Source organism: Giraffa tippelskirchi, chromosome 6 (genome assembly GCF_054371585.1).
Source record: "Giraffa tippelskirchi isolate mGirTip1 chromosome 6, T2T-mGirTip1v1.2.pri, whole genome shotgun sequence".
Classification (NCBI taxonomy): Eukaryota; Metazoa; Chordata; class Mammalia; order Artiodactyla; family Giraffidae; genus Giraffa; species Giraffa tippelskirchi.
Genome location: NC_137280.1, coordinates 85022390 through 85152410, shown reverse-complemented (window position 1 = coordinate 85152410; position 130021 = coordinate 85022390). Strand labels below are relative to the sequence as shown.

General features: G+C 46.5%; 3 protein-coding genes and 1 long non-coding RNA gene across 14 annotated transcripts; 2 read left to right on the top strand and 2 right to left on the bottom strand.

Annotated features, from left to right (window-relative positions):
• Positions 1 to 215: 215 nt before the first annotated feature.
• MED26 (mediator complex subunit 26) lies at positions 216 to 41641 on the bottom strand. Of its 7 annotated transcripts, none has more exons than XR_014055671.1 (4): positions 41309 to 41641; positions 3624 to 3698; positions 798 to 2937; positions 216 to 726 (listed from the first exon to the last, which is right to left on the bottom strand). XR_014055671.1 is itself a non-coding variant. In XM_081496625.1 (4 exons), the coding sequence occupies exons 2-4, from the start codon at positions 3859 to 3861 to the stop codon at positions 1285 to 1287; spliced, it is 1764 nt and encodes a 587-aa protein (XP_081352751.1). In that variant the 5' UTR covers positions 3862 to 3951; positions 40278 to 40470; the 3' UTR covers positions 216 to 1284. The 7 variants fall into 7 exon arrangements, 6 of the variants coding, with proteins under 6 accessions (XP_081352751.1, XP_081352750.1, XP_081352755.1 ...); XM_081496625.1 differs by lacking the exon at positions 41309 to 41641 and adding exons at positions 3826 to 3951; positions 40278 to 40470 and having other exon boundaries at positions 216 to 2937; XM_081496624.1 differs by lacking the exon at positions 41309 to 41641 and adding exons at positions 3826 to 3951; positions 40172 to 40443 and having other exon boundaries at positions 216 to 2937.
• A 78-nt stretch (positions 41642 to 41719) lies between these two features.
• Positions 41720 to 43127, top strand: LOC145508893 (uncharacterized). The gene is made up of 2 exons (XR_014055674.1): positions 41720 to 41953; positions 42909 to 43127. It is a non-coding gene; the product is annotated as an uncharacterized LOC145508893 (long non-coding RNA).
• A 14734-nt stretch (positions 43128 to 57861) lies between these two features.
• Positions 57862 to 69679, bottom strand: SMIM7 (small integral membrane protein 7). Its single transcript, XM_081496641.1, has 5 exons — positions 69620 to 69679; positions 69495 to 69536; positions 68950 to 69002; positions 64649 to 64739; positions 57862 to 58948 (listed from the first exon to the last, which is right to left on the bottom strand). Exons 1-5 carry the CDS (start codon positions 69643 to 69645, stop codon positions 58933 to 58935), a joined length of 228 nt encoding a protein of 75 aa, XP_081352767.1. The 5' UTR covers positions 69646 to 69679; the 3' UTR covers positions 57862 to 58932.
• Positions 68540 to 128893, top strand: TMEM38A (transmembrane protein 38A). 5 transcript variants are annotated; one of them, XM_081496639.1, is made up of 7 exons: positions 70941 to 71141; positions 91475 to 91631; positions 91857 to 92041; positions 94519 to 94606; positions 96358 to 96475; positions 101632 to 101772; positions 128726 to 128893. In XM_081496639.1, exons 1-7 carry the CDS (start codon positions 71018 to 71020, stop codon positions 128741 to 128743), a joined length of 831 nt encoding a protein of 276 aa, XP_081352765.1. In that variant the 5' UTR covers positions 70941 to 71017; the 3' UTR covers positions 128744 to 128893. The 5 variants fall into 5 exon arrangements, with proteins under 5 accessions (XP_081352766.1, XP_081352765.1, XP_081352764.1 ...); XM_081496638.1 differs by lacking the exon at positions 128726 to 128893 and adding an exon at positions 104612 to 105070; XM_081496635.1 differs by lacking the exon at positions 128726 to 128893 and adding an exon at positions 101990 to 102913.
• The last annotated feature ends 1128 nt before the right edge of the window (positions 128894 to 130021 follow it).

Here is a 130021-nt window from a genome sequence, read left to right as displayed (position 1 = left end):
CCCTGAATGAATGGAAGGCAAGGTGGAGGTCAGTCTCCATGCAGAAGGCTAATAGGCTGGACTTCGTGACCTTGCCCTGCCCACCTCCTCACAGCCTGGCTAGCTATGGGGCCTGAACCTTGGACACGGGGTCCAGGTGGTCTTGGCTAATCCAGAATCCAGAAAGGATGAATGTGGCTATAAAGGACCAAATTAAAAAACAATTCTCAGACTGGTTTGTGCAAATGTTTTTTTTTTTTTTATTATTTCCACATTTATATCACAAGGTGTCCACTTACTGGACCAAATAGCAAAGTTGCTCTCTTCTGCGTCCTGAGAACACAGAAGTCTAGGTACTGTACATTCACTAAGGCTCCTTGTTTTTGCAAATCGCGTTTATGACAAATAACCATAAGGCAAACGAATCTAAAGGAATGGTTATGAGTGTTTCCAGCATACAGACAGGTCTCGTCTCACCCAACAGTACAGCTTACACACCAGTAGCACCCGCGGTTACTTTTGTGTTTTGAGGGGAAGGGAACTCTAGAAAGGTGAACTTTTCTAGATATGTGTGGGAAAGGGAAACTGAAGAGGGAAGAACAAAAGGCAAGTTATTCGTCTGGTGGTCAGATGGAAGAGGAGGCAAAATAAACTTTAGAAAACAAATTTCTGCAGCATTTCTTTAAAAACTGGGCTGTAACTTAAACCAGATACAAACGTGTAGACGCCCAGGGAGCACGGGTCGAACTGGTTGGCCAGCTGGCCCGCCTGATGCCAGCAGCTCACTACAGCTGAGGCACCGTGATGGGAAAGCTGGCCAGGTGGGGTGCAAACCGAGGCTGCAGTGTTGCCTCAAATACTTAGGGCCATGTTAAAAAACAGAAAATGCAAAGAGATGAGTTGCGTGCTTCTGTCGCTGTGTTAAAGGTAACCTCTCCCACAGGTTTTCTGTGCCTGCCTGCAACTGAGGTCCCAGCTTACCAGGGCTGGGAAGCGTCCACACCTCTTCTGGGGTGGGAGACTAACGCTTTTTATAGCTGGTTTGCTATTGAGTTCTGAACTCACTTTGCTGGCCTTCCTTCCACGCGGTCCTTCCTTTGCAATTTTGTTAGTAAACTGGTAGCAGCATTTCACAAAAGGAGAATTTAGAGAGACGAGTGCAGAGAGACCTAGAGACTCTCGCCCCCTCCCTCCCGCCCCGGGCCAGACCCCCCAGATTCCCAACCACTGGAGGCGGTGGGCCCTGGTGCCCATCCTCCATGGCTGACTGCAAGGTGGGAATGCACTTAGAGCCCGAAGGGCCGGTCAGTCCAAGCAGACATAAGGCAGAATGTTCAACCGCCCGTCGTCGCCGTGCGGGTCGAGCGATATGCACTGTGTCCAGTCATACCAGTTACCCTGTGTGTCCTGACACCCGTTCACCCCTGGCCACTGGTGGGCCTGGATTCTGTCCAGATCGTCCCGGGTGACCTCGCGGCTCAGCCCGGGGAAGTCCGTGGGCGGGCCATGAGGCACCAGCACGTGCGGCTTCCGGGCCCCACGCCGAGTGCTCTCCTCCTGCTTCAGGTACTCAGACATGAAGTGGTGTGCGCCCGGGGTCTGTGCGCCCGACGACGAGAGCAGGCTGCTCTGCCGGCTCAGGTAGGACTGGATGATCTCGTTGCGCGACAGTTCCTTCCAGTTCGTCTGTTCAAAAGGGCTCTGGAGGCTGGCCTTGGCCTCAGGCTTGTCCAGCTCTGTCCTGGGCTGCTCCGTGTGCACGGGGCTGTCGGCCCGCACTGGCTCTTTCTGGGTCAGAGGTTTGATCTGTCTTGTCATGGGGTCAAAGGTGAGCTTCCGCTCTTTTAACCGGACAGGCTTGACACCGGCCTCAGCCACCTGCCCGTCCAAGTTAACCGTGTAGTCACGAGGCCGGTACCTCTTCTTCTTTTTGCTGTCCGACCCACCAGAGGAGGCAGCATCGCTGTCCGCCTTGGAGGAGTCTGGGGAGAAGCCTGCCCGGGGCAGGAGGGGCTCGGCCGGCGGCAGCCCCGCCTTGCAGCCCGACCCTGCAAGCCGCTGGTGGCCCTCAGGCTGCTCCAGCCAGCGCACGGGGCTCTCTGCACTGGACAGCAGCTCGAGGCGCCGCACGGGGGGCGTGGACGGCTGGGCCAACGGAAGCGGTGACGGCACCTGCGTGGCATCCAGCGACTGGGGCCGAGGTGATGGGCTGGGCAGGGAGCCCTTGTACGTGTACGGGCTCCGCTGCCGGGCAAAGGAGCCCTCGTGCCGTGAGTTCCGGGAACTGAGAGAGCAGCGAGGTGGCCCCTTGGGGTGGGGGGGCCCTGGAATCTCCTCCACCCTGTCCAACTGCTGCAGAACCACAGCCTTCGTCTGCAAGCAGGGCCCGGGGGGCTTGCCCAGGCTGGGGGAGCTGGTGTGCGGCCTCACGGCATTGACGGGGATCTTGCCACTGTGCTTGTCATTCTCGCTGTGCTCCAGGCGGTTGCCCTCAGGACCCACGTGCCCACTGCTGTCCAGGGAGCTAGGGAAGCTCTCAGGGCTCCCGCTGATCCCATTGGTGGGGAGGGGGGACGAGTTGGGTACCAAGGAGTCGTGGCTTGCCTTGGAGACCTTGGGAGGTGGCCCAGGGTGACCGAGGTCACGCTGGTCTCCCCGGCGCTTGCGGCTGCCCAATCTGTCCAGCCGCTGCCCACACAGCCTTGGCATGTCATTGCGGTACTTCAGGTCATGGACGCTCTTGGGCGGGCCGGCCGCTCCTGCCTCTGGCCGGCAGTTATGGGCACCGCCGTTGGCCGAGCCAGTGGCACCCGCCAGCCCCCGCAGCGCAGCCTCATTCTGGTGCACAGGCTCGATGAGCTTCTGCCAGCTCCGCAGCAGCTTCTTGGCCCGCTTGGCGAGCTCCTCGTTCTTTGTCTTCTTGCGGACGTCGTTGATGAGCTTCCCAAGGCGGGTTTCCTAGAGCCAGAGAAAGAGACACAATGACACGCTTTAAGGACAGGGACACCCCATGAAAAGGGAGCGGGGACAGAAATGGAGCTTCCCATGGAGCTGGGGGAAGGGCTCCGTATCTTTGAAATGACCCCACTGGCCCCCTAAACCACTGGTCTCCCAGACATAAAACCTATGAAGATTTTGGGTCATTTGTGACATTTAAATTCTCAAACCCAAGCCCTCAGATCTTACAGTCCACAGGACAGAGAGGGCATTCTCAGAAGCATCATCTCCCAGGTTCCCAACTCCTGAAGGCCATGGACCATTTAAGGCCACCGCAAGGACACTTTGCCAAGGGAGATTTCTAGATGAGAGTACATTGTGGCAAAGGCAAAAGCACACGGGACCTTGAGCCAGCATCACTCACTGGAACCTCTGCTGCGCACTGCAGTGTGCAGGGCCTCCTGCAAAGAAAGGGGCCTCAGCTCTGAACTAAAGCCTCTCATATTTCCTGCAGTGCCCATGGGAAGCGTGTGCTGTGGGCCGGCACAGTGCAGGCCAGGAGGGCATGCCCCCCTCACTCCTCCCTGGCCTTGCTGAGCCAGTGAGCAAAGTCTCTGAGGCTCCAAGAAGTCGAGAAAGCCCAGGGTTGGGGCAGCCCAGGCCCCGCCCTTACTGCCCGCCCAAGTGCTCAGACCTGGAACGCTCACCTCCAGTGCCTCTTTGGTAATGGGGTATTTCTCCAGGCTGGAGATGACTTCCTGCACCGCCACCATGTTCCGGATCTGTAAAACAAGAGCCACTGTCAGACCCCAGGCACTTCTCCCTGTGCCGGCCTATTCCAGAACTCTCCCTTTCCCAAGAGCCAGTGGAGCCAGCATCACCAGAGCCCCACCTCCTGCAGCCTCCTACCTGCTCCCAGGGGCCAACATGGCACCGAGTGTGCATCCTCCCATCTGCCTCCTCTAGTGCATGGGGAACAGTTGACTATGAGTCTGTCTATGGACACACCCATCTGCCCAAGTGGCTGCCACACAACTGAAATTCACATTTATGAAACAAGATTCACTCTTGATGTGGGAAATGTACTCAAATCTGCCATCTGATGGGAGGTTGAAGGATTTATTGAATAAAATGCACCACATTTAAAACAGCCGTACATAATAATCTAATCAATTTAGTTGCATTAACAAGATCTTTATAGAGTTCATCTAAAGACATCACAGGGAGAGCAGAAGTCACAAAGTGGGAGCAGACCAATGCCACAGGGCCCCACGGATCTGTATTCGAGCCTACAGAGAACATGGGCCAGGAGACACGAATAGGGACTGGGCATGACAAGAGATCATGCAGCAGTGCTCAACTCTCTTGGTCATCAGGCGAGGCAGACCGAACCCACAAGTGGCGGCAATGACTACACACCAGACTGCTGGAAATGGCATCTGACAACATCAAGTAGTTCTGGGGTGCGGCCAACTTTGGGGAGCGCTAGGCTGTGTCTGGTCAACTCAAGCACTTGTGTGTCTCGTGACCAAGCAATTCTATACCTCGGATGACATGTGCTATGAGCCAGGCCCTATTCCACCAACATCTATTTCCATACAGCACTACTCCACTGAATTATCACAACCTCAAGGGGAAGGTGCTAACTATTATTACCATCACATTTTACGAATGTGATGTAAAGGAGTGGGTCATGTGGTCGTATGTTGTAACGACACCATTGTCGTCCAAAAGTTGAAGGAACAGACTAAGAAATTCAAGAGCTCTAGAAATGAGCACACTGCAGCTTCAGTACATCAACAAGATGAACTTCAAACCACGGTGGATGAAAAGTCACAGGAGATACACACTGTTGATTCCAATTACCCTAAGCATCACAGCATACTCAAAAATTAAAATGAACCCCATATCTAAATGTGAAAACAAAAACTCTAAGGCTTCTAGAATAAACAGGAGACTATCTTTGCAACCTTGGGGTAGACAAAGATTTTTTTGGAGCCCCAAAGCAGTGATGTCTAAGAAAATATCCTGACAAACTGGGCAGTTGAGGAGGCTGGTCCCACAGGAACAAGGCCACCCACTCCCTGGCCCCAGCCCTGGGGTTCTGGCCCTGACAGGGTCCTGGGCTTGCCACACGGCCTCTCTCCACCCCAGTGACCTCACCCTGTTATATTTAGAGCCCTGGGTCCCTACACACTCCTGAACCAGCAGTGCCCACAGAGCCAGCCCAGTGGCACAGAGTGTCCTTGTCCTTGGGCAGACACTGTCCTGCTGCCAGATAGGAGGGGGGAGGCAGAACACCTGAGCAACCCTGGGGGTTGGAGCGAGCTGGCACTGTAGACCCTTGCACAGCCAGAGACCCTCCTGGAAGCTGCACAGGGTGGGGCTGGGGTAAGGCCTGTGGACCCCACTGTCACAGCCGAGCAGCTCCTACACTCAGGCGGGTATCCAAAGAGGCTTTCGGCTTTGAGGCGGCGCTCAGGCTCTCGGCCCTGTGGAAAGCACTATGTCTGCTGCCTTCCTCAAGTTCAGGACCTCCCTGAGGGCTCATCCCTCTCGCTCTGCCGCACCCTGCTCCAGCCATGCTAGCAAGGGCACTGAGCACTGTGTAGGGAGCATTATCTGGGCATTCTGGAGGCAGTCAGGCCCTTGGGACCAGGAAGCAGACCAAGTTCTGCCCTCACTACACCTAAGAGGCAGGAGTCCTGGGCTCTATGCAGTGCGAGGTTGGGCCTCCAGCCTCAGATTCAGCAAATAGTGATAGCCCAGCAGCCTGTGGCCCTTGCCTCCACCCTCAACGAGAGGGCCCTATGCATAGCAGAGACGCCAAGGCTCAGATATAGCCAAGGGGAGGCTTCTAGCCAGGCTCCAGGCCTGTAAAAAAACCCAGTACAGGACCTCTGGGGCAGGGAGGTAGCTAGGTGTCAGGTAAAAGGCAGGCCAGGGGTGCCTGTGGTGAGAGAAGTATCTAAGCTGGGCCTCCGAGGGTGGACAGCAGAAGCCCCAACACCTCCGGAGATGGTGAGATGGCATCAAAGCCCTAGAGAGGGGAGAGAGGTCCAGAGCAAAGACCTTGGCATGAGCCAGGATGCCAGCAGGAAGAACAGACCTGGGGAAAGCAGGCTGACTACACAACTGCCTTCCACTAACTTCAGCCACAGTGGGAGCTGAACTGCTCCCACTACCCTAACAGACCACCGTGTTTTTAGGTCCTTTCTGGCACCTATCTGTCCAAAAATACATTCACTCACAATCATAGCAGAGATAGTATGCCATTGTTGCACAGGGAAGAAGCCTCTAAGCCACTCCCAGATGCTTCCCCCAAAGGGGGCTTTGGGGCAGCTCTACAGGTCAGAGAGCCCAAGGGTCATTCACAGCCTCTTGCTCAGGAAGAGCCTGGCACATGCATGGCCTTTGGATATCTCCCCTGGGATTCATTCCCAGGGAATGAAACCAAAACAAAACAAACAAAAAACCACCTCTCAAAACCACTTGCCAAACAGCTTTCCCAAAAGGAGCAGAATTCACATGTGAGGGATGTCTGAACACTTGCAGTCTCATCTTCTCATTAGGACTCCTTCAATAGCTACAGATTAATCTTTATTTCCTTAATAATGAGTGAAGACAAGTGTCACCTCCCCTTTCTACTAATGTTGACTTCTCCTGTAAATTGTTCATTGTCCCAGCCCACATATTTTCATTATTTGATTGGCCTCTTTATTGCAAGTAAATATCCTTGCAGGTGATGATGTCTGCCCCTGTGCATGTGGATGCCTAAATGTCCTCTGGGTAGGCACCAAGGAGGAAGTGTCAGGAGCAGGGAGGGCTCCTCTGGAAAGGCAGGGAGCAGGCGAGGTGGGCCAGGCAGCAGCGGAGCACTCCGAGGAGCAGAGGCAGGGCCGGAAATCCGTGGGAAGTCGGCGGGCAGCCCTGGGTGAGGCCCAGGTGAATACAGTCACTTGGTGACCATGGGTGGAACTGACTCCTTCTCTATCGCGCCAAGGGCTTGCAGATTCTAGACCCGTGACTCACGAGGGACAATTGGGTATCCACGGTCAGACAGGAAAGTGAAACAATATCCATCCCAGGCAGAAAGGAGGGGAACCAGCCCCCTAAACTGGGAGGACCCAGCTGGGCTCAGGGAGGGGAGAGAAAGAACCCTTCCCAAACATGTCTCCCGTTACAGCCCAGGGATGCCCCAGGGCACATTCTGGGAAGCGAGGAGGGGACCCTCCTCACCACCAACCCAGACCCCAGGGTCCTTATGCGGACCTCCCACCAGGAGAGGACCAAGAGCATGAGGGAAGCAGCAAGGCCTTTCTCTGGAGAGCCCCTCATCGAGTGCTAGGTCACAACTGCAGCCAGTCTAACCCACAAAATTTGCTGCTCAACTCATAGTGAATGAGAAGGAGGAAGGGACACTGGATGCCCACAAGTGACAGGACCAAGGGAGGGCGGCAGCCCTCAGAAGCAGCTGGGGTAAGAGTTCAGACCATCTAGTGCAAGATGTCCCTACCCCCTCAGCACCCGTCTGAGAGCTGTTCTGAGGCTGGGTCACTGCTCTGCATCTGGATCCATGTGCAGAGGTGGGGCCAGCCCAAGGGGGCAGATCCACCACTCATCAGCCTCCTTCTAGCAGTAATTCAGGGCAGAGGTAGGTAAACCTCAGGCCCTGAGTAATTACCGCCCTGTGGGGGTTTCCAGCCCTGATGTGAAACAAGGAACTGAGACTTCTTTGGCGTCTATCCCCGCTCACTGCTCCCTTTTCTCCACGCATCAACAGTCCCCACTCCACTCGAAATCCCCAATCTCTTGGCAGTGAAGCTAGACATGTGCAGCCCTGGTGGCAAAGGGGAAACCCTGTACTCCCCAAGTTCAAGAACTGGTGAGACCCAAAGGCAGTAGTAAGCTAGGGCAGTAACTCATTTCAGCCTCTCACAGGACCACTCCTTGTCAGGTTTCTGCAGGCACCAAAGTGTCTAGCTTCTCCTTCTTGAAACTCCACTTTATGGATAAGAAATCTGAGGGTCCAGGAAGGTAACAGAGGTCCAGTGCTCACCACGCAGCTGGAAGATGGAGGAGAGTGGCTTTACACTAGCCTGGCACAGGGCCTGCCTACCACACACAGCCCAGCTGGTGCTTTATTGGGGGGGTTCCCAGACACCACCAGGCTGGTGACAGCAACCCACCCACATACTCTCATTGACCTGCCACAGTGGGAAAATGGACAGGTTACCGAGTTCCTTGTAGCCACACAGGGTTGGCTTCATGCCCAGAGCACCAATGGATGGTCTCTGGGCTGCCTGTCTCCCTCCTAGGGTGCTCTAGAGCTGGAGAGATCCCCACACCCACTCACAACAGCAGGGCCTTCAGCCCATCCCCAATGCTTTCCCTGAGCTGCAGACCACTTGGTAAATGACAATGGCACTGGAGTCTCCCTGCTAGGCCCTGGAAATGGCACACACCGAGGTGGGACTCACCCCGCCTGTCTAGCCAGCCCGTGACCACACTGTGTCCTGCATCTATGCAGTACAGCCCACACCAACTCCTTCAGTGGGCTTAAAGCCCACCAGGTCAGTGGTAAAAGCTAGTTCACTTTAAAACCAACCATGTGGAAGTCACATTTTTTTTTTGTTTGTTTTTTTTTAAAGCAGAATAGTCTAGACTAGAATTTACAAAAACCAATTAGCTCAAAAGGCTTTGGAACTGTTCATCAGCAAGCAAGCTGTCCTTCCAAACCAAAACACGACACAGATGGCACCCAGAAGCCAGCAAACCTCGAGCTTTTCGACATGCTGAGCATTCTAAGGTCATCCTGGGCTGAGTCACCATACCCTGCCAGTCCCACAGCAGGTGTCCGTTGTGTCTGCTGAGGGTGTGCATGCAGGTGAAAGGGGCTTTGCCAGGCGAGTGTGTGTCTGTGATTTGGTCCCAGCCTCACTCCTCAGCCACAGCAAGTCTTCCTGCTTCTGATGAACTACTCGTTCCCAAAACGGGCGCTGTTCTGTGACTCAAACTGCCTCTACCACAAGTCAGTGCAAGAGATGAGCCCTGGCAGTGACCAGCGTGTGTCCCACCCCACCTCCCCGAGTAAGGCAAAGAAGTCGATGTGCCTTGAGTCTACCTCTCAGCTCCGTATGGTGCAGCCTCCTGGCTCCACTCTGCCTTGCTCTGTCCCACAGCCAGGCAGGCGCCAGGGGAACCTTCCTCAGGCAGATGCCCTCTCAGCGCTCTGCCTGGCTTTCAAAGGCACCTTCCTCTGCCAGGACCCCATGGGAACCTCACACCCACAGGAGCTAAGTCACTCTCATTCACGGCTTCTGAGAGGAAGAACGACACTGGGGCGGGGGCTGTGTCTCAGCCACAGTCACCAAGCTTACCGCTTGCAAAAGCACAAAAGCACTTCCTCATCAGTGGGGCCCATCTGCTCCCCAGGAGCGTCCACAGCTGGAGGGGGGCCACTGCCTGCGTGGCCCTGACTGCTGTACACTCACAGCCCGCAGAGCACCCGTGGCCAGAGCAGCCGACTGCAGCTGGGACTTGGCCCAGGCAGCCGGCAGAGAACACTGCCTGCACCTAGTGAGCAGCCCAGGGAGAGGAAGCCCAGGGCCGCTACCATGAGCGGCGGCCAACCAGGGGACCTCTGTGAGAGGCTTGTGGAGGTGAGAGAGGCTTGCAGACAAAGTGGGGGGCAGAGGGGGAGGCCAGCACTTCTCTTCACAGTGCTGGCCCTCAAGCTGTCCCCTTCTCTCGTCTGTTCCAGCAGCTCTTCCCAACAAAACCACAAGCTTCAACTCTCCTGACCTCTGGATCACGTCAACACACAATTCCTGTTGTAATTTGGCCCTTTCAGAGAGTGTAAGAGCTCTCAATGTGTCGTATCTGGGAGTTGGTTCATTCCTACACTTTGCAGTTTCAAAGTCAGAAAGCCAAGCAGAGTGTTTTCCGTCTGCATGCTTGCTCGCAGAAGGGTCCGGCTGTCAGTGCCTGTGACAACATACAGCACACCGGGTGGGGTTCCTCCCTCTCAGCCGTGCTCTCGTGGAAACAGCCAGTAAGAATACCAGCTGTGTAAGATGACATGTCCGATGCCCATGGGAGGGGCACACACAGCGCTCGGCTCACATACACCCAGAACACCGGCAACCCAAAACAAGAACGAGCCAGCTTTTTAGGAAGTGATGGGGCCAACCTCCAAGAGAATGCTGAGTGAAATAGTGAGGTGACAGCAGGGCACTGCCGTGCTGCCAGTGAAAACCTCCTGGTGCTTGGGCTGGGCAGAGAAGCAGCCGGGCCAGACCTGGCTTTCAATGCCAGCCCAACTAAGACTTGAAGCAAGACCAGCCACCAACCTGAGCCTGGTTCTCCCTCCAGGAGTTGGGAAGCCTCCGCTGAATGTTGGGAAATTCACAGATCATCTGTAGATACTGAATGGCATGCGGCCCACCCTCTGGGGAGACCGTGCCCACAGGGGTCAGGCCAAGGCAGCCCCGCCCACTGCCCAGCAGGCCACTCTGTGGTTTCTGAGACCCCTTCCAGGCAGCGCAGCGCCCAATGTGGTACCAAGAGTCTGCCAGTCTGCTCACCTGGGCGGCTATGGGGGTCCTGAGAACAGGGGAGAGCCTAGAATTTCCCTCAACAAGGCAGCAAACACAGGCCAGGGAGGTAACAGGAAGGGCTGGTTACGGCCCAGTGCTGAGGCGTGGGTAGAAACGGCCAAAGCCAGGACAGAAGCAACAGGTGAGGCACCGCAACTGAGGCTGAACTGAGCAGCCAGGAGCACCGAGGTGGCAACACCCAGCAGGCTCCTTTAGGACATCAGAAGGACTATGGAGGAGAAAGCCAAGGCCATACCCCTTCTCAGAGGGGCTCAAGCCCAAACCAGCCCCAGACCCTGAGGCTGCCAAGGCTTGATGGGTAGAAGTGACCATATCCACAGCTGACGACCAGGCTGCCTGTGGTAAGCAGCAAGGGTGAGTCACAGACAGGTGACAGACACCCAGGGTCTGCTGGCCCTCCCTTTCCTGGCTACTCCACACAGGTCACCAATGTCTGTTCTGAGCTGGGTGGATGGGAAGAGTAACAGGAACTGCCAGTGCCACAGTGGATAAGTCACTTGGCAAGTCACAGGGTTAGGTATGGAGGAGCCCTCATCTCTTTCCACAGAACAGGAATCTGAGATCTGCAACCTCACGAGGCCCTAAAGGTAACTGAGGGTTGGGTGCGCCTGTCCTACGTGACACAACAGCCATCAGGCAGGACGTGGCCTAATGGGCTGCACCACACACCCCAGGGCAGAAAGCACGAGCAAACACTGCACATGGGAGGTGAGCAGAGAGCTCCGAGCCCACCCACCCAGCCCACTCAGTCGTTCCCTCAGCCACGAAGTGGGAGGATGACAGAAGTGTCCTGCAGGCTCCTGGGAGGGGAACAGGAGACACACACGAACGCCCAGGACCTAGCCTGACTGGCTCACAGTAAGCACTCAAGAAAGGGGATCACCACGGAGCCGGCATGGGACTACACTTGAGAAGGAACAGGTTCAAGGCCACCACTTTCCCCTACTTGCTGCCCTGGGCTTTGTGTGGAGCCAGAAAACCAGCAGTGGGTGTGGGGACTTTCTCAGCAGGCATTCCTGCAGGAGCCACCTTGGAGAAAACCAAGGACATCACATGGAACAGGAAGGGAAGTCTGTGCATGGTATCAAACATCATGTCAGGATGAACATTCATACCCCAGGACCCAGCAAATCCTACTCTGGGGTTGGGACCAACAGAAACTCGAGCGCACGCGTGCCGAGAATGGTCAGGGCAGCTGTGTTCAGAACAGTCCTGTCTGAAAGCCATCCACGTGGCCACCAACACCGTAACAGATGACCAAGTCATGAGCTAGCTGTTCAATGTCAAATGAAGACAGTACTACTATACATAACATCAAAGATAAAACCTCAAAACAAGTCGAGATACAAAAGAATATGTCTGTATTGGACTAGAAGCTCAAAAGCTGGCAAAATTTGACCATGGTGACAGAAGTCAGGGGAGTCGGGGGTGGGGGGAGGTTAGGAGAGGGAAGAAGAATGGCTTCTGGGGAGAAGCTCTATTCCATGACCTGGGTGGGGGTGACTGGGGTATGTTCACTTCACAAACATACACTGAGATATAAACTTAGAACTTACGCACTTTTCTGGGTATATGCTATACCTTTAGGAAAAATTGGTCTGAGAAGCCTTCCCATCCTAGAAACAGATGCCAGAGCTACTGGGGTTGAAGAGGCTGGAGAGGTATTGGCAAGCCAGCCCCTTGCCCCCCATATGGGGGCAAAGACCGTCTGAGGGTCCCATAGAACAAGGTCTGAGAACTTGGACCAGGAGCCCAGGCTACCTCTGAGATATCCAGCACGTGCTATGCTTCACAGTTCAGAGAAAGTTGTCCACACTGCTCCTACCCTGGGCAGAGGCCAGTCTGGGGAAAACAAGGGCATTCTGAAGGATCTACAGAAGGAGCACTGAGCAGGTCAGTGTTCCCAGGAAGGAGCAAGCTCTTAAGTTACTGAAGAGAAGCGGGCAGGCAGCAACCACTGGACAGCACCAGCTAGCACCCTGGGTGGGTGGGTGGGCCTCTGCCTCCTACCACTTAGGTTCTCTCCTAAGACCATAGACCTCCAGAGTAGGTGTTATGCCACTTTCCCAATGAGGAAGCCAGGGTGCCCGTTACACACCTGGCCACAGTTTCAATACTAACCTAACCTTCTAATTCTGTGCGGTTAGCCCATGTCTGCCTCCATGCAATGGGCCACCAGCAAGTCGTATTGATGCCAAGGGCAGGAACAGACAGCTGGTTCAAGGGAGGACAATAGAACAAATCAGATAAGGAAAATTCTGCATGCCTACACCAGGAATGAAGATAGCAAACAAAGACTAGAAATTAAAGTGGGGAAGGCAGATTAACATTCAAAAATCAATGTAATCTGCCATTTTAAGAGGCCAAAAAGGAAAAACCTTATGATCATTTCAACAGAAGTAGAAAAAAAAATTGACAAAATTGAAAATCCATTCCTGATGAAACCTCTCAGCAAGCTAGAAGAGAACTTCCTCAGCCTAGTAATACCCACAGCTAACATCATACTTGGTGGTGAAAAGCTGAATGATTTCCCCCTAGGAACAGGTACAAAAACAAAGATGTGTGCTTACCACTTCTACTAATTTTTGTCAGGAGATTCCACCTAATACAATAAGGCAAGAGAAAGAAAAGGAAGAAAGAAAAAGAGGGAGGGAGGAAGGAAGAACAATCCATCTAGATTGAAAAACGAGAAGTAAAGCTGTCTTTATTCATAAATAACAGAACAGTCTATATGGCAAATCTTACAAAATCTACAAAATAAGTGAGTTTAACAACGCTGCAAGACATAAGTTCAATGTAAAATTCTATATTTCTATATGCAAGCAACAAACATTCAGAAATTGAAAATTTTAAAACCAATTCCATTTACAACAGCAATTAAAAGTATGAAGAACTTACAGATAAATTTGACAAAAGACCTCAACACTGAAAAGTACAAAACTGGGCTGAGAGACATTAAGAGGGGCATCAGTTAATGGAAAGACTGCTGTTGTTTAGTCGCTAAGTCATGACTAACTCTTGTGACCCCATGGAATGCAGCCTGCCAGGCTCTTCTGTCCATGGGATTTCCAAAGCAAGAATACTGGGGTGGGCTGCCATTTCCTACTCCAGGGGATCTTCCCGACCCAGGGATCCAACATGCGTCTCCAGCATCAGCAGGCAGATTATTTACCACTGAGCCACCAGCGAAGCCCAATGGAAAGATATACCAAGTTAATAGCTTGAAAGAGTTGATACTGTTAAGATGTCAGCTCTTCCCTAAACTGATCTATAGATTCAATGCAATTCCAAATGGAATTCCAGCAGGGTCTTTGGGAGAGATTGACAACCTGATTCTAAAATTTATATGGAAACACAAAGTTTCTAGAAAGGTAACAAACTTGGAAAAAAAAAAGAAAATTGGAGGGCAGCCTATGGCTACCCAGTTATTCCAGCATTGTGGGTAGCCTTCCCCTTCTCCAAGGGTTCTTCCCAACCCAGGGATTAAACCCAGGTCTCTCACATTGCAGGTGGATTCTTTACCAGCTGAGCCACAAGAGAAGCCCAAGAATACTGGAGTGAATGAATACTGGAGTGGGTATTCCTCCTCCTATCCCATCTCCAGCGGATCTTCCTGACATATTCAAATTAAAACCATCATGAGATATCACTATGCTGCTGCTGCTGCTGCTAAGTCGCTTCAGTCGTGTCCGACTCTGTGCGACCCCATAGACGGCAGCCCACCAGGCTCCGCCATCCCTAGGATTCTCCAGGCAAGAATACTGGAGTGGGTTGCCATTTCCTTCTCCAGTGCATGAAAGGGAAAAGTGAAAGTAAAGTCGCTCAGTCATGTCCGACTCTTAGCGAACCCATGGACTGTAGCCTACCAGGCTCCTCTGTCCATGGGATTTTCCAGGCAAGAGTACTGGAGTGGGGTGCCATTGCCTTCTCCCAGATATCACTATATACCTATTAAAATAGGTAAAGTTAAAAAGACTGACCATACTAAGTGATCACCAAAGTGTGGGACAACTGATACTCTCATACACTGCTGGTGGGGTGGCAGTATAAAATGGTATAATCACCTCGGAAGACATTCTGACAGATTATTAAGCAACCCAAAAGTCCATCAACACATGTATGATAAATTGTAGGATACTCATAAAATGAAACATTACTCAGCAACAAAAAAGAACAAACTATTGATATACATAACATCCATGAATCTCAAAATAAGAAGGAAAGAACAAACAGCCCAGACCAAAAAAAAAACGAGTACACGATTTCACAAAATTGTAGAAAAGGCAGATTAATCTACACTGACAACAGATTAGCAGTTACCTAGGGACGGGGGTGGGCTGAAGGGAAGATTACAATGGGACAAGAAAAAACTTTTGGGAATATGTTTAGTACCATGATTGTGGTGATGATTTCTCAAGTGTATTCACAGATCAAAATATATCCAATTGGGCACTTTCAGTGTGCAGTTTATTATATGTCAATTATACCTCAATAAATTTGTAAAACAACTATGGAGGCAGATGACAGATGCAACAGGTCCTAGAAAAAGAAGGAGGGGGTGGGAGGTGAGAAGGAAGGCTTCTTTGTTGGAGGTTAGGCATTAGATACCCAACTAGGGCTCAGCCCTCCCTGGGGTGGAGGGAGCAGCATAAAGTCCCTTCTCCCTTCAGGAAAATGAAGAAGGCTGTCATGCCCAGGCCTCCCAGGGGCAATCATAACGACTGCATGACAAAGGCACGTGTGTATAACGCACTTCTCATAACAGACTGGGCTCCAGCAGGCATCATCTCAATCCACACAAGCTGTGCCCCCTCCCTCATGCCACACATTCTGCTTGCCCTGCAACACCTGTGCATCAACAGACTGCACAGCCTAACTGTGGGCCTGTAAAAGGTGATTCCTGGCTTTCCTGTAGGAAATGCACTGTGGCTGGAGCTGGGTGACAGTGTCTTACAGGTTGTGAAATGACCGGCTCACTAGCTACCGAGGACTGACCTTCAGGACATGTGCTCTCCTCAGCCTGCCTGTGGGGTTTTGTCATCCTTCAACTGGAGACCCTGGAGAGGGAGCCAACCTCCTATCCTCACATGGGAAAGGCCAGTGGCCACAAACATCTACAGAACGTCTTAGGTAAACAGCAGTCTGTTCTCCTCTCAAACAGCTGGTGTGAGCGATAACCTATTTCCATCCTCCTGACAAGAAAACAGCCTCCAAGCATCTGACAGCTTCTTTCTCCCCCTCACTCTTCAGTTCTCTCCAATGTGTTAAGCTCCTGGGCCTGAAAATGTCTGAAATCCTGCCCTCCCCCTCCCCCAAGACAGCTGAGCTAGACCCTTACTACTCTCAAGTGTGAGTGAATGAAGGACAGATAGATAAATGAAGTCCCATCTTACTGTCCTCAATTGCTGGGCACTGTGTTAAGCCAATACTATAAACATCTCAGGGGTCTCCTTCTGAAGCAAGCTGGGATCTGCAGTCACCAAGTTGGCACTGGAAAGCAAACAGGCCTTTCCTGTTGCCAGCTGTCACCTGCACCAGCCGCCCCACAAGGGTCATAGGAATAGGGAGGTGACTCTCAGTGTTGCTCACACACAGCCCCACGGAAGACAAGGGAAAAAGCACCATGTCTGGGTGGCCAGCAGAGGGAAGGCTGAGACAAGAGCAGCAGAAGGCTATGACCAGGGTGGCCATGTTTGGTCAGTAGAACCAATGGCTTTGGGGAGAGTCTTCTATTTTCAACACAGTGGTCCTAGAAGTTACCACAATGACAAAGATTTTTTCTAAATTACCTTGGCCACCATGAAATGATTCCAAAGGATTACATAAGCAGGGGGAAGGAAAGCCAGGTGAGATTTTTGTGAAGGCAACATTAAAGCAATGGGGAAATCAAACACCACAATGCAGTGTGCTAATTCAGTGACGGCATGATCTGCGAGGTGGTGGCACTGCTTGGCATGCAGATGGACGGAAGGGTGCTGGTAGAAGATTAGGGCACAGGGCAGGACCTCGATGGCTCCCGAGGTCCCAAAAGCCAAATCAACGGCTTCCTCCCAACCTTCCCTGAGGGGGACCCTTGGGAAAGCCTGACCACTCAACAGTCGTCCCCACTGGGCTGGTGTGGACCCCATCAGCACCGTCTGCTTCACCCCAAACCACCTGCATCCCACAGGGGAAAGGTGGCAAAATTGATCCCGAGGATGAGAGCCTGCCCCACGGCTGAATGTCAGAGGACAGCCCTGCAGCAAGACATGACATCCTGGTCATCAAACGTCAGAGGCAAGGTGGGACCCAGTTCCAGGAGAAGCACCACAACAGCTTTTCCTTGCTTTAAATGTACCAGGCAAAGAACACTGAGGAGAACTGGGAACACAGAAGACTTTGCTTTTTACTGTATTTCCCTCAGTATATCAGTTTTTTATTACTTTCTCACTATTTTAAACCAGTTTTTAAAAACTTTTAAAAAAAGTTTACCTCTTCCCTTTTCTGTAGCCACCATTACAGGTGGATACCAAACATAACTTACCATGGCAACTAGGTGAGGAAACAGCACAAGTTTTCACTAAAACTTACATTAACACTGAAAAGGAAATTAAGAGAGAGCTCTACCTGGGCCTGCCTGCCAATGCAGGAGACTGAAGAGATGCAGGTTCAATCCCCAGGTTGGGAAGATGCCCTGGAGGAGGGCATGGCAACCCACTCCAGTATTCTTGCCTGGAGAATGCCATGGACAGAAGAGCTTGGCAGGCTATAGTCCATTGGGTCGCAAAGAGTCAGACATGACTGAGCATGCAGGCTGTCAATGCACCGAAACTGCTCTGCCCAGGCAAGTTTTCACCAAAGCCGAGGACCTTTCAGCCCTGCCTTGCCTCATCTCTCGGACCCTGGGCAGATCCTGACATCCCTCTATATTCAAGCCCTCTACATCCTCCTCTCGGAGCTCTTCAAGGAACAGTCTCAGACCCTTTCCCTCTCTCACTGGACTTCTCCACTGCCTGAGTAGTCCCACCCCCAGGCAGCTCCACAGCTGCATCTGGGGCCCAGGCACCACCTCTGGATGCACTTAGCGGCACTTCTGCATCTGATAGGTACTGAGGCTTTCTAAGTACCACTGGCTGACTCCATTGCTCCCCACCCTCAGAAGTGGGCTAGGACCCTTGGTGCAGGCAAGCCTCCCTTTCTCTCACTTCCAAATAAACCCTCACATTAGCCCCATTAGGCATGTCTTCTTTTTTAAAAATGTATTTATTTTTAATTGGAGGATAACTGCTATACAATACTGGGTTGGTTTCTGCCATACATCAACATGAATCAACCACAGGTATACATATGTCCCCTCCCTCTCGAACCTCCCTCCCACCTTCCACTCCATCCCACTCCTCTAGGTTGTCACAGAGCACCGGGTTTGAGCTCCCTGCATCATAGAGCAAATTCCCATTGCCTATCTATTTTACACATGGTAGTGTATGTTTCAATGCTACTCTCCCAATTCGTCCCACCCTCTCCTTCCTGCCATGTGTCCACAAGTCTGTTTTTTATGTCTGCATCTCTACTGCTGCCCTGCAAATAGGTTCATCAGTACCATCTTTCTAGAGTCCATATGTATGATTAATAGACAATATTACTTGTTTTTCTCTTTCTTACTTCATTCTGTATAATGGGCTCCAGGTTCATCCACCTCATTAGAATTGACCCAAATGTGTTCCTTCTTATGGTCGAGTAATGTATATGCCACAACTTCTTTATCCAGTCATCTGTCGATAAGACATCTTGGGTGGCTTCCATGTCCTAGCTATTGTAAATAGTGTTGGGATAAATTCTGGGGTACATGTGTTGTTTTCAAATATGGTCTCCTCAGGGTATATGCCCAGTAGTGGGATTGTTGGGTCATATGGTAGTTTTATTCCTAGTTTTTTAAGGAATCTCAATACTGGCTGTATCAATTTACATTCCCACCAACAATGCAAGAAGGTATCCTTTTCTCTACACCCTCTCCAGCATTTGTTTGATGATGGTCATTCTGACGAGTATGAGGCAATACCTCACTGTAGTTTTGATTTGCATTTCTCTAACAATGAGTGATACTGAGTATCTTTTCATGTGTTTATTAGCCATCTATACATCTTCTTTGGAGAAACGTTTGTTTAGGTTTTCTGCCCACTTTTTGACTGGGTTGTTTTTTTTTCTTTTGTTATTGAGTTGTATGAGCTACTTGTGCGTTTTGGAAATTAATCCTTTGTCACTTATTTCATTGCTATTATTTCCCCCCATTCTCAGGATTGTCTTTTCACCTTGTTTATAGTTTCCTTTGCTGTGCAAAAGCTTTTAAGTTTAATTAGGCCCCACTTGTTTATTTTTGTGTTTATTTCCATTATTCTAGGAGGTGAGTATTAGAGGATTTTGCTGTGATTTATGTCAAGTAGTATATTGCCTATGTTTTCCTCTAAGAGCTTTATAGTTTCTGGCCTATCATTTAACTCGTTAATCCATTTTGAGTTTATTTTTGTGTATGGTGTGAGGAGGTGTTCTTGTTTCAGTCTTTTACATGGAGCTGTCCAGTTTTCCTAGCACCACTTACTGAAGAGGCTGTCTTTTCTCCATTGTATAATCTAAGGCATGTCTTTTTTGGATCCTGATTTCAACCCTGATACAGTGGACCTGAGCTCACCTCCTAGCCAACTTGTGACGGTTGCTTTGTCTGAGCATGCCTATATCCAGCTCCGTAACTTTTTACGCAGACTGACCAGATTCGATGATGAGGACCTGAGGCTTGATGGTGCCCAAGCTCCTCGCCCTCAGTTCTGGAGTTTTTCTCCACCCACTCTGGTCTTCCTTTCCTCTGAGAGCATCTTCTAGGCCACCACCTTCATCACTCTTGAACCCCAACAGCCCCAGGAGGCAGATAACAACATCATGGCTCAGGTCTGACCTCAGAGGCCAAGTTCTGCCTTAGCCCCTCAAGCCCCAACCAGCCTGAGCCATGGCAATGTTTCTCTGGGTGACTTTCGTGCTCTTATCCAGAGTCTGCAACAATTATGTAGTTGAAACTGCATCACAGATACTGGTTTTTCTTTTTTTTCATTGAACACTTCTTCCTGTTGCTACATAATCTTCATAATGATCTTAACAGCTAAACGTCCCATTAATGCATCATAATTTCCTTGACTTTCTCCACTGCTGGGCATCCCATCTCCTTCTGGGTTCTCCTACTGCAATCAATGTTGTAATGATCATCTTCACAACTTCCTTATCTCATTTTTCCCTCAGAAATATATTCAGGTGTTCAACTCTGCCCTAGGGGTCCAAATATTTTATGGCAACTGGTGCTGCCTCAACTGGTTTTCACTCTCACCTTGGGCAATGCAATGACTCCACTACAAAGAAGAGGAAGTCCTCTTTGCACAGGGAAGACCCTTCTTTGCACGGGGTCCTGAAGAGGCAGGCCCAGCTGTCTGGCAGACTGGACTTAGATGTCAGGGCTGTTATCTTATCCTGCCTTTGTCGTCTATTCCATGACTCCACCAGCAGGAAGGGAGAGAGAACCCAGTGCACACAACCCTCCAGGACCGGCACTAAGGCTGCTCTGCCCCCCTGACTCTAACTCCGAGGCTGCTGAGAAGACAGGTGAGGATCAATGGGACTGTCACTCTACCTGGGGAGGTCGGCTGGGATAGAAGCAAATATGGCATTAATCTTGCTGAAACCTAGAGCAATTTTTACAGCCCAGTGGTGAGATTATCAGGAGTGACTGAGATCTGCCAGGAGAACACAGCCAGAAGACGGAGCTGCCAATTCCGAGGAGAAAGATGCCTTGTACACAGAGAGGGAATGGCTGTCTCCAACATCAGGAAAACCTTGGACGTGGAAGCCAAAACCATTCAGACTGCACACTGAAACAGCTGCAGCTCACAGAGAAAAGACACCAGAATTCATTCAGTGGCTAAGTATTTACCAGGAAAATCAAAATGTGTTTGTGCTGAGGAGGAACTCAGGGAGCAGGGGGAGCTGGAGGGACTTACATTCATGGCAAGGAAGAAAGGAGACTGACAAGGAAACATGACAAAGTGTATGCAAAACTATGAAGAAAATCACCAACACAACACACTAGAGGAAGGCTTCCTCCCAAGCCCTGGGCCAGAAGAGGTGGTCACTTCAGCTTGGAGTCCCAGAGAGAACCCGAGGCAGCAAAGGGTCTGCAGCAGAATGCTGGCCCCACACCATCTCCAGAACAGCTGGCCTCCAAGACACTCCAAGAGAATCATCCCAGGAGTCAGCTGCAAAGGCACTGACGCCATCTTGGACAAGGAGCCTGCGGCCTGCAGCCCAGATCCAAGCAGGATAGGGGTAGGGTCTCGACCCCAGAGTGTGCTGCATTCAGCTCATGCCAGCCAGTACTCAGGAGCCTTGGGAGCCAGCTGTTACACACAGCCACTGTTAAAACATGCAATGATCAATCACTTGTAGTACAGTGGGTGAGAATCCATCTGCCAACACAGGGGACACAGGTTCAATCCCTGGTCCAGGAAGATTCCACACGCCTTAAAACAACTAAGCCCATGCGCCACAACTACTGAAGCCTGCGTGTCTAGAGCCTGTGCTCCGCAACAAGAGAAGCCACTGCAGTGAGAAGCCTGTGCGCTACAATGAAGACACAGCACAACCAAAAATAAAATAAGTCATTTTTTTAAAGAAATGCGATGCTAAGGGAGTGGTTGGGACTGCCAGCTGAAGGCTGCTGTGAGCAGGCAGTTATCTCCTACCTGGCAGCATTCTAAATTTTCTAGAAAAGTCACATATCTGGATTTTTGTAAGAAACCTCTATTTGTATTTTTGTGGCTAATTAAAGTTTTAAAAATACTGTACTAGGAGATGTCACAAATCCTTGAGCTCTACCCAGCTCACAAATCACCTCTATTTGCTCAATGTCAGGTAGACGGCAGAGACTAACAGCAATAAAATTGCACAAGCAGGCCTGTGTGTCAGGTGGACACGACATGTATTAATTCAGTGAATCCTCAAAACAACGCCGGGAGATAGATATTACTACTACCTCTCATCTTCTGCATAAGCACAGTGAAACTCCAAGATGTTAGGTAACTCGCCCAAGGCCACACAGTCACGGAGCCAGGATCAAGTCCAGGCAATGTGGCTCAAGTTGGTGCTTGTAAGCTTTATGTTTCTAGTTCCTGAAAAACAAAGGCACCAACATGCATAACAGAGACAGTGTCTAAGGGAGTAGGTAGGAATGAGTTCAGAGCTCCTCTGACAAACATTCTGGTGAAACCAGATATCACTTGAGATGTTCCTCTGAGCAGCAAGGATGGATGCCACCTCTGCATTACTTCTGCTGCCGTATTCCTGGGGTCTGGGGTGACTGCTATCCTAGATCACTTGAGTTCCTATCTGTTTTATAGCACATGTCCTGGATTTAACATTTTTTAAACAAAGTTTTAAAATTTTATTAAGACTAGCTTTTAAGTAGAATCTTTTTTGCTTCTTAATAAACCATTTATGGTTAAAAAAAATTTGTAATGTAATTTACTTTAGCATTCCCTTTTACTTCTCAAGGGATATCTTCATTTGGATAGCTTTTTTTTTTAAATTGATGTATAGTTGATTTATAATGTTGTGTTAGTTTCAGGTATTCAGCAAAGTGATTCAGTGTTAACATGGCTAAAAGAGACAAATATCATGATATCACTTATATGTGAAATCTAAAAAGTGATGCAAATGAATTTATTTACAGAATAAAAACAATTCACAGACATAGAAAACAAACTTACGGTTACCAAAGGGGAAAAAGGGAGGGATAAATTAGGAGTTTGGGATTCATATACACTATGACATAAAATAGATAAGCAGCAAGAACCTACTGTATAGCATAGGGAACTATACTCAGTATCCTGTAATAATCTGTAATGGGAAAGAACCTGAAAAGGGATATATGTGTGTGTGTGTAAAATTGAATATATATATATAACTAAATCACTTTGCCGTACACTTGAAACTAACAACACTATAACTATACTCAATTTTTTTAAGTGTACAATGTTTTTAATTTGCAAACAAAGGTGATGAAATATTCATTTTTTCCCCACAGTTACTATTATTTGGGGCTTCCTACGTGGCGTTAGTGGTAAGGAATCCACCTGCCAACACAAGAGATGCGGGTTAGATCCTTGAGCTGGGACGATCCCCTGGAGAAGGAAATGGCAACCCCACTCTAGTATTCTTGCCTGGGAAATTCTACGGACAGAGGAGCCTGGCGGGGTACAATCCATGGGGTAGCAAAGAATCGGACATGACTAAGCACAGCATTATTATTTAGGTTTTCGAGTTTGTTCACGACTACCATATCTTGGCCATGTCTACTACTGCAGCATGTCTTCCCAACTTCACATTTGGTGACATCATGCTAGTAGCTTGAAATCAGACACAGTGAAAGTATTTATACCAAGGAAACTGGCAAACACTACAAATCAGGGCTTGATTTATTCTCAGGTTGGTGGCCTCAGTAGAGTCCTGGGCTGTATCCAGACCAATGCCTGTTTTTTGTAAAGAGTTTCAAAAGTTTCATTTTATATTTTTTTTTATTGAGGTGAAACACACACAACATAAAATCAACCATGTAAACAAAGTTTTACTGGAATACAGCCATATTCGTTTGTTTACAAATTATCTATGGCTGTTTCTGTGGTATGCATAAAGGTGGAGTTGTGACAGAGACGGTATGAGCTACAAAGCTGAACTGAAAATATTTACTATCTGGTCCAGAAACAGCTTGTCAGCCCCTGGGATTTAGACTTAAGAAAATACTGATTATGCAGATTAAACGTCAAAGTGTGCCATGCCAGTAGGAATAGTACAACAAACAACTGAGGAAATATTCTTCCAGTATTTGAAAACTATTATCTGATTTTGCAAAGATATTACTTCACTCACTAACATAACAATTATCAGTCAATGTTCATGTCAGAATTAAACTCGTAAGTTGACTGTACATACAAAACTTCAACAAAAAACAAGGAAAGCAGTCTAAGAGAAACAACTGGCTACATCGAACTGAAAATAAAGTGTTGTGTTTCATGATTATTTGTAAACTGTCTGCTACCTATCCTTTCTATCAGTATAATCATGTATGTATATGTAAGGCATTTTTCCTGGAAAGCCAGCTGTCAAACATTTATAAGCACACAACATAGAGTAAATAAGAGTTCTCTATTACTTCAAAGTGCTTAAAATAAAGCCTGAATGAAACTAAAAACCATCTGCATTACTATAATTCAGCATTACATATAAATGAAAAGAGGAAAGAACCTGCATTCTTTAAATGCTAACTCTTATAAATTATGGTGTACTTAAATAATGGTTCTAAGTTTTATCATCTCTGGAAGCAAACTGAATTTCTCCATGGTGATTATCAATGTCAAGGAAAAACAAAAAAACCCAGCTAACATATAAAAGTTATGTTCAAGGACACAGTGCTCCCTTTTAGGAACATCAATAATGTTACTGGGAGAGTCAATAAAGTTCAATATTTAGCACATCCCCTAACACTTTACACTTTATTTTTCTCAAAACTGAAGAAATGAACTGCTCATCCCCCCATTCCCAGCTCCAGTTTCCCAGTGCCCTGCCTGGACACCCTATTTCCTATGTGTGCCATGAACTGAGAAGCGTCTGGAGGCAGGCAGTGTGACAGCAGGGAGGGGAGGGAGCTCTTTACAAAGGTTGGCCAAGAGAAGCCTGAAGGAATCTGAGGTCAGATCTAGGGAGGGAACCTACACAGCCATGAATGAGGGAGAGGAAAGTATAAATGAGATGAGAAAGGAAAGAAGGGGCCAAGTCATACAGCACCTGTCATTGTTATTGTTCAGTCGCTAAGTCGTGTCCAACCCTTTGCAACTCCCTGGACTGCAGCACACCAGGCTACCCTGTCCTTCACTGTCTCCCGGAGTTTGCTTAGATTCATGTCCATTGAGTCGGTGATGCTATCTAACCATCTCACCCTGTCGCCCCCTTCTCCTCCAGTCCGCAATCTTTCCCAGCATCAGGGTCTTTTTCAATGAGTTGGCTCTTCGCATCAAGTAGCCCGAGTGTTCGTGCTTCAGCATCAGTCCTTCCACTGAAATTCAGTGTTGACTGGTTTGAATTCCCTGCTGTCCAAGGGACTCTCAAGAGTCTTCTCCAGCACCACAGTTTGAAAGCATCAATTCTTCATGACAGCAAGGAGAGGGGATGCCTGTTCTAATCACAGAGGATCTTAAGCCACTGGTGTAATCTGATATCAGTTTGGATGGGGCAAGACACAGAAAAGATGATGAAAGGAATATAGACATTTTGGTAGTAGAGTCACCAAAGTCATCTGCAGGACTTACAGATGGATTGGGCACATTAAGGTAGAGAAAAGCAGGGAGCACAGATGACCCCAGGGCTTGCACAGAGCCACAGCGACAGCGGCACTGACTGCGATGAGGAAAGCTTCATACACATCCTCTCTGTCCTGGTGGGCTGGACTCCTGTGCTCTGAGAGCATGAAAAGCATGATGGCTGGACTTGACTGGGGTAAGGAGTTGCACACTCTTGTTCTGAACCTCCCAAAAACAGCACGAGAGAGAAAATAACCCTCTCCTCTCTGCTGGTTGCAGTAAACAGAGGCCCCATGATCCACTCCACATCTTGATTGCTCTCAATAGTTCGAGTGCTCTTTAGGCTAAATCAATCTACTTTTTCTCCCCCCCCCCTTTATGTTTTTACTGTTTAATTGAAAAAACAACAGAGCATAGGAAAAGCAAAAACAAAAACCATTCCTATTGCCCCAATACAAATGCCTCCCATTTTACCCTAAGTTCTAGTTTTTGCGCCTTTCCTAGTTGTGATGCTGACCAAAAAAAAAAAAAAAGCTCCTTTTCTTCATCATGGCAAAGCTTGTCCATTTTTCTGCACAGCCTTCAGGATCAATCTTCACAGATCTACGCTATCTGACTCAGTGGATGCACGATGTTTCCTAAGCCTCTCCCATGCCATTTAATTAATGATACTAACATCTCACATGCTAGTAAAGCAATGCTCAAAATTCTCCAAGCCAGGCTTCAGCAATACGTGAACCGTGACTTCCAGATGTTCAAGCTGGTTTTAGAAAAGGCAGAGGAACCAGAGATCAAATTGCCAAAATCCGCTGGATCATCGAAAAAGCAAGAGAGTTCCAGAAAAACATCTATTTCTGCTTTATTGACTATGCCAAAGCCTTTGACTGTGTGGATCACAAAAAACTGTGGAAAATTCTGAAAGAGATGGGAATACCAGACCACCTGACCTGCCTCTTGAGAAACCTGTATGCAGGTCAGGAAGCAACAGTTAGAACTGGACATGGAACAACAGACTGGTTCCAAATAGGAAAAGGAGTACGTCAAGGCTGTATATTGTCACCCTGCTTACTTAACTTATGCAGAGTTACTTACTTATGCAGAGTACATCATGAGAAACGCTGGGCTGGAAGAAACACAAGCTGGAATCAAGATTCTGGGAGAAATATCAATAACCTCAGATATGCAGATGACACCACCCTTATGGCAGAAAGTGAAGAACTAAAAAGCCTCTTGATGAAAGTGAGAGAGGAGAGTGAAAAAGTTGGCTTAAAGCTCAACATTCAGAAAACTAAGATCATGGCATCTGGTCCCATCACTTCATGGGAAATAGGTGGGGAAACAGTGCAAACAGTGGCTGACTGTATTTTTTGGGGCTCCAAAATCACTGCAGATGGTGATTGCAGCCATGAAATTAAAAGACACTTACTCCTTGGAAGGAAAGTTATGACCAAACTTGATAGCATATTAAAAAGCAGAGACATTACTTTGCCAACAAAGGTCCACCTAGTCAAGGCTATGGTTTTTCCAGTAGTCATGTATGGACGTGAGAGTTGGACTGTGAAGAAAGCTGAGCTCTGAAGAATTGATGCTTTTGAACTGTGGTGTTGGAGAAGACTCTTCAGAGTCCCTTGGACTGCAAGGAGATCCAACCAGTCCCTCCTAAAGGAGATCAGCCCTGGGTGTTCATTGGAAGGACTGATGTTGAAGCTGAAACTCCAATACTTTGGCCACCTCATGCGAAGAGCTGACTCATTGGAAAAGACCCTAATGCTGGGAAGGATTGGGGGCAGGAGGAGAAGGGGATGACAGAGGATGAGATAGCTGGATAGCATCACTGACTCGATGCACATGAGTTTAGGTAAACTCTGGGAGTTGGTGATGGACAGGGAGGCCTGGCGTGCTGCGATTCATGGGGTTGCAAAGAGTCAGACATGACTGAGCGACTGAACTGAACTGAACAATTACTATTGGATAAATATATTCACTAGCATTATTATTAAAAATGATCATGTATCTGTAAATAAATTTCCAAGAGTTAAAAAATGTCTAGATCAAAGGACATGACCAAAGCTACACCTCCTGCCACAGAAGTATTTCTCAAAAGGAAGAAGTATGAAGCTCTCCTGGGTCCTGCCAGCGGGGTTGGGTGGGATGAGGGGGTAAGAGTAGGAGATATAAAATAGCAACCGGACGGTTTAACACCCAGTCTCGATTACCTGCCAATGCCATTTCACCTAGATATTTGAGTATAAGGTATATTTTTCAATTATTCATCACATTAATATTTCCCTATCTGGTGATGTCTCTGGGAGGTTGTGACTGTTAGCTCTGAGTAAGTTCTCCACAATGAAAGAACACTGCTTCCTAAAGGCGATTTCACACACACAGAAATCTGTATTTTGATCTCTTCCCTCCCACAGTCTGCATTGCAATTTAGAGGGATTCGGAGAAGTTCAGGCAGGTGGTAAGTCCAGTTGGGAGTTCCAACCCAAGCCCTTCTTCTAAAGAAGTGTGTCTTTCTGTCTACAAGCCTGAGATTTTGTTCTACAACCAATTTCTTCCCACTCTCCCTCTAGGGAGCTTTCAGAAATGTGCAAAATTATGCAATGTTGTCTGGTAACTGCTCACACTAAAACGAAGACTATCTTTGGGAAAAAAATACCATCTGTGAAAACCAAAGTTAAATATCTACAAACTCATCCAGGAGGAAAACTGGTCCCACCCCCACCCCTCAAGAAAACGGCGGGGGGGCAAGGGGCCGCATGTACTTGCATGTGTTCAGTGTCTCCGATGTACCCAACGACTTCCCTTTGGGCATTTTTCACCCTTTGGCAGGGTAGGACCTGTCTTCACTTGATAAGGACAGCAAGTCTGACAGACTGTCCGCAATATCTGCTGCGATTTGCCCAAAGACAAGCATCTCAGAAACAGAGCTATATAGATTTGAACCCAGGTCTAACTCCAAAACCCCTGCATATGAAATACTTTTCTTTCCTTCTATGTGCCCATCCGTTCATCTTTTTCATTTGGGGGGAGGCTCAAACAATTTTGCACCCATCAATCTGTACTTAAGAAAACGGAAGAAGCCTTCCTTCTCCAAAAGACAAGACCTCGTGAATGGAGCTGACATGGCTCAGAGGGCCCAGAGATATCAGAAAAACTAGGGTGTGTGACAGGGGAGGGGTCAGAACTTGAGGGTTGCTAGGAGGGGACAGGGGCTGTACTCTGCACCCCCATGCTACCCCACGCCCCATGTGGAAAAACATAGCAAAGGCCTCAGTTCTTACTCAAAGCACAAGGGATGAGGCCCAGAAGTGCACTGGCCAACTGAGGTAGGCATTAAAATTAAATAGAAATTTTAAAGCGAGTTTCTTGGTGTGACCACCCACATCAGGTAGGTGCTTCCTAGCCACACGTGGCTGGGGTTGCCATATGGGACAGGGTGGGCAGAGATCATCTCCATCAGCAACAGTGCTCTGCCTGGAAAGAAAGCGCTCAGCAGGGATTCTTGCTCTCGTCTCCTCTCCTTGCAGTGGACACAGTGGCCTCCAGAGAAAAACAAAGGCTCTGAGGTCAGTTGTGCGGTGGCCAGCTACTTAGGCTGGCTACGCCTGGGTCTCATCTGTTAAGTGAGACACTACAGATCACAGAGTGAGCATACAATGAGCTGCTACTGTCCTGCTTCTGTTACGGCCCAAAGATCAAGTCTTTGCAAAGACATAACCCTTATAAAAATGACATCAAGACACTGAACACTTGGATTTGTTAAGTAGGGTTGCTTACTAGACTGAATAAGATTCAGTTCCCTCCAGGCTGAACTCCACCTGCAGGTCTATTACCCACTAACAGAATTAAAAATCCGCTCTCTGCTCTTTCCAGCTGCAAGGCCTCAGGTAAGGACAGGCTCCCTCACTCGTTTCCTCATCTTTAACAGACAAACAGCAGCAGCTCCCTCCCTCATCTAGGTGACTAAGCCCAAGTCAGACACTGCACCAGCACCGAGCATGCTCAAGCCCTCAGGACAACACCGCCAGGTGATGGCACCAACAGCCACATATCGCAGGTATAGAGACTGAGGCCCAGAGGCTCTAGGCACTTCACCCTGAGCGGAATGCCCACTCAGGCAGAAGCAATCGAGGAGGACCTGGAGCCACTGCTCTCGCAGCACAGTGGGGGCTCAGGCTTCAGAACCCGCTTCCAGGGGGAGTCCAGGTGTGGCCCAAAGGAGGGGGGAGGTATGTGCACTCCTGGTAGGACAGGGGATGGGAGGTGCGGGGGGGTGCGGGCTGGGACTGAGAGATCTTCACACCACAGAGGCGGCTAGGCAAGTGCTGCAAAACCGAAGCTGCCCACCTCCTCGCGTGTCCTGTTTCCAGCCTCTAGAATCTCCAGACTCCCTAAAACTGAGCGACACACACAAGACATGCTCAACGCCTCAGTGCTGACCATGCCACTATGGCTCGAAGGGAATCGACGCACCACAGGAGGACCCCGAAGGATGTCTGCTGCTGCTACGTTACGTCAGTCGTGTCCGACTCTGTGCGACCCCATAGACCTGGAGAGGGCCAAACACACAGCAGTCATCACAGGAGAGGGTTGTCCTTTGGGGAACCAGCCACCCCAACCCCAATGCTTGTGAGCCAAGCAGCTGCCCTGCCCAGTCCCCACCAAACCTGAACTCTTTCCACCCTGAACCCAGCTTGGTGCTGCCAGATTAGGCAATGCTTGTGCTCATCCACAGCTTGAAATCAGACATGGACCCTCAGTAAACTGGTCTTTGGCCCTAATAGAATTAACTATATGCAACAGCAAGAAAGGGACCAAAGCAGAAGGGGACACAGACACGCCAGACAGGTTAAAGGTGGGCAAGATCAGGCCAGGATGCCAGGAACAGAGGACAGTGCTCCTTGGACAGCTGGCAAGGGCCTTGTGGGAGGAAAGCTGCACCTTGAGCCCAGAGAAGCAGGTAGGAAGGAAAGAGAATGGAGGGCAGACTATCCAGGTGGGGGTGCAACAGCAGGTCAGGAGCTGATGAGCAGTTGAGAGTGGTTGGAGCAGGGCAGGAGAGAGGATGCCAGAGACTAGGACACACCGTGCTCAGCTGACTCTCTTGGTTGCAAGTGACAGAAAGGTCAGATCAAATAACGGACTTCACCAAGAAAAGACGCCACCAACTCACCTAGGGCCAACTGAGCCCGGCAACTTATTCTTTCCCATCCCTCTGGGCCAATCTTACTCCTGGGCAGGCTGTCCTCACGCTGCAGACCCTAGCCGCAACCTGTACATACATATATATGTGTGTATATATATATATGTATGGATGGATATATTTAATTGGAGGAAAATTGCTTTACAGTATTGTGTTGGTTTCTGCCATACAACGTGAATCAGCCATAATTATACATATATCACCTCCCTCTTGAGCTTGCCTCCCCTCCCCTCCCCACCCCTCCAGGTCTTCACAGAACACCAGGTTGATGTCTCCCCCAAGTACTCCAGCAAAGCATTAAAACTTTCGAATGGTCACAGGTCCGTCCCTGAACCAATCACTGGCCAGGAAAGATGTAGCCCCATGACTGGCTAGACCTCAATCACTAAGCATCCTAAGGACATCCACCAAGGGATGGAACCTGGGTGAGTTGCCCACCAACAAGTCTGTGAACTGTCAGCTACCACCCACACATCAAGACCCAGGATGCTTCAGACCAGGGACCACATCCCACTCTCAGTAGAGGATGTCCCACTTGGACATCCTCCAAGGAAAACTGAGGCTGCAAACCTAACTTCATCCAAAACTACATGGTGAACAGCAGAGTCACGATCCTAACTCAGTTCTGCCCAACTCTTAAAGCCCAAGTTTTCCACCTGGAGAAAGACTGCCTTCTTCACTACGTCACCTACAGAGCTCCCATGCTACCCAGTCAGCCACATGGCCCTAACAGAGAGAGTGAAACATCCCAGTCTGTTTTTGAACACTCACTCTGGGGCTGGCACAGAGATAAGATCTGGATGCAGGAGACTGGCTGGGAAGAGGCTACATCTCCCTAGAGATGCCATTTACAGGAACGGGGCGACCAAGGGAGGCAGCCAGCAGAGCTGTGGATTGTGGCACCACCAACCACCAGCACAGCATGCAGAGGCCAGTAGCTGGCTGGCCTGCAAGCACCCAGGGCTCACTGGAAACCATGGTGAGACATCTGGTGAGAGTCTTAAAGGCTAGACAGGGGTCCTCAAAGCAAAGTCAAATATTCAAAGGCAAGGAGGTACAATGAGCAGGAGGTCTGGAGAGAGCAGAAAGGCCAGTGCAGTACGGTTCAGGGGGCCAACCACAGCAACCACTCAGCGCTAGGCCTCAGGCTTCCTTCATTCCCAAGCAGCCACATTCAGCACTGAGCCTGTGGTGGGTCACCAAGGACAGCATAATGACCCAGGGAGATGGCCTCAAGTGACAAGCATCAGTAATGCACCCTCATGCCCAAGGCCAGCTCATCTCACAAAGCAGATGATGCCACTTCCTATTTCCTGACTTGGAGGAGCCCACCACCAACAGGACAGAAAACCATGTCGTCTCTGCTCCTGACAAAGGAGCGTCATCCCCAGGGCGAAAGGCAGACGCTTACTCCCCGAACTCTGAGTGGGGCCAACAAGCAGGTTCACCTGTAACCCAAAGACAGTCCCTACCTCCCGGCCCAGACAAGTGTCTCACTGTTTCTGCCCTGCCGCATGGGAGGGCTACAGCAGTCAAGGGACACTTGCTGCTTCTTCTGCAAGCTCCTCTCCAACTTCCTGTGGACACTACCATTTTCACCCCACCACCAAGCCAAGTCAGAGTGATTCTCCAGGAGTTTTCACACTCAAAGTGAAGCCATCCTTGTTCGAGCCTTCAAGAGTTCAAATCCCAGAGCTGCTATGTTTCCCACCATGTGGAACAAGTCTATCCACATAACACACAGATGCACGTGGTGTCGAGGACAAAAAAACAGAACAGTTTCCCTCTCAGTTCTCCCACTCCAATTTCAATCCCAAACAGTATTTTGACTCGGTGGTGCAAGGAGAAAGGTTACAAACAAATGCAGGATGAGCTCACCTCACTCAGGAGGGTGATGGTGAGAAGTGAGGCTCCTGTATGCAGGAGCAGCTTTGGCTTGCTGACCAGCCTTCAAAGGGGGAACTTTAAATGCTTAACAGTAAGAAGCTCCTTTAAAATAGAAGCGAAAGTGAAATGTCCATTCACAAACCTCTCTGCCCCCAGACACGCCTCAGTCCTAACACGTGGCCCATGCTTGCCACTGCCCAGCTTCCAGCATCCAGCCAAGGGGGAGCAGACATCACCAACTTTGGGTGCTTGTCAGAGCCCCCTAGACACATAGGAAGGAGAAAATGAAGGGCCATGAAAGATCACCTGACCCCATCTATCTCAGCTAACCTAAGGGAAAGAAACCAAACTCTGAAATGCAAGTAGGTACCAGCGTCTGTTAAGCAGGGGAAGGGGACAGATAAGAGGAAATGAGCACAACAATCATCTCTGACCAGACCTCCCAGGAACCATCCACGCTCTGAGCCTGAGAGAACACAAGGCTTGAGAGTGCGGCCCCTGCTTGGTCACAGGCACTGCCTCCTCCCACCCAGCCTCACCCAGGCAGTTACTGCAGCACCAGGAGAGGTGACGGCACACGCAGGAACAGAGCATAAGCAGGGCCATGTTGAGGCTCTCCTGGACTCCCAAAGGGCTCCTTAGCCCAGGATGGGTTCAGAAGCTGCAACCAAGCACCTGCACTAATACAAGGTACCCAAGTGTGACTACAGGCAAATCAGTCTGCAGTTCAGCCAGAAGGAGGGGTACTTAGAACCCCATGTTGCGATCTGACGCCATGCAAACTACCCATTGCTTACTCTAGAACTCATATTTCAGTTATGTCCATTCTGTCACCTGGACCCAATCCCAGGCCCAGCACAACACCCAACTACTTGAAGGTGCGATCATATCAAAGTTTTAATTTTTAAAGAGGTGACTAAACCAGCACCTCAAAGGCATCACCCAGGGGTCACTACCAGGCAACTCCCACCCTATTATCCCATGAACAGTACCCTAATGTTTCTTGGGGGCACCTCCTCTACTCTGGGTCAGTCTGGGTGGAATAACACCATGCCCTGATTTAGGGGTGAACCAATCAACACAGTCTGCTAATTCAATCAAAGTCCAGACAAATTCAATCAAAGCACCAGGAAACCTCTGTTCGGCCTTCTGGGGAAGAGGTACCTTCCTCTTCTGCCCTGGATGATGGTCGGTAAGAGTGAGTCCCAAAGCTACAGGGGCTGGAGGAGACGATACCCACTGTGCAAAGTCAACACGACAAAAAGCAAAATAGAGAGATGGAGTAAAGCCAGGGTGTCACCTGAGATCCACTTCTGGGCCTCTGTGCAACACCAGCCAATGCAGAAGTAGTAAAGATGCTTTGCCTGCCTGCAACTATCTAACTGAATGCTTGAAGGAAACAATGTGAAATAGTTAGCAGAAAGGGTATAAAACCATTGTTCCTATTTTACATACCTCCACATCAGTGTCACTCACCCCCTCAGCACTAAAAAGCTGGCTTGCCAACTATCTGCCTGGCACAAATGCCAAGGCACACTAAGGGGGTAAAAAAAAAAAGTTGGGACATGTTCACTGGAAATGGCTTTCAAGAAGGACTGGCCTTAAGGACACAGGTAGCTATGTTGGGGATCACCCTGTGGCCACCAGCCCACCATTCACCCTAAGCTGGACCATAGACCTGATGGCAGAGGGGTCCAGAGAGTTAAGCTGGAATAGGGGAGGGGGAATATCCAAGTAAGGCATCATAGGGATAGGGGGAACCCAGCCTGCAGTGCCAGGAGAGTCAAGGCCAGCTTAGCAGGCCAGGTGCTCTGCAGAGCCAAGTGTGACTGGGGTGTAGGGAGGAGACACAGCTGAAGGTACAAGCAGGAGAGCAGGGCCACCGACACCTGGAAGAGGACAGCCAGGCCACCAATGGCCTCTCGGTGTGAGCCATGGTCATGTGCAGCCGAATTCTCCATCAGTAATGCTCCCGACTCCACCACAGAAGCTCCCGGAACAGAACTAGGGCCAGCCACCTACAAAATCACTTTGCACACAGTGGACAAGTGACTAGAGTCTCCATAGCAGCCACCAGGCTGACATACAATGAGATGTGGCCTGGAAAAAGCATCACCCACTTTCTGTCCCTGAAGAATGAAATTGGGGGGGGGGGGCGGTGTCCAGAAAGGGTTTGGTTTGTCAATGATCAAAAAAGGCCAAAGAGTCTCTAGGTGGCATCTGATCAGTGTCTCCAGAGATCACAGATAGACAGGGATCTAAGATCAAGAGCCACCTTCTCTGACAGGAGTGAAAAATGCCAGCCAAGAAACGAAAAGTGAACAACACCCTTTTCTCATCCGATTCAAGAGAAAGCAGAGTATTCAGGTACAACTTTCCTCCAAAACAAGCATAAAAATGCTGTACAGAAGAATCCAGCTTAAGGATCCAAATCTAGGCAGGAGAGTGGAGTGCCTGTCCTGTATCCACTGCCCTCTCCCGAGTGACATGGGAGGCAGCAGCAGGTGGGTGAGGACTGGGTGGGGAGGTTCCAACCCCAGAGCCATCCCTTCTAGCAGTGTGTTCACTGAGCCCCAGTTTCCACACTGGTACCTGCCTCACCAGGTTGCTGTATTGCTGTATAGGTTAAATGTGCAAAGTGCTGGCATCCTGTACCATCTCTGTAAGTGTTGACAGCCGGTTCTGAAGAGCAGCCCTTTCACAGGAACATCATCAAGCATCTGAGCACCCACTCGCCGAAGAAGTTCTTTTTGGATACTTGGGGAATAACTCGTGCTCTGTTAACCAAGGAACTTGCTATCCCGTTGGAACGGATCTAGTCTCAGCAGGAATGCAAGATTTTTAAGTTCTGTTAGGTGTCTGAAGGAGACTGTCTTGGATTAAAGCAAGAAAGGTTTCTGGAAAAGGGAGAGCAGTAGGGATGACAGGAGTCCCCAGCCAGAGGCAGCGCAAAGGGTCCACACACAAGGTGCCACACACAAACAGGTAAAGTCGGCTTGCAGGTTTCTGTAGATGCTGTTTTGATGACAAGCTATAACTTTACTTCAAAACATTACTGGATTAGGAGCAGCTTCAGTCCTTGAATTTTTTCAAAACAAAACAAAACAGTACATCTGCCATCATGTGGAAGTTCCTGAATGTTTCTGATCATAAAAATGGAACTCGATACCCCAAAAGGTTAAGAGCTAGTAGGCCAGAAGATTTTTAGGGGGGAAAGGTTGTAGGAACTGGGAAGAGAATGGAAAGGCAAAGCTTAACATTTAAAAACACTTCACAATTAAGGTAAACCTCAGAAGATGCACTGGACTTCAACTTTCATTCTGGGCACTGCTTATGTAACAGGTTGTCAGGCTGACTGGCTTCTGAGCCAACCAGCACTGGGTTTGGGCACAGAGCTTTCCCATATCCACCTCTGTAACAATGGAAAGATCACTTAACCTCTGCTCTTCCCTAAAATGAAGATGGAGCATCCATGTGTAAGAGTGGTTCAGAGAACTACCCAGGATGCAAAGCACACTACGCATCCCTGGCACACAGTAAGTGCTAGTAAATGGCAGCTCTTCATTTTATAGTCGCCAATGGACGAATCCAGGAAACTCTGTTGCAGTCCCAGGAGCATATGAAGGCTTTTAACCCTACTCACCTGGCTGGGGCACATCATCTGACATGACCCTTCGTTTAACAGGCTCCATACATAATCACAGAACATCCAGGAACTCATAGGTCAAGAGTTTGAGTACTGACCAAGGGCCCAGTCCTGTTCGACACCCTTCTGGCACGCTGGCCCTGGACTCTTGAGCCAGCTCTGGTGATCATCAAGAAGAGCTCCCCCGAGTGCAACAGCACCCACCTCCCAGGAACTCCTGCCTTCTGAGTCCGAAGTTTGCCTCCAGAAGCCACACAAAGCCAACCTAAACCCATACTGTAAACCAGCCTCCAGGCCCTTCACCAGCCCTCTTCCTATCCCACTGCTGAGAGGGTAAACTGTTCAATGACTTGCCAGCGATTCCTCCAAACTCTCCATTCCCCTCCAGTCAGAGACAAACCAAGAAATGACTTCCTTTTCCTTCTGAAAACACATGATGGAGGAATAAATGATTCCACATTTTATGTTCTTAAGAATTCTGAACCATCTCTGAATAAGACACATGAAGAATTGTTCCATTTGGATCTAAGAGCTGTAGCCCTGGGAGGCTGCCCCATCCCCAGACCATCAAGCGCACACTACGCCTGCTCCAGGTCCCTGCAGAGTAGTGGATAGGTATCCCCAGGTCTGCACCCTCCACAGCCAGCACCATAAACACTCACTAGAAATGTTTACTCTACAGCTGAGCCACCATTTCCAGTTTTATCATATATCTCCATAAACAGCGTGTGTCAAGTTGGTGATTGAAATGTAGGTGTACTGCCTCCCAAGAACTGGAATTCATTCGGAGTGTACTTTTAAATCCAGCATGCGGAATACTGGTAGGCCCTCCTTATGCAGGAAATGCTCTGCAGTTCATGAAATCCCTGTGTCAATACCTGCTCAGTCTGGAGAGTGAAAAGGAGCAGTGGGAGAAAGGGGTTCTAAGTGTGGGCACTCACAAGGCCAGACTGAAAATGCACTGCCTATGCAGCCAGCCACCGAGCCACAAACTCAGGTACCCAACCTGACAACCAGCTGAGTGGGCCCCGTGGGCAGCAGGCAGACTCAGGACAGCCACCACCAGGAATAAACAAAAAAAGCACGACTGCTGCTGAGAGACAGAGCCCCCAGCTTCCAGAAAGCAGTTTCCAGTGGTGGGGTGGCAGGAGACCACTGGAGGCAGTCACCGAGAGGTCATGATGGGTTAAAATCAGTTCTGGATAAACCAGAACTCCATCTGAGAAGACAGACACATGGACAAATTGAGGCAAAGTGAGCAAAGCGCTCCTCCTTCACATAATGCCAAGCTTGGCCCCTTGGAGGGCATGGCCTCCAAGGCCATGTTGTGAGCCCAAGTGACCACAGTGCCTGTTTATATCTGTATCAGACAAATGCCTCTCCCCTAAGCTGATCTGAACTGTCTCCCAGGCCTCTGTGACCTGCAGCCAGGACAACATCTCCCGATGAGAGCCACCTCTGAGGACCTCCGTGAAGAAAGAAAGTCAAGTCCACCTTCTTCTGAGGAAGCGGGTGAGTTACAACAAGGACTCACACCTGCCTGACAACCAACACTGTCACCTGTCCACTTCCCAAAGTCATAAAATGCCACACTGCTGTCCTCACACATCCTGGCCACAATAGAAAGAGCAAAGACAGGAAGGCTACTGAATTTGGGCCACCGGCATGATCAGGAAGAGTCCACATGTTTAGATTTCATATGTTCTAATATATTAATGAGAATTGGAATGAACAGCCTTCCATTTTAGAACTTACAAGATTCCTCTTTTCTGCAGGATCAATGGTGTCTTATAAAAACACCAGAAGTGCTGTAATCTTGAAGCAGAAAAGAAAGCTGGAACACCAGACTCATGACAAGTTCCACATCAGTTGGCAGTTACCACATCACAGTGTGGTCTGGCCCAGGATTCTGTTCCCCTGACAGAAACCTTCAGATATTCCCGGGACAGGTCGTCTAATGTCATCAACCTGTTGGATCTATCACAGGTAAATCGAACCCAAGCTGTAATCTCTTATAAACTTGCGTGGGAGAGAAGAGGCACCCACATCTTTTCTTACCAGCTCAAGAACACTGCCCTCATAGCCTTGTCTTAAGCCGTCTCTCCACATTTGAGATCACTACAGTGCATTTAAAGTTGGAAGCATTATCGCTTAATAACTCTGGGTAAGTCCCTAACTTTAGAGCAGTCACCTCACATTAAGTCAGTAGGAAACAAAGGCAATTTGTCCTCTCCAGGCCATGGAAGACACTCACTAAACAGCACCCACTGTCATGATGTCGGCTTCTGCATCCACAGAAAGGGGAGACTGGCCACGCACCCCACCTCCCTTTACAGGCTGTTAGAAGAAAGCAGGAGACTTTAAGTGCTGCACAAAGTCAGGTAAAGCATACATCTCTGTGCAGAAGTGTGTTAGTATTTGTTATTCAGAAAATTCACACAATAGATCCTGCATTAAAAAGAAAAAACTTCTAGAACAATTCATGTTAGCCTCTGATGCCCAGGTCCAGAATCTGAACCTGGATCTAGAAGGAGCTTTATGGGGCAAATACACCAGTCCCCAGTCCCAAGTTGTGGATGAGGAACCCACAGCTCAAGGAAGCTCACTGGTATCCTCACCTTCCAATTCCTAGGTGGGAAAATTATCTTTTCCATGTGTCTCTCTGCAGAGGCCCCTTGGTCACCTCCCCTTGGCACCTGAAGTCTGCAGAATACTGCAGAAGAAATGCAGTCCTGAGATTTCCTGCTGGAGAACACTTCTGCTCCAGACAGAGCAGACAGAGAAAGAAACTCCTCCTGAAGGCTGTCCGCTAGTCTGGAAGACAAAGCCTGAACTCTGGCAAAATAAGGAGTGTCCAATACAAACGGGAATCTAATCACTTACTGATGAGGAACCTAATCACTTGCTGATGAGACTATGCTTGAGTGGACTGACTCTGATTTCTGGGCAGGAAGAAGACAGTCTTCCTCAACTTTATCCATAACAAAACAAGACTGACAAAGGCACACAGTGCACTTCAGAAAGATTTTCAACACCCTGGGCTGCCATACAACGGTAAGAGTAAGGCTTCTCCTGTTCTAAAAAACTTTTACTTGCTTTTTGAAAAGGAGTGTACAGAATTTATTACTGAGTTGGCAAAAATTATTAAATCAAAGCCTGATGCTATAGATATTCAAGTACTCCAGAGGCTAGAATTTAGAGCAAAGAACTTTCCTCTTAAGAACCCCCTTTGTCAGGGAGATGATCAGAAAATGTTACTTTGTTACTTCCCTAACTTTTTAGATACTTGTGGATACTAGCTCAGCTGCCTGACATTCACTTTTCAAGCAAAAGTTAAGTTTGTTATCATAATTGCATGCCCATAAAGGTAAGCTTTAATGACACAATTCTCTGTCGCTTCTCTCAGAAGAGGTTTAATTTTAGTGTTGGCTCTTCAACACTGTCCCCATTTTTATTTTCCAGGAGCATCTTAAATATGTGTCAACTAACTAGGCAGAAGTGGAGTTCCTACTTGGGTAAGGCAGAGAAGAGCAGCTGTGTGCTGGCAATGCCTTGATGAAGCCACCTACCTCTCACCTGAGTCCAGTTCAATCAAGAGAAACTGCAGAAATATGGTCACACCATCTCTACCAGCAACCTATTCCTCCATGGCTCTGAGTTTCTCTGTGGAGTTTGCTCCAAGCCACACTCCTGCCAAATGGCTTGAAAAAATGGCTTGTAACAATACTCAGGAACATCACTGACAACAGCAGCATTTAAAGGAAGCACTTTCTCATCACTCATATTCAGAGACAATACCCCGATTTTGTCCACTGCACTTACATCAGTAAGACTCTAAGTCATCCCAAATAAGCCACGTGAAATGTGCACTCCATGATACCTAACAACCATGGGCTTGGCCCCTCTTTCTCCTGTTCTCCTAGGAACCCTTTAGTCTTACAAAACACTGGAACCCCTGAGGTCACCGCCTCACCTAATCTACAACATGGTGACTGCCTGTTAAAGCGCCTCCTGATCCCAAAGCTCTCCTAGGTGGTATTAGGATCAGTGCTAATATCTCAGCAACCATTCAGAATCTCTGGAAGGCAAACAAGCACATGGAATTCAAGAAATTACACTCTGATGTGAAAGTCACCAAGGCTACATTTTTCATTTCACTTGTTTTATCCTCTAATTTTTCAGTCTTGGGAATTGCTGCAGCACCAGTTACTGCAAAAATTCTGCAAGGCTTTATATAGCTTGTGCCTACTCCACCCCCAAAGTCATAACAAAAATGTATACAACATTTCTTAAAGACAAGTATCACCAAGTCTGTCTTCATGGGGCCTGAAGACCAGGAATGACAGAATTACTTATGATACAGAAATCAGTCTTACAAAGATCACAACTCCACTCTTTCTACCAAATTTGTACAATCCAACCATGAATTATTCCCAGAGTGCTGGCTAAATTCTACTGCTAAAAGTAATCAGCAAAACTCACGTAAAGGAAAAGCAAAAGTCCCCACAGTGACAGAAACCTAAGTTACCTGGCCAAGCCGAAGACGGTTTATTTCTTCCATCCCCAGCACATTAAAAGGTGGTTTCAATGGTCACTTCCTGGTCTCCCAGGAAATGCAGGGGCTCACTTCATACCTGGATGCTACAGCATCTTGGCATTGCTGAACCTGCTCTGGCCACAAGGGAAAATGACCCCTATCACGGACAACCACTCAGAGAAAACATGAGAATACGATGAGTCTTTCCCAACACACACGGTGGGGGCAGGGGAGATCCCTCCACAAACAGCAGCCTCGGTGGAGCAGCACCTGAGAAAGCGACACCCTGGGGTTAACCCTGACTGTCTAGGTCACAAACCAACAGGCTAGGGCCCCACGTAGGGGGCAGACGAAGGAGGGCTCTGGGTGGAATGGGAGAGCATATAATCACCTCTAATTCACTACCAAAAAGCGGGGCTCTGCCTTGGTCTGAGACGCAGGGAGTACTTAGGCCCAGAAAGGTAATAGGAAGAATCCCACTCTCCACAAGATCATCTTCCGTCGGCAGCGACCCCAAGAGAGACCCAACGAAGTCAAGTCCACTCTCAGAACCGAAAGGGACTCTCCACGCGCCCTGGGCACCCGGCTAGGTGTAAAGGAGGCCGGGGGGGACTCCCTCCGAAGCTAGGAAGGTGCTTCCAGCCGGGAAGAAAGGGAAAGAAGACTTTCCTCATCACCCAGAAGGCCGAGACACCGGCGGCACGGGCTCCCCGAGTCCTACCCCGGACACCAGTTGCTCACAGCCTTTCCCCTTCCCCTCCCCCCCAGCGGGAGGGCTTCCCGGGGGTCGCGGGTCCTACGGTAAGGGCGAGGCGGGCGAGCTCCGTCAGGAACAGCAAGGGTCGTAGAATTAGAGTGGATGAGGGGGAAAAACTCTAGTCTCAGCTCCCATCTGCCCCCTTCGCCCAGGCCGCACGAAAGCCTCGGCCTCACGTACCGAGCGCTGCCGGGCTGCCCGACCAGCCCCCGGCCCGGGCCCGGGGGAAGAGAGGCCGGGATGGCAACGGCCCTCAGGGGCAGCTGGGTGTCCGGGGGGTCCTTCGGAGCCCGGCGGACGAGGAGCACTAGGGAGGGGGAGGGTCCTGGGCCCACGCGGCCTCCACCTCTACCCGTATGAGGAGCACTTACGTTGCTCTGGGGGTCGATGGCCTGCAGCAGCCGGTCCCTGATCTGCTGCGGAGACGGCGGAGCCGCTGTCATTGCCTGGGCGAGGCGGGGGGGGAGCGGCCGGGCCAGCGGGCGGGCAGGCTGAGGCGGGGGACCGGGGTCACTCACTCGCCGGCCTCCGGGAGCGGAGCCTCATGTTCCCCGCGGCGCCGGGGAAAGAGGGGGCGCGCGGGGTGACGGAGAGGTGAGCCGGGGCCGGGGCTCAGGCCCGGGGCGCCGCCACCACCAGAGGAGGAGGAGGAGCCGCCGGAGCCGTCGCCGCTGCTGCCGCCGCCTCGAGAACCAAACTCCAGTGAGCTACCCCCGCGCGAAGCACTCTGGGTAACCCGCGCCGCACGCAGCGTCGGCGCCACGCTGAGGAGGTTGGGAGATAGGGCGGGCAGAGACGCCGAGTCTGGGCGGGGCCACTTGCAGGCCTCGCCCCTAGGCTCCACGCATGCGCGCGCAGGCGCAGTCGCCCCCACCTCGGTTCCGCCCCGCCGCTTGGCCAAGGGAGCCGTTGGGAGGCGGTTGGGCGGAGCAACGGCCGACGCCTGGAGGCCCCGCCCCCACCCAAGCCGTGAGGTTGAGGGGGTGGCAGCCGGAGGTTTCCGACGGAAACGCTAGGTGAGCGCCGAGTCCTTGAACCCGGGCGCTCTGGCCGGACGCCTTCAGGGCAGCGGGGCGGAGAGGACAGATGGAGGACCCCACTCCTAGGGCAGAAAAGCTTTCCCCATTCTGACGAAGATGACGGGAGTCGCGGGCGGGAGAAGCTGCCAAGTTTCCCGAGCCCCGGGGTCCTTCCAAGCCCCTCTGCGTTCGGGGAAGGCAGGAGGCAGACGTCCACGTTGTAATTCTGTGCGCGGAAGGGTCAACTGCGGAGCGCTATGGAACGGTGCCGCCCTTGCTCCTCCAGAGGGGGTGGGTGCGAGTCGGGGGTCTGCAGCGCCTCGGGCTACGATCCCCAAAACATGAGACAGCAAAGTGTCTCACGGAGGAGCCGCTACCGCAGCTAGGAAAGCCCCGAGGCCAGCCGCATGAGTTGACACCAACGTTGCAAACCTGCGTCCACCCCGGCGTTTCTCAACCTGGGCACCAGTAACATTTGGGGCTGGATCACTCTGTTGTAGGGCCTGTCCTGTGCGTTGCAAGATGTTCGGCAGCATCCCTGGTCTCTACCCACTAGATGCCAGTAACACCCTTTTCCTGCAGGGGACCAAAAATGTCCCCAGTCAACTGCCAGAGGCCCCCTGGCTGGTAGAATCGACCCCTGTTGAGAATCACTGGTTTAAAAGACCCTTCCACCCTGCTTTGCACGGTGGTGCTGGAAAACTGAAACACCCTTACAAAGGAGGAAACTGAGGCCCAAGGTCACCCAGAGTTATGAGTCAAACCCAGGACTGTTAAATGTCAAGTCTAAGGGCTTCTCCCTGCCCCTCGCCCCCTCACTGCCTTCTTTCATCGCCGGCTCTCTCCGTGGAAGCTCTTGTTAAATATACGGTTACGCGAAGGGGTAAAAAAGGCAGGCTGAGTGGATCATTAGCCGCAGCCTCGAGAGAAATAACTTTTCTCCTTGTTACAGGAAGACCTACATTTAAAACAGGAGAGCGGCAGCTGATGAGAACCACATGCGCGCCTCGGCTCTGTGCTACACCTGTTAGTCTTGCATTTGTCATGCTTCTGGGAAGCATTTTTATTTGCAAAAAACGGCTGCTTCCCCACGTGGTTGTGGTTGCCTGCTCCTGCACGTGTGAAAAGTTTTACATCACACTTGTAGGAGAAAATAAAGACGGGCAAATTACCTCTCTTTATTCACTCTCCCTCCTAGAATGAGGTGCTTTGTGTACACGGTGTTCAGGTTGGAAACCAGCCCATTTGGAGATACTTTTTATCTCACGACAGATAAGCAAAAGAAACAAGCCCTCCCCCGAGTATATTCCGGTTCTGCCTCTAATTTTAACTTCGGACTTGTATATATATATATTGTTTGTTAAATAAAGGGTCCCTTAGAAATAAGCTGCTTCCCCCCCGCCCAGCATGATTCAGATTGTTTAAGAAAAAATCTGGAAAGCACTCCATTGACCTGCTCTTATTAAACTAAGAAAAAATATTAAGATGACTGTGAGCTCTGTTAAGGGTACTGATTCTGTGTCCGCAGTAGATAAAAGTGCATATGGATGTGCTAAGTCGCTTCAGTTGTGTCCACCTCTTTGCCATCCTATGGACTGTAGCCCACCAGGCTCCTCTGTCCAAGGGATTCTCCAGGCAAGAATACTGGAGTGGGATGCCATGCCAGTCCTCCTCCAGAGGATCTTCCCAACCCAGGGGTTGAACTTGTGTCTCTTATATAAGTCTCCTGCATTGGCAGGCAGGTTCTTTTACCACTAGCGCCATCTGGGAAGCCCAGTAAGTAGAAGTGAAGTGAAAGTCGCTCAGTTGTGTCCAACTCTTTACGACCCCATGGACTATACAGTCTATGGAATTCTCCAGGTCAGAATACTGGAGTGGGTAGCCTTTCCCTTCCCAACCAAGGGATCGAACCTAGGTCTCCCGCATTGCAGGCAGATTCTTTACCAGCTGAGCCACAAGGGAAGCCCAAGAATACTGGAGTGGGTGGCCTATCCTTTTCTCCAGCAGATCTTCCCAACCCAGGAATCGAATCGGGGTCTCCTGCATTGCAGGCAGATTCTTTACCGACTGAGCTATCAGAAAAGCCCAGTAGATAGAAGAGTACTTATTAAATACATGTGAAGTAAGTGAATGAATGTCTCATCCAGATACATGGTAGTTGTATACATACACCCAGACATATTTATACAGATCTGTCACACAGTGGGGGATCAAATATTTAATAAATGAAGTATTGCATTAAATATAAATACACATGAGGATGAACATGGGCACACACAGATGTATGGAGAATATGTAGTTACCCATTTAAAACATTTATTTGGCTGTGACCGATTTTAGTTGTGGCACTCAGGATCTTTTGTTGTCGTGAGCAGGCTTCTCTTGTGGCGTGGGGGTGAGGGCTTAGGTGCTCTGCAGCATATGGGATCTTAGTTCCCCGACCAGGAATCAAACCTGCATGCCCTGCATTGGAAGGCAGATTCTTAACCACTGGACCACCAGGGAAGTCCCCTGTGGAGCTGGTTTTGAAGCCAAGTCCTAAAAACGGGTTAGGGGCTCATTAATACAATACCATAATTGCACTGTCCAGGCAAAGTGTAGCAGAAGCACAGGGAGGGGAATTCTGAAGTACCATGATTGACATAGACGCAGCATGTCAACTGAGAGCGTTTCCATACATTCACACCCTCTGACTCAGGATTTCGCAACTTTTAGAAATGTATCTAGAGGAAGCAGATACAGACAAATGTGTCCGTACAAGGAAGATCACTGCAGCATCATTTATAAGGGCAAAAGATTGGAAGCCACCTGTGTGTCCAGTAATAAGGTGGTATATAGATAAACTGGGAGTCATTTCATGAAAACACAATGGTTATGGACTAGAAGAGATCAGAGGATCCTGTAATTCCATTTGGGTGGTGGTCTTGTCTTATGGATGTGTGCAACATGTAGAAATTCACCAAGTTGTGTGTCATTATAAACTTTCCAAATTACTAAGTAAAAGGACATAGAGCAAGCTAGATCATATCGCCATTATAAACCAATACTGAATAATATGGAAAAATGCTAATTTAATGTTAAATGATAAAATGCAACATATAAACTATATATCTTAGTATCTAGTTTTATTAAGATATGCAATATATGCTTACACACATAATTCATAGAAAAAAATACTGGAAGGAAAGAAACCAAAGCACTTATCTCTCACAGGTGCTTTTTATTCTGACAATTTTGCCTGAAGTTCCACATTTTCTGGAACAAATATGGGATGCCTCCTGATGATCTTGTCCAGTGCTGGTGGTCACTGTGACCTCTAGTAGCCTTCAGTTCTCACTTTCTGACTCAAATACTGCTAATCTGTAATCATAATCTCCAAAATCCTGAAGACGGATCTGCTGTCAGGCTGACTGATGGTTGTCAATGTAAGTCCTAACCATTTATGTTTTCCCTATGGCCCCAGTTTTGTATTATTCTTAGTAATCAAGAGAATGACAACAGGGAGTAAGTAATATTTATTGGGTACCTCCTGTGTGTCAGGTTCCACTCTGAGGGCTTGACACGAGGACCCTGATGAAGCCCTTTCGACAGTCAGATCCTTGTAAGGCTCTTCTCCTTGACTCTGTGTGGAGGTCTGCAAGTCACTTTGGTCTAGGGGACGCAGTGGAAGCCACACACTGCCTGATCCAGAGTAAAGCTTTAAGAAGGCTTGAGTTACTACATAACTCAGTGATTCTACTCCTTCGACGACCACAGGAAAAATGAAAACATACATTGGCACAGACTTGTACAGGTAAATGTCTATAATAGTTCTATCCTTAATAGTGCAACGTGCAAACACCAAATGCCCATCCACTGATGACTGGATAAACAAAGTGGATGGCTAAACACTGGAATATTACTCAATCATAAAAAGGAGTGGAAGGAAGGCAGTATAAGGGTAGGGGAGTGAGCAGTACAAACTACTGGGTATAAGATAGGCTACAAGGATGTATTGTATAACACAGGGAATATAGCTAATAATTTTTTAAAAGGAAAAGAACCTTTAAAAATTGTATAAAAATTTTTTAATCTTGTTAAAATAGTGTGTAATCTATTGAAATGCTCAAATAACCTAGTCTTTTGATTGTGATGATCTAATCATCGGTTAGATTGAATTAGAGGCTATTCTTTTGTTTACTATAGTTTCCTGTTCTCTCAATTACTGTCAGGAGCAAAGAAACAAAATCAGTCACTCCACTAATTCTCCAGTGAATTGTTTTATTTTAGTGTCTACAAAAGTAAAATAAGTTCAGTAAAGGAACTGCAGGATAAAGGATAAAGGTGTTGTAGCTTTTATCCGTGATTGACCTTTTCTACTCCAGGCAGCTGTAACACAGGGTTTGAATCTTAGTGTTCCGCCCGCTCTAAAAATGCAGTGGTCTCCTAGTTCATCTTGCCTATGTCCTTGGCCTACTGAGGTCCTCCTGTCACACACCACACGTCACATACTGATACACACCATACACACACATTTCCCATGTTCCTGGCTAGCCTTATTTCTCGCCATCACTAAGCGGGTTTTCTCCACTCCTGTCTGTCATGCTGGTCACCTAATTCACCAACTGGGTGACTTGGCTCCTCAGAAGACCTGGTCAGAGTCATGTAGCTGGACTGGGAGTGAGAAATGGAGTAGTCCTGCCATATCAATAAACAAGGGGGTCACAGTCATCAGTGAATTTCTGAACCCTAAGGGCAACCAGGAAAGAAAACAATACCTGTGACCCTGCAGCCATGAGGCAGCACTGGGGAACTTGGAATGTAAAAAACCACAGGACACTGGCCCCAGATAGCTGAGATACATATTTAGTTCAGTTCAGTCGCTCAGTCATGTCTGACTCTTTGCGACCCCACGGACTGCAGCATGCCAGGCTTCCCTGAGATACTTAAGGAAGGCATGATTTCAGTGAGCCCAGACTCTTACACCTTCCCCTACATAGAAAAGCACTAAATTCCTTCACTTGAGATAGCTGGTTTCCTTTAATTAACAATAATCTCTCTATGTTCAGGCTACCTGCCCTTTGTTGTACAACTTCATAACCTGGCTCCTCCCCTTGCTTCCTTGGAGCTGCAATCTCAAGGTTACTTGAGATGCTGTCTCCTGGGCTTGAAGTCCTAAAACTTCTCATTGAATAAAATATAACTGTCAACTTTCAGGTTGTGACTATTTTTTAAGTTGAGAGGGGCAAGATGATGTCTGTGGTCCAGAGATCAGGGTTCCCAGACTCATGGGGAAGGAAACACAGGAACCTAATCAGGTACAAGCCATTTCCCTAAAGAGCAGATGAAGGTCAAGGGGTTGATGTGGAAAATCAAATGAGGAGACTGACCTCTGGGGGTGGGGCGGGAGGTGGGTGGTGGCAAAAGGAAGCAGATGGAAGCCAGGAGGAAAGATCCCCAATGGAACTTCTCAGAAATATACACACAAAAACACATGCACAGGACCAGGTCATTTATCAAAATTTCTTCTGGCCTTTCCTGAACCTTCCATGCGCTTTTCAGGGTCGCTGAGGCACACAGACTCCAAACTGAAAGTACAATTTTGATGCAAAGTGGTCAAACCTGGGATCACCCATCCCTCTCCCCCACCCACCATCCAGGCAACTATAGTCTACTTGCCTTAAAGCAGAGCTAGATTATTGCATCAGATGGCCCAGACAAGAATCTCTTATCTCAATGCAACTTTCATGGGGAAAGGTCAGGAGACAAGCACAAGCAGGTTCTATTATTGGAAGGGTCTGACCTACCCAAGCCTATATGATTTGAGATCTCACTTGCCCTGAGAATATCCCGATCTCTGCCTACCACTCAGGCTCACAGGTGATGACTGCAGAAAAGGATGGAGGTTCTAATAAGCTCTATTTGCATCTTTTTCCTTTTTAACCTCAAAACGCAGTGTTGGTTTTCCCCATGTTTCCTGGATGCTCAGATGTTTACTCCTTTGTGGTTTTTCTTTTCTTTTCTATTACACAAGTAATAGATATTTGCAGTATAGACAATTAGTCAAGTACAGCAAAATATGAGAAAGACTTAAAAATCATCCGCTGATGGGTACACGGAATCTCTGCACTGGCCTACTTCTGTGTGCATTTGAAATTTTCCATGAGTTTAAGACAAAAGAAGGGAAAAAAGAAACCACTCACCCAGGCCCATGTGTTTGTGTGGTTTTGTGTGTGGCAAATGCAAGTTGCATAGTTAAGAGATGGTGTTGTCTGCAAAACCAAAAATTTTTACTGTCGGACAGAGTAACACCCCATGCTTCAGGCCCCCATAAATTTGATGTGATGTGTCCTGTCTGAATCTTTTACAAAACCCACGGACAGTACCTCCTCTGTCCATGTAATTTCCCAGGCAAGAATATCAGAGTGGAGTGGGTTGCCGTTTCCTCCTCCAGAGGATCTTCCCGACCCAGGGACTGAACCTGCGTCTCTTGCATTGGCAGGCAGAATCTTTACCACTGAGCCACCTGGGAAGCCAGCCCTCAAGATAGCCCTGTCCTAATCCCTGGAACCTGTAAATAGTGTTTGATGTCCAGGGAGAATTAAGATTGCAGATGGAAGGAAGGGGGCTTCCCAGGTGGCATTAGTGTAAAGAACCCGCCTGCCGATGCAGGTTCAATCCCTGGGGCTGGGTAGATGAGGAGGGAATGGAGGAAGAGGAAGGAATGGCAACCTACTCCAGTATTCTTGCCTGCAGAATCTCACGGACAGAGGAACTTGGTGGGCTACAGTCCATGGGGTTGCAAATAATTGGACACGACTGAAGCGACTTTGCACACATGCCTGAAAGGAAGGTTGCGACTCTGCTGACCTTAAGATGGAAAGATGTTCCTGGTGTAGCCACAGCCGTCTTAAATGGGGAGGAGGGGAGAAGAGTCAGAATGAGAGAGAAGGCATCATGAGAAAGATCAGACCAGCGCTTGGTGGCTGGGATGACAGAGGAAGGAGCCATAAACAAGGATGCAGAGAGCCTCTAGAAGCTGGAAAAAGGAAGGGAAACAGATTCTCCTCTACAGCCTCCAGAAAGAACCAGCTCTGCCAACACCTTGATTTTAGCCCAGCGAGACTAATTTTGGACTTCTAACAACATTCAGAAAACTAAGATCATGGCATCCGGTCCCATCACTTCATGGCAAATAGATGGGGAAACAGTGGCAGACTTTATTTTGGGGGGCTCCAAAATTACTGCAGATGGTGACTGCAGCCATGAAATTAAAAGACACTTACTCCCTGGAAAAAAAGTTATGACCAACCTAGAGAGCATATTAAAAAGCAGAGACATTACTTTGCCAACAAAGGTCCATCTAGTCAAGGCTATGGTTTTTCCAGTGGTCATGTATGGATGTGAGAGTTGGACTATAAAGAAAGCTGAGCGCCGAAGAATTGATGCTTTTGAACTGTGGTGCTGGAGAAGACTCTTGAGAGTCCCTTGGACTGTAAGGAGATCCAACCAGTCCATCCTAAAGGAAATCAGTCCTGAATATTCATTGGAAGGACTGATGTTGAAGCTGAAACTCCAATACTTTGGCCACCTGATGTGAAGAGCTGACTCATCTGAAAAGACCCTGATGCTGGGAAAGATTGAGGGCAGGAAGAGAAGGGGACGACAGATGATGAGATGGTTGGTTGGCATCACCAACTCGATGGACAAGAGTTTGAGTAAACTCCAGGAGTTGGTGATGGACAGGGAGGCCTTGTGTGCTGCAGTCCACGGGGTCGCAAAGAGTTGGACATGACTGAGTGACTGAACTGAGCTGAACCTCCAGAACTGTGATATAATAAATGTGCTGTTTTAGGGCTTACCTGGTGGTTCAGGGGTAGAGTCTGTCTGCCAAGGCAGGAGACACGGGTTTGATCCCTGATCCAAGAGGATCCCACACACCGTAGAGCAGCTGAGCCTGTGCACCACAACTACTGAGGCCTGTGCTCAGGAAGTGTGAGGTGATAACCTCACTGTAGTTTTGATTTGCATTTCTCTAATAATAAGCAATATTGAACATTTTTTTTCCATGTATTTATTAGCCATCTGGATGTCTCCTTTGGAGAAAAGTCTGTTAAGTAAGTCTTCTACCCATTTTCTGATTGGGTTGTTGGTCAACACACCAGAAAAACAAACCAAATCAAAAAATTCTTTTTTAAAAAAATTTTTTTTAATGCCTCAAAGCATACTATTAGCCAAGTAGATGAACTAATAGCTGTTGAGTATCTACTACACCCCAGACCCTTGACCATCTATTATGGACTGAATTGGGCCCCTGTCCAAATTCATGTTAAAGCTGTAAACCTGAATTGAACTGTATGTGGAGACAAACCCTTTAAAGAGGGAACTAACATTAAAAGAGGTCATAAGGGTGGGCCCCTGATCTAATATGGCTGGTGCCCTTATGAGAAGTACACATAGCGGAAAGACCATGTGAGGACACAGCAAGGACGTGGCAATCTGCAAGCTGAGGAAACAGGCCTCACTGGGAATAACGCTACTGACAGCTTGGTCTGGGACCTGCAGTCTCCAATAGCTATGACAAAAGAAATGTCTGTTGTTGATGCCACTCAGCCTGTGACATTTTGTTATGGCAGTGAGAGAAGACAAAGACCTCATCTCAATTAAGCCTCACAAAACCCTGTTGAGAATGTCTTTTAATAAATGTACTGGACTTCCCTGGTGGTTAAGAATCTGCCCGCTAGTTTTGGGGATAATGGTTTGGTCCCTGGTCTGGGGAGATTCTACCTGCCTTGGGGCAAGCCTTTGTGCCACAGCTACTGAAGGTCAAGTGTCTAGAGCCAGTAAGAGAAGTTACCATGGTGAGAAGCCCACTCCCCTCAACTAGAGAAAAGACTGCTTGCAGTAACGAAAACCAAATTAATACATAAATAGATATTAAAATGATTACTTAAAATGTACTGGCCCTAATGAAATGACCACATCATTTCACTGAGTGCCTGCCCCACACCAGGCAGGTTACAGACACATGTCAAAGCTCTCTCCTTTGCTGTCTCCATATCACAGACAAGGACATGGGGGCACAGAGAAGGCAAGATGCAGCCCCGAGTCACGCTCTCTCGGTGCCAGAGCCTGGGTCTCAGCCAGGTCTCCACCGTGCTTTCTGTTGCAACCTTTGTTACCACCTTTTTTCTGACTCACATAATAAAGTCTAACTAAATGCACCATGCTTTACTCCCCCTAAAATAACTTCTACAACCTTGCCAGCACAGTCACTCTTGTGGCCCATGTGTGCAAAGTCACTTCGGTCATGTCCGACTCTTTGTGGCCCCCATGGACTGTAGACCAGTCCTCCTCTGTCCCTGGGGATTCTCCAGGCAAGAATACTGGAGTAAGTTGCCATTTCCTCCTCCAGGGAATCTTCCAGACCCAGGGATTGAACCCAAGTCTCTTACACCTCCTGTATTGGCAGGTGGGTTCTTTACCTATAGCACCACCTGGAAGCCCATCTATACCACTAACAGCCACTGACACTAATGCAAACTAGACACAAACGAGTAAGATCCACCCATAATACATCCTTTTTGTTTTTAATCATCCAGTCCAGGGACTGGCAACCTTTCTGTAAATGGTCAGCCAGTCAACATGTTCAGTTTTGTGGATCAAATGGTCTCTGTCTCAAGGACTCAATTCTGTCCTTGCAGTTTGAAAGCATCCACTGATGATACACAAATGGGTGTGACAAAGCTCCCATAAAACTTAATGGATGAAAAACATGAATTTCCTTTCCATTTTTGTCTTGATTTGCTTTTCAACCACCGAAAAACATACCATTCCACCTCCTGGACCATGAAGAGACAAGTGGTGGGCAGCAAAAGGACAGGAGGGAAGCCAGATGTGGGAAGCAGCTTGGCAATCCCTGGTCCAACCCCAAACCAACCAACTGATCAGAAAGAAAGCCATGGGGCTAGACACTGATGAGCTCCTGCTGTTTTCTTACTGAAAAATGTAGATTTGGAAATTCCAGTTTGCTACAGATCCTTTGGCCCAATTTCTCATCCAGGAACACTTGCTATTAACCAGACTCCTTTCCAGGAACTCTCAAGTGCCCAAAACAGGCTTGAAGGGGATAAAGTGCCTTCCTCTGCATAATGAAAATCAAGGGAATGGTGAAAACAAACCCCCAAGTAGAATTCATATCTTTTCTTTAAAATATTTATGTTTTATTTTTATTATTTATTTGGCTATGCTGGGCTTTAGCTGAAGCATGTGGGATCTAGTTCCCTGACCAGGGATCAAACCCAGGCCCCCTGCACTGGGAGCATGGAGTCTTAGCCACTGGACCACCAGGGAAGTTCCCTCCCCTCCCTTTTTTTAATAGCATGCCTTTTGCTTTATACACAAACAGCACATGTCTTGCATCAACACAGGAAAACATCAGGTAGTTTGTCAAATCTTTCATGAACTCAGATTTGGTTAAGAAGGAGCTAATGAAAATGCTTGACATGAACAGGACATGCGTCCCTGGCTTTTCAAATCTAACCACTTCAGAAGAGAGCCAATCTCATTATCACATCTCCTGCAGCTGCTTAAGAGGAATCCCAGGGAGCCTGGTAACGATTTCTCCCCTAACTATTCAGGGAAGTAAAATTGGGTCTGCTCTGTGAACCACATCACTTGAAAATGGCGAAGTCCATTTTCCAGCAGGTTTGCAAATGTCTTTATTAACATCTAGACCACAAGGCATGCAGATGACTTCACCAGAGTGGCTTTGGGAGGAAGGGGCACCTTGAGACTCGCCATCACTCCTCAGCTCAGATGTCAGTGAATCTGTCCTGTAAATGGGCCAGATTGGCAGTATTTTCAGCTCTGTGGGTCAGTCTCTGTTGCAATTCTGCCATTGAAGCAGGAAGCAGCCATTGACAGCGCATACCCAAAAGGGCGTGGCTGGATACCAATAAAACTTTATTAATAAAAACAAGCAGTGAGTCAGACTTGGTTGGTGGGCCAGTTTTCAAGTTCTGCTCTAGAGCATCTGGAACTGAAGTGCAATGAGAAATCCACAGAAAGGAGAGATGGGATTCACTCCTCAAGATGGCAAGGGTGGACAAGCAAAAGGGGATATCCAATATGAACCCCAAAGTTTGCAGCCAGAGCTGCTGTTGCAAATTTCTACCTTCTTTTCAATCTTCACATGTGTGGCTTCTCACTTTAGGCAGCAGCTCAATGTGACATGCTCCAGGGCAAGCAATGGCATTTATTTATTACTTAGATGGTGGTTAAGATCCCAAAGAAAGGCAATGCCAAAGAATGCTCAAACTACCGCACAATTGCACTCATCTCACATGCTAGCACCCACTCCAGTGTTCTTGCCTGGAGAATCCCAGGGACGGGGGAGCCTGGTGGGCTGCTGTCTATGGGGTCACACAGGGTCGGACACGACTGAAGCGACTTAGCAGCAGCAGCAGCAGCACATGCTAGCAAAGTAATGCTCAAAATTCTCCACGCCAGGCTTTAACAGTACGTGAACCGTGACTTCTAGATGTTCAAGGTGGATTTAGAAAAGGCAGAGGAACCAGAGATCAAATTGCCAACATCCACTGGATCATCGAAAAAGCAAGAGAGTTCCAGAAAAATATCTACTTCTGCTTTATTGACTACGCTAAAGCCTTTGACTGTGTGGATCAAAACAAACTGTGGAAAATTCTTAGAGATGGGAATACCAGACCACTTGACCTGCCTCCTGAGAAATCTGTATGCAGGTCAAGAAGCAACAGTTAGAACTGAACATGGAACAACAGACTGGTTCCAAATCGGGAAAGGAGTACGTCAAGGCTGTATATTGTCACTCTGCTTATATAAGTTAAATAACTTATATGCAGACCACCTCATGAGAAATGCTGGGCCAGATGAAACACAAGCTGGAATGAAGATTGCCGGGAGAGATATCAATAACCTCAGATACGCAGATGACACCATCCTTATGGCAGAAAGGGAAGAAGAACTAAAGAGCCTCTTGATGAAAGTAAAAGAGGAGAGTGAAAAAGTTGGCTTAAAACTCAACATTCAGAAAATTAAGATCATGGCATCTGGTAGCATCATGGCAAATAGATGCAGAGACAGTGGAAACAGTGGCAGACTTTATTTTTCGGGGCTCCAAAATTACTGCAGATGGTGACTGCAGCCATGAAATTAAAAGACGCTTGCTCCTTGGAAGAAAAGTTATGACCAACCTAGACAGCTTATTAAAAAGCAGAGACATTACTTTGCCAACAAAGGTCCGTCTAGTCAAAGCTATGGTTTTTCCAGTAGTCAGGTATGCATGTGAGAGTTGGACTATAAAGAAAGCTGAGCACCAAAGAATTGATGCTTTTGAACTGTGGTGTTGGAGAAGACTCTTGAGAGTCCCTTGGACTGCAAGGAGATCCAACCAGTCCATCCTTAAGCAAATCAGTCCTGAATATTCATTGGAAGGACTGATGTTGAAGCCGAAACTCCAATACTTTGGCCACCTGATGTGAGGAACTGACTCATTGGAAAAGACCCCGATGCTGGGAAGGATTGGGGGCAGGAGGAGAAGAGGACGACAGAGGATGAGATGGCTGGATGGCATTACCAACTTGATGGACATGGGTTTGGGTAGATTCCGGGAGTTGGTGATGGACAGGGAGGCCTGGCATGCTGTGATTCATGGGGTCGCAAAGAGTCAGACACGACTGAGCGACTGAACTGAACTGAAGATCGTTAACTATCAAGGCTAAGGTGGAAAGCCAGCTGGTATGAGGTCAGCTGCTGTTGCCTGAGACAGTTATCTGGGTGGAGCTGAAAACCTCATCCTTACTCACAGATTAAGCAAATTTAATCCATTTAAGTGCCAGACACTGCTCCCAGTCACAGATGACAGGGACTTAGAACCAAGTTCTTTGGTATGTAAGTATTATGTATGTTTGGTATGTTAAGTATTATATACGTATGCATAAACAATACATACCATAGGAGCAAATGAACATTAACAAAAGACAAGAAGTAAGGTGTCTAAGATGCACTTCTGGGGGTGGGGGTGGTTCTTAGCCTAAAGCTGTCAAAATGTTTGTGTTTTTTTATATGCAAGTTTCTACAATAAGTTTAGTCATTTTACCATCCTATCTTTTTTTGATACCAGGGTTTTTTTAAATTGAAGTATAGCGAATTTACAATGTTGTGTTAGTTTCAAGTGTACAGCAAAGTGATTCCATTATATATATATGTGTGTGTGTGTTTGTATGTGTATTCTTTTTCAGATTCTTTTCCACTGTAAGTAATTACAAGATATGGAGTGGAAACTCTTTTTTAAAGTGACTCCAAAAAACCACTAAGGATGATACACTGAGATGTCCACTGCTGTGTTATTTACTCAAAAACTAAAGACAACTCAAGTCTCCATCAGCTGGGGACCAGTTAAATTAATTATGGTATGTCTACACAATGGTTTACTTGCAATTAATAAGAATGGTATTATAGGGGAAAAAAAATGCAGAAATGTGGTCATATTCTTAGGTGAGGAAAGCAGGCCAGAAGATACACAGATAGCATTTGTGTAGAGAAAAGGTATCTATTATACCCAATGCACATGTGTGGAAAAGGAGCCAGAAGAATGTGTACCCAGAATGATACTCTTTGGGGGAAAGTGATTATGGGTGATTTTTTCCCTTATAGCAAAGCTGTACTTCATAATTTTCTACAATGAACGGGCATTGGTAGTAAGAAACTTTAAAAGAAAATAAAACAAACAAAAGCTACAGTGGTGGCACCTGACAATGGAGCCTTCCTGGGTGCTCTGGGAATTACCAGTGAGGGAAGCCAGCAGAGGTCACAACCATGGTGACCACAGTGGCATTTGTAACAGCAGACACGTACAAGTTCAAAGTACATATGAGAGGGCCAAGGTTAAAGAGAGATTTATCGATGCTCCACAGGAATTAAAAACGAGAACGATGAGACCTCTCTGGCAGCCCAGAAGATATGAAGGAAATGATGCCGAAATGAAAACAGCAGAGGCTCAGAGGTACAGAAAACAAAATTATGGTTACCAAGGGGGAAAGAAATTAATTAGGAGTTTGGGATTAACAGATACATGCTACTATATACAAAAGAGATAAACAACAAGGCCCTATTGTATAGCACAGAGAACTACATAATGGAAAAGAATCAGAAAAAGAATGTATAGATATGTATGTAACTGAATCACCTTGCTATCTACCTGTAAGATTACAAATCAACTATACTTCAATTTAAAAAAAAGAAAACAGCAGAACCCAAACTGCCTTATCCACTGTAGAAACTACCAATATGTATAAGGAAAATGCTAGAAAAGGAATGGGAAGACATAAAAAGGTTTTCCATGCTGGATGTTGTTTCCAATTTTTTTAAATCATGTGAGTGCTCTTTTCACAGTCTGAGTGGGGGCTGTATGAATGAATGAAGGCAAGAAGAGAGAAAATTCAGGCAGTGAGGACATATGAGTACTACATGCTTACTGGGTGCCACCCAGTCAAGCACTTGGCCCACCTTCAGGTTGACCAAACCTTACAACAAACGTGGGAAGTTTGACTTTCAGCCCACTTTTTTTTGGTCACACCGCGTGGCTTGGGGGATCCTCGTTCCCCAACTAGGGATTGAACCTGGGGCCACAGTAGTGAAAGTACAGAATCTTAACCACTAGATCACCAAGAAACTTCTTCCCTTTTTTTCTTCCCCAAACCCATTTTAAAGATGTGAAAACTCTTTAAAATGGCTTAAGGGAAGGCTTACAGGGAAGAAGCAATCAGTCAAGGAAGAAGGAGCTTACACGGAGGCTTTCATGGAAGAAGCAATCAGTCAAGGCCCCATTAGCAAGACACAGAGATTCGATTTGAACCCGCATCTATCAGACTCAGAACATGAGCACTTGCATGCTGTAGGACCCTATGCACCCTAAACTCAAACTCAGGTAACCTTTGGTGCTAACGTGGGTTCTTGAAAAGCTTCCTAAAGATACACATCCACGAGTTGCCACTTTAAAAATGTGTAACAGCCTTTGATGTGCGTCCCCCAAAGCTCCATTGCTTATAAGAACTGAACAATGCGATAATAGTTCTCCAGAGAAAAATACAACTACTGAAGCAAAATCTCAATGACAGCATTCTCTTCTTTGAGTTTGATTCATCTCCACAATGCACAAATGCCTTGCTTCATTGAAACTTCAGCATCGGGTCTGAATAAGGCAGAGAAGTTTCCTCACACCATTCACATGGCTTGAGGACTGACTAGCCAAGATCTTGGGACATCTGTTCCTGCTGACAAGGACACCAGCCTGGGTGCAGCTCAATTCAGCAGCCCCATTCCCCACAACTTACAAGCCATGGGGTGATGCTCGGCTTGGATTTGATCAGGGAATAAATTAGAGAAGCAATGAAGTATTGGGATGGCCAAAAAGGTTGTTTGGGTTTTTCTGTAAGATGTTATGGAGAAACCCGAAAGAAACTTTTGGCCAACCCAACAGAATGAATTAGCTGAGCAACAGGATAAGTGATTGCGAACCAGGCATAGCAAAACCCCTCCATTATCTCTCACTTGTTCTATTCTTCCAGGGGCTGCCCATCAAAATCTTAATTGCCCAATTCTTGCCCAACATATACGGAACAAAATCTGAAAAGGAATATTTAACGATGCTTCTTCTCTAACTTTTTGAAAGCCACCATAATAAAACAAATCCTAGGTGTTTCCCACAGTGTAATCTGCAACAACTCAAACTGAAAGTCAACTTCTATAGTAGAAATTAACACATTTTAAATCAACTCTACTTCAATAAAATAATTTTTAAACAACCCAATGACAGTAACAAAAAAATAATGAGTAAAACAAGAAAGTCAACTTCTTGGTTTAAAAAATGTATAAACAAAAGGCCCTTTTTAGAAATGAGCTTTATTTTCAATTCTACTTAGTTCTAAAAGCCTGTATATTTATTTTTTCCTCCCACCAGGTTACCTACAAGCTTGGATTTCACACATCACAACAAATACATCAAACACCCGCGGGATCCGGGTGCTGACCACCAGACGGCCATGTTGGTGATTAAATTCAGACTCGGATTCAAAGAAGCTTCTGTGCAAAATGCTGTATTTCCTCAAATGAGGCTTACTGTTTGTCAATCTTGAAATCATCCACTTAAAAAGCAGACCCCAAAACCAAAGCTTTCAGAACTGGATCCCAGTACCACCACATATATCACTCTCATTCTAAAAACTCTACAATTAATGGTCCCCAAAAGTTACTTTAATAGAGGGCTTCCAGGCAAGGCAAAGTTTCTCATAAAACCCCCATCCGCCCTGCCAACTGCTCTGCACCTCTCTTCCACGGGAACCTATAATACTTCACCCTTGAAGTCCTGGGCAACCTTAGTGGCACAGGATGGCCAAGCACAGCCCATTGTGATGGGGAGGGAATCTGGACACTGACCCAGCAACCTTGAACTTGCTCAGTCATCACAAACACAGTCCAATAAGAGGCTGCATCAAACTGAAAAGCCAACCTTTCTGCTTCAGATCCCTGGATAAGAAAGATTTTTACAAATCCGTATAATTCGAACCCAAAAAGGATGGTTATTAAAAACAAACCAAGAAATACACAGAAACGAGTTTCCAGGAAAAGCCTGGTAGAAGAGAGATTCTGCTCTGATTAAATAGATTCTTTTATCTTTGGGGAATGCAACATTATCCCAGCCCTTTACATACACTCTCCTCAGACTCCTTAAGTAGACAGCATTTCAAGGCAGTGATCAAAGCTAAAACATTTTTGAAAAGAAAACAGTGATGTGGCTGGGAAACCATGTGCATCTTGGCGAACATTTTTTCCACCCACCACAAGCTTGGACTTTCTGGGACGGTCACTCAGTTTCTGGTCAGAAACATTCTTGAAGTCGTCAGGAACGGAGGAAGAGAGACTCTGAGAAGGTGTGTTCTCGGTTCTGCATCTGGAGCTCAGGAACCAAACAGCCTGGAAAAATTAGAGGGCAAACCTCCATGAGGATGGGAAGCTGTAGCCTTGAAAACACTGTCAGGAAATATTTTCTGGTTACCATTACTAAGGGCTTCCCAGGTGGCACTAGTAGTAAAGAACCCACCTGCCAATGCAGGAGACTCAAGAGAGGCAGGTTCAATCCCTGGGTTGGGAAGATCCCCTGGAGTAGGAAATAGCAACCCACTTCAGTACTCTTGTGTGGCAAATTCCATGGACAGAGGAGCCTGACGGGCTACAGTCCATGGGACCGCAAAGAGTCAGACACATACTATTACTAAGATTATTTTACACCATTTTCTGATTTTACAAGTAACTCTATTACACAACAATGTAAACACACTTAACACTCCTCAACTGTACAATTTTAAAAAAGTAACTCTTCTAAAAAGTATCTACATTTTATTTTAGCCCATGCTCTATCACTGCAAGTCTGTGGTGACTTTCATAAATGAAAAAGACCTTAGAGTAAACAATTATTAGAGAACTGTTAACTGAAAAAATCTGGAACAGGAGAGGCCTAGAAACTGTATAAATGTTCATGAAATTTGGGAATGGGTATATAGGTTACGATACAGGCCCACAGAAGAAAACTACAGAGTTATTAAAAATATACACAGTTGACTCTTGAACAACACAGGTTTGAACATGTACCAGACCACTTATACGTGGATTTTGTTTTTTTTTTCAACAGTAAATGCCACAGTACTACAGGATCTAAGGTTTGGTTGACTGGATTTCAACAGTAAATACTGCACTACTACATGATTCAAAGCTGGTTGACTGGATTTTTTTCAACCGTAAACACTGCAGTACTACACGACCCGAGGTTAGTTGACTCTGTGGACTTTTTTCAACTGTAAATATTGCAGTACTACACAATCCAAAGTTGGCTGAATCTGTGGATGCAGGACTATGGATATGGAGGGCCAACGGTAAAGTTACACTTGGATTTTCAACTGCGAGGAGAGTCGACTCCCTTAACCCTTGTGCTGTCAATTAACAGTATAAGGGAATTCTCTGTATTATCTTTGCAACATTTCTACAAACCTAACTCTTTCCAAGATAAAAAGGTTATTTGAAAAACTAACAACAGGTGGGGCAGAAACAATTGAGTCACCACATACAAAGGAAAGAAGCTGGATCCCTACCTCACACCATATACAAAAGTTAACTCAAAATGGATTACAGACCTAATTATTAAAACTATAAAACTTTTACAAGAAACTTTTAGGTGAAAGTCCTTGTGACCTTGGGTTGAAAAGTGAAGTGAAAGTCGTATCTGACTCTTTGCAACCCATGGACCGTAGGCTCCTCTGACCCTCTGTCCGTGGAATTCTCCAGGCAAGAATACTGGAGTAGGTTGCCATTCCCTTCTCCAGGGGAGTCTTCCCGACCCAGGGATCGAACCAGGTATCCCGCATTGCAGGTGGACTCTTTACCATCTGAACCACCAGGGAAGCTTTAGATGAGGCAATGACTTTAAAGCTATAACACAAAAAGTACAAGCGACAAAAGAAAGAGACACACTGGACTTCATCAAATTTGTAGACTTTTGCGCTTCAGATGACACCATCAAAAAACTGAAAAGACAATCCACCAGATGGGAGGAAATACTTTCAAATCATTAACTTGATAAGGGACTGGTATCCAGAATGTAAAAAGAACCCCTACAATTACAACTTTAGTAATAATCCAACTAAAAACTGGCAAAAGATCTAAACAGACATTTCACCAAAGAAGATATACAAATGGCCAATAGTTCAATGTCATTAACTGTCAGGGAAATGTAAATCAATCTTCACATCCATTAGGAAGGCTATAATCAAAAAGATTGATAATAACAAGCATTAGCAAGGTCATGCAGAAATTGGAACCGTCAAGACACTGCTAGTAGGAATGTAAATTGCTGAGCCACTTTGAAAAAGAGTCTGGCAGTTCCTCAAAAGGATAAATATAGTTACCATATGACCCAGCAATTCCATTCCTGGGTATATACCAGAGATCTGAAAACTTGTCTGCATAAACACTTGCACACAAATGTTGGTATCAGCATTATTCAAAATAGCCAAAAAGTGGGAACATTTCAAATATCCATCAACCGATGCACAAACTGTGGCATATCAATACAATGGACTATTATTCAGTCATAGAAAGAAATGAAATACTGACACACACTACAACATGGAAGAACGTAGAAGACATTATGCTGAAGGAAGGAAGCCAGACACAAAAAGCCATATATGACTCCATCAATGTGAAATATGCAGAGTAGGCAAATCCATTAGACACAGAAAGGAGATCAGTGGCTGCCTAAGGGTGGGAAAGGGAGGAATGGGAAGGAACTGCTTAATGGGTAGTGGGTTTCCCTTGGGGTGGATGAAAACATTCTAGAATTAGACAGAGGTGACGGTTGCACAACCATATGAAAATACTACAAAAGACTGAATTGTGAAGACTGACTTCCACTTTTTACTTAAAATCTTTTTGCATGGTTTGACACTTTCCTTTTCTTCCTATCTTCCCCTGCCCATAATTTTTTATGAATATTTCAACATAAAGTAGAGTTAAAAGGACAGTTCAGCAAACATCCACAAACACACGACCTACATTCTGCAATTAACACTTCACTTTATCATGCATCTATCCGTTTATCTATCCAATTTTCCATCTACATAATTCTGGATATGTTTCAAAGTTGCAGATATCAGTGCCCTTGGTCTCTAAACATTCAGACACCTTTCTCCCCATGAAGTGAAGTGAAGTGAAGTGAGTCATGTCCGACTCTTTGAGACCCCATGGACTGTAGCCCACCAGGCTCCTCTGTCCATGGGATTTTCCAGGCAAGACTACTGGAGTGGGGTGCCATTGTCTTCTACATTTCTCCCTGTATTTCAAGCTTGTTGTTGTTGTTTAATGATACCATTCAACCATCTCATCCTCTGTCGCCCCCTTCTCCTCCTGCTCTTAATCTTTCCCAACAACAGGGTCTTTTCCAATTAGTCAGCTTTTTGCATCAGGTGGCCAACGTATTGGAGCTTCAGCTTCAGCATCAGTCCTTCCAATGAAAATTCAGGGTTGATTCAAGCTTTTTAGGACTTTTAAAAAATTTCCAACTGAGCTCAGCTCCAACAATTACAAAAGTGAGTATACAGAATAGTGAACCATCCCCTTGGACCCACTGACTTCCTCAGCAGTCACAGCACGGTTACCTCAGTGGACAGGCTGGACTAGATCCTTCCAATTCCTCACTGGCAGTTACTTCCCTCACTCACTCATTCAGCATTTATTCAGTGTTACTGTGTGCAAGTCACAATGCCAGAGTGTGACGCTAGAGTGTACTTACAGGTGATATCCCACCTTCTTCACTTTCTAAACAGTTTCCTGGGTGTGTGTGTGGGTGGGAGTGGGGAGGCAGAATTCCCTGACAGTCCAGTGGTTAGGACTCTACCAGGTTCTACCCTTGGTTGGGGAACTAAGATCCCACAAACCATGCAGCATGGCCAAAAAGAAAAAAAGAAGAAAAGAAAATTCTGTGTAGACGTGTTATCAGTGATGGTGTCATCACCACTGGTCATGTGAGTATCTTTTGAGCTACCTGATTCTTCTTCTATTCCTGGAGATTTAGGTGATTTCCAGTTTTTGACATCCTGAAAAAGCCAGTCACTGCCTCCCTGACAGAGCCCTTTCTGAAGAGAAGCTTCCCTCACTTAGAGCACAGGCTGAAAAGAGTTGGCCTAGGTCAGGGATCTACAAAAAGTCACAATCAAAATGAGGATCCTGGGCTACTGGCTAAGCTAGCCTTGCGCTAAGCTGAGAGGTTACGAAGCCTGAGGCTACCATCCTGATGGTCACAAGCCAGCAGACAAGTAGTGAAGAAAGCTGGTCAGGTAAGAAAGGATGATGAAGCCGATGGACAGAGAAGTGATGAGAACATACTGAGTTCTCCTCTGCCCCAGAACCTTTGCACATGCTACTTCTGGCACTACTATGCCTCTCTCCAGCTCTGCAAACGGCAGATTTCCTCTCGTTCTTTAGGTCTTGATTTCAATGGCATCTTCTTAGCCTCTCCCTGACCATCCTAAACTGGGAGCCTCCCTCTTCAATTCTCCACCTCGCAATTGATTTTTTTCCTATTTTCTTGCTATGCCCATTATTCTGTGCATTCACTGAAAGAAAAATGTTAGTTGCTCAGTTTTGTCTGACTCTTTGCGACCCCACGGGCTGTAGCCTGCCAGGCTCCTCCATCTGTGGGATTTTCCAGGCAAGAACACTGGAGTGGGTAGCCATTTCCTTCTCCAGTGGATCTTCCTGATCCATGGTTTGAACCTGGGTCTCCTGCATTGCAGGCAGATTCTGAACCATTTGAGCGACCAGTGCGTTCACTGAAGGCAGGGACTATGGTTGTTTTGGTCTAAACTGTAACCCTGGAGCACAGCCCTCAACAGACAGTTGTGAATAAATACTAATAAATGAATGAAGGAAGAGCTGCCCAACACTTCTACTTTCTGTGAGGACTTAGTTATACTTCCTACACTCCTGCAAATTCCTTGATCTCTTCATGAGCCCTCTTTGTACCTAGGTAGGCCTCATCCAAACTCCCCAAAGGGGCCTTTCTAGGTGTATTTTTGGGCTTCTCTGGTGGCTCAGACACTAGAGAATATGCCTGCAATGCAGGAGACCTGGATTTGATCCCTGGGTCAGGAAGATCCCCTGGAAAAGGGCATTGCAACTAACTCCAGTGTTCTTATCTGGAGAATTCCATGGACAGAGGAACCTAGCAGGCTACAGTCCATGGGGTCACAAAGGGTCAAGACAAACTGAGCAATTAATACTTGTCAGGCATACTTTACAGTCCTCTTTCTGGGCTCTAAAATAGTTTCTAGTGGCACAGAAACCCCTGCTCACCTGACCTCCTAAATCCTAGAATCATCCCTTTAAATAGCTACTTGGTTGACACAAGGGCCAGCCAGCAACCCCAAATTCAGCATCTCAATGACTCAAGACAGCCAACTTTTCATTCTCTTACTCTTTAGAGAAAGGACACAGGGATGGGCCCAGCATGCCCCAGAACCCCTGATTCTCTTGTTTTTTTTTTCCTCTGAGTCTGTTTACTTAGACTCAGAATTATGAGTCTCATAATTCATTAACAGCAATATTGGAATTATGGCCCTGACACTGAAAAGAAAACCAATTCACTGGATATTTTTCACCTAATGAGAAAATATAAATAGGCATAAAAAACTGAAATAAATTCTAAATACACTTCTGCTGGTTTCCAGCAGGGTGGGAGCAAAACCCAGCAGCACACTGGTCTCTCAAGCCATATTTTCCACTTTGGCCAACGCCAAGTATAGGCTAAGCACAACAGAGCTGGCAAGAGGTGATGGAGCCAAAGGCTCCAGGGAAGGCATCTCTTGGCAGCTCCCGCCAAGGTACCAGGCACAGCCAGGACTTGGAGAACGCCATGTTCTAATCAAAGCTTCGGCCTGGACTGCAGGGACATAGTTTAACTCCTGTAGACCCCAGTTTCCTCTCGAGATAGAGAGTTACTTTCAAAGCAGAAAGCATGACACAAAAGGGCAGACTGGGAGGACAGAGAATGACCATCAGGAGGATCATTCTAGAGAACGACACTGAGAACAGTAATGACGGAGGAGACAGGTGGGCTGGACTTACACGATCATGCAGAACATCATGAAGACATTCCACAGGGCGATGAAGATTCGAAAGTATCTGAGGCTCAGCAGGAACTCCCGGATGTTGTCACCTGGAAAGTCAGAAAGCATTTTCACAAGCAGTGCTAACACTTCTGTTTTCACCACTGCACTGTACTTCTGTGGTCCCGCCCGCCCCACACCCACTGACCACGTATTCCAGCAGTAGCATGGCTTTTCCTTTGGGACACCTCTGTTCCCCAACCCTGAGCACTCAGGCTATAGCTGCCACTGACCAACCCCCTGAGAGGACCAAGTCTGCAGTCTCTGAGTGGCTCAGGGAAGAGCACGTGACCCAAATCTGTCCAATGAGAGCTGGCCCTGGGACTTTGGCCCCAACTACTGGGAAAGAGGCACTTGCTTTCTGCCAGGGTTGCTGGGCTGTCAAGATGGAAGCCCAATTCTTTAAGGCAGGGGTTAAAAAACCATGGCTTGTCCACAGGCCAAAACTGGCCTCTGCTACCTACTTCTGTATAGCCCATGAGTAAAGAAATTTTTGTTTTTAATGATTTAAAAAAAAATCAACAAAGCATTTAGTGAGACACAAGACATTACATGAAATTCAAATTTTAATGTCTGTAAATAAAACTTTATTAAAATACAGCCATGCCTATTCATTTACATATTGTCCATGGCAGCTTCCAAATCACAGAGGTGAACTGTTGCACCAGAGACTGATGGCCCACAAAGCCTAAACTATTTATGATCTGGCCCTCCACAGAAAAAATGTGGGTTGAGGGTCATCTTTATCAACACAAGCCAGCCTGAGAGTAAAACCAACCCAGGAGGAAGAAGAACTGGGGAGGGTCATATGCTACAGGTCTGGTTTAAGCCCTGAATCCACATGTGTCTGAACGCCATTCTACCCTTGGATGTTTCAATTCACTTTACAAATTTTGAGCTGGTTTCCAGTATTTACAACTGAAGTGATAGTGTTAGTTGCTCAGTCATGTCCAACTGTTTGTGACTCCATGGACTGTAGCCTGCCAGGCTCCTCTATGGAAGTCTCTAGGCAAGAATACTGGAGTGGGTAGCCAGTCCCTTCTCCGGGGGATCTTCCCGACCCAGGGATTGAAGCCTGGTCTCCAGGACTGTAGATGGATTCTTTACTATCTGAGCCACCAGGGAAGCCCCTTTCAACTGAACAAGTATAGTAATTCAGGCAAATAAAATGAGAGTTCTGCTTTGGTGACAACTTACTCTAGTACACACTGATGCCACGGAATAGAAACCACTCCAAGGAGAGGGAATTTGGTACATGAAGACTCCAGAGGGACTTTCCTGGTGGTCCAAGGATTAAGAATCTGCCTTCCAATATAGGAGATACAGCTTAGATCCCTGGTTGGGGCAAGAAGATCCCACATGCCTCAGGGCAACTAAGGCTGTGTGCTGCAACTACTGAGCCCACACACCACAACTAGAGAGAAGCCTGTGCACCACAATGAAAGATCCACACGCCACAATGAAGATCTTGCGTGCCACAACTAAGATCCAACACAACTAAAAAACAGATAAATATTAGGAAAAAAAAAAGATTCCAGAGATCTGGGTTCCAGAACCTTCCTCTGGGGTTTTGAGTTGATTGCCCAGCCTCTTAAGGCCTCCAGAATGAGATGAACGGATCCAGATGAGGTGCTTTACAAGGGTGGCACCCCAAGTGCCACCCACAGACCAGGGCTGTCCGAGAAGTATGGAATATCAGGTGGGAGCTCAGAAACTTCCAGAGCAACCCAACATGACAGCCACTTGGTGCTACTGCACCATCTAAGCACAGAAGAAGGACAAGGTCTTGCTCAACATAGTTTAGACAAGTCCAGCACTGTCCAAAGGGGCTTCCCTGGTGGCTCAGCGGTAAAGAACCTACCTGCAACGCAGAAGCCGCAGGAGACGTAGGTTTGATTCCTGGGTGGGGAAGATCCCCTGGAGGAGGCCATGGCAACTCACTCCAGTATCCTTGCCTGGAAAATCCCATGAACACAGGAGCCTGGTGGGTTGCAGTCCATGGGGTTGCAAAGAGTCAGACCCAACTGAGCGACTAAACAACAGTGTTGTCCAAGTCACAGGGTTAGTGACATGTAACACAGCCTCTATAGTGTTGGCCTAGCACAGACTGCGAATGTCAGAGACAGGTCCATCCCCAGGATGTCTGTAAGGCACTGCTCGGTGAGGCCCTTCTCTGAGTCCAGGATTACAAAAATGGCCTCTCTTCCTCTCAACAAAGGCTGATTAAGGGCCACTAGTCCAGGGGGTACAGGGAGGAATGAGATGGGTATCCACGCCCTAAGGAGCTCACAGGGAGGACAAATACTAAACAAGTAACCACATAACTGATTATTCACTATGAGTGCCGTGGGAGCTATAATGGGGCACCCAACCTGGCATGTGTCAGGAGGGGGGTGGGGTCAGAAGAAGTCTCACTGAGAAAGTGCATAAGCTCGGATGTTAAATATGGGCTGAAGTTTACTGCCCTTCCACACAGGTGACTTGGGCCTATGTGTGCCTCAGTTTCTTCCGGTGAAAATGGGGATGATGGGGGACTGGAAAGGCCGCTGCACAGTGCTCATTATATAGGATGCTCTCGATAAATGCAGTCACTATGATATTAGGGGTCAACCAAGCTGACAATGGAGAGAGGAGCATTCTCTGCAGGGGCAACAGCCCACACAGAGTCTTAGCTTGAAGGAGCCTTACAAGAAGCCCCCTAACAGAGGAAGTTTCTGTTCTGACCATCCTTGTCATCGATGCTCCTACTACCTCCAAGCTAGAATAGTGCCTTCCACACAGTGGGTAAGCAACGTACACAACTGTTGAATGAATGCATGCATGTATGAATGAATGAACAGATGGATGGTCTAATGATTGAGAGGACAATCTCTGGAGACAGAAAAACCCAGGCTCAAATCCTCATGCTGTCGCTGATTTGCTGGGTGGCCACAAAAAAGTTGAGCTACATTTCTGAGCCTCAGTTTCCTCATTTGTAACACAGGAAAATGCTCCTTACCTTTTAGAAACAGAAGTGGAATGAAATACCTGTAGGAAGAACCTAACAAGGCAGCCACCACCAGGCAAGCCCCTGATAAAGGAGAGCTGTCAGACTGTCTGTTCAGATTCACACCTCCTCAGGGCTCCTGTTGTCCCCATGCAATGCTCCATCATAGCACCCATGACTTTGGCTGCAATGCCACCTCCTCAGAGGGCCTTCCCTCCACACAAGGAAGCCGGAGCAGCAACCCCATTGCTCTCCTCCCCTGACATCTTCTCCTTTACTGTCTGTTCTTTGTTGAGGAACTGTTTGCCCCACTCCTTGTGACTACAACCCAAAGGCAGGAATTACATCTGTCTTGTTCCCTGCTGTGTTCCCAGCATCCAGCACGGTAGCTAGTATATAACAGGAGCTCAATAAATGCTAGGTGAATGAACGGATGAACGGATACAATAGTCAGGTACAGGTCCATTAGACTCCAAATAGTTATATGAGTCAATTTAGCTGCAAGTATACATTCAAGGGCCACAGGGAGGGGCCAGGCGGGTAAAATGCTATAAAGATAAGGGGGCGGAGGCTGGGATAAGCTAGAGTCCACAGGCCCCACTTTGATGGGGTCCTGCTTCTCAACTCCCATTCAACAGATGCCAAAGGGTCTCTTGAGCTCAAAGTTGTAGAATGTTCTGATTTATATCTGAATTTTTATATGACATCTCCTGGCTTATTTGAAAGCTAATCTAACTGAAAATTAAATTAATCTAATTGAAAATTAAACAGGTCTACAGCATTCTAAACCCACTCCAATATTCTTGCCTGGAGAATTCCATGAACAGAGAAGCCTGTGGGGGCCCTGTGTGGGCTCTGGTTCATGAGGTTGCAAAGAGCTGAACACAGCTGAACGACTAAACAATAACAACAGCATTCTGAAGATAATACCTATCTGTGAGGATATTCATTCATTCACACTGGAATGTTGGAACTTCAAGGACACAAGGAAGCCAAAACAAGCTGGAGCCTCTTTTCTGGAGCTTAAGATCAAGTGTGAGAAGCAGATATTAGCCAGATGATAGCATACACAGAAGAAAATTATAACTGTAAAAAGTGATATGAGTGCTGACCTATGCAAGGAGGCCTGGTAAGAGAAACAAGTGTATGACAAAGGTGGGTAGAAGGAACAGCACAAACTCAGGCCACCCTCCACCACACACACTTAAAACTGATGAGAAAAAACTGTCCTCTCTGAAATGTACCAATTTCAGAGTCCTGAAAGGAGGCCTTACCTGTGCTGGGCTCCCTCGACTCCTCCCCAAAGCCCTGCGTGTCCTTCTTTTTCCTACAAAGAGAAGCAGACAGCGTCCACTTTCAATAGGACAAACACATCACTTGGTCCCCAGGCCCTGATCCCCGGCTCAGGGGAGAGTTCTAGCCCTACTGCTGGTTTGCTGTGACTTCGAGCAGTTCGATGATCCTCCCTGGACCACCACTTGCCCCGCCAATCATAGCTATGACTACAGCCATCGACGGGGTGGAGGCGGTGGTCCGAGGGTGCCAGATGTGGGGCTGAGGATACACATTAGGGCTAAGAGATTGTCGGGGGATGGGCCTGAGGCTCTCATGGGTGCGAGCAGAGGGATACTGGGGGAACTGAGAGTCTGGATTTCAAGTCGCGGTGGCGCAGAGGGTCATAGAAGGACGGACAGGAAAGGAGGCGGAACTAGAGGCCGGGACTTGGGGGCGGGGCCGGGGTCGTAGGACAGGCTCACGCTCGCAGGGGCGGGGCTACAGTTCCCCCGGATAGAGCCAAGGTCCAACGCGGCCTACTCACAGCTTAAAGTTGAGCACTGCCCCGGCGTTCATCAACAGCGTCCTGCAGAGGGAGAATACAGTTACCTAGACCTCCCCTCCACAGTACAGGGCCCTCACGTCCCATCCTCTGGTCCCCCTAATTACCCAAACAGCAGGATGTCCCCGATCATCGTTACGGCTGGAGCGTCCGTCAGAACAGGAAGCGGAAACCTCTGGGAGGGAGGGGAGAGACACATGAGCCAACCAATCTGGAAGCAGCTCTGGCGAGGGCTGAGCCAATCAAAGATCAAGGCGGGCAGGGTCCCGCCTTCTACAGGCCGAGCCCCTTAAAGGAAGAGCCAGCGCCGCTCCTTGCTCGAAAAGTGTTAGTGAAAATGTCAGTCGCTCAGTCGTGTCCAACTCTTTGCGACCCCATGGACTGTAGCCCCTCAGGCTCCTCTGTCCATGGAATTCTCCAGGCAAGAATACTGGAGTGGGTTGCCGTTCCCTTCTTCCGGGAATCTTTCCGATCCAGGGCTCGAACCCATATCTCCCGCATTGCAGGCAGATTCTTTACCATCTGAGCCCCCAGGCCTTGAACGTAACCAAGAAAGGGCGGGGCGAGAACGGGACGTCATCCAATGGGGAGGAGCCATATGAGGGCAGGATTGGGTCACGGATTGGGAAGCCTATCGCCTATGTGTGAGTGACCAGCGCTTCAGACCACTAGCGCAGCAGCTTTTCCTTCTGCTGGGCTAGGCTTTCAAAGCATGCGGCCTCCGGAAAAACGGGATCTTTTGATCATTAAACTGCATAGGGGAATGGATCCCGACGCAGTGGGCTCTCCCTGACATGTACATGCCGACTGTTGGGTTCCAAAAGGGCCACCTCCTGGGCCCCACGGAAGGCAAGATCCCCACTAGCCGGGGGCACTACCGGGGGCGGGGATTCCCACTGAGCGGTTTCCTCGGAGGATGTGATTCCTCGCGGGGGACAGAAGTTATGACTTAGAGAGAGCTGGGATCATGACAGATGGATAGAGGACGAGGAATCTGACGGAAAAGACCCTATGGGGCACGGGAGTATGGGGTTCACAATTGATCCGGTCCCACGGGAGGATGGAGGTCTCGATCCAAGGGCTCTACAGAGGACGTGGGTCCTATCCAAGCCCCACAAGAGTGGGGTCCTGAATGATCCGTCCCACCTGAGTAACGGGGCTTCTTGAGGAACGGATATCGCCCCCCTCCAAGGATAGATTCCGTGTCCAACTCACACTCCATAGCGACCCCGCACCCGGCATCATCCACCCACCCCACTTCCCCGGGCTGGTCTGTATCGGGTCATGATGTCCCGAGGGACAGAGTGTGGGACGCTGGACCGACCGAGCTCCATGGGACAGGACGGTCCCACGACCCGCCCGGAGGCCAGCGGTCGCTCCTCCTCTCCCGCGGGGGCCGAGTTGGGGCGGCGCCTGGCGGGCGGGGGCGGGTCCAGCGGCGGGGGCGCAGTTGCCAGCGACTGGACGCACCGGGCCGGGGGCTGGGGTGGGACCCGGTGGGCGCCATGGAGCTGCTCTCGGCGCTGAGCTTGGGCGAGCTTGCGCTCAGCTTCTCGCGGGTGCCCCTCTTCCCCGTTTTCGACCTTAGCTACTTCATCGTCTCCATCCTCTACCTCAAGTATGAGCCAGGTGAGCCAGGGCCGGGGTGCTGGAGAGGGCTGGCATTGCGGGGCGGGAGACGGGAGGAAACCCAGGGGTCTGGAGGAGGGGAAAGGCCCGGATCGTGGAGAAACAGTCCCAGGGACCGGTTCGGGGAAGCCAGCAGGTTCTGGTATCGTGGGGGCAGGCAGAGGGGACAGATGTGAGCGAGGGCAAGGAGAGAAGCCCCTGGGATTGTGGGGTTGGGGGAGGGGAAGCAGATGCAGGAGAGGAACCTGATTGTTCAGAGAAATGGGGAACAGGTGCTGGGGAGGATGCGGGGAGAAGGTCAGGGATCCTGGCAGGAGAGGGTCGCATGAACTTGGGCGAGGAGCTAGGTCGTGGTGAGGGCTCAGGCGGGGGTCGGCTCTGCTGGCCAGATCACAAGTCCTGGCTGCCTGCAGCCGTGACCTCTCTCCTTGCCCTTGGCGCCGGGAGCCAAAGCCACAGCTGTGTGTCTATATAAGGGCCGGCAGTGCTGGGGGCTGTGATCAGGTTCAGAGAAAGTGACACCGATGCCCCTTCCCTGCTGTGGCTCTGGGCAACCTCTTCTCCCATTGCCTGGGCCGAGGCTGTGCTGGATCTCAGAGCCCAGGGGGAATTCTTCCAGCTCTGTCCCGGATACTTTCCACTTATTGAGCAGGACCTGCCCTAGGGCAGGGTAATTTGGGGTCAGCCTCCTCCCACCAGCTCCAGATCCTCTTTGGAGAATAGCTGGGGGAAGACCCAGAGTCTTGGATTTTTTTTTTTTTTTTTCAGTAATGGTAAATGGCCTCCCTAGAATGCAGCCTATTTTTATACAAGGCTTAGGGAGTGTTTCTTATTCATCTCCTCCTATTTTAATAACTCTAGCACAACAGCAAACTAAAGGGACAATAGAATTTTAGCTTTAGAAAAAAGACCAATCACCTGGAACTTTGTGATCTTTTCTCCCACTTAGATGTAAATTACTCCTGTATCCTCTCAGAAATAGCTTTTCTTTTTTTTTTTATAAAGATAGGTGCTAGTGTACATTAAAGAGAAAAGTCAAATGGAAAAGCCTAAAGGAAAAAAGAGATAATTACAATCGAGGTTGTGGCCGCCTTCCAGACCTCACTTCTCTGCGTTTATATCCCTGTAATTATGGATGTAAATGCACAGTCTTATGCAAATAGGGTCATACTCTGCCTGCTGAGTGTTTCTGTTCTGTTTTATTTTAGCTCGTCCACACACCAGAGCCTATTTCTTTATAAGCTCTTTTGGAAAGCAGTTACTTTGAAAAGCAAAATAAGCTTTGTATTGTCTTAGCCTGAGCACAGGGCTGTATTTCCTGTCTGCAGATGAATTCCTGGTGGCTCATACCAGGTCTCTTGGGCAAGTACAGAACCTAGCACACATTGGGGAATCTAAAATTGTGGAAGGCAGGAGCCCAGTAGGGATGTAGGACACAAGTGTCTGGAAGGAAAACTGTCTCTGGGCTGGCTGGGAGCATGCAGGAGGGGTTGAGACATTCCTGCTGGAGTCATAGAGTAAATCTTCTGGACTTGAAGTGCTGGAGCCTGAAGGTTCTTGAAGGTTGAGAGAGTGCCTTAGAGGCTGCTGGGGGCCCTCCTTCCCCTATCTCATCTCTACTCCAGGCCAATTAAATCAGAAAGCCTGGGATAGAGACCTGGCATGCTCACGTTTCAAGCTCTCCTCCCCCCAGAGATGCTGAGAAAGTAGAGGCTAAGCTAATTTACATATGCAATGAACCTGTGGTCCCATTGCTGATAGATGACAGCCTTGGGATTCCAACCCAGGTCTGCTTAACCCCAGGAATCACTACAATTGTTCTGGAGGACTTGCCTACCCTTAGAAAAGGGAGCTATTGGGCTTAGCTGTTAGTCCCCCAGTTTGGTGTTCCTGCTAAGCCTCTATAAAGGTTTCTTCTCAGAGTCTGTGTGCTGTTTGCAGGGCCAGCTAGAGAATGCATGGGCCCCTAGAATTTTGTGAACCCGAGAGCCAATCTGGCTTAAGGAATAAACTTCAAACTGGAAGTCAGTTCTGCCTTTAGCAGTGAGTAAACACCAGGCAGGTTGTTTTTCTTACATGAGTGTCAGTTTGCTCATCTGTGAAATGGGCTCATTGGTACAATAATCTGGGTTTCCTTATCTGGCTCTTGTGAAGATCTGTTGAGAACTTGGTCAGTAGTCAGGTCTAAGGCACTTGTGAGAGGTAGTAGAACAATTTGTAAGGCATGAGGCAATGTGTTTCCTGGGCTGCAGGCATTTTCTGGGTCAGGCTTCCATGAGAACCCTGAATGAGGATGAAGCACAATGTGTGTGAACAGCATCTGTGACCCCTGGGTTAAGAAATGCAGAATGCCAGGCTCCCCACTCAGGCCTACTGAAACAGACTCTGCATTTGAATAGGATCCCTGCAAGCATACTAACATTTGAGAAATGATGGACTAAAAGAAACTGAAGCTCCTCAATAGGGCAGGGAGGGCCAAATCTGACTCAATTCTAAGACCCCTAGCTCTATGCAAGAAGAGAGGAAGAAGTTGTGGATGCTGGCTGCATGATTGAAGGAATGAGTGGATGAATGATTGAATGACAATCAATGGCTGCTTTAAGACCTGATCCATGCAAAGAGCCTTCCAGACTAGTGGTTCTCAAGTATGGCTATACATTAGAGTCACCTGGAGAGCTTTGAGGATTCCTGTTGTCCAGGGAGTAACCCTTCATCATGAAAATCAGAATTGCAGGAGATGGTACCAACATCAATATTTTTTAAAGTTCTCCAGATGAGATCCAGTTTTCTGCACCAGTGTTTCCCAACCTCAATACTCCTGACAGTTAGAGCCAGATCATCCTCTGTGGTGGGGGCCATCCTGTGAATTTCATGATGTTTCACAGCATCCCTATCCTGACCCACTAGATGCCAGGAGCACACCCCAATTGTGATAACCAAAAATGTCCCCAGACATTGCCAGTGTCTCTTTAGTTACCTCCAGTTAAGAATCATAAATCTAGACTGAGTCTTAAACTCCCATGCTTCCAAGGGCCTGGCAGGTCACATATAGAAAGCAGTAAGACAGCCAGGTGAGGACAGTCCCCAGGTGAGATCCAGCCATGTGCATCGCCACCTGATTGGGGCTGGAACTAGCAGAACTAATTTTTCAAGGGAAGCTAGAAATGTGATTTGCAGCTTCCTGTGTTTATATGTTGGCTGTTTGAACATCTTCATTCTTTTTTCTTTAATTAATAGGCAATTTTTTACAGCAGTTTTAGATCCACAGCAAAAAACTGAAAGTAGTTTTCCATATAGGCTGACTACCTCCTCCACACACAGCCGCCGCTACCATTAATGTTCTGCACCAGAGGGGAGCATTTGTTATAGTCAATGAACAAAGATTATTGTCAACATCATTATTGTCCTATTACCATTATTGTGTTGCATTATCAACATCATTATCAACTGGTCTGTAGTTGACATAAGGGTTCCTTTGTGTTGTACATTTTATGGATTTTGATAAACATATAGTGACATGTATCCATCATTATGGGGCCTCCCTGCTGGCTCAGTGGTAAAGAATCTGCCTGCCAATGCAGGAGAAGTGGATTCAATGCCTGGGTCAGAAAGATCCCCTGAGAAGGAAATAGCCACCCACTCCAGTATTCTTGCCTGGAAAATCCCATGGACAGAGGAGCCTGGCAGGCCACAGTTCATGGAGTTGCAAAGAGTCGGACAATACTTTCCATGACTAAAACAACAACAACATCCATCATTGTAGTATTTCTCACTAACCTAAAAATCCCACAAGCTCTGCCTATTCATCTCTCCTGCCTCTTCTCCCCAAATCCCTGACAGTCTCTGATCTTTTTACTGTCTCTATACTTCTGCCTTTCCCAGAATGTCACAGAGTTGGATTTATACACTATGTAGCCTTTTCAGACTGGCTTCTTTCACTTAGCAATATGCATTTAAAGCTCCTCTGTGTCTTTCTGTGGCTTGATAGCCCATTTCTTTTTAATGCTGAATGATACTCCATGGTATGACTGTTCCACGGTTTAATTATTCACCCATTGAAGGATATCTTCGTTGCAGTTTGAGCATTTAAAAATTACTGGGGGAGCCCAGGAGAACCAAAAGTGAGGAAGAAAGCTGAGCACAAAGGCTTGAGAGAGGGAGACTCATCTTAGAGAAACTCTGTGAGCACACCTCCCATGTTTGGACCTCACACTAAATAGCACAGAATGGTAGCAGTGCTAAGAGTGCCCTGTGGGGACTCCCTTGGGGATCCAGTAGTTAAGACTCCTTGCTATCAATGCAGGTGGCCTGGATTCAATCCCTGGTCCAGGAACTAGATCCTGCATGCTGCAACTAAGACCTGGTACAGCAAAAAAAAAAAAAAAATACACTGGGGAATCTTCTAGCACTTCCCAGCCATCCACAGACAGGACACTAACCCCCAGAGAGGGAATGTGTGGAGCCCATCACAGAACTAGAGTCAGAATCAGTGCTTCTTCCTTAGGCAGATCTGATTTTTATTATAAGTCCATCCACTAAAATTTCCACTCACAGGTACTTTCCATTTCAGCTCAGTTCCAGAAATAACCCTCACATACTTGCTAAGCACTAAGCTTAATTTCTTTTCATCTTTCACAGATGAAATGAATAATAGCCCTTTGAAATGAGTAATAGCCCTGAGTGACCACCTCACCCAGGTTTGCCCAAGACAGACATCCAAAGCCCCAGAAACCCCTCAGCCCAAGCAAACAGCGGCAGTTGGTTGCTCTAGACAGCATCCCCATTCTACAGATGACTAAATTGAGGCCCAGATGGGGAGTGAGCGGCCAGAGCTCACCCATTGAGAGGGGAGTGCTTTGGTGGCAAACCTGGAATTGAAACCCACATTCTCCTGCTTCTTGGTGCTGCTCTAAGACCCAGCAAAAGAAATCAGAATGAAGCATGGCAAAGGGAAAGAGCCAGGGGGACAGTTTCTCCAGCACTGCTTTGCTGTGGATCCTCAGGGCAGACTGTCCCCGCCAGCCCATCTTCTCATGTGGTAATGGGGAGACTCATCCTGTCTTTCTAGGGTTGCTGGGAGAGTAGTGATAATGATAAGCTCACAGACATAGAAAACAAAATTGTGATTGCCCAAGCAGAAAGGGGAAGTATAAAATAGGGGTATGGGAGTAACAGATACACATTGTTGTTGTGGTGTAGTTGCTAAGTCACATCTGACTCTTTTGCAACCCTGTGGACTAGCCCTCCAGGCTCCTCTATCCATGAGATTTCCTAGGCAAGGATACTGGAATGGGTTGCCATTTCCTTCTCGAGGTGATCTTCCCCACTCAGGGATCGAACCCGTGTCTCTTGCATCTCCTGCACTGGCAGGCAGATTCTTTACTACTGAGTCACCAGGGAAGCCACAGATACATATTACTATATACAAAATAGATAAACAACAAGGGTTTACTGTATAGCACAGGGAACTACATTCAATATCTTATAATAATCTATAATGGAAAAGAATCTGAAAAAGTATGTATATATATGTATAGCTAAATCTCTTTCTATATGTCTGAAATTAACGTGATATTGTAAATCAATATACTATACTTCAATTTTATGTATTATTTTTTTGGCCACACTACATGGCTCATAAGATCTTAGTTCCCTGATCCAGGCCCTTGGTAGCGAAAGCACAGGATCCTAACAACTGGACTGCCAAGGAAATGCCCTTAAATTTTTTTAAAAAAGCATGATGATGGTAATAAACATAGCATTGAATCACCAGCATAACTCAGTGAAGGGAATACTCTCATTGTCCCTTTGACAAAAGAGGAAACAGGATGGAGGTGAGGGGGGTGGTGGTGGTCATTGGCCCAAAGCCACTGCAGAGTGAGCTGCAGAGCCAAACCCCAGATGTGTGACTTTTCTACCAGGCTTCCCCCATAGTGAGGAGCCTACAGAGTTCCTGCAAGACCCAAGCTCCCCCCACCCCCACCCCACTCTCCTGGGACTTATCTTCCCAGCAGGCAAAGGAAAGATCCTGGAAAGAATTCAACCCCTGGGGGTTATTTTTAGTTGCAGAGGTATCCATTTCTGCAAAACATGGGGGCCTCACCTGACCCAGCCCCTATAGGACCCACCAGCTGCTCCCAAGGATTAACTCTCAGCTGGCAGCGTTTTAAATAGATGCCGAGAGGAGAGAAGAGGGCACTGGGCTTCATAATGGAGGAGCTTAGTAGATGCAGAGAGGATGTACTTTGGGCTTGTGACTTCAGGGTGAGATGGAGGAGGGAAAATTTGATTCCAACCCTTGATAGGAGTTAGGCAAAGAAGGGATTAGGGTTCCCACCTGACAGAAGGAAAGAGATGGAAAAAAAAAGAGTGGTTTGTCCAAGAACATGTGGTTAGTCAATGAGGGTGTAAAGAGAAAGGGAAGTGTGTTGCTGGTTTAATCTGAAATGACTTTTATGAGGCAGGTTTCTGATTATAGTATGTATTAATATATGCCAGAAAATGGATAAATAACTTGGGATCTGTTCCTGTGATGGAATACAGTACAGCAGTGGAAATGAATACTCCCCTTGAAAATACTGAGCTCAGTGAAAGAAGCCAGATGCAAAGGGCCGTATTATATGAGCCCACCTATATGGAATGTGGGGCTTCCCCAGTGGCTCAGTGGTAAAGAATCCACCTGCAGTGCAGGAGGCTTGAGTTTGATACCTGGATTGGGAAAATCCCCAGGAAAAGAGAATGGCAATCCACTTCAGTATTCTTGTCTGGAGAATCTCATGGACAAGGAATCTGGTGGGCTACAGTCCATGGGGTTGCAAAGAGTTGGACATGACTGAAGCAACACAGCATGCACGCATATGGAATGTATAAGTTCAAGAACCATCTTCATCACTTGAAAAGGAAACTCCGGTCCCCATTAGCAGTCATTCCCCATCCCCCTCCTCAGTCCCTGCCAACCACTAGCCTGCTTTCTGTCTCTATGGATTTTCCTTTTCTGGTTATTTCATGTCGGTGGAATCACACAATGTGTGTCATGTTGTGCCTGGCTTCTTTCAATTAGCGTGTTTTCAGGATTCACCCCTGTTGTAGCACCTGTCAGTGCTTCATTTCTTTTTAAGGCTAAATAGTATTCCATTATGGGGATGGACCACATTTAGTTTGTTCATCTGTTGATGGACATTTGGGTGGTTTTCACCTTTTGACAATTGTGAATAGTGCTTTTGTGAACATGAACTTTTAAGAGTCTTCTAGAACCTATTGGTGGGTTGTTGTGCATAAAACAGCATGGTGCCCCACCCTAGGCTGTGAGACCTCCTGTTCCTGGACCCCCATTCCCAACCTTTGGGGAGGGGGCAGGCAGTGAGGGGCCCCCCAGGGGGCTTGCTATGATAAGGCAGGAGAGCACTCCAAGTCCTTCTTGCTTATCAACTTTTAGGGGGACCCTTGTTTTTTTTCTAGTTTTGATAATTAAATATTTCAAACATACAGAATATGTATGACACAGATACCTCTGTGTTCACTACACACTTACCAGATGTGAACATAGATTTGCTTCAGATCTTTTTTTTTTAAAGAAATAGTGACAGAGCCAGTCCCCTCACCTCCCCTCTTTCCCTCTCTAGATATGTTGTTGTTGTTCAGTCACTAAGTTGTGTCTGACTCTTTGTGACCTCATGGATTGCAGCAAGCCAGGCTTCCCTGTCCTTTGCCATCTCCCGGAGTTTGCTCAAATTCTTGTCCATTCAGTCAGTGATGCCATCCAACCATCTCATCCTCTGTCACTCGCTTCTCCTCTTGCCTTCAGTCTTTTCTAGCATCAGGGTCTTTTCCAGTGAGTCAGCTGTGTGCATCAGGTGGCCAAAGTATTGGAGCTTCAGCTTCAGCATCAGTCCTTCCAATGAATATTCAGGGTTGATTTCCTTTAGGATTCAGTTGTTTGGTCTTGCTGTCCAAGGAACTCTCAAGAGTCTTCTAGATGTGATCACTGCCCTAATATCAGCCTATATTATTCCCATGCCTATATGTATACCTTCATCAATGTACATATATCTATGAACTGCATGGACCAGTTTGTGTTGTTTTACATATATATTATACATAGAATATACATAAACATATCATTTTGCAACCTAACTTTTTTATTCATCAGCAGCCTTATGGGATTTATCAGTGTTGTTGCATCTAGAGCAGGGGTTCTCAGCCAGAAGATCTGTCCTCTGGGGATGTTTGGCAATATCTGGAAACATTTTTTGGTTGTCACAACGAGGGTGAGGTGGTGGTTTGGTGCCCACCAAACTAGAAGTGTCTGACTCTTTGCGACCCTGTAGGTTATAGCCCACCAGGCTCCTCCATCCATGGGATTTCCCAGGCAGGGATACTGGAGTGGGTGGGGGTGGGCATCCAGTGAGACAAGGCCAGGGATGCTCCTTGACATCCTGCAGAGCACAGGATGGTCCCCACCACAGCAGAGAGTGATCCAACCTCACACATCAGCAATGCTGAGGTGAGGAGCTCAGATCTGGATCTGGTGTGTTGTTGGTGTTTGTTTTGGCCATGTCACACGGCTTGCAGGATCTTAGTTTCCCAGCTTGGGATTGGAGTCCTAACCACTGGACCACCAGGGAATTCCCTAACTCTGGTTCATTTTTGTTTTTAAGATTTATTTGTTTATCTATTTTTGGCTGCACTGAATCTTTGTTGCTGCAGGCAAGCTTTCTCCAGTTGCAGTGAGCAGGGAGGCTACTCCTCATGGAGGTGTTGGGCTTTTCACTGTGGTGGCTTCTCTTGTTGCAGAGCCCAGGCTCTAGGTGTGCAGGATCCGTAGCTGTGGCACATAGGCTTAGTTCCCCTGTGGCATGTGGAAGCTTCTCAGACCAGGGATCGAACCCTTGCCCCCTGCATTGGCAGGCGAATTCTTAACAACTGGACCACCAGGGAAGCTCCTAGTTCACTTAAAAATAACTACTCTGTGCTATTCCATTTTGTGTGACTCTGTGTTCACTCAGTCATGTCTGACTCTTTGCTGCCCCATGGACTGTAGCCCGCCGGGCTCCTCTGTCCATGGGATCTCCCAGGCAAGAATACTGGAGTGGGTTACCATTTCCTACTCTGGGGAGAGGGGGGATCTTCCTGACCCAGGGATCAAACCCATGTCTTTTGTGTCTCCTGCATTGGCAGGTGGATTCTTTACCACTAGCACCACCTGGGCAGCCCTTTGTGTGACTCGCCCCTTAGCAAGAAGCAAGAGACTCGGCTTTTCTCCTGCTGTCACAGTGTGGCAGTGACATGCACCCCCTGCCTGCATGTCTCTTTGTTCACATGCATGAGTTTCTCTCTTGGGCAAATAGTGAGGAATGGAATTGCTGGGGCCCGAGTGACTCACAGGTGACTCATTTCCTCAGTGTTGCCAAATTGCCTCTCAGCTGGTTCTGCCTATGAGCCTCCCAACTGTGTATGTACAAGGGAAACTCGGGGCTTTTTACCTGTGGAGGAGGGGCCGATATTCCCCTCCCCAACCTTCTCTCTGAGGTTGACTGATCTGAAAAGAAGGCAGCTCCTTCTATAGAGTAGAGTGAACTTCATGTTTCTTTCCCCACCATGAACTTAGAACGCTGGACATAGGACCCAGGAAAGAGGCTTGGATGCTGACAGTGTATTGTTCCAGTTTTGTGTGTGTGGGTGTGTTTGTTTGTTTGTTTCTAAGATTTTTTTGATGTGGACCAATTTTTAAGTCTTTATTGAACTTATTACAATATTGCTTCTGTTTTTTATGCTTTGGTTTTTTGGCTGGAAGTCATGTGGGGTCTTAGATCTTGGACCAGGGATCGAACCCCCACCCCCTGCATTGGAAGGAGAAGTCTTAACCCCTGGACCACCAGGGAAGTTCCCTGAACACTGTATCTTGTGCCAAGTGTCCCTTAGCTCTTAGCTTCCCTCTCTCCCCTTCCCACCTTCTCCCATGCTCTCCTTTTCCCTGGATCATCTTCTCCCTTCCACCCCTCATCCTCTAGGAAATCCTTGTTCATTGTTCAGATCTCAGCTTAAGCACCGCTACCTAAATGAAGTCTGACCTCCTCAGTGAAGACAGTTGCTGAATTAAACACTTGAAAGCACCATGTGCCTCTCCCTTATGAGTTTTAACCTCCATTTGTGGGATTATTTAACCATTTTGCCTGCCTACCAGACTATGGACCCCACAAAGGTAACCCCTGAACCAGCTCTTGCTTATGGCTGCTTCTCTAGTGCCTGGCAAGAGCCTGGCACATGGTCAGAACTCACAAATGCTCACTGAGGCCTGGGTGTTCTTGAGTAAGCCACTCAAGATCTGTTACCTCATCTGTCAGGTGCTATGTTAGTTTCCTAGGGCTGCCATAATGAATGACCACAAGCTAGAGGGCTTAAAACAACATACATTTATTCTTTCCATGTTCTGAAGGCTGGAGTCCAAAGTCAAGGTGTCTGGGTCCTTCTAGAAGCTTCAGGAGAGGAACCATTCATGCTTCTCTCCTGGTTTCTGGTGTCTTCCAGCCATCCTTGGCATTCTTTGGCTTGTACACACACTCACTCCAATCTTTGCCTCTGACCTCATATGGCTTTTTAAAAAATTATTTTATTATTCTTATTTATTTTTTGGTCATGAGGCATGTAGGATCTTGGTTTCCTGACCAAGGATCAAACCTGTGCCCCATGCATTGGAAGCATGGAGTTTTAACCACTAGACCATCAGGGAATCCCCTCATCTGGCTTTTTGTATAAATTTCCTTTGGCTGCCGTAATGAAGTACCACAAACTGGGTGGCTTACAACAGAAATGTATTGTCTCGTAATTCTGGAAGCTAGAAATCCAAAATCAGGGTGTCAGCAGGGTCATGCTCTCTCTGATTATTCTAGGAAGGAAGCTTAGGAAAAGCTTCTGGAGGTGGCTAGTGTCCTTGAAGTTCCATGACTTAGAGCTGCATCACTGCAGTCTCTGCCTCCTTGTTTATACAACCTTCTCCTCTGTGATCCATCTCCTCTTATCAGGAACACCAGACACTGTAGTAAGGCCCACATAATGATTTCATCTTAAATTAATTACATCTGCAAAGGCCGTATTTCCAAATAAGGCCCCATTCACAGATACCAGGGGTTAGGACTTAAACATCTCTCTTGGTGAGTTTAACTCACAACACCTTCTTATCTGTGTCTACGTCTCCTTTTCTGCCTTTTACAAGAACACTCATTGGATTCAGGACAAACCCAGATGCTCCAGTATGATCTCATCTTGAGATCCTTACCTTAATCACATCTGCAAAGATCCTATTTCAAATGAGGTCATTTTCTGAGGTTCTAATGTACATGAACTTGAGGGATGAGGGGGGTACTGGTCCCTGCTGTAACTCACTGTAGGTAGGAATATCGATCCCTGTGTTACCTGGGATGGAAAGCCTGGGCTCTGAGGCTGAAGCCTTGAGGATGCTATGAAGGTATGTAGTTGCCTAGGATACAATAGTAACTCAATTAAAACAAGGAACTCAGTAAGTAGAGAACAGGGGAAGTTGTTGTTATAATGTAACTAAAAGTGCCCAACAAAACTGCAGTGCTTAAGAGTTTTCCCTCCACATTTGCTAGAATGTAAGCTCTACATGGACAGGCGAATTACTATTAGTTACCATGTATCAGGCACAGTGCCCAGCATGGAGGAAGGGAGGAGGCTGGGATGGACGGTTCAGCAGCAGATAAGATGGATAAGATCCTTGTACTCACCTAAGGATTAAGATCCAGTCAACTTGTTGGGGTGCTTCCCAGGCAGTGCTAGTGGTAAAGAACCTGCCTGCCAATGCAGGAGATGTAAGAGACATGAGTTCGATCCCTGGGTCGGGAAGAATCCCTGGAGGAGGGCACAGCAACCCACTCCAGTATTCTTGCCTGGAGAATTCTATGGACAGAGGAGCCTGGTGGGCTACGGTCCGTAGAGTCGCATAAAGTTGGACATGACTGAGCAACTTAGCACGCATGCATGCAACTTGTTGATTGTATAAATAGTATATACAGTTATTTATATCAATAGCTTCACACTTAGCACATGGCCTAAAGAGGTCAAGCTTTCAGATTTTACAGTTTTAAATTTTTTATTTATTTTTGTTTCTTTGGCTGCACTGGGTCTTCGTTGCAACACACAGGCTTCTCTAGGGGCAGCACATACATGGGGTTTTCTCTGTTGTGACCTGCAGGCTAAGTAGTTGCAACACACAGGCTTAGTTGCTTCGAGGCATGTGGGAACTTAGTCCCCTCATCGGGAAAGCAGGGATTGAACCCTCATCCCCTGCATTGGAAGACAGATTCTTAACCACTGGACCACCAGGGAAGTCCTAGATTTGACAATTTAGAGACAAAAGTAATCCAATCTCTAGAAATAAAGAAAAACTTTCCCTTCAAAATCCCCAAAACTGGACTGATTCTATCTTTTGATTAATCTTTTGATTACCAGACCGTATATTGTAACCTTGTTATCTCACATCCACATTGAGTGGAGTTTTCATTGGATTTAAGTAAACTATTTAAAGAGAGCTACTGGGGAATACTACTCAGCCATAAAAAAGAATGAAATAATGCCATTTTCAGCAATATGGATGGGCCTAGAGATTATCATACTAAGTGAAGTAAATCAGAATGAGAAAGACAAGTACCATATGATATCACTTATACATGGAATCTAAAATATGACACAGATAAACTTATCTACAAAACAGAAAAAGACACCCATAGAGAACAGACTTGTGGTTGCTGGGGTGGTAGGGGAGGGAAAGAATGGGAATTTGGGATAAACAGATGCAAACTGTAGGAGGATGAATATATATATGTGTGTGTATATATATTTATATATACATTATATATGATGGATAAACAACAAGGTCCTACTGTATAGCACAGGCAACTATATTTACTATCCTATGACAAACCATAATGGGAAAGGATATGAAAAGGAATGTATATGTATGCATAACTGAATCACTTTGCTGTACAGCTGAAATTAACACAACTTTATAAATCAACTACAGTTCAGTTCAGTTCAGTCACTCATTCGTGTCTGACTCTTTGCGACCCCATGAACCGCAGCACGCCAGGCCTCCCTCTCCAACACCAACACCCTGAGTCCACCCAAACCCATGTCCATCGAGTCGGTGATGCCATCTAGCCATCTCATCCTCCGTCGTCCCCTTCTCCTCCTGCCCTCAATCTTTCCCAGCATCAGGGTCTTTTCCAATGAGTCAGCTCTTCACATCAGGTGGCCAAAGTATTGGAGTTTCAGCTTCAACATCAGTCCTTCCAATGAACACCCAGGACTGATCTCCTTTAGGATGGACTGGTTGGATCTCCTTGCAGTCCAAGAGACTCTCCAGAGTCTTCTCCAACACCACAGTTCAAAAGCATCAATTCTTCAGCGCTCAGCTTTCTTTATAGTCCAACTCTCACATCCATACATGACTACTGGAAAAACCATAGCCTTGACTAGACAGACCTTTGTTGGCAAAGTAATGTGTCTGCTTTTTAATATGCTATCTAGGTTGGTCATAACTTTCCTTCCAAGGAGTAAGCATCTTTAATTTCATGACTGCAGTCACCATCTGCAGTGATTTTGGAGCCCCAAAAAATAAAGTCAGCCACTGTTTGCACTGTTTCCCCATCTATCTGCCATGAAGTGATGGGACCAGATGCCATGATCTTAGTTTTCTGAACGTTGAGCTTTGAGCCAACTTTTTCACTCTCTTCTTTCACTTTCATCAAGAGGCTCTTTAGTTCTTCTTCACTTTCTGCCATAAGGGTGGTGTCATCTGCATATCTAAGGTTATTGATATTTCTCCCGGCAATCTTGATTCCAGCTTGTGCTTCCTCCAGCCCAGCGTTTCTCATGATGTACTCTGCATATAAGTTAAATAAGCAGGGTGACAATATACAGCCTTAACGTACTCATTTTCCTATTTGGAACCAGTCTGTTGTTCCATGTCTAGTTCTAACTGTTGCTTCCTGACCTGCATACAGGTTTCTCAAGAGGCAGGTCAGATGGTCTGGTGTTCCCATCTCTTTCAGAATTTTCCACAGTTTGTTGTGATCCACACAGTCAAAGGCTTTGGCATAGTCAATGAAGCAGAAATAGATGTTTTTCTGGTACTCTCTTGCTTTTTTTGATGACCCATCAGATGTTGGCAATTTGATCTCTGGTTCATCTGCCTTTCCTAAAACCAGCTTGAACATCTGGAAGTTCATGGTTCATGTATTGCTGAAGCCTGGCTTGGAGAATTTTAAGCATTACTTTACTAACGTGTGAGATGAGTGCAATTGTGCAGTAGTTTGAGCATTCTTTGGCATTGCCTTTCTTTGGGATTGGAAGGAAAACTGACCTTTTCCAGTCCTGTGGCCACTGCTGAGTTTTCCATATTTGCTAGCATATTGAGTCAACACTTTCACAGCATCATCTTTCAGGATTTGGAATAGCTCAACTGGAGTTCAATCATCACCTCCACTAGCTTTGTTTGTAGTGATGCTTTCTAAGGCCCACTTCACTTTACACTCCAGGATGTCTGGCTCTAGGTGAGTGATCACACCATCGTGATTGTCTGGGTCGTGAAGAACTTTTTTGTACAATTCTTCTGTGTATTCTTGCCACCTCTTCTTAATATCTTCTGCTTATGTTAGGTCCCTACCATTTCTGTCCTTTATTGAGCCCATCTTTGCTACTATACTTCAATAAATTTTAAAATAAAACTTACAAAATAAATAATAAAGACAGTCATTGGTACCGCCTCTGGCTGTGAGAGCTAAGTAACTGTGTCTTACAACTTCATTCTAAATTCATTCTCTGGAAAATGAAGCTAGTAGGGGAGGGAAGGAATCAAGATGATGAACTAAGTTGTCACACCAGAAGACACCTAAGTTCCAAGTTGGGGGGGTGACTGGAAGATTATGACAATAACAGTATAAAGATAGAGCTGAACTATTTCAAAAGATTTGCAAGACTTTCAGTGGATAGTACAAAGTGTACAGTTTGACTAATAGACATCAATCTTTTACCTCTAGTGGTTTTGTAAACGTGTTTTTAAAGAACTAGACCCCCCCCACCTTCATTTTAATTTGGAATCTTAAAATAGCTCTTATCTTGAAAAAGTTCAAGACTCATAAGTAATTTATTATTTATTGTGCCTATGCCACACAGCTTGCAGGATCTTAGTTCCCCGACCGGGGATTGAACCCTCCACAGTGAAAACATCAAGTCCAACCACTCTGCTGTGCTGTGAGCTGTCACTTCAGCTGTGTCCACCTCTTTATGATCCTATGGACCATAGCCTGCCAGGCTCCTCTGTCCATGGGATTCTCCAGGCAAGAATACTGGAGTGGGTTGCTGTGCCCTCCTCCAGGGGATCTCCCCAACCCAAGATCAAACCCAGGTCTCCTGCACCGGCAGGTGGATTCTTTACCACTAGTGCCACCTAGGAAACCCCCCTAACTGCTGTACCACCAGGGAATTTCCAGAAGTTGCAAAAATGAAGCAAAGAGTTTCTAGCTTCCCCAGCTTCAACCAATGACAACAGCTTACCTAATGATAGCTCATTATGGAAAAAAAAAACCCTGAAAATTGGGACTTCCACAGTGGTCCAGTGGTTAAGAACCTGTCTTCCTATGCAGAGCATTCAGGTTCAATCCCTGGTCAGGGAACTAAGGTCCTATATGCCACAGGGCAATTAAGCCTGTGCCCCACAGCTACCCCCACTAGCTAACTACAGTGAAAGATCCTGTGTACACAACTATGATCAGACACAACCAAATAAATATTAAAAAATAAAAAAACTGGAAATTGACACCAGTATTATACCATTAACACCTACTATAGACTTTATTCAGCTGTTTTTCCTTGCACTTTAAAAAATATAGTCCTTTGAAATTTTATCACAGGTGTATATTTGAGTAACTACCACCACAGTCAGGATATAGAATGGTTCTGACACCCCAGGACAACTCCCTTGTGAAAAGAAAGTGAAAGTCACTCAGTTGTGTCTCCAGGCCAGAACACTGGAGTGGGTAGCCTTTCCCTTCTCCAAGGGATCTTCCCAACCCAGGGATCAAACCCAGGTCTGCCGCATCGTGGGCGGATTCTTTACCGGCTGAGCCACAAGGGAAGCCCAAGAATACTGCAGTGGGTAGCTTATCCCTTCTCCAGCAGATCTTCCCGACCCAGGAATCAAACCAGGGTCTCCTGCACTGCAGGCAGATCCTTTACCAACTGAGCTGTCCGAGAAGCCCTCTATAATTAGATCTTCTTTAGAAGCCTAAGCCCTGGTAACCATTGATCTGCTCTCTGCCACTCGTCACTATGGTTTTATCCCATGGAGAATGTTACATAAATGGAATCATACAGTACATAACCTGAGATTGGCAGTTTTCACTGAGCATTATACTCTTGACATCTGTTTGGATAGTTTTTGCATCCCTGGTTCATTCCTGTTTCATTATTGAGTGGTATTCCACGGTACAGATATACCAGAGTTTGTTTATCCATTCACCCATTGAAGCCATTTAAGTTGTTTACAAATAAAAACTGCTATGAACATTTGTATGCATGACTATGTGAATACCAGATTCTCCTTTTTGAACAAAATCTTATGCCAGAGTCTGAAATGAAGCAGTAAATGAAATTGTGCTCCATTTCAACTCCACCATACCCACTTGATTTCTCCTTTGCTCCTGCAAACCCTCACAGTTCCCAGGAACACAGTTTGAAAACCATTGTTCTTGGGAGCCCAACCTCTCAACCATGGATGGAAGGTTTTGGGTTGTCAGGGCTGCAGGATGTCAGGACATGGACCAGCTCATTCCCCTATCTCTGTGGTGCTCGACTATGTTGCACAGAGGAATCACTCAAGAGCGTTAAAAAAATCCACAAGCCCAGCCACACCCCAGACCCACCAACTGAGACACTTGGCTGGTGCAGAGGGATCAGGTGTCTGTAAAGTCCCCAGGTAATCCTGATGTACAGTCAAGGTGGAAACCAATGCACTGAGCCATCTTCCTTAGGGGTGGGATTCCTATTTCTATTTGCTAAGTAAGTCCATTGTTTTACATTTTCTTTCTTGGGTTGAATAAGAAGACTCAATTAGTATCATTTGTGTGTGTGTGTATCTTCAGCTGTGGGCTTCCCTAGTGGCTCAGTGATAAAGAATCCACCTGCAATGCAGGAGACGTGGGTTCGATCCCTAAGTCAGGAAGATCCCCTGGAGAAGGAAATGGCAACCCACTCCAGTATTCTTGCCTGGGAAATCCCACAGACAGAGGAACCTGGTGGGCTTACGGTCCGTGGGATCACAAAAAGAGTTGGAGGTGACTGAGTCACCAAACAACAAAACAACAATTTTCAGTTGCAGAAACTGTTAAATATATTGCATCTTTTCTTTGCTGGCCTTTTATTTTTTTAACAGCTTTATGGAGATATAATTCTTGTGCCACCCAATTCACCCATTTAAACCATCCCAATCACTGGTTTTGATTATATTCACAGAATTGTGCAACTGTCACCTCTCAAAGAAACCGGGATCCTTGAGCTCTTACCTTCCCATCTCCCCTATCCCCTCCATCCCTAAGCAACAACTAAGCCCCTTTCTCTTATTCAATGTGAAAAAATTGTGTAAAATACCAATAGAGTGGAGTCCACAGGGTAATGGAAGTCCTCAAGAGTGACTGGCTCAGTAGAGCAAGGAAGCCTTCTTGGAGGAAGTGGTATTTGTGCTTGGCAAGTTTTGCTTTGTGTCTTTGTTCCTTCTATGCTGCTAATAGCGTTGCTCTCTCTCCCTCCCCACTCTGTCAGTATAATTCTATATTCAAGGACTCCCTTATCCAGCTTTGCTCATTGCTCTTTCTGCACCCTTCCACACACATGGGCATGTGTCCACCCTGGTACCAGAATCTGGTGACTTCCCTCTGCCCTGATGGCACTCTCCCAATAAGACAAGACTTGGAAGCAGGACTTCAGATTCTCCTTTCAAATTTCTTCTGTACCTTCCTATCTGGGGCCAGTCAAAGCAAATAAACATTCTCCATAAGAGCACAACTCAACAACAGAAGGACAACCCAGTTTTTAAAAAAATGCACAAAGGACTTGAATAGACATTTCTGCAAAGAAGATATTAGAATGACCAATAAGGACCTTCCCTGGTGGTTCAGTGGCTAAGACTCTGTGCTCCCAATGCAGGGGGTCTGGATTCGATCCCTGGTAAGGGAGCTAGACCCCACATGCTGCAACTAAGACTCAGTACAGCCAAATAAATAAGTTAAAATATTTAAAACAATGGTGGTGTAGAGAAAAAACAAAAAAAAGATAAATAAGCATTTGAAAAAAGTACTCATTATCACCAGTCATTAGGGAAATGCAAATCAAAACCACAATGAGATACCACCTCACACCCATCAGGATAGCTATTTCTAAAAACTAAAACAGTAAGTGTTACCCAGGAGGTGGAGAAGTTGGAACCCTTGTGCATTGCTGGTGGGAATGTAAAATGGGGTGGTTGCTGTGGAAAACAGTGGGAAAGTTTCTCAAAAAATTAAAAATGGAATTAACCTTTGATCCGGCAAATCCACATCTGGGATTATACCCCAAATAATTGAAAGCAGGAATTCACAGATATGTGTATGTTCTTGTTCTTAGCTGCCGTAATCATAACAGCTAAAGGATGCAAACAACCCAGATGTCCACTGACAGATGAATGGATATGCAGAATGTGGTAGATGCATTCGATGAAGTATTATTCATCCTTAAAAAGGAAGAAAACTCTGACACATCCTATGACATGGATGACCCTTGAGGATTTTATGCAAAATGAAAGGATCCAGTCACAAAAATGGCAGATGCTGTATTATTCCACTTACTTGAGGTCTCTAGAATAGTCAAGTTCACAGAGATGGAAAGAAGAGTGGTGGGCATCAGGGGCTGGGATGAAGGGGGGATGGAGAATTAATGTTTGATGGGCCAGTGTTTCAGTTTTGCGAGGTGAAAAAGCTATAAATATGAATGATGGGGATGGTTGTGCAATAACATAGATGTGCTTAATGCTACTGAACCATACCCTTAAAATGGTTAAACTGGCACATTTTATGTATATTTTACTGCACCCACTTTTTTTTCTTTTAAATAAGAAAAGACCAAAGGTACAGGTGTAGGTTTATGGGGATCTTGGCATCCTCCCAAGGCAGGAGTAGCTGTGTCAGATGTTCTCAGCTGACATTGCCCTCTTCAAGCTTTAGTCTCCTCATAATTCCCTGGTGGTCCAGTGGTTAAGACTCCGCGCTTCCACTGCAGGGGGCATGGGTTCAATCCCTGGTCAGGGAACTAAGATCTCATGAGCCAGAGGCATGGCCAAGGGAAACAAAACAAGTTTCAGTCTCCTTGGGCAGGATAATAGTGATCACTTGGCTGCAGTCATCAATGAGGATTTAATGAGTCCTTCCTATAAACACTAAAACCCCGTGTCTGAGAGGGCTTCCCTGGTAGCTCAGCGGTAAAGAATCTGCTTGCAATGCAGGAGACCTGGATTTGATCCCTGGGTCAGAAAGATCCCTTGTTGAAGAAAATGGCAGCCCACTCCAGTATTCTTGACTGAAAAATCCCATGGACAGAGGAGCCTGACGGGCTACAGTTTGTGGGATCACACGAGTCGGACACAATTTAATGACTAAACCACCACCATCACCACGTCTGACCCAGGAATGCTTGCTAAATGTGAAAGTGAAAGTGAAGGTTGCTTAGCTGTGTCTGACTCTTTGTGACCCTATGGATTATACAGTCTATGGAATTCTCCAGGCCAGAATACTGGAGTGGGTAGCCTTTCCCTTCTCCAGGGGATCTTCCCAACCCAGAGATCGAACCCAGGTCTCCCGCATTGTAGGCGGATTCTTTACCAGCTGAGCCACAAGGGAAGCCCAAGAATACTGGAGTGAGTAGCCTATCCCTTCTCCAGCTGATCTTCCCAACCTAGGAATCGAACCCAGGTCTCCTGTATTGTGGGTGGATTCTTTACCAACTGAGCTATCAGGGAAGATCTGCTAAATATGATTTGTTTTAATTATCATCCTCTCTGAGCTCGGAGGAAAGAGCCTCAACCTGGTTCTGCCTTCTCTCTGTGTGATCTCGGACACGTGTACAGTCTCTTTGAGCCTTGGTTCTTCCTCTGTAAATGGACGAACTGCAAGGCTTTGGGTGGACACTTTGGGAAGGCGGCTGAATTAGGATGGGCTGGTCAGAGGGCATGATGGTGAAGCATGCCCTCAGCACCCTGGTGATGGTGGGGACACCCCCGTGCCCCTCAGGAGCAGTTGAGCTGTCCCGGCACCACCCCATGGCGTCCTGGCTGTGTGCCATGCTGCATTGCTTTGGGAGTTACATCCTGGCTGATCTGCTCCTTGGGGAGCCTGTGATCGACTACTTCAGCAACAACTCCAGCATCCTGCTGGCCTCAGCTGTCTGGTGAGCATCACGGGTCTGGAGCGATGTGGGAGAGCAGAGCAGGTGGGCAGGGCGATCCCACAACCCGGGAGGTGGGAGGAACTAGGACCCACCAGCCAAACCTCCACAGTTAGCCCCGACTCACCAGCCTCACCACCCAGCTGTCCCGAGTCTGGACACAACCTCGTCTCCAAGGGGCCCCCAGGGTCTGTCTCCCCTCTGATGCTTGGCATTCTCTCCCCAAAGGTACCTGATTTTCTTCTGCCCCCTGGACCTCTTTTACAAGTGTGTCTGCTTCATGCCAGTGAAACTCATCTTTGTGGCTATGAAGGAGGTGGTGAGAGTTCGCAAGATCGCTGTGGGCATCCATCACGCCCATCATCACTACCACCACGGGTGGTTCGTCATGATCGCCACCGGGTGGGTCAAAGGTAAACAGGACCATGACCAGAACAAAGGGAAATCACCCCACTTGAGAGCCCCTTCTCAGTGGCCATTATCAGCCATCTTAGCCAATCCCGTATGGGAGCTAAGATTCCATATGCCTTGGGGCCAAAAAACCAGAACTTAAACAATAAAAGCAGTATTGTAACAAATTCAGAAGAGATTTTTTTTTTTTTAAGTAAATAGGACAATGAAGCAGTGATAGCTAATGCCTCTGGAGAAAGATTTCTCAACTGTGGCCCTACTCACATGTGGGGCTGGACCCTTCTCTGTGTGGAGGCCATCCTGTGCATTGTAGGGTGTTGAGCACATCCCTGGCCTCCACCCACTAGATGCCTGTAGCACCTACCACCAGTGCAACAACCAAAATGTCTCTAGATGTCGTCAAGTGCCTCACAGAGAGGAAATCATACCCCTGTTAAGCTTTGTGGACTATGGCCCTTTTGTCAGCCCAGTAAAGCCTACAGACCTTTTTATGTTTTCTTAAGTGCATAACATAAAATATATAGGAGAATAAAGGAAACCTATTATTTTAAAGTAGTTATAAAGTGTTTAAAAATAGGCTTTAGTAGTTTTATGCCTATTTGTTATTGCTGTTTGTTTAGTCACTCAGTCATGTCTGACCCTTTTCTGATCCAATGGACCATAACCCACCAGGCTCCTCTGTCCATGGGATTGCCCAGGCAAGAATACTGGAGTGGGTTGCCATTTCACTCTCCAGGAGATCCTCCCAATCTAGGTATCAAACTTGTGTCTCCTGCCTTGGCTGGTGGATTCTTTACCACTGAGCCACGTAGGAAGCCCTTTATGCATATTTACTAGTGATTAAACAGCAGACCTTCCACTGACTTCTAATAAGTCTCATGCTCTTGAAGCAGTGTTGAGCACAAATGGTATTTGAAACCATCTACAACAATGAGAATGTGAAAAGAAAAAAATCCATGCATTCTGTTGATGACAGTCATAGACTTGCAAATCCTGCCAAGGTAATTGCCTCCCTTCATGATAAAAGGAAAGGCTGTGTTTCAGTGAAGGATGTGAAAATGAAAATGTAATTCTGTTTCCTTTCTGGGTTCAGAGACTCTGGGTTAAGATCCCCAATCCAGGGTAAGTTTTGAGTAGAGCTCATTGTGCATCTTATTTGACTCTTCTTTAGCAGAAAGTTAGCATCATCCCTTTCTACTGAGGAGGGAAATGAAATGACTTGCCCAAGATCATGTGGCTATGGGGGCAAAGATGGGGTTTGACGCCAGGTCCTCTGAATTCAACATTCACGTTCGTAACTATTTTGAAGCCCTCCTTTTCCCCCTCCTCTATCTATGCTAAGAGGCAGACCAAGATAGACATTAAGACCAAAAATTAAAAAAAAAAGCTACTAAAATTACATAGGGACAGTTTATAATGGTGGGTCAATCCACTAGGACGATATAACCATTTTAAACATATATGTACCTAAAAACAGAGCACCAAAATACATAAAGCAAAAACTGAGGGAAGTTAAAGGAGAAATAGACAATTCAACAGTAATAGTTGCAGAGGTGGACCAGGGAGTGACAAGAAGGCAGGGAAAGAAGGCTTAAGCAGGTGCTAAATACCGCTAAGCTCTGTATTCCTGTTTCCTTCCAACCAAAGTGGGTACTCCCAAATGCCTGGGACTACCCTCCAGTGAGCCAGTGTCCTAAGGCACCTTTGACGCTTAGGGCTGGACCACTCTCTGGTGGGGGCTGTCCTGTGTGTTATAGGATGTTGAGCAGCATCCCTGGCTTCAACCCACTAGTTGCCAGTAGCAGCTCCCTCTCCAGTGGTGAAATAAAAAATGTCTACAAATATTACCAAATGCCTCTTTGGGGCAAAGACACCCCAGAAGCAAACTCCTGGCCCAGGGGTACATATTGGGCACCCCAGTTGGCACAACCGCTCCTTCAGTAAGTGTCTAAGTCTCTTTAGCCAATACATTTGGAGTAAATGGGAAGATTCTTCTAGAAATTCAACCAAAAATCTTGATATGGGTCTCCTTATTGTCTCTCTAGGAAGCCTGTACTAAAGAGAAAATTCCCCAGGGGTATAACATGCCTTCCAGAGGGCAAGTGGCTCAAGAAAGGTTGAAAGCTCAGAACCCAGGGGGAGAGAGAGGCTGGGGATGGGGAGCCCTTTGGAAGCCTCTTGCACAGTTCAAGGTCCTGGATTGAAAACATCAAGGCAGACAATCCAGATTTGGTCAAGACATATCTTGCAGGTGGGATATGACCCCCATTACTTCATGCTGGTTTTGCTCTGAATATGTCTTGTGATCCTTGGGAAGACTATCCCTTCTTGGCCTCAGTTTCCCCACCTGCAACACCTTAGGCTCAGTATTCCTCTGGAGAAGACTCCAGAAGCAAAGAAACTTCTTGCTTGGGAATTCAGCCAAGAAGAATGGGAAGCTAGGGGTGGCAAGCTTGTTCAGAAGTACCCTGTCCCATAGGCTCTGGTGTCACCCTCATGTCCAACCTTGAGCAGCTGCTCCGAGGGGTCTGGAAGCCAGAAACCAACGAGATTCTGCACATGTCCTTGTGAGTATCCCATCCTCCCCACCCCCTGGGCCTGACCCTGGGTTGGATACTCTGGTAACTTAGAAGCCTTGGTCCCCTGATTCTCCTTCCAGAAGCTTCCAGAGGCCATGGCTGGGGGACCTCAGAGGCAGAGCCTTGGCACTACTGAGGGAATAGGCAGAGCTTCAGGGAGATAAGACACTCCTTCATCTCCCATGAAATGGGTTTTGAAGATTGAGTAGGAGTTTTCTGGCAAAGAAGGAGACTCTGGACAGAGGCCAGTGCTTCTGCCAACTGTCAAGTCAGAAAAGATTCTGCCTGGTTCTTCAGGGCCAGGGTACAGATTTTGGGTGGGAAGTGAGGGTGTAGTGGGAAGTGAGGGTGTAGTGGGAAGTGTGGCTGGGGTTAGGTGGAGAACAAAGGGCAAGACCAGATGTTCATATAAAGGACTCAACCCGGGACCCCATGAGGTATTTAGTCTAATACATTTTTAAAAGACCTGAAAGGATCAGGCTAGTTAAATTTTCTTCCATAAAGCTGTTGCCATTAAAATATGACATTAAAAGACTCACCCATATGCCAATGATGCTTTTGAACTGTGATGCTGGAGAACACTCTCGACAATCCCTTGGACTTCAGGGAGATCAAACTAGTCCTAAATAAGAAAGGAAATCAACCCTGAACATTCACTGGAAGGACTGATGCTGAAGCTGAAACTCCAATACTTTGGCCACCTGATGTGAAGAGCTGACTCATTGGAAAGAGTTTGAGTAAACTCTGGGAGACAGTGAAGGACAGAGGAGCCCATGCTGCAGCAGTCCATGGGATTGCAAAGAGCTGGACACAATTTAGCAACTGAACATCAACAACATATGCCAGTGAAAGCTACCTCCCATGTCATATGTTGGAAAACATGGCATTGTCTCATTTTATCCTCATGAGAGGTGTGTTCACACACTCAGCTCATGGGCAAGTCAAAATATCAGAAGCCCATTCTTCAAAGAAGAAAGGAAAATCAATAAAAATTGTGTGTTCTAATCCCACATTCCAGGGGAGTGCATTGTTTAGGAGTCCCCAAGACCACTCTCATGTGCGATGATTTGCTAGAAAGAGGCATAGAACTTGGCCAAGCTGTTGTACTTAGGGTTATAGTTTATTAGAGTAAAAGTGAACAGATGAAAACTGGCAAAGGCAAAAGGCACAAGGGATAGCATTCAGGGAGAGACCAGGTGCAAGCTCCCAATTCTCCCCTCTTCGAGGAGCTGTGTGGACAGCACCCAAGTTTCCCAGTATCCATGTGTGACTGTATGTATTTCAGATTGCCAACCAGTAGTGTTCCCCCATGCCCTGGTGTTCAGGGGTTTTCCTGGAGCTTGGTCACATGGACCTAACTGACCCCCTGGATGGCCAACCGCAGTCTCCAGTCCCTCCAGAGGTTCAGCTGATACCATGTGGCCCTAGACCCCACCCTAAATCACATCATTATCATCTGGTGTGACCCAGAGTTCCCCAGTGAACAAAGACATTCCTATCAGGCAGAACTTAGTGGGTACCTCTCAGGAGCAGGCCAAAGGAGAGAGCTCTCTTTGCACCAAGTTAACTCTTTACTGCACAGGGAGGCACCATCTCATCCAGGTCACATGGGCATCTTCCCACCACACACCCCGGAGGAGCTGGGCACAGCAGGGGTGGGTGGAGAAGGGGCTCTGGGCCAGAGGAACAAAGCCCTGAGCCATGTAGAACCTCCAGATAACCAGAGCCATCCTCTCCAGCCCCACCAAGGCCAGCCTGTATGGAGCCATCCTCTTCACCCTCCAGCAGACCCGCTGGCTCCCGGTGTCCAAAGCCAGCCTCATCTTCATCTTCACCATGTTCATGGTATCATGTAAGGTAAGTCCTCCTGTCTAGCTAATGCTGACCCATGCTTCCTGGGCTAAGGATGGGAAATTTAGGCTGATAGCCTTGGGGTGTCTGGGGAAAGGACAGCCCTAAGGTCGAGGTGGTGGTGGTGGGAGGGGGGAGCTTGTCAGTAGGTTCACGCCTGAGAGGAGGGTATGAGAAGATCAGTGTCCAGCAGGTGGGGGTGAGAGTGAGCAGAACAAGGTCTTCCAGGCAGAGGACCCCATAAGGCCAAGATGGAAGCAGGAGAGTATGGAGTCTGTTTGGGAGTATGGGGGCCCTGTGCCATGGACATGGAGAGCGGGCTGGACCGGAAATAGTGCTGGTCTAACCCTCAGGCCTTGAGTTGGAGTCACTTCCTACTCAGGAAAGGTCTTTCAGGGCCACACACTCTTCCCTGCCCCATGGAGGTGGGGAACTTCATTGCTGGCTCCCTAGGAGGGGACCACACTGAATAGAGGAAGGGAGTGAGTGACCCCAGACCAAGCATAGCTCCTCTCTGAGCCCAGGTGTGTGTGTGGTGGGTGGGAATATTCCTGGGGAAAAGGCAACCAACTGATCTGGTGTGGCTGGGATTTTAAGCACCAAAATCTTTGCACCCTGGAAAAGGCAGGATAGTTGATCACCTTCCTGGGGGTACATGCCATCTGAAATCTGAGTCTAGGCTCCCTCTGCCCTTGACCTTCTGACCTTCTCTCTCTATCCTCCCTCCCCCAATCTGCTTCTGCCTCATCCTCCTGCTGGCTCTCTCGCTGTCTCCTGTCCCTCTGTCATCCCACCTCAGGTGTTCCTGACGGCCACCCATTCCCACAGTTCCCCTTTTGATGTCCTGGAAGCTTATGTCTGCCCTGTGCTGTTTGGGTCGGCCTCGGGGGGCGACCATCACCATAACAACCACGGTGGATCCCAGGGTGGCAGCGGGCCTGGCTCCCCACACTCACCCCTGCCCACCAAGTCCAAGGAGGAGCTGAGTGAGGGCTCCAGGAAGAAGAAGACCAAGAAGGCAGATTAGGGGGCAGCCCAGGGGGTCTTCAGGGCACCAGGGAGAGGACCCAGACCCAGGACCTGGGCTCAGTTCTCCCCTCTCCAGTCCTCTGCTTCCCTGTCTGCAAACTGGGGCCATCAGCTCACCCTCCAGGGCTGATGTGGGGGTTAAATGAGATGGGGAGGTGAAGGGCATTTGTAGGAATGGGGGTCCCTTTCTCCTTCTGCCAGGTCCCCATAGAGTTACATCTTTGGGGGAGTGGTCCACAGAATCCCAGCAATAGCTCCAACCAGAAACCCTGGCAGTTATGTTCTTGGTCCTGTTATTCCCTCTCTAAAATGACACCTTGACTCCAAAAGAATTTCAAGCCATGTTGAGGCTCATCCATTTGATGGATGTTTACTGTCTGCTGTAAGGTAGCTGCTGTGATTTCCACGTCTCTTCCTGTCAACTTCTCCTGAGCATCCCTGGGCAAGCTGCCACCTGTTCTGAGCCCTGCGTGCCCCATCAGTATAGCGGCTCCTCACCCCATTCTGTATACAAGGGCTGATGTGAGGCTGGACCTGACAAACCAGCTTTGTAAGCTCAGAAGCACAATGCAGTCAGGAGGTGAGGCCTTGATGGATGTTCATCGTGCTTAAAAAACAGTTTTGCGTTTTAGATCTTTTGTGTTTGTGGCTTGAAGAACCCCACAAGTTACCTGGAACAAAGGAGGCCTTCAGTAGATGTGTCTAGGCCAGACTTGAGAGTGTGGAGGGGTCTGGGAGGCTTGTTCTGATCCTTGGCTTCAGGTTGCCCCCTAAACCAAAGAAATGCGGCTGGTTGGGCAGGAGTTCCAAGATCTGGCTCTAGTCCAGGGGCTTCAAGCACTCACTGTTGGACTCCAGAAGCTCCATGAGACCTCCCTCAGTGCTGGCATCCTTCATTGCCGCTCGCTCAGTCATTCAACAAACACATGCCTACTATATGCCAAACCTTGTGCTGCTACTGGACAGGCTGGGAACTTGATTCAGGGTGAGCAAGGGGGATGGGAGCTGAACGCCCCTCCTGGCCACCTTCACCTCAACCTAGGTCACCAGGGTATTTGAGAGGGGTAGGTGGGTTGGGCATGGCCAGTCTCAGGTGGGATTTGGGCCCAGAATTGGCCAGCTTGGGACTGTTCTTTGCGTGTGCGTGCTCAGGGCATCCTCAGGGCATCAGCATGTGGCTGTGTCACATAGGCCTTGGGTTGCTGGGGTCCCAGGTTTTGCCCAGTTATTGGGAAAGTGCCTTGATCTGGTGATGCCCTGGAGCTTGGTGGGTCCTGAGGCTGTAGGGCCCCCAAATTCCTCCTCTTGCATGTCTATCAAGGCTCAGTGTGAAGGATCAGCAAATAAATTTGTTGTGAAAGAATCCTGATGGCTTGTCTGATTCATTCTTGTTCTTTTGGCCTCAGGGCACAATGGGAGTGTGAATGAAGCTCATGGTAGCCCTTAATCTCCAGGGAGAGATGGAGGCAGTGGGTGAAGTCTATAGAGTTTTGGATTAGGTAGACTTGGGTTTAATCCTCACTGTGCCATTTGCAGGTCATTGGGCTTCCCCTTCTCTAAGCCTGTTTGCTGCTTGGGAAAAAGAGGATGATGACTATCACTACCCTTCAAAATAGGCTGGATGACTAATGGGATTAATGGTTGGGATTTGCAGCTAAGAGTCTGTGCAAAACCCAGTTAATGAAAGGCAAGCCACAGACTAGGAAAAAATCTTTGAAAATCACACATCTGATAACAGGAATGGATCCTGCATATATGAAGAATTCTTAAGCCTCACTAACAAGGAAACCACTCAGTTTAAAAAGGAGCAAAGGATTTGGGTGGACATTTTGCCATAAAGAATATACAGGATGGCATAGAGATAAACACATGAGAGATGCTCAACAACATCCTTGGCCATCAGGTAAATGGGTGGAAAGATACCACTTCACACCCACTAGAGGACTAAAATTAAAGAGACTGACCACACTAACTGTTAGCAAGAATATGGAGCAACTGGAACTCTCATACATGGCAGGTGGGAATATAAAATGGTGCAACCACTTTGGAAGACAGTTTGGCAGTTTCTTAAAAAGGAAAGTTAAGAGAGTTTGGCAGTTTCTTTAAAAATTATGTATAACCCAGACATTCCACTCTTAGGCATTTGTCCCAAGAGAAATTAAAATATGTGTCCACACAAAGACATGGACATGTATATTTATAGCAGCTTTTAAATAATAACCTCAAACTGGAAACAATGAACAAATTACCATCAAAAGGTAAATGGGGACTTCCCTAGTGGTGCAGTGGTTAAGACTCCATGCTTCTGATGCAGGGGGCTTGGGTGTGCTCCCTGATAGGGGAACTAAGATCTCACATGCCACACAGTGTGGCCAAAAAGAAAAAGAAACAAACTGCATGAATAGTGCTCAGTAATAAAAAGGAACAAACAATAACATGAATGAGCCTCAAGTGCATCATGATGTGGGGAAAAAGCTGTACCAATAAGTATGCATATGGGATGAGTCCCTTCATAAAAAATTATAGAAAAGGCAAATTCATCTATAATACCATCTAGTCAGTGGGTGCTTGGGGAGAGAGAGAGAGATGGGGGTGGGGGTGGGAAGGATGGCAATGAAGTAGAAGAAACCTCCAGGTGATGGAAGTCTTGACCTTCCTGGTTATGGTGATGGTTTCATGGGGCTATATACCAGTCATGCGTATATAGTTGCTAAGTTGCTTCCGTTGTGTCTGACTGTGACCCCATGGACTCTAGCCCACCAGGCTCCTCTGTCCATGGGATTCTCCAGGCAAGAATACTGGAGTGGGTGACCATGTCCTTCTCCAGGGGATCTTCCCAACCCAGGGAACGAATCCCTGGGTCTCTTGAGTCTCCTGCATTGACAGTTGGATTCTTTACCACTGAGCTACCTGGGAAGCCCTGCTGTGCAGTTAGCTATACATCAACTGCATTTCAATAAAGCTGTAAAACAAACTTAAATAAGAAAAAAAAAACACTTGATAAAAAATGGGCAAAAGATTTGAACAGACAGTTCACCAAAGAGAATAGATGTATGACATTAGTGTCCTTATAAAAGAGGACATTAGAACACAGACAGGCACAGAGAAAAGACCCTCCGAGGCCACCAGGAGAAGATGGCCATCTACAGGGAATGGAGAGAGGTCTCAGAAGAAACCAAATGTGCTGCTGACACCTTGATGTCTAGCTGCCAGAACTGTCAGAAAATAAATTTATGTTAAGTCACCCTATCTATAGGACTGATGCTGAAGCTCCAGTACTTTGGGCACCTGATGCAAAGAGCCAACTCACTGGAAAAGACCCTGATGCTGGAAAAGATTGAAGACAGGAGGAGAAGGGGACAACAGAGGATGAGATGGTTGGATGGCATCACTGACTCGGTGGACAGGAGTTTGAGCAAGTTCTGGGAGTTGGTGATGGACAGGGAAGCCTGGAGTGCTGCAGTCCATGGGGTCATAAAGAATCAGACACAACTGAGTGACTGAACTGTATTCAGTGTTCAGAACTGTGAATAGTCTTCTGTTAAGTCAGCCCTAGCAAATGAATACAACACTGTTTAGAGTGAGTAAAATAAAAAATAACTCAAAATGCCAGATGCTGGTAAGGATTTGGAGCCATTGGAATGCTCATGCACTGCTAGTGGAAGACAGTTGGAAGACAGTAGTTTCATATAAAATTTAACATCATTGACCATATAACACAGCAATCCCATTTCCAAGTAAAGAAAAAACTCAAGTTCACACAAGAAATATTTATAGTGGCTGGTTTTGGTAGTCACCAAAACCTGGAAATATCCCAAATGCCCTTCGGCTGGTGAGTGGGTGAACATCATACAATGACCCCATCATACAATGGAAAACTACTCAGCCAAGAAAAGGAACAGATTTTTGACACGTGCAGCAATGTGGATGAATCACATATGCATTTGTTCACTGAAAGAAGTCAGACTCAGGCTACATCCTGTGTGCTCCCTTTGTAGGATGTTATGTTGTTGTTCAGTCGCTAAGTTGTGTCCGATTCTCTGTGACTCCATATACTGTAGCCTGTCAGGCTCTTCTGTGCTTGGGATTTCCTGGGCAAGAATACTGGAATGTGTTGCCATTTCCTTCTCCAGGGGATCTTCCCGACCCAGGGATCAAGCCTGCGACTCTTGTGTCTCCTGAATCGGCAGGCAGATTCTTTACCACTGAGTCACCTGGGAAGCCCCAAAGGATGCTATATGAAAGGCAAAAACATAGAGACAGAAAACAGATCGGTGAGTACCAGGGTCTAGGAGTGGGAGGAGAGATTGTCTTCAAAGGGACCAGGGGAACTTCAAGGGGAGAGGGTGGCAGAACTGTTCTGATCCTTGATCATGGTCAAAACTCATAGAACCGATGCTGAGAATTCTACTTAATCAAAAAGAAAAGGAAAACCAGAATAGGCTCTGAAGCTTCTCAGACCTGTTCTTATCCTGTCTTTTCACCTTCAAGGATGCATGGCTTTGGGCATGTGAACCCCCTTCTCAGACCCTCAGTTTCTTCCTAGGACTTCCAGCAGGAGCCACCAAAGTTGGATCACAAAGCCAGCTCTGAAGAGTCCCCAGAGTCTGCTCTAGCTCATCTAGCACCTGCTGGGTGCTGGTAGTAAGCCAGCTCCCTGCAGTCCAGCATGAATGTTCTGGGATCTCATTTTATGAGAGAACAGATTGTACCAAAATAGCCTCTAGGCCTATTTTGGGAAGGGGGTGGGCAAGCCACCGGCTGGCTGGGGGATGATTGGCTGGGCAAGCTGACTCTGCCATCTGGGATAGTGTGGGAACTCCGATTGCCAGCTCTCAAGTCCAGAGTAATTTTAGCAGCAGGAGTCAGGCTCCATAGTTTCTTTGGTCCTGAGAGAAAGGCTCTTTTATTGCTATTACTATTATTCTGTGTGTGCTCAGTTGCTCAGTCATGTCCAACTCTTTGCAACCCTTTGGACTGTAGCCCACCAGGCTCCTCTGTCCTTGGGGATTCTCCAGGCAAGAATACTGGATTGGGTTGCCATTTCCTGCTCCAGGGGATCTTCCCAACCCAAGGATCAAACCCATGGCTCCTGTGGCTCCTGCATTGGCAAGCAGTTTCTTTACCACTAGCGCCACCTGGGAAGCCTCCATCACTATTATCATTATTAGAAAATCCACAACATGGTATTATTATTATTGTAAAATGCACAACATGGTATTATTATTGTAAATACACAACATGGTTTTATTATTATTGTAAAATATACAACATGGTATCATTATTGTAAAATATACAACATGGTTTTTTTATTATTGCTGTAAAATACATAGCATGGTATTGTTATTATTATTGTAAAATGCACAACATGGTATTATCATTATTGTAAAATATACAACATGAAGTTTGTTGTCTTAACCTTTTTTCTGCTGCACTGGGCAGTTTTGAGGATCTTACACCCTCAACATGAAAGCCCGGATCACAGGGGAATTCCCACTATCTTAATCATTTTTAAGTACACAGTTCAGTAGCATTAAGTACATCCACATTGTCATGCAAGCATCACCATTGTCCATCTCCAGAACTTGCTCACCTTCTCACGCTGAAACTCTATCCTCATTAAGCATGAACATCCCATTTCCCACCCCCAGCCCTGGCACCCACCGTTCTACTTTCTTTCTCTAAGACACTGGCTGTTCTAGGGACCTCACAGAAGTGGGATCATACAGTATTTGTCCTTTGGTGACTGGCTGATTTTACTTAGCATGATGTCTTTGAGATTCATCTATGTTGTAGCATGGGTCAGAATTTCCTGCCTTTTTCAGGGTAAATATTGTTCCTTTGTATGGACACACCTGGTGGCTCAGTAGTAAAGAATCCACCTGCAATACAGGAGATGTAGGAGACGTGGGTTCAGTCCCTGGGTTGGGAAGATCCCCTGGAGCAGGGAATGGCAACCCACTCCAGTATTCTTGCCTGAAGAATCCCCAAGGACAGAGGAGCCTGGCCGGCTACAGTCCATGGGGTCACATAGAATCAGACACGACTGAACATGCACATGGACATACCACATTTTGCTTATCCACTCATCCATTGATGAAAACTATGGGTTGCTTTTACCTTTTGGCTATTGTGAAAAAATACTGCTGAAACACTGGTGAACAAATACCTCTTAGGTTTTTGTTGTTCGGTCGCTAAGTAGTATCCGACTCTTTGCAACCCCATAAACTACAGCACGCCGGGCTTCCCTGTTCATCACCAACTCCCAGTGCTTACTCAAACTCATGTCCAAAGAGTTGGTGATGCCATCCAACCATCTCATCCTCTGTCGTCCCCTTCTCCTGCCTTCTGTCTTTCCCAGCATCAGGCTTTTTTCCAATGAGTTGGCTCCTTGCATCAGGTGGCCAAAGTATTGGAGCTTCAGCTTCAGCATCAGTCCTTGCAAAGAATATTCAGAGTTGATTTCCTTTTGGACGGACTGGTTTGATCTTGCAGTCCAAGGGATTCCCAAGAGTGCTCTCCAGTGCCATAGTTCGAAAGCATCAATTCCTTGGTGCTCAGCCTTCTTTATGGTCCAACTCTCACATCTGTACATGACTACTGGAAAAATCAAAGCTTTGAGTAATATGGACCCTTGTCAGCAAAGTGATGTTTCTTTGAGACCTTGCTTTCCATTAAGAGGAAGATTGTTGTAGCAAAAACGATGGGGTGGATGCAGAGCCACTGGGTACCAGAGTCCAGTTCTACAAAGAAAGAGAACAGTGGCCACATTCCAAGGGCTTTCTTTCTTGGTACCACACCTTTTGGCTAGAAATGTATGTGCCTTTTTTGAGGGGGTTTCATTGCAGCAATCCAAGACAGGTGTATGAACTTCCTGTGGCTGCTCTAACAAATTACCACAAACGTGGGCACTTGGAACAACAAGAAATTATTCTCTCACAGTTCTGGAGGCCAGAAATCTGAAGTCTGGGCGTGCTCTTTCTGAGGGCTCTAGGGGAAGGTGCTCTTTGCCTCTTCCACCTTCTGTGGCTCCTTGGCTTGCCGCCACCATCACTCCTATCTCTATCTCCATCTTTACCTGGTCTTTTCTCTCTTTCTCTTTATTTTTTTAAGGACACTGCCCAATACAACAGTATCGTCAAAGATCATTGATTATAGATCAACATGAAGAGTATAATAACAATCAAAAAGCTGGAAATAGTACAAGAATTACCAAAATGTGACAGAGACATGAAGTGAGCAAATGCTGTTGTTAAAATGGTGCCGCCCAACTTGCTCGAAACAAGGTCGCCACCAGTCTTCAATTTGTAAAAACAAACAAACAAATAAAAACCACTCAGCCACACACAGTATATTGTACTTTTCTCCAGTAGGGAGAAACCTGCAAAATCTTGTCTGTTAAACCATGAAGTGATACCTCTACCCACTCTTCACCTAAGAAAGGGAAAGAGAAATCAAAAGAATATTTATCAAGCAAACTACATTAGGTGTTTGTACCTCCAAAAGATGTTAGGTGGCATGAACAGGGGTTCAATCTCAGAGAAACTTATTAAAAACGTGACTGGAAGCCAATGAATCTATAGTTCTTTTTTTTTTCAGTGTTATTTTTTTTATTTAGCGCCTAAATTTTTTTTTAATTTTTGGCTACACTGGGCCTTCACTGCTTTATGCAGGCTTTCTCTAGTTGTGGCAAGTGGGGGCTACTCTCTAGCTGCAGTGTGTGCGCTTCTCACTGCAGAGGCCTCTCATTGCAGAACACGGGCTCTAGGACATGAGGGCTTCAGTAGTTGCAGCACACAGCCTCAGTAGTTGTGGCTCATGGGCTTAGTTGCTCCTTGGCATATGGGATCTTTCCAGATCAGGGATTAAACCTGTGTCCCCTGCACTGGCAGGTGGCTTCTTATCCACTGTGCCACCAGTAGTGTACCTCTTGAAATTCAAGCATCTTGCCTCTACAATGGGCTATATTAAGAATTAAGTAAGGGTGATGAGGCTGTGGTCTCATCCTAAGGCTTGACTGGGGAAGAATCTGCTTTCCAAGTTCACATGGTTGTTGGCAGAGTTTTGTTTCTTGTGGTCTGTTGGACTGAGGACCTCAGTTTTTTACTGGCTGTTGGCAGGAAGTTGCCCTCAGTTTCTCAGCCATGGGAGCCTCTTCAGTCCAGCAAAATTCATCAAAGCCAGCATCTTTCCTGTTAGCAAAATGGAAGTTACAGTTTTTTTTTTTTAATTGAGGTGAAATTCACGTAACATAGTGGTTAGTTAGTTTTAACTAACCACTTTAAAGTAAGCAGTTCAGTGGCACTTAGTACAATCACAATTTTACCCATCATTTCTATTTAGTTGCAAGACAATTTCATTCCCCTAAAAGGAAACCTCATGCCCGTTAGCAGTCCTTCCCCATACCTAATTCTGCAGCCCCAGGCAACCACCAATCTGCTTTCCATCTCCATGGATTTGCCTGTTTTATAAATGGAATCACACAATATGTGCCCTTTTGTGTCTGGTCTCTTTCACTTAGGATAACGTTTTTACAACGTTTTTAGCTTCATCCACATTGTAATGTAGATTGGAACTTTATTGCTCTTCATGGCTGAGTAATATTACAAATGTTGATGAACATTTGGGTTGTTTCCACCTTTTGCCTATTGTAGATAGTGCTGCTATAGAGATTAGTTTAAATACCTGTTTTCAGAATTTGGGTTATGTACCTTTGAGTGGAATTTCTGGGTCATAGATTTTTAGAGCCTAATCTTGGAGGTGACATTTCATCACTTCTCATCCCCATTTTAAGTGTACCACTTAATCAGTTTTGAAAAATGGATACACTCACGTAATTACTGCCATAATTAAGATATGGAACATTTTCAACATCTACAAAGCTTTCTTCAGTATTCTTTTGGATATATGCCAAGAAGTGGAAGTTCTGATGCATGTGTGTGCTCATGTCCAACTTTTTGCGACCCTATGGACTGTTACCCACCAGGCTCCTCTGTCCATCGAATTTTTCAGGAAAGAATACTGGAGTGGATTGCCATTTCCTACTACAGGGGATCTTCCTGACCCAGGGATCAAATTTGTGTCTCTTGTGTCTCCTGAGTTGGCAGGTGGATTCTTTAACACTGGGACACCAGGAAAGCACTCATATGGAAGTTCCAGATTGTATGGTAATTCTATATTTAAAAATTTGAGGAATCACATCCAATCATTTTTGTTGTATTATGTTCATTCAAAGAAAATTCTAAGAACCCTAGGGTCAAGGGTGGGAATTATACACAATCATGGGCACCAGGTGCAGGGACCCACAAGGGTCCCTTTGGAAGTTATCCGCTATTTCTCATAAGCAAATGCAAACCACAGTTACACCTAGAATCTTCTGCTAAGCACTTGAAACATGCCAAACACATAAGCAGGTATTTTCTACACAGTACGTTTTGTGAAGTGGCTTACATTCTAAGGGAAAAAAATTAGGTTCAGTGGCTAAGTGACTTGACATCAATCACATAGACCAGACAGTGGGCGCAGAATTGAAATCCACGTATATCTCATTCCAAGAGAGAGGCTTTTTCCTCTTCACTTCTCTCAGTCCCTTTAGGGAAGGATAAGATACACACATGAGAAGCGTTTGGCAGAGTCTCTGAAGCTGAGCAAGTGCTTGGCTAAGATAAAGCTATTATCAACAGTTACCACTGATGTGGGCGGTTATAACTGTGTTTACTTTGCACTTTCTGATTGGTACCTGCCTGGAGGTATCTGGAAAAAGTCCCAGCTTAATTAGTGGAGGATATAAGCACCTAATTGAGCCCATAGAAGCCAGCTGAGAGGTAAAAGTGAAGGCACCAAGACAAGATGTTTGGCAGGCCTGAGAATGAGTTCTGAGAGTAAATGCTTTTCACCTGCTGTTAAGTGAAAATGTTGGACCAGGTCAAGGGTAGGTATACTATATCACAGGCCAAATTCGGCCCACTGCCTGTGTTTGTCAATAAAGTTTTATTGGCACAGAGCCATACTAATTTGTTTACACACTGTTATGGCCCCTCTGGAACTATAACAGCAGAGTGGAGTAATTTCAAAAGAGACCACCCTGCACAGCTGAAAATATGGACTCTTTAGCCTTTTGAAGGAAAAGTTTGACAGCCCTGGACTGGATGATTTTTAAGACTCTAAATCCAAGACTCTGATAATTAATAGAAAAAATGAACAGTACACTTAACTAGGTAAAATCAAAGCAGTTTTTATCAAACTCTGTGGCACCCCACAAATGGGCATCTCACTGTCCCTCAAGTATTCACATTTCCTCAATAAAAATCTACCATGATTAGGTTGGGCTGCTATAACAAATTATCACAGACTGGGCTCCTTAAGCAATGTTTATTTCTCACAATTCTGGAGGCTGGGAAGTCCAAGAATAGGTTGTCAGCAGATCCACTGTCTAGTGAGGGCTCTCTTCCTAGTTTGTGAATAGCTGTGTTCTTGTATTTTCACATGGCAAAGAGAGAGCCACTTCCTTGTCCTCTGCCTGCCTCTTGTTTGTAGAAAAAACTTAGTCTTCTAGGCCTTCCCCAAGTTCCAAAGAACACATTTAATCAGAAAAGTAAGAAAATGCAGAACCAAAGAAAAACAGTCAAGCAAGACAAGATAATGATGTGTATGTGGTCTCAATTGTTCAGTTATGTCTGACTCTCTGTGACCCTATGGACTGTAGCCCATCAAGCTCCTCTCTCTATGGAATTTTCAAGGCAAGAATACTCAAGTGGATTGCCATTTCCTTTTCCAGGGGATCTTCCCAACCCAGGGATCAAACCTGTGTCTCTTGTGTCTCCTGCATTGGCAGGTGGACTCTTTACCTCTATACCACTTGAGAAGCCCAAAATAAGTCAAAGACTTTCAGTTCATTCTCAAGGATTATAGATAATATTCTGAGCCATATTCTTGAGCTATTTTGCCAATACTGAAACCCTCATTCAGGAGGAAGGAGTTAACTGTATGTTGACCCCAAACATAGACTCACAGATCAGTTGGAACCAGAAGATTGATCATGTTGACGCCTGATTATTTCACCATCAGTCACTCAGAAGAATGCTTGTGAACTGATCATATATGCTGAAACCCTCTCCCTCATCCCGTCCTTAAAAACCTTTCCCTGAAAGACATTGGGGAGTTTGGGTCTTTTGAGCATTAGCTGCCCAGACTCCTCACTTGGTGACTGCAATAAACACAGCACTTTCCTTTGACATAACTCAGTGTCAGTAGACTGACCACACTGTGTGCTGGTGAGCACACTCAAGTTTTGTTTGGTAACAATCCCCCTCCCCACAGAAAAGAAACACAAATGAAGGGAATTCTGAAGATGAGGTGCAAAATCAGGCTTGGAACATAACTAGGGGAGGGTGCAGGAATCTTTCAAGTATTGGAAATGTTCTATTTCTTAAGCTAGTTTAGAGTCACCTGATTTTGTACAACCCCTGAACTAAGAATGGATTTTACATTTGCTTAATGACAGGAGTAGGAAGAGAGGACAATTGTCATGCCATGTGAAAATTATACGAAATTCAAATTTCATGTGCCCAGAAACAAAATCTTATTGGCACACATTCACGACCATCTGTTTATGTATTGTTTGTGGCTGCTTTCAAACAACAATGATAGAGCTGAATAGTTGAGCCATAGGCTGATCTGCAAAACTGAAACTATTTACTCTCTGGACTTCAAGAAAGTGTCTATTTTGTTATTTCTTATATCTAAATTGGTTGTATCTTATATATCATATCTAACCTCTCCAAACTATGCAGTTTCTTGAACATGCTGTGTTGTCTCTCACCCCAGGGTATTTGCATGTCCCACCCTCAAGGAAAGAATACTTCTTTGTTTATTCTAGCTTCCGGTGGCTCCATTCCTCAGCTGGGGCTGCTTTACTCCAATTCCTGCCTCCATCATCATCTTGACTGCTCCTCTGTGTTTATATCTTCTTGTCTTCCTCCTACAAAGATACTTGTCATTGGATTTAGAGGCCATCTGGGTAGTCCAGGATGGTCTCATCTTGAGATCCGTAACTTAATTACATCTGCAAAGGCTCTTTTGCCAACTAAGGTCACATTCACATGTTCTGGCAGTTAGGGCATGAATATATCTTTCTGGCAGTCCCCATTCAACCCAATAAGCTTGATTACATTAAAATCTTTGGTCTGTCTGAATGGACCTCCTATGAATATTGTAGCATTGGTCACTTGGAAAATATCGGTTCCCTGAATTATGCAGAGGTTGTGGTGCTTTCTTATTCAGCCACAGAAAGCTACATTTGTTAAGATCACCACCATTCTGTGGCAAGGAAAAAAGCCTTTTTAAAATGTCAGAAAGTGATCACACAGTGGCAGACATAGGATTTCCAAAATTTTGATTTCTCTTGAAAGCTTAAACCTTATCATTGGCAACAGAACTGACAGTTGTTTTCCTTGAAGTAACAGGCTCCTTTTGTTCATTTTTGAGAAAAAGTCTGCCAAACAGCCAAGTCTGAATCATGGTTTGTCAGATATTTCAAATAAAAATGGTGTTCTCTGAAAAAGGATGCCAGCTGGATGCCAAAATGTGTTCAAGTGCCTTTTTTTAAGAGATGATCATCGAACATAATGCTCAATAGGAGGGCTTTATATGTATTTCCCATTTTGTCACACAAAATATTAAAGAGACATGGACTCATCTATTGTGCGGTGAATTGTGTCCCCCTAAAAGATGTATTGAGGTCCTAACCTTCAGTATCTAAGAAAATGACCTTATTTAGAGATAGGGTCTTTGCAGATGTCATTGAATTAAAATGAGGCCACCAGGCTGGGCCCTAACCCAATAAGACTGATGTCCTTATAGGAATAGGAAAGCTACGTTTAATGTCTGGACTCAGACATTAAAGAGGAAAAGGCAAGGTGACAATGGAACCAGAAACTGGAGTGATGTGTGTGCAAGCTGACAATGGGTCACCAAGGATTGACAGCCACCACAAATGCTGGAAAAGACAAGGAAAAATCTTTCCCTAGAGCCTTGGGAGAAAGTGTGGGCCTGCTAATGCCTTGATTTTGGCCTTCTGTCCTCCAGAAGCCTGAGGGAATAAACCTGTGTTGTTCTAAGCCCTCCAGGTAGGCCCAGGACACTAATCTATCATCCAAATATGCTGAATAGATAGAGACTGATTGAAAAGAAAGTGAAAGTGTGAAGTGAAGTCTGACCTTTTGCCATGCCACAGACTGTAGCCCATCAGGCTCCTCTCTCCAAGGAATTCTCTAGGCAAGAATACTGGTGTGGGTAGCTATTCCTTCCTTCAGGGAATCTTCCTGACCCAGGGATCAAACCTGGATCTCCTGCATTGCAGGCAGACTCTTTACTATCTGACCTACCAGGGAAGCCCATGATTCCATTTATGTGACCTTCTCCAGAAGAACTTAGCCTTAAAAAAAAATAATGTGGACCATTTTTAAAGTCTTTATTGAATTTGTTACCTTATTACTTCTGTTGTTTACATTCTGGTTTTCTGGCCATGAGGCATGTCAGATCTTAGTTGCCTGACCAGGGATCTGAACCCACTCTCCCTCCATTGAAAAGTGAAGTCTTAACCCCTGGAATGCCAGGGAAGTCTCCAAGAGAACTTATCTTGATAGAGAAAGGGGAAGATGCCAGGAGTTGGGGAGGGATGTCCAAACAGAGAGCCTAAGGGAGTTTGTTGTTGTTGTTCAGTTGTTCGGTCATGTCCACCTCTTTGTGAGCCCATGGACTGCAGCACACTAGGCTTCCCCGTCCATCACCAACTCCCAGAGCTTTCTCAAACTCATGTCCATTGAATTGATGATGCCATCCAACCATCTCATCCTCTGTTGTCCCTTTCTCCTCCTACTTTCAATCTTTCCCAGCATCAGGGTCTTTTCCAATGAGTCAGCTTGTCACATCAGGTGGCTAAATGGAGCTTCAGCATCAGTCCTTCCAATGAATGAATATTCAGGGTTGATTTCCTTTAGGATTAACTTGTTTTATCTCCTTGCTGTCCAAGGGACTCTCATGAGTCTTCTCCAAACACCGCAGTTTGAAGGCATCAATTCTTTGGCTCTCAGCCTTCTTTATGGTCCAACTCTCCCATCCATACATGACTACTGGAAAAGCCATAGCTTTGACTATATAGACCTTAGCCAGCAAAGTAATGTCTCTGCTTTTTAAAATGCTGTCTAGGTTTGTCATAGCTTTTCTTCCAAGGAGCAAGCGTCTTTTAATTTCATGGCTGAGGTCACCATCTGTGGTGATTTTGGAGCCCAAGAAGATAAAGTCTGTCACTGTTTCCATTGTTTCCCCATCTCTTTGCCATGAAGTGATGATGGGACTGGATGCCATGATCTTTGTTTTTTGAATGTTGAGTTTTAAGCCAGCCTTTTCACTCTCCTCTTTAACCCTCGTCAAGAGGCTCTTTAGTTCTTCACTTTCTGCCAAGGAGTTTGAGGGGATGATAAAGCTAGTTGGGTCAGTATCCTGACTGTGGCTACAGTAATATTAATGTGCACATGCGCCCAAGTCTGCTAACCTGCACATTGAAGAGTCAATTCAACCATATATGAATTATAAAATAGTATGAGAAAGTGAATGAGGGGGAAAAATATACTCAAGGGTTGAAATTTTCTTAAATTAATAATTTTTACTGTTTCACCAAGCTTCAGCGATAAAATCAAGTGACAATGGCTCCCCCCAACCCCTTTTTCTGCACAGATGCTCTGACGGACAGTATCATGGCTTCCAGTACGTTTGGTGCTTTTGCTGATTTCTAAGGCACCAATGTGATGCCTGAGTACCTTCAGGGTAAATGCCAGCCCAGAGAAGAAGGCAAATGATGTAGCATTAACGTCATGGTTGGGGGTCTGACATTGTGGGTCCTGGAAAGGATCTGGGGGACCTCAGGGGTGTGCTGAACACATTTGGAGAAGTGATTTCTAGCACTTGGAAGGCATGGATAACCTTTCCATTTTGCAGATGAGGAAACTAACATTTGGAGAGGTGAAGTCATTTGCCCAGAGGGACAGGAAAAGGCTTAAATACTGGACTGCTGGACACAGAGCAGGTGAAATTGTCCAGGAAGCTGGACAGTCCAGTGCTTGTAAAATTTAGGAGCATGGAGGCCTTGAATAATTTAGGACAGCTAAATTATATTTAGTATCATTAGTATAACGGTATACTATGATATAGTATAGGTTTATATGGAATTTGATTTAATATATACTATAAATAGCACAAGTACATTAATGTACTGTGAAAAAGTGAAAGTGTTAGTCGCTCTGATCTTCCTGACCTGGGGATCAAACCTGGGTTTCCTGCATTGCAGGCAGATTCTTTACCATCTGAGCCACCAAGGAAGCCCACTAATGTATTGTATGCCATTTAATTCACTGTGTACTATAACAGCATATAATAAATTAATATACTATAATATAAAAATTAATATACTATATTAATGTACTATAATAGCATATGGTGAACATGGTATATGTCATTTAATTTACTATGTGCTATCACACAGCATACCAAAATATATGTGATTTAATTTACTACACACTATAGCATAACATACAGTAAATTAATATGTTATATATAATTTACTAAACTGTATACATTCATCATATATAACATGTTATGCGTGAGTGAGTGCTAAATCGCTTCAGTAGTGTCCGACTCTGTGCGACACTATGGACTGTAGCCTGTCAGGCTCCTCTGTCCATGGGATTCTTCAGGAAAGAATACTGGAGTGGGTTGCTATGCCCTCCTCCAGGGGATCTTCCCAACCCCAGGGATCAAACTCGTGTCTCTTATGTCTGTTGCATTGGCAGGTGGGTTCTTTACCACTTGCATCACCGGAGGAGCCCATAACATACTATATATAAAGTAATAAATACATATATTTCTAAAAAAAAGTGTAACCTCATTACAGAACATTTGGAGAAAGAAAAATAACCCTTAATTCCAGATGCAGGTTGTATTTTAGTCTATTTCTTGTCATTCCCATCCCCCCTTGTACTTCTAGCTGTTTCTTTAAAAAAAAAAAAAAAGTAATATCTACCAAATTCTACCTCCACTTCTGGACCTGGCTCTTTTCACCCAATATTTAATCCTAAGATGTTGTCCATGATGCTACACAGCTGCACTGTCCAATTTGGTAGCTGACAGCCATTTAAATTTAAATGGATGACACTTGCATAAAACTGACAATTTTCTTTCTCCGTGGAACTAACTCCGTTTCAAGCACTCAATTGCCCTGTGTGGTAGGTGTCTGCCCGTATTGGGGAGCACAGACAGAGAACATTTCCATCATCCCAGGAAATTCAAGGGGGGCAGCACTGCTCCAAAAGCTTTCTAACCAGCATTTTTAAATTTTTTCTGGCTGCATAGGATGGAGGATCTTAGTTCCTTGACCAGGGATGGAACCCGTGCTCCTTGGAGTGAAAGTACAAAGTGTTAAATACTGGACCTCCAGGGAAGTCCTCTAACCAGCATTTTAAAATAAAGACTATCTCTGTGATAAAAGATGCAAAGATTTCAAAGGGTGAGCAGTGTTCCTGTCTCCTCCCCCATCCCCAGCTTCTGTCTCTCCCCCCAGACACCACCATGGCCTCTTGTTATCCTCCCTTTAAAAAATATTCTTTCCCTATGTGAGCATGTGAGGGCTTCCCTAGTGGCTCAATTGGTAAAGAATCTGCCTGCAGTGCATCAGACCTGGGTTTGATCTCTGGGTCGGAAAGATCCCCTGGAGGAGGACATGACAATCCACTCCAGTATTCTTGCCTGGGAAGTCCCACTGATAGAGAAGCCTGGCGGGCTACAGTCCATGGGATCTAAAAAAGTCAGACAAGACTGAGCGACTAAGCACAGCATATGTGAGCATGCATACATATATGTGTCCCCATCTTCTCTCTATATATTTTTAAAAATTTTGTTTTGGCTGTGCTGGGCACGCAGGCTTTGCTGTGGCACGGGGCTTCTCTAATTGCAACACGTGGGCTTAGTTGTCCCATGACACATGGGATCTTAGTTCCCTGGCTAGGGATTGAACCCACATGCCCTGCATTGAAAAGCAGGTTCTTAACCACTGGCCCACCACAAGTCCCCACATCTTCTTTTTTAAAGATACCTGCTGTTTTGTACCTTGTTTTTCCCACTATGTCTAATGAGACTTGTTTCTTGTTTGTGCTATAGAGCTCCCTCTGAAAGCTCTAGGGGAGGATGTTTCCTTGTCTCCTCCAGCTTCTGGGGGCATCAGCATTCCTTGGGTTGCGACTGCATCACTCCAGTCTTTGTCTCTGTCTCCACTGGGCCTTCTCCTCTTTCAGTTCAGTTCAATTCAGCTGCTCAGTCATGTCCGACTCTTTGCAACCCCATGAACCGCAGCAAGCCAGGCCTCCCTGTCCATCACCAGCTCCCTGAGTCCACCCAAATCCAAGTCCATCCAGCCATCTCATCCTCCATCGTCCCCTTCTCCTCTTGCCCTCAATCTTTCCCAGCATCAGGATCTTTTCCAATGAGTCAGCTCTTCACATCAGGTGGCCAAAGTATTGGAGTTTCAGCTTCAACATCAGTCCTTCCAATGAATATTCAGGACTTATCTCCTTTAGGATGGACTGGTTGGATCTATTTGCAGTCCAAGGGACTCTCAAGAGTCTTCTCTAACACCACAGTTCAAAAGCATCAATTCTTTGGCGTTCAGCTTTCTTTATAGTCCAACTCTCACATCCATACATGACCACTGGAAAAACCATAGCCTTGACTAGACAGACCTTTGTTGGCAAAGTAATGTCTCTGCTTTTTAATATGCTGTCTAGGTTGGTCATAACTTTCCTTCCAAGGAGTAAGCGTCTTTTAATTTCATTGCTGCAATCACCATCTGCAGTGATTTTGGAGCCCAGAAAAATAAAGTCAGCCACTGTTTCCACTGTTTCCCCATCTATCTGCCATGAAGTGATGGGACAAGATGCCATGATCTTAGTTTTCTGAATGTTGAGCTTTAAGCCAGCTTTTTCACTCTCCACTTTCACTTTCATCAAGAGGCTCTTTATTTCTTCTTCACTTTCTGCCATAAGTGTGGTGTCATCTGCATATCTGAGGTTATTGATACTTCGCCCGGCAATCTTGATTCCAGCCTGTGCTTCCTCCAGCCCAGCGTTTCTCATGATGTACTCTGCATATAAGTTAAATAAGCAAGGTGACAATATTCAGCCTTGACGTACTCCTTTTCCTATTTGGAACCAGTCTATTGTTCCATGTCCAGTTCTAACTGTTTCTTCCTGACCTGCATACAGGTTTCTCAAGAGACAGGTCAGATGGTCTGGTATTCCCATCTCTTTCAGAATTTTCCACAGTTTGTTGTGATCCACACAGTCAAAGGCTTTGGCATAGTCAATGAAGCAGAAATAGATGTTTTTCTGGAACTCTCTTGCTTTTTCAATGATCCAGCAGATGTTGGCAATTTGATCTCTGGTTCCTCTGCCTTTTCTAAAACCAGCTTGAACATCTGGAAGTCACGGTTCACGTATTGCTGAAGCCTGGCTTGGAGAATTTTAAGCATTACTTTACTAGCGTGTGAGATGAGTAAAATTGTGTGGTAGTTTGAGCATTCTTTGGCATTGCCTTTCTTTGGGATTGGAATGAAAACTGACCTTTTCCAGTCCTGTGGCCACTGCTGAGTTTTCCAGATTTGCTGGCATATTGAGTGCAGCACTTTCACAGCATCATCTTTGAGGATTTGAAATAGCTCAACTGGAATTCCATCACCTCCACTAGCTTTGTTCGTAGTGATGCTTCCTAAGGCCCACTTGACTTCCCATTCCAGGATGTCTGGCTCTAGGTGATTGATCACACCATCATGATTATCTGGGTCATGAAGATATTTTTTGTATAGTTCTTCTGTGTATTCTTGCCACCTCTTCTTAATATCTTCTGTTTCTGTTAGGTCCCTACCATTTCTGTCCTTTATTGAGCCCATCTTTGCATGAAATGTTCCCTTGGTATCTCTAATTTTCTTGAAGAGATCTCTAGTCTTTCCCATTCTATTGTTTTCCTCTATTTCCCATTCTGCTTTTCTCTCTTTAAAAAAAATTTTTTTTAAATCTATTTGCAGAGAACAGAGGCTCCTCTCTAGTTGTGGTGCATGGGTTTCTCATTGAGGTGGCTTCTCTAGCTGTGGAGCACAAGCTAGGCCACATGGGCTCAGTACTTGCAGCTCCCAGGTGCTAGAACACGGGCTCAATAGTTGTGGCACCAGGGCTCAGTTGCTCACAGCATGTGGAATCTTCCCAGACCAGGGATCAAACCTGTATCCCCTGCATTGGCAGCAGAATTCTTATGCTCTGCGCCAACAGGGAAGTCCTTTGCCTTTCTCTTATAAGGACACTTAATGGATTTAGAGCCCATCCTAACATCGGAGATGATCTCATTCAAGATTCTTAATTACATCTGCAAAGACCCTTTTCTCAAATAAGGTCACAGTCCCATGTTCCAGGGGTGAGGACTTGGACACATGTTTTTTGGGGGGGTTCTATTCAGTCCTCTACCATGAGTCTATGATACATAGAGTGACTGATGAGGTCAAAGAGACAGGTAGGGTCTTTTTTTTTTAAGAAGACTAGATTTTACTCTAAATGTCGGGGGAAGAGACTGAATAGTTTTCAACCAGAGATTAGCCACCAGCTGGCTGAGATGTGGAAAACAGACTTCAGTGGATCAAGGTGGAGACAGGAAGATGAGTGCAGAGGTGATGATAGAGCCTGGACGGGGTGCGAGGCTCCTGAAGGGTCGAACTGGGGACAATGGGGAGGAATTGAGAATGACTCTGGGTTTGGGGCCTGAACAGCTGAGTGAATGAATGACCATTAATGAGACAGAGAAGACTGAGGGCCAGTCAGATGGGCCAGGAGGGAGGTATTGGTCATCATCCCCATACTGCAGCTGAGTCTCAGAGAAGGAAGAGCTTGCCCAAAGTCATGCATGCATGCTTAGTCACTCAGTCTCGTCCCATTCTTTGCAACCCTTTGGACTATAGCCCACCAGGCTCCATGGGATTTCCCAGGCAAGAAAATTGTAGTGGGTTACCATTTCCTCCAAGGTATCTTCCTGACCCAGGGGTTGAACTCGCATCTCCGATGTCTCTTGCACTGCAAGCAGGTTCTTTACCCACTAAGTCATATTTATTTGTTTGTTTGTTTGTTTGTTTATAGCACTAATTGAATTAACCACCTTGTGTGTGTCCTCCAAACCCATGTATGGTGGGTTGAATTGTGTCTCTTCATAAAGATGTTTGACTCAAGTCCTAATCTTTGTCACCTGTGACTATGATCTTACTTGGAAATGGGGTCTTTGCAGATGTTAATCAAGCTAAGAAGAGGTCATAACTGGATTAGGGTAGACGATGTCCTTGTAAGGAAAGCAAAAGTTGGACACAGGCGCATAGGAAGAACATCATGTGATGATGGAGGCAGACGTTGGGTGATGCAGCCCCAAGCCAAGGAATGCCATGGAAGCTGGAAGAGGCAAGGAAGGGCCCTCATCTAGAGACTTCAGAAGGAGCTTGGTCATGCTGAGACCTTGATCTCAACTTCCAGCATCTAGAACTGGAAAAGAATAGATTTTTGAGAATTTTCATGGTGGCCCAGTGGCTAAGACTGTGCACCCCCAATGCAAGGGCTCTGGGTTTGATCCCTGGTCAGGGAACTAGCTCGCACATGCAACTAAAGGTCTAGCATGATCCTGCATGCTGTGACTGAGACCCAGTGCAACCAAGTTAATTGAATAAATAATAAATATATGTATTTAAAAAAGGAATAGATTTCTGTTGTTTTAAGCCACCTTGTCTGTGGGACTTTGTTATAACATCCCCAGGAATCCAGTTCACCAAGTTTTGTCTGGGGGACTCCACCATGATGTGACCTGGAGCAGGAAGCTCCATGGCTCAGTCTGCTGGCACTGCTGTTACAAATAGGACAGACTGAGTGCTTTAAACAACAGACACTTGTTTCTCAGAGTGTAGAGGCAGAAAGCCCAGGAACAAGGTGCTGATCAGATTTGGTGTCTAGTGATACCTCAATTCCTGACTTGCAGACAGTTGCCTTTTTGCTGTGTTCTCACATGACCTTTCTTCTCTGTCTTTCTCTAAGAAGGATACTAATCTTGTCATGAGGGGCCTACACTTTTGACCCAATCATGTAAACCTAATCACCTCCCAAAGGCTCCTAAATCACCCCCAAACACTATCACAAGACAGTTAATTTTATGTGTCAACTCAACTGGTTGGAGGGATGGCTCAGATAGCTGGAGAAAGGAGATGTGTCCATGAAGGTGTTTTCAGAAGAGATGAGCATCTGAACTAGTGAACTGAGTAAAGCAGATAGCCTTTGCCAACACACTGTGTCTTTCCAATCAGCTGAGGCCTTGTTCAGGACAGTTCAGTCGCTCAGTCGTGTCCAACTCTTTGCAACCTCATGGACTGCAACACTCCAGGCTTCCCTGTCCTTCACCATCTCCCAGAGCTTGCTCAAACTCATGTCCACTGAGTTGGCGATGCCATCCAATGATCTTGTCCTCTCTCACTCCCTTCTCCGCCTGCCTTCAATCTTTCCTAGCATCAGGATCTTTTCAAATGAATCAGTTGTTTGCATCAGGTGGCCAAAGTATTGGAGCTTCAACTTCAGTTTCAGTCCTTCCAATGAACACCCAGGAATGATTTCCTTTAGGATGGACTGGTTGGATCTACTTGCAGTCCAAGGGACTCTCAAGAGTCTTCTCCAACACCACAGTTCAAAAGCATCAATTCTTTGGTGCTCAGCTTTCTTTATGGTCCAACTCTTACATCCATACACGACTACTGGAAAAACCATAGCTTTGACTATACTTACCTTTATTGGTAAAGTAATATCTCTGCTTTCTAATACGCTGTCTAGATTTGTCACAGCTTTTCTTCCAAGGAGCAAGTGTCTTTTAATTTCATGGCTGAGGTTATCTTCCACAAGGATTGTGAAAGTGAAAGTGAAGTCACTCAGTCGTGTCCAACTCTTTGGGACTCCAAGAACTGTAGCCCACTAGGCTCCTCTGTCTATGGGATTTCCTAGGCAAGAATACTGGAGGGGTTGCCATTTCCTTCTCCAGGAGATCTTCCCTACCCAGGTATCGAAGCTGGGTCTCCCGCATTGCAGGCAGACTCTTTACTGTCTGAGCCACAAGAGAAGCTAAAGCTAGCACAAGGAGCTGGGGGCATTTGGGGCGCGGGGCGCTGGGTGACGTGCAGTGGCAGCGGAAGCCCACGAGGTGAAGAAAGGGGAAGGAAGGCGATCACCTGGGGCCCCACCGACCCGACCCGCCCGCGGCGAGGACGGCTGACAGCTCACGCTCGGTCCACGGTCCACGAGGGGTGCAGGTCACCGCGGCAGCGGCGCGGAAGAACGAGGGGGAGACCCCGAAGTAAAGTTTGTCACTGTTTCCTTTGTTTCCCCATCTATTTGCCATGAAGTGATGGGACCGGATGCCATGATCTTTGTTTTTTGAATGCTGAGTTTTAAGCCAATTTTTTCACTCTTCTCTTTCACCTTCATCAAGAGGCTCTTTAGTTCTTCACTTTCTGCCATAAGGGTGGTGTCATCTGCATATCTGAGGTTATTGATATTTCTCCCGACACTCTTGATTCCAGCTTGTATTTCTTCCAGCCCAGCGTTTCTCATGATGTACTCTGCATATAAGTTAAATAAGCAGAGTGACAGTATACAGCCTTGATGTACTCCTTTCCCAATTTGGAGCCAGTCTGTTGTTCCATGTCTGGTTCTAACTGTTGTTTCTTGACCTACATGCACGTTTCTCAGGAGGCAGGTAAGATGGTCTGGTATTCCCATCTCTTTAAGAATTTCCCACAGCTTGTTGTGATCCACATGGTCAAAGGCTTTAGCATGGTCAATGAAGCAGAAGTAGATATTTTTCTGGAATTCTCTTGCTTTTTCTATGATCCAGTGGATACTGGTAATCTGATCTCTGGTTCCTCTGCCTTTTCTAAATCCAGCTTGTACACATGCACATACTGTTACCTCTGCTTTATTCTGTTCAGTAGAAGCTAGTCGTTAAGTGCAACCTACACTCAAGGGGAGGAGAGTTAGTTTCTACCTCTAGAGGGGATGACCATCAAGGAATTTACAGTCAGATTTAAAAACCACTGCACTGTGCATCTGGCCAAGTTATTTCACCTTCCTTTTCTCCACTTCTCCAGCTGAATATGGAGATGAAAACTAGCACCTGATTATTGAATAGGTTAGTAAGAGTGACAGGTTAGTATCTGTCACTAGGCAAACACTCAGGAAGTGACAACTGTTTTATGTGCCTGGGACATGTCCCTTCTGCATGTGAGTGAGTCTCACTTTCGTAGCAAACTATGCTGTTGGTTTAAGAATGGTTGAATCTCACTAGGGAATGGGAGAAGAAATTTGCAGGTGAAATGACTGACAAGAGATTAGTGCCAAATAGCTCACACAGTTCAATCTAAAAAAACCAAACAGTTCAACCAAAAAAAAAAAAAAAAGGCAGAAGATCTAAATAGACATTTCTCTGGGACTTCTCTGGTGGCTCCATGCAAGAGACCACAGTGTAAGAGACCACCTGCAATTCTGTAGATGAATGTTCAGTCCCTGCGTCAGGAAGATCCCCTCGTAGGAGGAAATGGTAACCCACTCCAGGATTCTTGCCTAGGAAATCCCATGGACAGAGGAGCCTGGTAGCCTGTAGTCCGTAGGGTCACAAAAGAGTTGGACAGGACTTAGGGACTAAATAACAACAACAGCATGGCAATTCTGTGTTTAACTCTTTAATGAACTGTCACAGCAGCTAAAGCATTTTACATTCCCATCGAGCAGAGCTCCAGGTTTTCCATATGCTCATTCACACTTGTGATTTTCTCCTTTTTTGATTACAACTGGTTTGTGAGGTGGTGTCTCACTGTGATTTTGATTTGCAAATAAATGCTATTAAGTAATTAAAAAATCAAAATCAATGCAAACAAAAGTCCATGATGAACAAAATATCAGAATCTTAAAACAGGATTCTGCATTTGTATACTCATTTCTCTCACCTCACTGTTTTCTGTCTGTTGGTTTGTTTTGTGTTTTGTTTTGGCTTTTTTGGGGGGAGATCACACTGCCCTGTTTGTGGGATCTTAGTTCCCCCACCAGAATCTAACCTGGACTCACCGCAGTGAAAGTGCAGAGTCTTAACCACTAGACTGTGGGGGAATTCCCACCTCTCCGTATTTTAAATTGTGATATTTAATTTATGTGGGTTTTTCTGCACTGATTTTGATTTCCTAAAAACATATTGCATGGAAATATTTTTATCCTTTTACGACAATTTAAAAAATATTATTTATATTTACTGCTTTGTTTTTTTGGCGTCCCTGTCCCCAAATGTTGCACCCGGGGCCAGCCAGCTTCTCTCATGCCTTCTCAACCCACTCCGCATCCTGTTCAAGCTCCCGAGTCAGGCCCAGCTATGACCTCCAGGGGGCGCTGCTGCTCTGCTCAAGCTCAGCCCAGCACCTTGCACGCTAAGCGCTTGATTCCGTTTATTGACGTCTCCCAGACCAGATTCCTCCTCTGTAAGATGGAAATGATAACGTTAGACTTGCGGGATGACTCAGCAGCCTTGGCCATGCCCTGCCCAGGACTCAGTCCCTACTCAGTACACAGTGATAATCATGACTATTTCCTCAGAGTGCAGAGAGAAGAATATTTTACAATTTTACTACAGAGAATTTGAAAACCTCATAAAAGTAGGCAGAGTGGTATAATGAGTTCCCAGCCCCAGCCCTGACCACCATCACCCCCTGGCCAACTCTACTCCATCTACCTCACCTAGGATTATTATTTTAAGTCAAATTCCAGTGCTCTGTAAAGCTTATCATTCTGTGAATATTTTACTTTGAATCTCTAAAAGATAGACTTGCGGCGAAAAGTGGGGGACTAACCACATTGCTATTATCATGTTTTAAAACCTTTGCCAAGAATTTTTTAATACACAGATTCCAATATAGCTGGGAAAGGAAGGGGTTGCCTCTCAGTTCCATCAGTCTCTTGTCAAGAGAACTTGGGCAAATTGTTGAATTTCTCTGGTTTATTTTTCTCATCAGGCAACCAGGGTAGCATGTACCTTAGGGCCCACATGCTACAACTACTGAAGCCCATGGTCTAGTGCCTGTGCTCCACAAGAAGAGAAGTCACAACAATGAGAAGCCCGCACACCACAACTAGAGAGTAGCCCTCACTTATCGAAACTGGAGAAAGCCCTCCCTCATGCAACAGTGAAAATCAAGCATAGCCAAAAGTAAATTTTTTAAGAAAAGAAAAGCAGGGTAGCAAACTGAAGTCCTCAAGTCACTGGGAATATTGGTGAAGGCATGTGTATTAATACCTGCAACTTCGGAGTCCCTAGAAATACATTAATATGACTATGCCATATGTAGAAAACAAACTTGTGGTTCAGTTAAGTTCAGTTGCTCAGTTTTATCCAACTCTTTGCAACCCAATGGACTGCAGCATGCTAGGCTTCCCCATCGTTCACCAACTCCCAATGCCTACTCAAACTCACGTCCATAGAGTCAGTGATGCCATCCAACCATGTCATCCTCTGTCGTCCCCTTCTCCTCTTGCCTTCAACCTTTCCCAGCATCAGGGTTTTTTCAAACGAGTCAGTTCTTCCCGTAGAGTGGCCAAAGTATTGGAGTTTCAGCTTCAGCATCCATCCTTCCAATGAACATTCAGGACTGATTTCTTTTAGTATGGACTGGCTGGATCTCCTTGCAGTCCAAGGGACTCTCAAGAGTCTTCTCCAACACCATGGTTCAAAAGCATCAATTCTTCGACACTCAGCTTTCTTTATAGTCCAGCTCTCACATCCATACATGACTACTGGAAAAACCATAGCTTTGACTAAATGGACCTTTGTTGGAAAAGTAATGTCTCTGTTTTTTAATATGCTGTCCAGGTTGGTCATAACTTTCCTTCTAAGGAGTAAGCATCTTTTAATTTCATGGCTGCAGTCACCATCTGCAATGATTTTGGATCCCCCCAAAATAAAGGCTCTCACTAGTTCCATTGTTTCCCCATCTATTTGCCTTGAAGTGATGAGACCAGATGCCATGATCTTAGTTTTCTGGGTGTTGAGCTTTAAGCCAACTTTTTCACTCTCCTCTTTCACTTTCATCAAGAGGCTCTTTAGTTCTTCTTCACTTTCTGCCATAAGGGTAGTGTCATCTATCTGAGGTTATTGATATTTCTCCTGGCAATCTTGATTCCAGCTTGTGTTTCATATAACCCAGCATTTCTCATGATGTACTCTGCATATAAGTTAAATAAGCAGGGTGACAATATATATAGCCTTGATGTACCCCTTTCCCGATTTGGAACCAGTCTGTTGTTCCATGTCCAGTTCTAACTGTTGCTTCCTGACCTGCATACAGATTTCTCAAGAGGCAGGTCAGGTGGTCTGGTATTCCCATCTCTTTAAGAATTTTCCACAGTTTGTTGTGATCCACACAGTCAAAGGCTTTGGTGTAGTCAATAAAGCAGAAGTAGATGTTTTTCTGGAACTCTCTTGCTTTTTCAATGATCCAGCAGATGTTGGCAATTTGATCTCTGGTTCCTCTGCCTTTTCTAAATCCACTTTGAACATCTGGAAGTTCATGGTTCATGTACTGTTGAAGCCTGGCTTGGAAAATTTTGAGCATTACTTTACTAGCATGAGAGATGAGTGCAATTGTGCGGTAGCTTGAGCATCTTTTGGCATTGCCTTTCTTTGGGATTGGAATGAAAACTAACCTTTTCCAGTCCTGTGGCCACTGCTGAGTTTTCCAGATTTGCTGGCATATTGAGTGCAGCACTTTAAAAGCATCATCTTTTAGGATTTGAAAGAGCTCAACTGGAATTCCATCACTGCCAATGGTTTTGTTCGTAGTGATGGTTCCTAAGGCTCACTTGACTTTGTATTCCAGGATGTCAGACTCTAGGTGAGTGATCACACCATTGTGATTATCTGGGTCATGAAGATCTTTTTTGTATAGTTCTTCTGTGTATTCTTGCCACCTCTTCTTAATATTTTCTTCTTCTGTTAGGTCCATACCATTTCTGTCCTTTATTGTGCCCATCTTTGCATGAAATGTTCCCTCAGTATCTCTAATTTTCTTGAAGAGATCTCTAGTCTTTCCCATTCTATTGTTTTCCTCTATTTCTTTGCATTAATCACTGAGGAAGGCTTTCTTATGTCTCCTTGACTATTCTTTGGAACTCTGCATTCAAATGGGTATATCTTTCCTTTTCTCCTTTACCTTTAGCTTCTCTTCTTTTCACAGCTATTGGTAAGGCCTTATCAGACAGTCATTTTGCTTTTTTGCAATTCTTTTTCTTGGGAATGGTGTTGATCACTGCCTCCTGTACAATGTCATGAACCTCTGTCCATAGTTCTTCCGGCACTCTGTCTAGCAGATCTAGTCCCTTAAATCTATTTCTCACTTCCACTGTATATCGTAAGGGATTTGATTTAGGTCATACCTAAATGGTCTAGTGGTTTTCCTTACTTTCTTCCATTTAAGTCTGAATTTGGCAATAAGGAGTTCATGATCTCAGCCACAGTCAGCTCTCAGTCTTGTTTTGGCTGACTGTATAGAGCTTCTCCATCTTTGGCTGCAAAGAATATAATCAATCTGATTTTGGTATTGACCATCTGGTGATGTCCATGTGTAGAGTCTTCTCTTGTGTTCTTGGAAGAAGGTGTTTGCTATGACCAGCGCGTTCTCTTGGCAAAACTGTTAGCCTTTGCCCTGCTTCATTCTGTACTTCAAGGCCAAATTTGCCTGTTACTCCAGGTATCCTTGACTTCCTCCATTTTCATTCCTGTCCCTTTTAATGAAAAGGACATCTTTCTTAGGTGTTAGTTCTAGAAGGTCTTGTAGGTCTTCATAGAACCATTCAACCTCAGCTTCTTCATCACTACTGGTCGGGACAGAGACTTGGACTACCATGATATTGAATGGTTTGCCTAGGAAATGAACGGAGATCATTCTGTCATTTTTGAGATTGCATCCAAGTACTGCATTTCGGACTCTTTCGTTGACTATGATGGCTACTCCATTTCTTCTAAGGGATTCTGGCCCACAGTAGTAGATGTAATGGTCATCTGAGTTAAATTCACCCATTCCCGTCCATTTTAGTTCACTGATTCCTAAAATGTTGATGTTCACTCTCACCATCTCCTGTTTGACCACTTCCAATTTGCCTAGATTCATGGTCCTAACATTTCAGGTTCCTATGCAATATTGCTCTTTACAGCATCGGACTTTACTTCCATCACCAATCATATCCACAGCTGGGTGTTGTTTCTGCTTTTGCTCATCCTCTTCATTCTTTCTGGAGTTATTTCTGCATTGATTTCCAGTAGCATATTGGGCACCTACCAACCTGGGAAGTTCATCTTTCAGTGTCCTATCTTTTTGCCTTTTCATACTGTTCATGGGTTACCAGGTAACTTGTGGTTGCCAGAGTAGAAAATGGGGTGGGGTGTGTGTGAAATAGGAGACTGATATATACACGCTGTGATGGTGTTTAGTTGCTAAGTTGTGTCCGACTCTTGTGACCCCATGGACTGGAGCCCACTAGGCTCCTCTGTTCATGGAATTTCCCAGGCAAGAATATTGGAGTGCGTTGCCATTACCTCCTCCAGGTGGTCTTCCTGACCCAGGGATCGAACCCACATCCTCTGCATTGCAGGCTGATTCTTTTCCACTGAGCGAACAGGGAAGCCCAACACACCACTATATATAAAATAGATAGCTAATAAGAATCTACTGTATAGCACAAGGAACTCTACTTGTGCTCTGTAATGATCTATACGGAAAAAGAATCTTAAAAAGAGTGGCTTTACACACACACACACACACACACACACACACACACGTATATATAAATAACTGATTCACTTTCCTTTACAGCAGTAACTAACACAACATTGTAAATCAACTATGCTCCAATAAATGTTAAAAAAATAAAAGACAAAAAATAATTTTAAAAATAATATGACTATGGTAACATGAGCTTCCCAGGTGGCACAGTGGTAAAGAATCTGCCTCCCAGAGCAGAAGATGCAAGAGATGTGGGTTTGATCCCTGGGTTGGGAAGATCCCCTGGAGAAGGGAATGGCTACCCATTCCAGTATTCTTGCCTGGAGAACCCCATGGACAGAGGAGCTTGGTGGGCTACAGTCCATGGGGTCGCAAAGAGTCAGACACAACAATGATTGAACAAGCACGCCTGCAACATGAGTATAGTGACAGAATGAAGGGATGGTTCTCAACCAGGGGCTGGAGGTGAGGACTCTGCCACACAGGGCGTACCTGGCCAGGTCGGAATCATTTTTGAGAGGGGTGGTGCTACTGGCATCTAGTATGTGGAGGCCAAGGATGCTGTTCAATATACCACAGTGTACAGAATGGCTCCCCAACAAAGAATGATCCGGCTCCAAAGTCAGCAGAGCCAAGGCTGAGAAACCGTGTTCTAGAGACTTGGAGTTCGTTAACTCTTGCTGAACCTTTGACAGTTGGAGCCTTTGATTCCTGACTCTGCCACTGGTTGGGTGGACGTGGTAGTAGTAAAAATATTGCAGAAAGGGGAACCCCTTCTAGGGCCCAAGAGTGGGCTCTTGTCTAACACTTGGGAATGAATTGTCAAGGAGATACACGTGCTGACAAAACAAGAGAATTTATTGGGAAGGGGCACCCTGGAGGAGAGCAGGAGGGTGAGGAAAAGTTGAAGGACTTCTCTGCCATGTGGCTCCCACTTTCATGTTTTATGGTGATGGAATTAGTTTTGGGGTTGTCTCTGGCCAACATTCTGACTCAGTGTCCTTCCTGGTGGTACATGCCTTACTCAGCCAAGATGGATTCCAGCGAGGTGGATTCTGGGAGGTTGGTAGGACATGTGGGCATCTCCTTTGACCTTTCCCAAATTCTTTCAGTTGGTAATGGCTTGTTAGTTCCATCCATGTTCCTTACCAGGGCCTCCTGTCACAAAATAACTCACACAAATGGTTACTATAGTGCCTGGCCAGGGTGGGCGGTTTCAGTCAGTGTTTCCCCTAGCAAAAACAGTCATCAACAGGACTTCCCCAGTGGTCCAGTGGCTAAGATTCCTTGCTCCTAATAGGGGGAGGGTCAGGGAGGGGCCGGGGTTCGATCCCTGATCAGGGAACTAGATCCTATATGCCACAACCAAGAGTTCAGGTACTACAACTAAAAATCCTGCCTGCCACAATGAAGATCAAAGATTTCATGTGTCAGCAATTAAGACCTGGCACAACCAAATAAAAAATAAATAAATAAAAATAGCAATTAATCACAACGAACATTTCATGGGGTCTTTGCATGAACCAGGCATGGTGCTAGCCTCACAGTCTCTGTAAGTACATTTCATTCTCTCACCCACCAGGAAGGTGGTTGAGAAAATTTAAGCCCAGGGAGGCCAAGTGGCCTAAACAAGGGGCTACATCTCTTTGGACCTCATTTCCTTCATTGGCGGACTTCCCTGGTAGCTTAGACAATTAAGAATCTGCCTGCAATGCAGGATACCCAGGTTTAATTCCTGGGTCAGGAAGATCCCTTGGAGAAAGGGAATAGCAATCCACTCCAGTATTCTTGCCTGGAGAATCCCATGGACAGAGGAGCCTGGCAGGCTATAGTCAACGGAGTCACAAAGAGTCGGACATGACTGAGAGATGAATACACACACTCCTTCATTGGTGGGACGGGATTATGAGGTGTGCCTCTTGAGGTTGTTGTGAGGACTGCCCTCCACAAAGGGCATCTGCTAGGATGAGCCCATTAGCCAGCACACAACGGTTAACCGCCAAGTCTGGCTAAGTGCCCAGCCTAGCGAGGGCTGGAGAGCCAAACAATTTCTTTCATTATCCTAGTTGCTGGGAGAATTGGCAGAGAGACCCGTGAAGTGCCTGAGACAAAAGTTACTAGGATTACTGGGAGCATGACTTTCAGGCAATGCCAAACCCAGGAAACTTTCTTCTCCAGCCTACTTCCCCAGAAGATTCCAAATTGGCCCTTTCACCACCAGTAGGAGCTGGAGGAAGGCTGGAGCCCCCAAGGAAAACCTCTTTCCTTTCTGGGGAATCCAGGCTTACTTGTTGTCTCCTTAGGTGACCAACAGGAGGTGAGAAAGATGGATCATTGTGGATGAGCTGACTGATTGGACAGTTATGGACTCAGCACCCACTATGTGCCAGGCGCGCTGACCTTGGCAGACAGGGACGTCACGTTCTTGTAGGAGGGACAAACAGTAAACGAAGAAGAAACATCAGCTGGTGGTGAGTACTGTGCAGAGAATAGGGTGATGGTGCGGGGAGTAATTTGAGAGGTCAAGGAGTAATGGAATGGTCAGAGAGAGCCTCTCAGGAAATGGTGTTTGAGCTGGAATGTGAATAACTTGAAAAGGTGCAGCATGGGAGTTCAAGTATGGCATATGCAAAGGCCCTAAGACTGAGATAAATTGGCCAGCATTAGGCCGGAGGAGAAGGGGACAACAGAGGATGAGATGGTTGGATGGCAGCACTGACTCAAGGGACTTAAGTTTGAGCAAGCTCCAGGAGTTGGTGATGGACAGGGAAGTGTGGCGTGCTGCAGTCCATGGGGTCGCAGAGAATTGGACATGACTAAGTGACTACTGAACTGAAACCGGCTTCCCAGGTGGCTCAGTGGTAAAGAATCTCTTTGTCAATGCAGGAGATGCAGTAGATGTGGGTTCAATCCTTGGGTCAGAAAGATGCCCTGGAGAAGGAAATGGCAACCCACTCCAGTATTCTTGCCTGGAGAATTCCATGGACAGAGGAGCCTGTCAGGGTTACAGTCCATGGGGTCGCAAAGAGTTGGACACGACTGAGCAACTAACACTTTAACTTTTTGCTGTAAAAAACTGTCACAGTGAGTGAAACAGCATTCGTGAATTCTTCGAGTCCTCCTAGGGAATCCTCCAAACCTAGAGTGGTCCTGGGGACCCCTGAACAGAAAAGCCTTTCCGGAGGGACAAAGCAGGGAAGGGAGTTAGGGCAGAGAAAAAAAAGATGAGCTAAAGTTCAGGCTGTTAGGTAAAACTATTTCTTGAGTGCCTGTATGTAAAGTGGGGCCTTTTAAAAAATATATATGAACAAGTGGAAAAGCATATCATATTTTTATTGTTTTTGACTGCACATGTGGGATGTAGGCTCTTCGTTCCCCAAACAGGGATCGACCCCGAGCCCTCTGCATTAGGAGCATGGAGGCTTAACCACTGGACCACCAAGGAAGTCCCTTTTTCTTTATTTGTTTGATTGGAGTATCATTGCTTTACAATGCTGTGTTAGTTTCTGCTGTACGATGAAATGAATCAGTCATATGTATGCATATAAACCCTCCCTCCTGAGCCTCTGTCCTGCTTCTCCTTTCCACCCTTCTTTGTC

What these genes read in the sequence shown, in the direction of transcription:
- SMIM7 (XM_081496641.1), bottom strand. Translation starts at nt 69,645, where the DNA reads ATGATCGGGGACATCCTGCTGTTTGG. An exon ending in GGGGACATCCTGCTGTTTGG is followed by an intron (nt 69,537 to 69,619) that starts GTAATTAGGGGG and finishes CTCCCTCTGCAG; the next exon opens with GACGCTGTTGATGAACGCCG. An exon ending in GTCGAGGGAGCCCAGCACAG is followed by an intron (nt 64,740 to 68,949) that starts GTAAGGCCTCCT and finishes CTGACTTTCCAG; the next exon opens with GTGACAACATCCGGGAGTTC.
- MED26 (XM_081496623.1), bottom strand. Translation starts at nt 41,380, where the DNA reads ATGACAGCGGCTCCGCCGTCTCCGCAGCAGATCAGGGACCGGCTGCTG. An exon ending in CCATCGACCCCCAGAGCAAC is followed by an intron (nt 3,699 to 41,308) that starts GTAAGTGCTCCT and finishes CTTGTTTTACAG; the next exon opens with ATCCGGAACATGGTGGCGGT. An exon ending in TTACCAAAGAGGCACTGGAG is followed by an intron (nt 2,938 to 3,623) that starts GTGAGCGTTCCA and finishes CTCTGGCTCTAG; the next exon opens with GAAACCCGCCTTGGGAAGCT.
- TMEM38A (XM_081496635.1), top strand. Translation starts at nt 71,018, where the DNA reads ATGGAGCTGCTCTCGGCGCTGAGCTTGGGCGAGCTTGCGCTCAGCTTC. An exon ending in CTACCTCAAGTATGAGCCAG is followed by an intron (nt 71,142 to 91,474) that starts GTGAGCCAGGGC and finishes CGTGCCCCTCAG; the next exon opens with GAGCAGTTGAGCTGTCCCGG. An exon ending in TAGAGACAGAAAACAGATCG is followed by an intron (nt 101,773 to 101,989) that starts GTGAGTACCAGG and finishes TTCACCTTCAAG; the next exon opens with GATGCATGGCTTTGGGCATG.